The sequence below is a fragment of the Camelus bactrianus genome, chromosome 15, assembly GCF_048773025.1.
Source record: "Camelus bactrianus isolate YW-2024 breed Bactrian camel chromosome 15, ASM4877302v1, whole genome shotgun sequence".
Taxonomy (NCBI): domain Eukaryota; kingdom Metazoa; phylum Chordata; class Mammalia; order Artiodactyla; family Camelidae; genus Camelus; species Camelus bactrianus.
In genome coordinates, this window is record NC_133553.1 from 69536099 (window position 1) to 69662099 (window position 126001).

General features: G+C 38.1%; 1 pseudogene; it reads left to right on the forward strand.

The window, feature by feature from the left end:
• Positions 1-12988: 12988 nt before the first annotated feature.
• Positions 12989-87409, forward strand: LOC141573381 (centrosomal protein of 162 kDa-like; annotated as a pseudogene).
• The last annotated feature ends 38592 nt before the right edge of the window (positions 87410-126001 follow it).

Below are 126001 nucleotides of genomic sequence, written 5' to 3' on the forward strand. Positions count from 1 at the left end.
TTATGCTTTCTTGGGTCCCCATTCAAGAGAGCCTTTAATTCACTGTGTTTCATAATAAATCTTAGGAGAGCCAGTTATGACAATATATGCAATCATGTGCCCTACTTGAACAGTGCATGGCTTTCAGCTCTGCAGTATTGTGTATTCTCCATCCATTGACTTCAGGCAACAAACATGTAAAACAGTATGCTGATGGTATGTCCTCTGATTGATTTTTACCTATATTTAAGCTATTTTAAGCAGTTTTAGGTTGAAAATTGTTTCTTTTTGTTTGTGAGGATTATGAACAACTGAGGTACTTGGCTATTGTTACATGTGGCTCAGAGCTCAGGTTTTGTGTATGAATTATTTTGTAAGGGATTATGAGTTTGGCCAAGTTTGCATTTTTTTCTTTTGTGTTTGTTTTAAAATATGCACAGCATGTGGTTATCTGAAAAGTTGATAAAAGTACTCATGAATTTTCCCTTGTGAAAAATAATGCTTTGAATTTAAACTTTAACTTGGAGAGAAATTCCACATCTTGGAACATGGCAGAAAGAGAAATCAGTAACATGATTCCATGGAAATCAGCTGAGGAATACATTCCATTTGATGATGATTGCTACTAATTGGGAGGAATTGATTCTTGCTATTTGCAGCATCATAGTCACTGTACAGCAGGATGATACACTCCTGAGCTCCTAGTTCATGGGAAATACTGATATGAATCTTTGATCTATTTATAATAGCACTGGATATTTTTCTTATATCAACTCTGGCAAAGGTAGAAAAGGATAGGAATGAAATTGGTTTAGTGCATAGGTGCTTCAACTACCATTGTACTTTCATGGTTCAGGTTATAACACATGTCCCTAGAACAAATCCTATTTTTCACATAATGTAATAACAACACTGCTGTTACATAGTGGTTGGTACTATAAAATGTGCTGGGAGATGAATGCTGTTATTATGAAAATCCTATTAGCAAGTCTCTAAGTACTATACATGCAGGGCAGATTTATTAACATACACTCTGCAGTCACTTTCCTGAAAATAGTTTTATCAGTTATGAAATACTATGCAGTAATGCTGTTAATAAATGTATCTGAAAAAAATGTATCTAATTGCAGTATGTAAAAGTTAAAAACTGAATAGCTTGAAATGGCCTCTGTGAATGGTGAGATTATTTCAAGTAGATGCACTGAGCAATGGATACACTTTGTTACCCCTTTTTTCATACAGCCACATGCCAAGTAATAGATCATTAAAGTCAGTTAGGCTAATGAGAAAATGCTGGTTCTTTTACAAAAATTTGTCAGTAGGTGGCAGTGTGACGCTTTTATAAGGCATTTTTATTCCATATGGAACTAAAAACTGAGATCATTCACATTTGCTACCTGAATTATTGTAATTTTCCCCCAAAAGGGCTCTGAGAGCCATTTAAAACTGTTCTTTAAATAATTGATAGGTACAAATGAAAAGCCACGCTGAGAATTTCCGAAGTGATCAAAGTCGTTTTAATTTTCCATTGTTCATGGTTGAATAAAAATAATGTTACAAATGATACCATCAATAACCAGGGAATGCAGAGCCTCCATTTCAAAGTAAAGCACATTTAGCAAATCCATATTATGCCCTCACTTAGGCACCATCACCAGCTATGGCCCACTGGTGCACTATTTATTACAAGACTCTGAGGAATAATGTTACATTGAACATTTTAAATTTTTCCTACCTTTTTTCATCCTTTCAGCTCTCTTCTTATCCACATAAATCACCACTGTTATTCTGTTATTTCCAGTGATACTTTATATAAATACCCACATGCCTTTATATTACATATATACATATATAATAATATAATTTTAAATATACCTAAAATCAGACTGCTAGACAGTCTGCATATACATTAAGAGGCTATGGTTTCTGACTTCATTATAAATTATTTAAAAAAAAAACCCAAAAGAGTAGTATATTCTTGAGGGAAATTCTGAGAATTGAGTTATGGCTACTGTGGAATTCTAAGAAAAGGAAAAATGTTGAAATTCTTAGACAATTCTATCATAAGATACAGAGACAGTATTCAGCTCTACAAAATCATTTTAATCATATTGAGCCTTAAACTTTTGATTCCATTTTAGGGTATATAAGGGGTAAAGACAAAGATATATTATTAGGAGTGGGATTTTATGAATGTGCCATGCACCATAATAGGGAATCATTGGTCAGCTAAAAAGACAGTTACTTAAAAAAAAAAAGTTACTAGTCATGATCTAACCTGTGGGAAAGTCAATTAAATAGCTTGAGTTACCATTTTATCAATAATGTGAATGGAAATAAGTTGTCAATATCTAATATTTCTTCAGATCTGATTAGTGATGGAAAGTTTACCCTTTGATCCCACTTTGATCATCAAGACATACTAAAATGGAAAACATCCAATCCTGGGAATCCTATTACGTCCAGGATCTCTGAGACCTAATTGGTGTTGTTGATTGAAATAAATGCACAGCCTAAAAGTTGAGAGTTCTGTTTCATCTGGCAGAAGAACTCGAGCCAGGATGACAGCCCCTCAGATTGTTCTGAGGGGCTGCTCCGAAGAGGTAGGGTAGGAGCTAGGATATACAGGTGCTTTACAACAAAGGCCAGGTAGTGGGAATGATAAAAGATTGCTTATCTAAAGAAAGCCAGGCATCTCAATTTCAAGAATGGAGTGTTTTTCTATGTATGGGAGGAAGCAAACATTTGGGCTCATTGTATTCATTCCTCTGACAAGCCTCTAGCTATCTAGGGTGTTTTATTTTGTCCTTTCTTATTCTGAGTCCACTCAGAGGGCACCGTAGTGAGTGGCTGCAGAGGCTGGGCTGCAGGTCTGTCCTCAATGGGGGGTGGTGGCAGCTGCTGATGACCTGGTTTCAGCATTCTTTACTGATGTGGTTGCAGTATTTTCATTCACAGGAAGCTTGTAATTGTAGCAGTTTCTTATCTCCTTCAGATGTATGTAAATCCTTTTGAAGGTTAAATATGCCTTTTGTTGGCCTTTTGTTGGCCTTTTGTCAGCTTTATGCCCCAGGATAGTTTTTCTCAAGAACCTGCCAGCCATCTCCTGGAAATGCTAGCTAGCATCAAGGGAGATAGGACTCCTGATCTCTCAGTTTTTGTGGGAGAGTAGGAGCCTAATTTCCTGGTGGCCACCTTGCTCCGAGATGCAAAACTATCTCTTGTTGTAATAATGAAAAGTTTGTTATTCTTTTAGATAAAACTAATTAGCTAACACAGATGGTTAGTACAGTTACCAGGTAAAACTAGTATGAATAATGTGTGACAAATGGTGTTGCCAATTCCTCTGACTTGAAAACTAGTTATTGTTTAAATTTTTTTATATAATGGGTTGTATCTGCTTGGCTATATAGAACAGTGACATTTTATTTTTGCCTTTGCAATCTCTTAGCTGATTGCCTGAGATGCTCACTGCATTCTGGTGTAAAGCTTATTCAGTAATAGAAGGGTTTGCTTTCTCTATAAACTTTGTAGAGAGAATTTCTGGGTTGTGAGAAGATTTTGTCCCCATTATTTAACCTGAATTCAGATTTTATTTTCTTGCTTTGGATTTTCTTCCCATCAACTCAATTCAACTTTAACTGCTGCTCTGGACAAGAATCAAATTCATTTACTAATTACCAGTTCCTATTGATATAGTTGCAATTTAGCTTCATGACTTTTCATTATCCATTGAAGATAATTGTATACCTTATAAGCATGCCACTTGTTTCAGATAAAGCAATCAAGCAAGACATAAAGAGGAAAGCTGTCAGGGGAATTTTACTACTTTGTAAAGTAAGGAAGCAAATCCTTTAGATGAATTTCCATTTTTAAAAATTCATGAAGTAGTGTTTTAGGCAATAAAAATAGCTTTCTTTGGCAACATTTGTGGCTAAACCAGTGTTAAGAAGAATTGTAAAACTAATAAAATACTAGTCAGAATTCTATCATTCCATTTGTGAAAGAAATTATATTTATCATGAAAAAGGATTTATTCATATATCCTAATAAAATAGCATTTTCTTTTTACAGAAAAAATGAGAAGACAGAGACTTTTGACTTTCCTCTGGAAATAGTCACATTAAAATAATAATTCATGGTGTGTCGATATATTTTGAAGTATCTTTCCTTGAAATACCCTTGAAGTTGCTCTTTAATCAATAGTTTCATTAGACATTTCTCCATGTGCCATCATCACATACACGTGTGAGTGAGAAAACCTGTTCTGTGAAGTGATACTTTAATAATTATTTTTAAATTGTGTCTGTATAGAAAGTTATATAGTTTCAATTTTGCAAGATTTTCTTAAAGACCAATTAAAATACAAAATTAAATTTGCCTTCTATAAATGGCAATATTTCCACCTTTTAAAAACATGGATGATTTTTCTTACTATACCAAATGTACTTAGAATAACAGCCATAAAAAATCCATAGTGCTTTTCTAAGTTTTATTATTCTTGCTATGTTTTTGTTATACAATTGTATACAGAAACATAAATTAAAGCCCATTGACTCACCTTGAGTTCTTTAATAGTTTGGAAATCAATCTTAAAGCATAGATTTGATTTTTTAAGAAGAGGGGGGTTGAAAGAACAGCATATATAAATTGAGTTATTTTAATATCTGCACTTTAGGCTTTCTGAGCCTTCTAAATGATCAGGTACTGAAGGTTAGATCGGATGTCATTCAAAAGACAAGTTTCCTTGGGCTGGCAATAATATCAGAGACTGGCCTCAGACCTCAGAGCCATAAGTTATTATCAATCTGTCTTCAGAAGAGACGTCATTTTATAAAAAATCTCTAAGGTTAAAGGAAGACATTCAAGTTGCATTAAGTATCTTTTACCTCCCTTGTTTGAGAAGTATACAGCAAATTTTCTATTCTTATTTCTTCTGGAAAATTCCACTATGAAATGATTATGAAACTTACTACTTCTAGAAGATTGACACGTGAACACTGATTTGACTTATACCAAGTATACTTTTTCCATGCAATCAAAATTCATTTATGAAATTTGTGTTCTAAACATTGAACCAGGTGTTAAATTAAGTCTGTGTCAGGTTCTACTATTGAAAATAAGAACTTCTTCATTCATCAATATACTCTGATTATATACTCAGATTTTTGCTTTGATACCATGCTGAGTTATCAATTTAAAGGCTAACTGGAATCGTAGTCCTATAGAGTTGGAAGGATCCTAAGAAATTTAGCTGGTTTCTTCCTTCAGTTCTTCCTTCAGTCATAACTCCATTATCTCAGGTATATGAGAATAGTTCCAAGACTAATTTCAAGAATAACAATCCATCCTAGTGTGTAGCAACATTGAGCCTAAGGAAATTTTTCATATTGTTGAATTTGTTACACAAGAAACTGTTTTTCACTTATAATCTCTTACATGGAGTAGAATTTTTTGAAAGCTTTTTTGATATAGTCTGAGAGTTATTGGATTATAGCCCTCAACTTGGGACTTTCCTATTTGACTAAGCAAATTCTTTTATTTCGATGATTTTACTCATTGGAAGATAAATATGCTTAATTTATTTTTCAACACATATCTTAATTTTGAAATAATGTCTTGAATTCAAATCACCAGGTAGGTATATTACACTTCTAAGGAAGTCATATAATTTTTTTAAATTTACTTTTTTTTTTGACTTAAAGAGTTCTTTTCTAAACGGAATAAACTTAGTGCTTGTTAATGTTTGTCTCCATGTTTAATTTTTTTTTTAGTAAACTAAGTGTACTCTAGTGCTTAGATGTTTATCTTTAAATTCTGTAAATGTAGAGATTTTAGGGAGCAAAATATTTGTCACTTAGTAAAGGTTGGATCCACATATTTCACAACTAGTACTTTTAAATGCATAGTTGTTATGTAAGACCAGATATTTAATAATTATTCTTATTCTTAAGTGCTCAACTTTTCTGTAACATCTTCAACTAGATTTTATGTTCTGATCTTAGGGAGGCCAACTTGGTTTCACATGTCATCAACATGCTACGAATAGTGAAATAATTATTTACAGCTACCTGTTTTTCATACCATCCATAACAAAATAGAAAAGAAATTAGATAGATCAAACTAAAAAATTGTTAGTATTTTTATGTGCTGTGAACTCCATTGTGAGGATTACTTAGAGCCCATGGTGTTGGCTCCTGAGTTTGTTATAATACCCACAGTGCTCTGCTGGGAAGTCTTTAAGCAGTTTTTTTTAAAACTCTTTAATTTCTTTTCTATCTAAAATAACAACTAGAGATTAGTAGGAATCGCTAGATTCCTATTATGTCCAAAGCTTAGGAGTAATTAAACACAACTGTATCCTTTGCAAGGTTGAGTGGGAAAGGTCCACATGTACAGGAGTTTGTCTTGGAGAAACTAACTAATGCCCAGTGCACACAGGGAAGCTGCAGTGGCATGGTCGACAAGGAAGTGCTGGAAAGGAACATTTTAAGCAAGAGAGGAAAACATCATGGTTTTGGAAATTATTTACTGTTTTAAGTCTGAAATGGGCATTGATTTTTAAATATACGTATGAGTATAAATACTGTAACATTATTGATATTCATATCTGATTTATATTTGTATTTCACACCTAATATTTACACTATGATTTCATTATTACTGTTTAGATTTACATTATTCATTTTAAAGTTTATTGTACACAAATTGTTAGATTTTTTATGGCTTTCACTCTGCATTTGCTAATGCTTATTTCATATAGGCAAAGAGAAAACATTCTACCAACTATAACAACATGTCTCTGTAAAATTTGAAGAAAATTAGCTAAGAATTTGCCCAGAACTAATGTCATTAATGTTTAATTGACTGTGTCATGAATCTACACTACTCAGATCTACAACCTGTTACCTACAATGCTGCAATCCAGAAGTATGAAAACTAAGAATATTTTGGAACTAACTTTTAATAGACTATTTCCCAAATGGATATCACTATTTACAGTGTTTCTCTCTCTTCATACATTTCACTGCATAGGCATTAAGTTTTGATTACTGTGCAGAGTGCCAACCGCTCTGTGAGAATTACACAATACACAATATTTGCATCAAATTAACCTTACAAAACTTGATAAATTCTAAATTATGAATCACATCTAGCCCCAAGGGTTTTAGATGAATAACTGGAACTTGTGTTATTTAAACCAAGGTGAGACTTTAAATCCCTCTGTCTGAAGTAGCATATCTTAGTGTATTTGTTCATCATCAATTTGTTATTGAAGGTCATAGAGAAAAACAAAGTATTAAAGCTGGAAGGTAGTTAGAAGTTACTCATTTCAGTCATGAGCCCTTGTTTTTAGCAAAAGAAACTGCTGGCCAAGAAAGTAAATTATTTTGTTTAAAATCATGCAGCCAGTAAGTGAATGATAAAAGGACTGAATTCAACTCTTCATGCCATTACCACCTCTTGTAAACAACAAAAAATAAAAAAAAAAAACAAAAGGGAAAAAAAAGTAAAGGGGAAAAAGTTGCTATGGCAGCAGCAGAAGAAAAAATGTGATGAGATACTGCAATTCATTTGGGGAAATGGCTCTGGAACAACTGAATATCCATATGGAAAAATGGACTTTGACCTCTACCTCACATCATACCCAAAAATCAACTCAAGATGAATCATGGTCCTAAGTGAAAAAGTAAATCAACAAAGCCTTAAGAAGAAAACACAGGAGATTGTCTTTCTTATTTTTCTATAGACACAGACTTCTTAAGTAGCATAAAAAAAGTGCTAACCATATAAGGAAGACAAAGGATAACTTGGACTTAAAAAAAAAACACCAAGTTTCTTTTTTATAAAGTGACACAATAGAGGTAATTGTAAAATACAGAATAGAAAAAAGGCTACAAATGTTTGACAAATATATCAAGAATATATAAGGAACTACCAGAAATCAATAAGAAAGATAAATCATCATATTAAACACACACACACACATACACAGAATTCATTTCACAAGAAAGGGTAGCCAAAATAAACAAAAAAAGCAAATGAAAAAGGGCCTCAAAGTATTAATCATCAAGGTCATGCAAATTAAGCCACAATTAGATAGTACTACACTCACCCAAATTCTGGAAACTAAAAAGACAGATAATACCAAGTTTTGCCAAGCTGCTATCTCAAATTACATAATTGTTTTCACCCTGAACTCCACTGTAAAGCCCTCACCCCTACTGAACCAGTCTGGGATGGACAGTATGTGGGCTATGGTGATTCTTTCTAACAATCTATCTTGAGTCTTTGTTCTCTTTCCCCCAAACCCATACCCTAATTCTGAACTCATGGAAAAAGAAGTATGTTTCCCTGATATCAGAACAAAGTTGGTACATTCATTCAACCCCAGGCCTTCCCAGAGCAGGAAAAGCCTTACAGCCACATCATAGCACAGCTTAGTGGTTGCCATTATCACTTTGAAGATGGAGAGATCTGGATTCTAAGGCCAGTTCTGCATGTTTGACCTTGAAAAAGTTATTTACCCTCCTGCCATTTAGTTTCTTCTTTTATAGCTAATAAATAATACTTATTAAGCACTTACTGTGTGGCAGTCATTGTTTAGAGCATTCTAGAGATATTCATTCATTTAAGGCATAACTCAATGGAATAAAAAGGACATTATTTGTGTCCTCATTTTACAGATAAAAAAACAAAAGAAAAGGCAGCTTAAGTAACCTCCTAGATCACATACCTTGTAAGTGACTTAAAGCCTGTTTTGAAACCTGGTCTGGGTCCAGAGTCCACATTTTTCATGACCACTATGAAACACTGCTTTATGATAACTAGTATTGAGAATAATAATAGTGCTTACTCCTAGAATTATTTCAAAGATACATTCAGTTAACACATGTAAAGATCATAGAACTGCCTAGCCTATAGTAAATATTCAGTATAGATTAGTAGTCATTATTTAAAATACAAAAATAATAATGCTATCATTTTCTAATGAGGATTAAATAAAATGATACATATAAATAACTTAGAAATTTAAAATGCTCACTTTATTATTATTTTACTACCTATAAAGGGCAGAGTGTTCAAAAACAGTTTATAAGAGGGAATCTGTGTCACTTCCACTTCCTGGGCAATACGGGAGTCAGGCTCACTTCTCTTGCCTGCAGGGGTGGCAGTCAAAAGAAAACAATGGGGAGAATCCAAAATGAGCCCATTATGTGAATTCAGAGGGAATTAATCTTTCACTTGCACCTGAAGCGTCTACCCCACAGTACTGTGGCCACATAGTGCCCTTGATCCATATCATTATCATTATTCTTGGAGAGATGGGATGGTCAGGGCATTCAGTACCTGCTAGTGTTGAAGTGTATCACCAACTGGGAGAGAGAAATTATTTTTGTAGTTTTACATGCAGAAGACACTGTGGGAGAGCATCTGATGCTACTGTCAAATCCAGATATTCCAGCCTCAATTATGTCTTTTACTTACATTTCCAGTGTTAAAATGACTTTCTAGGCACAACATGGTACTTCTTCTGCTGGGGATCCACGTCAGCAAACCGGAACTTAGATAAGTTTATGTCTGTGCAAAATGTTCCTCATGATCAGAGTGAAAGGATTTCAATCGAAAATGGAACCAGAGGGTTTGACATGGAGAATCTCAGGCATGTGCCCTCAGAAAAATAGGCTTTAAGAATTGAGAGACTGATTTCACATAAATTCCTAATTTACAGAAGACTAAGAGTTATCTCCTGACCAATGAACATGTAACATGAATCCCTCCCCATCCTCAAGCCAAGGAACTTACAGCTTGGACTCTGGCTGGACCCTCCCTTGTTTGCACTCCTTGCCCACCCCAGATGACAAGTCAAATTTTGAGTCTTCGCACCCAAAACTGGGTTGACTATGTGGCCTCAGTCAATCAGATGTTTTATTTTTTCTCTTTCTTGTTCTTTATTCTATAAAAGTTTCTTGCCTTCTGCCCCATTCTGAAGTTCTCCAAAAGAAGATTCACTTCATGAAGTTTTATATAAAGTTTGTTTGTATCACTTATGTTGCTTTTTCATCCTTTTAAAACAGTTTTTAGTGACCAGGAGTGAGACCCAGAGCTGAATGCTAATGGCCGATGGGACCAGGGGTTGCACAGGCATGGCGCCTGCTGATCCCCTTGCGTTCACTGTTTCTCTCATTGTTACTAAGGAAGGGCCGGGGTAAGTCAGTCTTGGACTTTAGCTCTGTTCTCTAGCATGCTGCTCTTTGATCAAAACAAACTCCCCAGAAAGTTTCTGGAGCTCCAGAAGGATTCCAGGATAGTTATATTGGGAGTCTGCAGTGTGTAGCAGCCACCAAGGGACTCATGAAGCTTTGAGGTAAGTCCACAGCATAAACCACTGGTGGGCTTGGGGAAATAAATGAAGACAAGGAATTTGGTCAGTTTGGACTACTACAGTCAAAATCTAAGTAAGTACAAGTTATACTACTAAAAGCCATTAGGGTGTCCAACACTATAAAGAAATATTCTCATGAAAGGAATAATAGGTCTGTTGCTAGTGGGAATCATGAAAGCCAAAGATAAAAAAATTGATGGGCCTGGATCAAGCACTTAAAAGCTGTTAGAACACTCACCACCTGACTTTCAAACCCCGAACCTATAATAAATTGGTCACAGAATGAGTTAGATTGACACTGATCTCTCACCAACCTCAAGAGAATTCCCATGCAATGAGGTACACTATAAAACACCACAAAATCCCCAAACCAGTGGCACCTCCCTCTGAGGTAATAATTTGGCTCTAAGAGACCCAAGGCTTAGCTAAAGAAATGGGATCCTCAGCCTTCAAATCACTGAGGGTGTTACCCTCTGGCCCAGCTACTTATTTTATGCCTAAGAACTATGGGCCCGGAAGTTGTAGATATCTGCAGAAATGGCAAAATCTTTAATAAGACACCCAGAATTACAATGAACATCACGGATAATGTTCCAAGTAGGCAAGATGATTCACTTAAGAAGTGCACTTTACTGCAGGGGCTCCTAAATCAAATAAACAGAATAGGATAGCTATTTTAATTAGAATGCAGAAGCATCCAAAAGGCTTCAAAATTTAAAACAAACAAACAAACACACTTCACTGAATGATTCACTGCAAAAGGCTAATGAAAAATCAAAGACACAAGACTAAACCAGGACTATGAGGCTGATAATGACTTCCTTCTATCCTCCTTTACTTGAGTACTCAGTCTACTAATCCTTTATCTGAATTGCCTTTCTTCCCTGAAGAGACTACCAGACTGTAAACAAAAGTCGGCCAAGTTAGTGGCTTTACCCTTTCACCTCAAAGGAGGGTCCCCGTAGAGGCCCCTCCCAGGGCTGACAGGACCCTGAGGGATTCTTCAGTAACCTGCTATCCATTATTCCCTTAAACAGCCAAGGGAAACTAAAATTGAAATAAAAATTAATAGAAAACCTTGCCAAATTCTGGTATATACCAGGACTGTGCTCCATGCTCTGAACCCCTTTCTCCTGGGATCCTAAAGATGAGATCCTGGGATAACTGGCAAAAACGTGACATTTCTCACCAGAGTCAGTTCTCTCAGATCTCTGTGACTACCACACTGAGACCTGAAGAGGCATCGGTAACCAAGAATCATGCTAAGACCAATATTTGCTATCACATCTCTTGAATGGTCTGATCAAAAGAGGGCGCTATTGAAATAACTTTCTAGGTCCCAGAGAGAGCCACATCTGCCTCGAGTACCAAGTCAGAAAACTGAAACTTAGGTAGCTTTTGTGTTCCTCTAAATGTTTATTTTAACCAGAAGCACAGACTATCCTGTCTGCCGGTCCCCACAATCCAAGTCTCCTCTGGGTCTTCTCACCCTAAAAGTTGACTATGTAGCCTCAGCCCATCAGAAATTTTTATTTTCCTCTTCCTTGCTCTTTATTCTTTTTCCTATAAAAATTTCTTGTCTTCTGCCCATTTTGCTGTTCTCTGAAATAAGACAGTCCACTTCATGAAGTGTTAAATAAAATTTGTTTATATCATCAAATTGTCTTCTTTAATGATTTAAACAGCTGAATGAAGGAAAAAGAAATAAATTTAGTTTAATGTGAATCTACTGTATATTATAGATATTACCTAGAACATTTAAATGATTTCACCAAGTATTATCTTGTTAAATTTGAAAGAAATTCCAAGCCTGAATAGAATAAATAAAACTTTCTGTGAGGTCTAGAATCTGATAATGCCAATTGAAATAAATTAAGATGAGAGAGCAAGTCAAAAGTATCTGTGGGGAAAAGTATCTTTATTGGTAGATTCTTCAATTTATTTGGAATAGGGTCAGGCAAAATATTAACCTGTAATATGTGGGTTTTAATTTTGAGGTTTCAGATTCATTCAAAACCACAGGAATTTACAAGTAACAGAAGGAGAAAAATATGTAATTCTTTTGATGATTAAAAATTTATGAAACAGTCAAGAAAAATACATAATAGGTCTTCTAAATCAACTGAAGAAGTTTAATTCATTATACTTCCTCAGATATCGAGCAACTTGTTATAAATCTATATGAAATCAAAGAAAAATAATAATATATTACTTTATAATCTTAATCTCCTTCTCATATTCCCTTTTTTGGTTAATGTTGCCACATCTGTTTAGGGAACCAGACCAGAAATAAAGAAGCACTGCCATTTCCCAAATCATAAGTATCTTGTAAAATGCCTACTTTGAAATAGGTCCTCACTAAATTAAACTTGTTAAATGAATGAATTAAATAAGTAGAAGGCCATCTACATCTTCTATTGGAACTAGATAAAGACTAGAGAATTAGACGATCATTTTTTTCTAAATTGCCCTAAGAATTTGAGAATAATTGGGACCACAAGAAAATACTTTCTTCCTTGTCTGTGCTACATTTGAGCTCCCTTTTCCCGCTGAATTTGGCACCGCAAGCTGGGAGATGGGAGGGCGGCTTCCGAGGCGGGTAGGCGGCGGCGGCCTGAGCGCATGCGCGCGGACTCCCTCCCCCGCCATCCCGCCTGCGCAGGCGCACCGCCACAGCTTCTGGAAACTTTTCTCTCACCTGTCCAGCGAGGACTGCAGATGGAATTGAGGAGAACTCGCTCCAGACAGTGTGGAGGTCCAGAGCAGACAGGGACTTCTTCCCTTTTAAAAATGTCTCCTCAGAGTACTGTGATTTTAATATGACTTTAATGAAATGTCATGAAGGACTGGGGAAAAAAATGTACTTTATTTCCATGAAGAAACACCAGGCAGGAGGAGCGAGGAGGAGAAGGCGTCGACATTTCAAAGGAGCTGAAACTCAGACGGCCTGTGTGGGAGGATGCCCTGAGCCTGCGATGGTGAGAAAGTGCATTTCTGTTCTGGGTTCCTTTCTACTTTATACTAGAACTACCCTTAATAAATTATATACGTTTTCAGATAACTCTTTGGAAAGCAAAATCTTAAATCTTAACAAAGTTCATTCTGCTACAAACTCTTGTCTTTTGTTGTTAATTAGAAGGTACTTCTGACACATTTGATCCAAAGCTCTCATTAAATACCAGCAGGAAAAGCTTTAATGCCAATCATGCAGAAACTACATGGTTTTGACAAATTCTTTTTAATAATCTTGTAAACATATTAAAAGCACAGTTTCATGGCCAAGAAATGTAAATAAGATGAACCAATTTATACTTATATAAACACATGTCATAACAATTACATTAAAAATTAAACACCATTAAAATCATTTTTGTTAGTAATGTCCCTTGCACATTGAACTAAAAGAATTGTATGTATTTTTCTTTCTACCAAATGTTTATCGCTGTTCATAGATATAAAGTTGTAAATCCCTGTGATTTAAAACTCTTAATTAAACTTTAGGATATTTTCTTCTTTTAAAGTTTAATATAAGGTGATAAAAATGTACATATATACAAAGAAAAAGGTAACTAGCTGTAATATTGAAAATATAATGCATTTTATTGGCTCTTACCTAAAAAATATCATGGAATGAAATATTTATATTACAACAGCAACACTTTCCTCCATAATTTATTTCATCAGTTATATTTGTGGCTCAGTAATCCAATCTTGAGACATTTTTCTAATTTATATATGTAATTTAAGGAGTTTAAAATTTGCCTAGTGCCTATGTCAATACTTGTCACTTTATGAATTGTGAAGTGATATATTTACATGGAAAGAAAGATGATGAGTCATTATATTAAAGCCATAATTATAAACCATTAACTTAAAAGTAATAAATATAATTTATTCGTTTGAAAGACTTTAAGAATACCTAATGTATTTCAGATGGAAAGATTTTGTATAGATGGAACTCTTCTGTTCCCAGAGGTGCCTTCTATATGTGATGATTTTAAGTTTCTACTCTGTATAACACCATACTATCTTTTTAATAGCACAGCAGATGAAATCTATTATTTTTAATGATTTAGATTGGCTTAGTTTAGAAGCTATTCCTTACAATTCAGTTATATGCTTTGAGAATTTATTTTAACTCTTTGTTTTAGAGCCATATTAAAATGCAAGATTACTTCCCACCAGCAGTGGAGTAAATTTTTGGTAAATAGAGATCAGGACTCAATTCTGGTTCCTTTCCTAAGAAAGGCATTTGTTGGATTTTCATTTGAGATTTAGGATAATTTTAAGTAGAGAATAACATCAAATACTGACCTATGACATGGAACTATCCACATGAATGCCAACTTGTATATACAAACACTCCAAAACCTATATTCTGTTTCTAAGTAATTTGACTCACTGTATTCTAGCAGTATGGAAATGCCACACAATTTTCTAAGATGGGGGAGTAGTTTAGGTGCTGATAATGTTACTTTCTCAGAGTCATTACTTGATATGATCATGTATTTTCTATATCAAATGAATAAAAAAATATAAAATAAAAAATCAAGCTTAACCAAAAAAAGTATTACAGTATTTTTCACAGAAGTACAGGTAGCCATAGAGTGAACACTAGAATTCATGTTGCTATTTATTTTCTCAAAATAGTGGCCTCTGCAGTCAAACTCCTAATTCACTGGAGAAACAGAATTTTGGGCAGCTTAGTTTCCCCAGGATATCGCTCTTAGCTGCCATTTGGCCTCACTGTGTTCTACATGCTAGGAGGAAGGCTTTCATGACAATTGTCCCATTATCCTATATATTGGTTTCTTGATCACTTACAAAATCTGCACCAAAGACTGGTGAAAAATTGGTGGTGACAGCTTGTCAAGAGGTCTTGTGGATTGCTTTATTGAACACTATCATTCATCTTAACATTTGTAAGTCATGGGGATTGATTTTAAGGTATATGGCATTTAGCTTTATTTGGTTCATAGTATATAGCCCAAGAGAGAGTCCTTACTTGAAAACATGAATTTTTAATTTTAAAATGGATTGTGTAAGAAAGTGGAGATACAATTAAGCAAATCAGTAAATATTACTAAGGGGGAAAAAAGCAAACAAACACCACCACCAGGATGTCATACTCTGCAGTTCTGGATATGATCAAATGCTAAAGTTTTGTATCAGTCACAACCCCAGTAGGGAATAGATTGCATTGGCAAGTTGGGAATTTGAAGAGAGTTTAGTAAGAGTAATTACAAAGGGGTAGCAAGTTATAGCAAAATTTAAGGGGATGATGTAGTAATATGGGACACTGTTACTACTCAAACTGGAAAAGTAAGGAAAAAATGAAGTTACAGAAATGAGGAGAGAGAGCACCTTGACAAGCTCTGAGATCATCTTCAATTGAAGCACATAATTGTTTGGTGAAAGAGCTGTGGGGATGGGCTCCACAATTTCCTTCCTCCCTCTAAGCTTCTGCTGGCGTTCTTGGCTGGATCCAACTAGTAGCCAGACAACAAGGAAGTTTGTTAAGCAAGTAGGGTTTGGAAGGTTAGGAAAGCAGAGAGGCATGGGAAAACATTGAAGAAAGTCTATACACAGTAATTTTTGATGGACTTGTTAAAATTCTTTCTATATTTTTAAAGCAACTCTCATAGTCTCCAATGCAAATATAACGTGTCTTGATTTACAAGACAACTTAGAATATATTATTGCATTAATACCTTAAACTTCCTGTGGAATAGAAAGAAGGTAATACTGATCTCATATTACAAATGATTAAATGGACTAGCAAAAAACATATAGGTAGGAAGTGTTAGACTTGGATTAAAAGTGACTTTCTACTTTTAAGCCTAGTGTATTATTTTTATTAGGTTCCAATTATTCAAAGTATTTCAGAGTATTTATTTTCTTCCCATAAAACAGTAAATGATTTTTTTTGACAACCTTAAGCATCTGCCCTCAGTCAGTCAACTGAGTGGTTCATGAAGTCAAGTAACCATTTTGGTTAAACTATTTGAACATAATTGACTACTAATCAATTAAGCTTATGGCTTATAGACTCAGATTTAATAGTGTTAAACTAAAGACAAAAGCAGTCTGGAATCCAAAAGAATCTCCTTCATCTTCTTGTATAATTCTAGAGAATTTATTTCCGAACTATGGCCTAACTTAGTCATTATAGTTATGGTTACATTTTGAGGGAATTATTTAACTGTATATTTATTTATTTGTTCAGTTCTTCATAATACCTAAGGGGTCCATGTGAAGTAATGCAGAATCCTTTACTGGGCTGCATTAAAAGTTTGATGGCAGAGAGATGGTGTACCATTTTGGGCTGTCCTTGGTTAAGGCTACAATTTATAGTCATCATCACAAGTGTTCTGCAGTCCCACAGTGTAATGACTCAATGTGACCTGGTGGACAGATTCTTTGGTTACAAGTAAGAGCTGGATCCAGTCTGAACTTTGATACTGTCAAGTTGTGAGAGAGTGTTAGCTTCTCAATCTATATAGCACAATTTTTGAAAAATATAGACTGGAGTTTTGTGGTCTAAAGATCATTTTCCACCTCAACTGTTCTTTCATTTTAGAATTGTTTACTTAAGTACAAAATATTGAATTAGTGTAAACATGGCAATTGCTTCCTGTATGTTGTTTAAAAACAAGTAAAACAAACGTTAGTTCCAATCCCCGCAATGTGAATTTGGGTCCGATAGTAATTAGTTCCTTTGTTTTGTGTTAATTAAAATGTATACTTTCATTGGTAGTGGTAATATAAGGACTGCTAATCTGATTTCTTTTCATTTTTTTCACAAACTTTAACGTATTTCCTTGCAAGAGTAACTATACAGTGGCAAAGTAAAGGCCTAATATTTCAACTTGGGTATATGTGTGAGTAATTATATGCAACTTTTGATATATTTTGGTAATTTAGAATAAATATATTATATTAGATTTCAATTAATCAAAAAGCAAGTAATGTTGAAAGGTTATTTAAAGTACTAACTTATACTGTGTTAGCTTTAGAAAGGCATAGAAACAGCATTAATAATTTAAAAAGTATATTGCTTATGAAGCTAAGCACTTTTATTTTTTTTATTTTTATTTTTTAAGCACTTTTAAATTGAACTGGATTTCTGGTAGAGCGCCGACCAAGAAGTCATCCTCTTAACACTTCTTCTTAGTGTCTAATATGTCTTAATGTTAAAACATTTTCCAAAAATATTTACTGATTTTATTAATAGGTAAAATTTAGTTGCATGTAAATATCAGAAGTGTTTAATTTAGTTTGCAGGATTATTTGTAATTATTTCTAACTGGGTCACTCTTTAGAGAGTTATTATCCATGTAGTTATGATAGAGATTGGGAAGAATTTCAAATCAAAAAGGAAAGTGAATGGAGTTTTATTTTTCTTTTAGCCTGTAGAACATCCTCTCTGAAGAGAAATGGATCTGTCCTAGCTGTCTGTGCTCAGCATTTCTCATTTGGTTGGTTTTCTTTATGGAGAAATCTCATCCTAAATCTCAAATTATGATTTCAAAGCCATGTGTGAGAGACTCTTACCCCAGATATCCCAAATACATGACTTAAGACTTTGTCTCTTCTTCATCTCCCTTCAGCTGCTCTTTTCAGGATCCCTCAAGTATACGCTTTTTCAAGTGCATGCTTTCTTTCATGGTATGCCTTCTGCTCAGAGTATATGCCTCCTCTCTAGTCACATGTAAAACAACTTAATGTTACTTTCTTTTGAAAGTTTTCCTGCAATATCTTGACCCCAACTGTCCCTTCCATTTTCTAGCCTACCCTCCATCCCAGGAGATAACTATTAGATAATTGTTATCTTTGTGTTGGAGTCATCCTTAAACTTAAGCTCCATGAGGGTATGGATTTTGTTAAATTTGCCATCATTCAGAATAGTGCTTGATACTGATTGGATTTTTTTAAATGAGTAAGTGTTTGTCTCTTTTCCTTGAGGTTGTGCTCTGTTTTCTGTGGAGATATTTTCTTTTATATACTATAGGGTTTTTAGTCTTGGAGACTTTAGGCAAGTACTAGGTAGTTTAATTTTCTGAGCTTACCAGAAGTAAATTTTCCTGGGGGTGTTTAAGATTATGAAATATGTGAACTAGTTGTAAACCTGTATCATGCTCCTATTAAAAAAAGAGAGAGAAAAGAAAGAAAAAACCTCACAATTATTGTGAGTCCAGAAACACCACAAATTGCATTGCAGTTCTGAGGAGACAGTTGCCTTATTTCTAATTATCTTTTTGAAACTCACCAAAGTGAAAATGCATGCTTAATACACCCATATACTACTTTGAGTTTACAGATGACATACTTGCAACAGCATTTATTCTTTTTTCCTCATAGATTTCACACCCTTGCAAAAAATCTAGGGACAAGTGCTAAGTCATTTGATTCATTTAACTCTGAATTTTGCTTTAGGATTATAAATCAGACTCTTATTGTCACTTTAATGCAGAAAGAGTTCTTTTGTGTTCATAATATAGATCAAGATGTCATTTAAGTTGAATGTTGTCAAGGTAACTCCTTTTTAAACCATAAGAAGAGACTTGGCTGTAGCCCAAAACTAATGGGAGTCATATTTTATAATAGAAAGCAATATGTTAGTAAGAGACTTTGCTCCTCCTTGCAGTCTCCACAAGCACAAATTCTCATCAGTGTTCACAGCTAATGCATTTTTTGTCAAGTCATAAACTCTTTTAAAAAGCCTCTAAATATTTTGGAAGAAAAAAATTCTGATTTTCCAAGGAAGCAGCAAAAATAGAGATCTTAGCCTGGAGGAATAAGATATAAGATACCTGACTATCAAAGGAATCCCATTTTTAAAAGAGACCATCAGAGAGTAGAGTAGTGTGAATATAAAATTGAACAAACTTTCAAACTGAACATAAAGGGTGTCACGCTGCCAGTACTTTTCCTCTTCCTCACATTTTACAAGGGGATTCTTCAACTGATCAAATGGAAAAATATGACAAGTAATTTACATTGTTCACATCTACTGTTTAATGACTCTTGGGAGAAATGAGAGCTAATGTCACTTTTGTTTGCATGTACTGCAGACACTTCTCACACATTGCTTATAGCACTTGTAAGGATGCTTGTCTGTAACATAGAATAGATATTGATGTGAAACTGTAGCAAAAGTTTCAGGAAAGCTAGTTACTTAAACTTTCAACTTCTCTGACTGCCAATGTGAGAAAGCCTAAGATATAAATGTAAAATAAAGACCAGTGTGAGCAAATAAGTCAAATGGGGGGAAACATACTTTAAAAGTACTGATTATGTTAAGTCATCTTCCTAGGAACGTGTCAGTTTTATTTACTACATTTATAAATTTAATGAAAAGAAAAGGCTAATTCAACTTACAACTTTTACTTAAGGAAACTCACTTTGTTTTTCCATTTTTATATAGTATGTGAGATTTCCAAAGCTCTTATTTGCCTATGAACTTCCCAGGTTTTCAAAGAATTTCAGCATTTCAAGGACATTCATGTAGCTTTTTAATCTTTAGTTTTGGATTATGCAGTTCCATTATGTTCACATTGTTATTCCTGTCTTCATGTGTTCCTCCTTCATGGAGGTGTCATAGATGGAAGTGAATAGAATTCTTTGATGTCATTGTGGCTTTCTTCAAGAAGTATCATCAGTGGACTCATAGATGTGATCTTTTTCCTTTGCTCTTATGTGCTCTGGGAAATATGTTATGACACAGAAGTCTTTCTTTTTATTTTCTTCTTGATTTGTGTGATAGTAATGTTCTTTATTTACATGACTAAATTCCAAATGGCACTTAAGCTGCTTTAGACATTGTAATAAAATCTATCAATTACCTTGTCTCATTTTGTTCTTCACAAATTTGTTTTTAAGGTGATCAAAGTGTTTTTAATCTGTTCTCCAGGTGAAAATCCTGGGGTTCAGAAAATTTAAGTAAATGTTAAAATCAGGATGTTAATATAGGTCTTGTAACTAGTGGGCTTTTCTGCCACAGAAGATTAGCTCAAATTACTTTAAAGACATAGCCACCAACTTTTCTTAGGATTTTGAACTTAATAACTAAAGTATCTCTAAGTATTAATAAGAATAATAAGGATGAGTCCTCAGGAGAGAAAGTTAATTCCTACAAAAATGTGCACATATGCGTTGTTATTTTTTCTTGTTATAAGAGCCATTGTTCCCAATAAAACATTATGGTAGAAATGAAACTTTAACTTTTCAACTTACCTTTTCTTGAGCACAACTAGAGATTATATTGAAGAAAACACTGTTTTAGACAAAGAATCTTTTATTTGTAATCTGATAAGAGACACAGTTTCATTCACTGACAGTCTGTTACTGGGACACATACATCACTGTCCTAGTCCTAGGCTGTTAAAGTCAGTGTCTTACTTAGGTCATTTCTATTGGAGTTAGTTGCTTATATTACTTAGTAATTTAAGATTATTTAAATTTTATATTCTATAATTCTTTAAACTGTTTTAAATTGACCATTTCTCTTCTTGAAATCAGCACCTATTATTAAAAATTAGCTTTTTTTTTTTTTTTTTTAGAAAAGAAGGTTGCTCTTTTTGTTCCTGGGTATTTGATAATTTTGTGAATCACTCCATTTAGATCATTTAGTAAAGTGAAAGAATATCATTCATTTCAATTCTGTGTCTTGATTTAACCTGTCTTAACATGTATTTGTTGTCTTTTAATATCCTTTCTAATAATCTCATCCACTCCCAAGGATTTCTCTACCAGAAATAAGCTGAGAACTGTTGAATTTCCATCTCCAACCTAGAAACTGTCTGATCTGCAGATTACATAGCCAGTTCCCCACTAATCTCTCTACTTAGATGTCTGAAAGATGACTTAGGCTAAGAGACTCATGACCCTTCTCTAAACTCTCAAACTAGCCCCTCCTTCAGTTGTTTTCAATCTCATTCAGTGATAAAATGATATATCCAGTTTCTGAAGACAGTAATTTCAGAATCAGTCTTCACTCCTCTCTCTTTCTCACTCCTCCTTCAGCTCTATCACCAAGTATTATTGATCTATACCCTTCTTCAATCTGTCACTTTTTTACCATCACTGCTATTGCTGTAGGCCAGAGAACCACTGCCCTTTATTCCTGAGAATAGAGATAGAGCATTTTGGCCATCTTTCCTAATTCCTATTGCCATTTACAATAAGTTCCAAATTCTTAATACAGATAACAAGTATTGTTAAGGTATTGTCTCTGCCTACCTCTTGAATTTCATCTCTCATCCCCTTCTACTACATCTGTGAATGCTTCAGGTCATTGGGACATCAGTTTGTTCTACACATGTTTGCTTTTTTCACATCCAGGCATTACAACAGGAAATTGCTTCTTTCAGAAGCTCCTCTACTTCATGACTACATCTTCACATACATAAGTTTACATCACCCTTTATGTATTAACTAAGATATCACTTCCTTTGCTAATCTCCTCAGAGTTGATTAGGTGCCTTAGTAAGTAATCTCTCTGCATCTCCTTTTATGACACTCATCAAAATTGTAATTATATGTTTATTGCCTATCTTTCTTCTTAGAATTTAAATTTCATTAGGGCATAGACTATTTTATTTCCTCAGCTGAATTCCTTATATCTATCATAGGACACTGACTGACAAAGACTGAATGAAATGAGCATATGAGTATTGAGGAAATGTATATCATTTTGATTCTTGATTATTTGCCCACAGTGCTGTCCATTTCTGAAGCCATCATGCCTTCTACTTTGTGGGCAAATATATTTTTTACATATTTATATTCAAGTCCTAGTGCAATATAGAATCTAGCCAAGGCCAAAACTTTCCTTTACCTTGGGTCAATTAGGAGACTTCTTTTGATCCTGCCATTCAGTTAGTGATAAATTTGACTTTCAAGAATTGAGACTCTTCTAAAAAGCAAATTTTATTTCCTTGGTAGTAAGCTTAGATGTTAAAAATTATTTGCCAAGTATTATTAAAATTCATGAAATTAAATAGGACAGAAAATATATATCTAAAACCTAAAAATTTCAGAAATCAAATCACAAATTTTAAACCTCATATATTGAGGTCACATCTACATAGCCCACACTGATTCCACTTAGGGTTTTTAAATTTTTTAAAATAAATGACAGTAGATATATAAGTAAGAATTTTATATCCAGAGCAAGTCAGAAATTATTACATTTGAAAGGTTTAGTTGCATTCCTTGGAGATTTTCATCTTGTGTGAATTAAATAAAAAATGTACATTTTCATATTATGAAACTATGTTGTGTTATTTTCTGTGATTTTATCAAGTATACCCTGAATTCTAATCTTCAGTCTGTCATAAAGTTACATTTTAAAAATCTACTAATTATAAATCATCTTGAGGTCTTTAGTTGCCACATAATGTTCAGAAAGGAGAGTGCCATTGACCATTTCCTTTCAAAAATGAGTGTGACATTGCATCATAAACTGCAGAGCACATACAGTGAGCTGTAACTCACAACCACTCTGACTCTGACAAAGCTGGTGGCCCTGGGAGAGGGAAATTCTTCAACAAATTCATGTTTATACCATGCTAATTTAAAAGAGTAACAGTGACTAGGGAACCCTCAATTTCAAAATGCTAATGGATTTCCTTAGATGATGAATATTTCAAAATTATTAAATTTTTCAAAATAGCAATGGATCAATATGACAGAGCTTAATAACTTTCCCCAGTATCCATTCTCACACTATTCTCTTTCCACACTTGTTTTGTAGGGTCCATGGAAGTCCAGGTAGAGAGTACATTTCTCAGCTTTCTTGTCTGTTTCCACATGACTGAGTTCTCACTAATGCAAAATAAGCAGCAGTCATAAAGACATGTCTCATGCCAGTTTCTTAAGGCAACACTGCTTTCTCTCTGTTTCTTATCTTCTTTCTTGGGGTTGATAGAGTAAGTTAGCTTTAAACTTGTTAATGGGACAATAGGATGGCAAATTAAAAAGTCAGAAGAAACCTGGGTCCTTAGAACATCTAGGGAGAAGATGACCCACCTAAATTGGGACTGAAACATGCAGAGAAATACAATTTGAAGGGAAACCTATATTTTATATCTTTTTTATAATCATTTTTGATTTGGTAAATAATAAAATTAAAACATGTGCATATGCATACCTATGTATATATGCATATATATTTTTAAAATATGCTCACTCAGAGCTTAGATAATGGGTTTTATGTTAAATTAAGGGTAGAAGAAATTCTTGTATTTGTAAAAAAGTGATACAGTTAGGCAAGGGATTATCAAGGAAGGTAGACTTGATTCTTTTTCAAACTAATTAGTTTTTATTTATTTATTTTTTGAGTAAAGGTAGGTTTATTCAGAGAGATACATTGAAAGGTGAGAGAAAGGCCATGAGGTGTGGGGGTTGGGTGTTCAGATTAGAAGTAGGTACACACTCCATAGACAGAGTGTGGTCCATCTCCAAAGAGGGAGAGAGAGAGACCGCAGCCTATTTCCTTTTTTTACTGGAAAGTGCTCCAGTATAGACTTCTCTGTTGTAGGAAACATAAATAGATTAAAAATTACTAACTCTAAAAGTTTGTTGACTGTTTTTTTTCTTTTTGCGTAGTGTTATGTAGCCCTCAGATAGAAAAATGATGACTTTCTCTAAATGCCTAGGCTTGAAGTTATGGTTAATTACCTTTTAGATTCCAAACAATTTTATTTAAATGTATGAAGATGATATACATACCTAAGAATGGCTTAATAACATTAACTTGAATTTTAGCTCTAACTTTAGATCTCCAAATAAGCATAAATAAGAAATATTAACTGTTACAATGACTTGTTTAAGTTTCTTTCTCTTTATATTTTTGAAAAAATTTTTGTAGTTGGTGTATGTAAACTTTTGCATAGAACTAACATCAGTGACATTCATAGTAATAATTACTCAGTTAAACTGACTTTATCCCAAAATGTTATATAGCATGTTGGGCTTCCTCCCTTTTAATCCTGCTATTGATTATTTATATGTAACTGAAGAGTCTGTGGGTGAGCCACTCATTAGTCATTCCCAGAGCATCACAATGTCATATACAAAAATATATGTTACATTTAGAGTTTTGCTAACTCAGAAGTTTTCCTGAGATGCCTTATGTTTACAACTTTAAAAGGCAGAATTTAAATTCTGATTTTATAGAGGCCAGTATAAGCACAGTTATCTAAATTTGGCTTTCCAAGTAAGTATCATTTCCAGGAAGCCTGAATGCCCACAAGATAGTCTGATGACAACTTGATTGTGTTCAGACATTTCCCAAATTAGTTGCTGTGCTTGAAAACTTGGCCAAGTGAGATTGACACAAGCTTTTCAGGGAACAGTGAAAAAAAAAAACAGAAGGTAGATAAAATTTGGGCCTTCTAATCTTTGACAGGCTTGCTTTAGCTCTCTCTACATGATGTTCTTTGTCTTATATTCTCTCTGCCCTGAAATTGTGACACAAAGGTTATGAAAAGCATGTGAAAATAGCTAGTGACTTATTAATGTCTGCTGTGACTTGAGCTCACAGAAGAGCACAGGATGGCTCCAGTAATCACCTTTCTTTCTGTATGTTGGAGCCAATCTCTTGAGCTGTCCAGAAGTGTCATATTCCTTCAGTGAAATCAGATCAGTGCATTAATATGCTCCTTTACTTTGAAGCTCATTGTTACTTGTCAAAGTAATATTTTGCTTAAACCAACTTTCCCTGAATATAAGAATGCAGATTACTCAATTCTTGAAATTCTGTTGCAGACTCTTTTCCAACACCCAATTTACACATGCGTTGAAGTGATGGACACTTTTAACAAATAGAGTTTTCATTTATTTATATTCATCTGAATAGAATTGAAAAGACAATATTGAAACAGGTTTTTTTTTTAATGAAGTGGATCTAATAATTAACAGCCTCTTTACAATACTAAATTTTGAATCTTAAAAAAAAACCCTCTTTATATTCCATTTTAGGACATGATTGACTTTTTCTTCTACCCTTAGTTGCTTTTTTTTTTTTTAAGTAAGATTGTCACTTTTGTTCACTCATATTTGAGCACATACACAAAGACTGTCCTTTTAGAGCCATGGCTTATTTTGTTTTTCCTTCCTTCAGAAATTGAGAGCAAGGTATTGTCAATAACAATAGTAATACAAACTTTGACAACAAGTCTGTCATTTTTGCACACCATGATGGTATTGAATTTAGAACTTAACATTCCTAGAGCGAAACAATTCTTAGTTATCTTTGTAGGAAATAGAAGACAGCAAATAAAATGATATCTTTACCTTTATTTTTATGTTTTTGACTCTTCACTCTTCTTTCAAAACTATATCATCTGCCTAATAAAGGTATATATACATTTTGATTCTATTTATTCTGGGACAAAATTTTTGTTCAGTATTACTGTTTTTTAACATCTATATTACTATTAGGAATTTTGATTGTACTAATGTGAAATAGATTAAGAGAGCAAATCATTAATCCAAGTCTTATGTTTCACTCAAATTATAATGAAACAAACTGATAATGTCATGTTTCAATATATAGTTATTAATAAAAGTAATAATATTTAAATTTATTGTTTTACCATGCAGAAAGCATTATTCTAAGTACTTTTTATATACTATTTCTTTTTATCTTCACAACAAACTGTGACAGGGTTTTATTATTCCAATTTTGCAGACAAAGAAACTATTTCAGAGATATAATAATTTATATATATATGTATATATATACATATATATATATAAAATGTGTATATATATATAATATATAATAGAAGGTTAACATTCTAATATTACAGAACAACCCAGAATTTATAATCATGTTTATACCTAATTGGCACCCATGTGACTCTTAAGCATTTGAAGACTTTCACTCTCCCTTAAATACACGGTATCCTAAAAGTCTAATAACTAATTATTCCAAGCCAAGAAAATAGAATGGATAGACTTCCATGGTAAATATGCATTAACACTGACTTAATATCTCTGTAAAGTTTTATATTATGACTGAAAATAGCTGTCTTCTGAAGAAATGATATATCTTAAGCATATTAAGTTCACACAGCCAAAGATCTGTTGAGACACTGATGAGGGAATCAAATACTACATCACATATTTTGTATCCTTTAAGCCTCCTAATAATCACACATAGTAGGAGGACACATACACACACACACACTTTGTAAAATATAAGAAAACCAGGGTTCTCAGAGATCAGGTTGCTCAGTGCTAACACTTTAACACTTTGATGATGGAGAACCTCAGATTAGTGTCTTATCTACAAACTGAAATTTTAGCACATTATTTATTATGGTCCTTAATGGTAGTATTTAATTAAAACAGAATTACAGAAGAGTGATCAGCATTTAACTGTTCCTAAAATAATGCGTTTTGCTGTGAACATGAATTGAGTCCCTTTGTCCTTTGTATAAAAACTATTCCACAAAATGAATGTTCACCTTCCATTTGGCAATTTATTGTGGTTTATTTGCAGCACACCCACACATGGAAGATCATTCTCTCTTTTTATTTTCTTTAAATCACTGTCATATGCCAATGTTCTGTTGGCTAGCCACCAAAAAATATGTGTGATAAACAAAGAGAATTTCTTAGCGAAATTTCTGGAAACAGATCTGGATTGAGTGACCTTAAACAAGTCTCTGTTTATCTAATTAGAAAGCTGTGTGAAGATTAAATGAACATCACACACACACACTCAACCCTTTTCATGGAGCATAGTAAGTACTTGGTAAGTGTTAACTTTAGTGTTTTTATGTCAGATCTTACATAAAGACTAGATTATCTCTGTGGTTGCTTTCATAACTGAGACAAATTGTTATAATTTGTGCTATTTTGCTATTAACACAAACTATCTCTCAAGTGAAATATGAAACTGAAAATTCTCATTGGCAAATTAAATACATTAAAAAAGAGGATGTAAACATTAGGTAGTAAGATCAGATGTCAGAATGGCAGTTTTAGAGTTACTGTCCAAATTATTTCACATATCATTCATATTTCTCAGTAAGAAGTTAACTTTAAAATATATACAAGAAAGCACCCTTGCACTACTGATTTCTAAGTGTTTTGGCATCAAGACACTGCCTGCCTTAGTGGACCTGACCCTCAGTATATTTGTCAAAGCATTTGCTATGCAGTGACCATGCATCTATATCCTGAGTAGATGTAAGACTTCCATTGACTTGGAAATATCAAAAAATCTTATTATATTCTGGCACTTCTGTGATTTCTTAGAACTACTTCTTAGAAAACTTGTGCTAAAATTTTATAAGTTCTTATATGTTTGTATTGCTGTAGAGTGTACAAAAATGTTCACATGGATTACCCATGTAATCCTGCAGACAGCTAGAGTAAAATTTTATACTCTTTAAAAATTTGATGTAATGAACATTCATTAAGAGGCATGAAGTGATCCTTAGGTCTTGGTAATAAGTGTGAGAACAAAGCCTAATACTTTCTGGCTTTATTCTCTGTGCATCTTATCTATATCTTGATGCTTCCTAAAAAGACCTAGAATGTAAATGGGATGCCTAGAAGCCACTTAGAAGTTCAGAATGTTTTAAAGACAAAAACAGGGGCTTTGATTTATGAGTCAATTCTTTGCTGGTTCTTTATTGGAATTTTCAATGATCCCTGTTCTGTTGTCAGATGACATATACCAGGAGAACTCTCAGTTTGGTTAGCCGGATGGTGCAGCGAGGAGACAGAGGGAAGACCCAAGTAGATTAAGTGTGGAGCTAGAGGCAGGCATATGTTTAGAATGCAAAGCTTCTATTCTCCATCCATGTTTCTGATGCTGGTTTACTCTTTCCAAATGTTTTACTCAGTTGCCAAAAAGTCTGCATAGAAATAATATTCATTTGTGCTTGCAGCATTCATTAATTACCCTGCATTTTCTCTGAATATCAAATAAATGCTCAAGTGAGATGAGATATAAAAGCAGCAGGCAGTGCAATCTAATTACCCAAGGAATAATGCCGGTTCACAGAGTAGCAACTGAATGGCTGAACCACAATGCCTGGTGTACATGAATTACTAGTTGCTTATGATTTGGAGTTTGGTTTGGTCATCATCTTTATAGAACCTAATGAATTGCTTGAAACAACACTTGGCTTTTTAAAATTTTACATGTTTGTACTTTGAACATAAATCTCATCGATCTTACTCTGAATGTCTCCATTGTAACAATCCTTCCTTGACTTGTCCTGTGATCCCTTGTACATGACCTCATATTTAATCACTCACACATTCCTTCTTCTTCTATTTCCATATCCTGTTTCCTCCTCTCTATAATTCTAGCCAGCTTAACATTTATTCCTTAAGTGACAGTATGCCTCAACATATTTTGCATTGTTTACTGATTCATTTATCCAGCTGAGCTACAAGGTGTCAGTGAACTGACTGCCAGATGACACATGTAATGCTGGCAGGCAAGGCATGGGAAAAATCAAGGGAATGTGTGTGGGCATTCTAGGTTGTTCAGTTGAGGAGATCTGTGTTACTCAATCAGTACCCTTTGCTTTAAAATTGCTCCTGGATTTATACACAGTGACACTTTCCAGAGCCATATATTTCTATCTGTGGTTATAATTGCAATTTTGATTTTTTATTGGGATTATAAACCTATCTCAGCTGGGTTTTCTTGTGTGGCTTCATTCTTGATGGTTGAAATGAGATTCATTTAGTATTATAACTATATTGCAGCTTAAAAATTTTTTGCATTCTACCTTAGGGAAGGTGGCTTCATTTACATTTTTAAAATAAGGTATTAGAGGGTATTGATTATAAGTTGTCATGCATTGCAGCCTAATTTCATTTGATTCCATAGACTGCAAATCTCAGCCTTTCCTCAATAGGTAGTTTAAGTTAACTAAGAAGATAGCCTGTTACAACTACGGCCATTCAGCTTCATCTCTAACAAAACACTTCTTCACTCAGTAACTCTTTTCTGGGCCCCTTCTAAGTGCCAGACTCTCTGCAGGCTGCTGAGTGAGTGCAGGTGCTCTAGATGCCCTTGAGCCAGTGACAACTTGGTTTATGTTTCAGTAGCTCGATAGTCACTAGTGCCATTTTCCAAATAGCCCATTTCTTCTGGGAGTGTGTCAGAATTTCACCTCCTGTCTCTCTCATCCTTGTCTGGTGTGTGAAACCAGTTCAGCCCAATAGGTTGAAGTACAAGTGTCACCTCAGGTTGATTTTTTTGTTATGACACTAGGCAGTATCTCCTTCTGCCTGCTGCTGAAGCCAGCAATGCTCTTAAGTAGGTAGGGGCTGTTTCATCAGCCTGGTTCTTAGAGTGAGGACACTGAAAACACAGAGAAGAGCCCACAGTTTATAAATGATAGGAATTTGGTGTGAGAAGAGATGGCATTTTGTTTTTTAAGTTGCTGAGGTATGGAGGAATGCTGGTTACAGCTGTATAATCTTGGTTATCCTGATTGACATAGAAAGAACACTTTCAAATTGAATTGCAAACTTTATTTCAAAGGTTCCTCATGATGACTAGAAGACTTTCTCTTTCTCTCTCCCCCTGCTATATATGTGTGTGTGTGTAAATATATATATTATGTATATTAAATATAATATATATTATATGTCAATACAACATGTATAATCATTCTCTCTATCCTGTTTTGTATACATTATGCACTTATCTTTACCACTTAACACTGTTAATACATTTCAAGGTAACACATATTTAGTGAGACCATTGACTTAGGTAAGAATATTATCATTTGTTCCCAGTCCTCCAAAATTATAACCTTTTTTCAAATAATTCATAAAATAAACATTTATAAACAAACCAAATACCATTAATTTTCTTATTAATATATCACTCTCAAGGGAGAATAGATGAATCTTTGAAATACATCTAAAATATTGATACTGGTTCTTGAGTCCTACTCAAATTCTGAGTCACAACAGAGATGGACTGTGGTTTCTAGTTGTTTTGGAAGTTTTAAAGTTGGAGGCTTCTTTTCTTTTCCTTCTTGAGAAAACTGCTAGTAGCAAAAATGAATATGTGTTGGGGGAGGGTATAGCTCAAGTGGTAGAGTGCATGCCTGACATCCACAAGGTCCTGGGTTCAATCCCCAGTACCTCCTCCAAAGTAAACAAACAAACCTAATTACCTCCCCCCCACACAAAAAAAAAAGAAATAAAATAAAGAATATGTGTTTATCTTGGAACTATTGTGAAAAAAAGTTAATGCAAATACCATGAATGGAAAGCCATGTGCTCATGTCTGTCAGGCCCCTGCTGGGTATTATATATGCACTATTTCATTTAAGTCTCAAAATTATCCTGAAAATTGATACTATCCCTCCATTGTTTGACATCTCTCAGCTAATATATAGACCACAGCTCCATGCCATTTCTGACTACAAAAGCTAGCCTCTTTCCACTAAGTGGGCCCAAATAACAATGATTTGTTATCATAATAGCATATCTGTCATCTAACTACAGAGAACTGAGCTTGTCTTTGAATGCACATTTCCAAGTTTTTTTGATTTAAGAAAATTAGAAATTTACAAAAGTTTGCTGTCTTCATGATATATATATTTTATAATTAAATAAATATAAATAAAGTCACTGAGCTAATATCAGTAATAGTCTCCAGGAGGTAATTTTAAATCACTGAGCAGACAAGTGGTAATGTACGCCGTGCTCCGTCATCCCAGCTACACATGACTATATGCTACTCCTAAATTCCATAAATTCAAAAAGGAAACTCAAAGAGTCCATTTTTCACACAACACCCAGCCTTCCTTTGCATAAAAGCAAGAGGCTCTAGGGAACCTTATACATTAATACCCATATCAGTAAGGGGAATAAAACTGATTTGGCTAGAAGCATACAAAACTAGGGACATCTGAAAGATTTGTATTTCTGCCCTATTAACTGAAAAGCATCCAACTCATTTTCCTTCAAGCTGTGAATGAGAGTAACTGCAGTGGAGACTATTCCTGTAGCTGTCACCAAATAACTTGTCTCATGGTGTAACCAAGGGATGGGACAGGATGTCATACCTCAAAATGAAATTAAAATAAAGATAGGATAAAAATATAAACAAAAGGATGATTTTATCTACTAGAAAATTTGAAATAGTTGAGTTTTATCCCCAGGCAGCTTTTAAATCAACCTGGTGAATTCTGAATTATTAGTACCAGAAATAGTATTTGGCTTAAGTTTTCAATACCCTGACTTAATTCCTGCCAGATCTTTCTGTACTCATGCTGTAGAGTTGTGTATGCTGGAACAGTAAGTGACAAGTGAGTGGGGCCTCTCCCTCCCCATCACTTTTTCTGGCCTGAGTAGCATTGCCATTAACTACATGAAACAAGTTATAGTAGTGAAACAGAAAGTATCCACTCTTTTGTTCAACCTATTTTCTTAGTTTCTTTAAGGTTTCTCTTTTGTGGTAATAATATTTAAAAAAGGAGTCACATATAAATTTATTTAATTAATTAAGTCAGGAGGTTTTCCATCTTAATGAAACAAAGCTCCCATAAATGAGACAGTCTAGTCACTTTTCAATGTTTTTCTAATGTCACAAATTCCCCTGCACTGTAATGGAGTTTTACATCATTGACATGCTCATGAGATTTTTATAATGTAAATCCATAGACATGATGTTACAATGTCAAATGAAATAAGCTATCAAGTTTATGGAGATGTATATCAAAGATGCAAATATTTCTAACCTGTAGATGTTGCAATGTTAAGATGATGGCAAATAATACCAGGGGATTTCTGGGGATACTATTTTCTTGAGCAAAAACAGTGCAAAAAAGAATGTCAGTACAGTTCTGTTGAGACACTGATCTGATTATCTGATTATAGAGGCTATAAATAAAAGAAAGATTGCTAATGTTTGTGTTCATTCAAGTTATTTTTTCTGTATTTGGGGAATTGATATTTTAATATACCCCATTGCAAAGCACTTAAGAGCATCTTGTATCTTAAAAGGAAAATTTCTGGTCTCATAAGAGCCCAAACCGAGAGGAAGGCAGGTTGTCCTTATTTTAATATCAAGAAGGCTATATTCTTTTACTCTATGCACTTTTTCTGAGTCTGATTATTATCTATGAAAGCAATCATTAATGTTCTCTGCTTCCATGCTTAAATTTTGGGTGTGGTTCAACTTTGGCAAAAAATCTGAGTGTGACATGGTCAAATGTGTTCATAAAACTTCTGAAGTATGATTTTTAAAAATGATGCATGACCTTAATTGGATAAATGATGAAAGGGGGGGAAAGTGATTTAGTTAATTCTTTAATTTATTGCCTTGAATTTAAGTGTATTTAAGATAATGCTACAAGGAGAATAATTTGACCCTACTGGGTAAAAGCAGTTATTTTGGGTGCCATTCATTTAAGTTTCTGCACAAGGATACAGTCCAAAATAAAATATTGAATTTCATGATTTTGAATTATGTGAGCTATTCAATCTTTACTGCTGTAGCACCAGACATAAGGAGTAATTTCCAACAATGACATTAGTAGAGTGATAATGAAGTGGTTGAGAGATCCTGTTGTATAACACCACTTGAAGAAATAATCAAAATAATATCATAGCCCCTCAGGAGGAAGAGGGACTTATATACACAAACACATATACTCAAAGTACTTTCAAGCATGTTTTATCTTCTTTTATCATAATATTCTTGTGATAGAGATAAGATCAAATATTATTCTTTTTTTTTTTTACATGGGAAGAAATTGTCGTTCCTTCTGATAATGTATTTAAGTAGAATCACAAAAAATTTGTATACTTATATCTAAAATACCCCAGTTTTTACTTATTTCAAAGTAGTTTGTATATGCACCTAAAATGAGACTACTTTTCTTGAATATTCTACTTCTCTCTTTATATTACATTTCTCCACACACCAAATTGGGATTAAGTCTAGTTTTTAAATACCCCTATTTAGTTTTATTTAAAAATAAAATTCCACTTCTGGAGGACTGACACTACCAACATCATTACTTACTATAAAGCTACAGTAACCAAGACAGTGTGATATTGGCAAAAGAATAGACAAATAGATTGATGGACAGAATAGGGAACCCAGAGATAGGCCCATATAAATATAATCAATTGATCTTTGACAAAGGAGCAAAGGCAATGCCATAAAGCAAAGATAGTCTTTACAACAAATGGTACAGAAATGACTGGGCATTCACGTGCAAAAAATGAATACAGACACAGACCTTACACCTTTCACAAAAATTAACTCAGAATGAATCACAAACCTAAAAGCAAAATGCAGAACTATAAACTCATAGAAGATAACATAGGAGAAAACCTAGATGACTTTCTGTATGACAATGACATTTTAGATTCAACAGCAAAGGCACAATTCATAAAAAAAAGGATAATCTGGACTTCATTAAAATCAAAAACTTCTGCCATGTAAATTATAATATTAAGAGAATGAGAAGAAAAGCCACAGACTGAGAGAAAATATTCGCAAAAGACACATCTAATAAGGGACTGTTATCTCAAATACATAAAGAGCTCTTTAAACTCAACAGTAACAAACAACTTGATTAAAAACTGATCAAAGACCTTCATAGACACCTCATTAAAGATATTTGGACAACAAATAAGCACATGACAAAGTGTTCCACATCACATGTTCTCAGGGAAATGGAAATTAAAATAACAGTGAGATACCACTACACACCTATCAGAAGGACAAAAATCCAAAACACTGATGACACCAAACGCTGGCAAGGATGTGGAGCAATAAGAACTCTTCATTCATTGCTGGTGAGAGTTAAAAAATGGCATAACCACTTTGGAAGGCAGTTTGATAGTTTCATAGAAAACAAAACATACTCAAAATGTGATTGAGCAATTGCACTGTGTATTAGTGTTCTAAAGTGAAAAATAACCAATAGAAGATAGATATAGATACATAGACATATAAGAGGAAATTTATGATTGGAATTGGCTAAAATGTTTTGAAGGCAAAAAGATCCAAGAGTTACAGTCTACAAGCTGGAGAATCAGGAAAACTGGTGGTGTAATTCCTCCCAAGTCCAAAGGCCTGAGAACCAGAACTCTGATGACTGACGGCAAGAGATGGGTGTTTCAGCTCCAGCAGAGAGAATTTACCCTTTCTTCATCTTTTTGATCTGTTCAGCCCCTCAAGAGATTATATGATGTCTCCCACATTGGTGAAAGGGATCTTCTTTCCTTAGTCTACAGATTCAAATGCTAATCTCCTCCAGAGATACCCTTACAGACACATTCAGAAATAATGTTTTACTAGCTATCTGAACATCTTGTAACCCATTCAAGTTGATAGCTACAATTAATCATTATACACTCCTTGGTATTTACCCAAAAGTATTAAAAACTTTTGTCCACACAAAAACCTGTACATGGATGTTTATAGCTGTCTTATTCATAATTGCCAAAACTTGGAAGTAACCAAGCTGTCCTTCAGTTAGGTGAATGGATAAATTGTGGTACACCTAGACAATGGAATATTATTAAGTGTTAAGAAAAAAAGAGAGCTATCAAGCCACGAAAAGACATGGATGAAACTTAAATGTATATTACTGAGTGAAAGAAAACAATCTGAAAAGTTTATGTACTGTATGTTTGTAACTGTATGGCATTCTGAAACAGACAAAACTAAAGAGACAGTAAAAAGTTTAGTGGCTGCTAGGGCTTAGGGGAGAGTGAGAGTTCAATAGGTCGAGCACAGGATTTTTAAGGCAGTGAAACTATTCCATATGATTCTATAATGATGGACTCATGTCATTATACATTTGTCCAAGCCCATAGAATGTCCACTACCGAAGGCGAATGCCAATGTAAACTATGGACTTTGGATTATAATGATGTGTTAATATAAGTTCATCAACTGTAGTAACTGTACCACTTTGGTGGGGGCTGTTGATAATGGGAAAGGTTATGAATGATTGAATTAAAGGAGTGAATGGGAAATCTCTATACTTTCTGCTTAGTATTGCTCTGAACCTAAAACTGCTCTAAAAAATAAAGTCTGTTACTTAAAAATTTATATTTTTGGTAATTTGCCTGCTGTAAACTAGTACAGACTTGTTTTTATTCAGTATTTATGTTCTAGATAATTTTATTTCTTATAATAATGCTCTTTAAAAAGAAGTTATAAGTGCTGTTTTATAGGTATGAAATCTAAGACTTGGAGATGATGAGTAAATTCCCAAAATCAAATGGGCATAACTGAGAATATTCAAGGTATGAGTCTTGTGTGTGTTGGGCTCCAGAATCTGTGCCCTTCAAGAAGGCTCATTGCTTCATGCATTCATCCAGCGATCCATCCAGTAAACATTTTTAGTGAGGAAAATATTTACTCAACCTTCCATTATTAATTGTGTTTTGTTCAGGGTATGAACAAACAATTCCCGGAATTTCTGTCTTCTTTCTCTTGCTTGGCAAGCTGTGCCATATATTGTGGACTGGAATTAAGAATAAGAGAACTGATTATATCTTCTGTAGAATTTTTATATTAAGAGTAAATAATGTCATTTGCAGCAACATGGATGGACCTGGAGATCATCATTCTAAGTGAAGTAAGCCAGAAAGAGAAAGAAAAATACCATATGATACCACTTATATGTGGAATCTAAAAAAATGAAAAAACAAAAAACAAGAAAAATGAACTTACTTACAAAACAGAAACAGACTCACAGACATAGAAAACCAGTGTATGGTTACCATACCAAGGGGGTGGGAAGGGATAAATTAGGAACTTGAGATTTGCAGATACTAATTAATATATATAAAATAGATAAGCATGATTATATGGTATAGCACAGGGATCTATATTAATTATCTTGTAGTAACACACGGTAAAAAAAATATGAAAACAACTATATGTATTTTCATGTATGACTGAAGCATTGTGCTATACACTAGAAATTGACACAACATTGTAAATTGACTATACTTCCATAAAATATATATATATGAAAGTTAACCCATGTAAACCTACATAAATGCAGGTGGGTTGTTAGGCCTTGATACAGTATCATTTTTTTTGACACTGAGCTTATTTATTTTTATTTTTTAACATTTTTTATTGATTTATAATCATTTTACAATGTTGTGTCAAATTCCAGCATAGAGCACAATTTTTCAGTTATACATGAACATATATATATTCATTGTCACATTTTTTCTCTGTGAGCTACCATAAGATCTTGTATATATTTCCCTGTGCTATACAGTATAATCTTGTTTATTCTACAATTTTGAAATTCCAGTCTATCTCTTCCCACCCCCCCACCCCCTTGGCAACCACAAGTTTGTATTCTATGTCTGTGAGTCTATTTCTATTCTGCATTTATGTTTTGTTTGCTTGTTTGTTTGTTTTGTTTTAGATTCCACATAAGAGCGATCTCATATGGTATTTGTCCTTCTCTTTCTGGCTTACTTCACTTAGAATGACATTCTCCAGGAGCATCCACATTGCTGCAAATGGCATTATGTTGTCAGTTTTTATGGCTGAATAGTATTCCATTTTATGAATATACCACATCTTCTTTATCCAGTCATCTGTTAATGGACATTTAGGCTGTTTCCATGTCTTGGCTATTGTAAATAGTGCTGCTATGAACATTGGGGTGCAGATGTCATTTTGAAGTAGGGTTCCTTCTGGATATATGCCCAGGAGGGGAATTCCTGGGTCATATGGTAAGTCTATTTTAGTCTTTTGAGGAATCTCCATACTGTTTTCCACAGTGGCTGCACCAAACTGCATTCCCACCAGCAATGTAGGATGGTTCCCTTTTCTCCACAGCCTCTCCAGCATTTGTCATTTGTGGACTTTTGAATCATGTCCATTCTGACTGGTGTGAGGAGACACCTCATTGTAGTTTTGATTTGCAGTTCTCTGATAATTAGTGATATTGAGCATTCTTTCATGTGCCTTTTGATCATTTGTATGTCTTCCTTGGAGAATTGATTGTTTAGGTCTTCTGCCCATTTTTGGATTGGATTTTTTTTTTCTTTATTATTAAGTCGTATGAGCTGCTTATATATTCTGGAGATCAAGCCTTTGTTGGTTTCATTTGCAAAAATTTTCTCCCATTCCATAAGTTGTCTTTTTGTTTTACTTATGGTTTCCTTCACTGTGCAGAAGCTTGTAATTTTCATTAGGTCCCATTTGTTTATTCTTGCTTTTATTTCTATTGCTTGAGTAGACTGTTGTAGGAGAACATTTTTGAGATGTATGTCAGATAATGTTTTGCCTATATTTTCTTTTAGGAGGTTTATTGTATCTTGTCTTATGTTTAAGTCTTTGATCCATTTTGAGTTTATTTTTGTGTATGGTGTAAGGGAGGGTTCTAGCTTCATTGCTTTGCATGTTGCTGTCCAGTTTTCCCAACACCATTTTCCAAAGAGACTGTCTTTATTCCATTGTATATTCTTGACTCCTTTGTCAAAGATTAGTTGACCAAAAGTTTGTGGGTTCATTTCTGGGCTCTCTATTCTGTTCCATTGGTCTATATGTCTGTTTTTGTACCAATACCATGCTGTCTTGATGACTGTAACTCTATAGTATTGTCTGAAGTCTGGGAGAGTTATTCCTCCAGCCTCTTTCTTTTTCTTCAGTAATGCTCTGGCAATTCTAAGTCTTTGATGGTTCCATATAAATTTTATTATGATTTGTTCTAGTTCTGTGAAATATGTCCTGGGTAATTTGATAGGGATTGCATTAAATCTATAGATTGCCTTGGGCAGTGTGACCATTTTAACAGTATTGATTCTTCCAATCCAAGAGCATGGGATATCTTTCCATTTTTTAAAGTCTTATTTAATTTCCTTCATCAACGGTTTGTTGTTTTCTGTGTATAATTCTTTCACCTCCTTGGTTAGATTTTTTCCTAGGTATTTTGTTACTTTGGGTGCTACTTTAAAGGGGATTGTTTCTTTACTTTCTTTTCCTGTTGATTCATCATTAGTGTAAAGAAATGAAACTCAGGTTTGAATGTTAATCTTGTAACCTGCTACCTTGCTGAATTCTTTGATTAGTTCTAGTAGTTTCTGTAGTTGTTTTAGGGTTTTCTATATATAGTATCATATCATCTGCATATAGTGACACTTTTACGTCTTCTTTTCCAATTTGGATCCCTTTTATTTCTCTCTGTTGCCTGATTGCTGTGGCTAGGACTTCCAAGACTATGTTGAATAGGAGTGGTGATAGTGGGCATCCTTGTCTTGTCCCAGATTTTAGTGGGAAGCTTTTGAGTTTCTCACCATTGAGTACTATGCTGGCTGTAGGTTTGTCATATATAGCTTTTATTATGTTGATATATGTTCCCTCTATACCCAGTTTGGTGAGAATTTGTGTCATAAATGGGTGCTGAATTTTATCAAATGCTTTTTCTGCAAAAATTGAGATGATCATGTGGTTTTTGTCCTTTCTCTTGTTGATGTGATGTATTACATTGATTGATTTGCATATGTTGAACCATCCTTGTGTCCCTGGGATGAACCCCAATTGGTCATGATGTATAATCTTCTTTATGTGTTGTTGGATTCTATTTGCTAATATTTTGTTAAGGAATTTGGCATCTATGTTCATCAGTGATATTGGCCCACAATTCCCTTTTTTGGTAGTGTCTTTGCCTGGTTTTGGTGTCAGGGTGATGGTGGCTTCATAGAATGAGTTTGGAAGTATTCCCTTCTTTTCAATCTTCTGGAAGAGTTTGAGAAGGACTGGTATGAGTTCTTCTTTGTATGTTTGGTAGAATTCCCCAGTGAAGCTGTCTGGTCCTGGATTTTTATTAGTAGGGAGGTTTTTTATTGCTATTTCTATTTCATTTCTCTTAATCGGTTTGTTCAAGTGGTCAGTTTCTTCTTGATTCAGTCTTGGTGGACAGTATGTTTCCAGAAACTTGTCCATCTCCTCTAGGTTATCTAGTTTGATTCCATACAGTTTTTTCATAATATTCTCATATGATATTCTGTATTTCTATTTTATTTGTTGAAATTTCTCCATTTTCCTTTCTTATTTTGGTTTTTGTGCTCTCTCTTTTTTTTTCTTTGTGAGTTTGGCCAGAAGTTTGTTGATTTTATTTACTTTTTCAAAAACCAGCTTTTGGTTTGATTGATTTTTTTTCTGTGGTTTTTAAAATCTCTGTATTATTTATTTCCTCCCTGATCTTTATAATTTCCTTCCTTCTGCTGCCTTTTGGGTTTTTTTGTTCTTTTTCTAGTTCTTTCAGCTGGTGAGTTAGATTGTTTATTTGGGATTATTATTCTTTTTTGAGGAAGGCCTGTATCACTATAAACTTCCTTCTTAGCACTAACTTTGTTGTGTCCCATAAATTTCATGTGGTTATGCTTTCATTTTCATTTGTCTCAGGGTATTTTTTAATTTCAACTTTGATTTGTTCATTGACCCATTGTTTTTTTTAATAGCATATTGTTTAATCTCCATGCTTTCATTTTTTTCTCCTTTGTTTCTCTGTTGTTGATTTCTAATTTCATGGCATTGTAGTCAGTAAAGATGCTTGAGATAATTTCTATCTCAAAATTGTTGAGGTTGCAAAGGGTTCTTTTAAACTAAAGCAATCAGTCATTTAAAGAAAAAAGGTTGTTCATATACATAATTTTGCTTTGTATTAATCTACTTTATGTTCTCCATAAATCCAAGTTAATAGGAGTAGTACTCAAAGTAGATGATTTTAAAATTTATATAGAAATACTTTTATGGACATGATACATACTGCAACTGCTGCTGTTTTATGAGATGATGCTTTAGAGGATTTCATGAGAGCTTAGTAGGAACAAAAAGCAAATTAAATGTAGAGGGTATATAGGAATTCTATGTGCAAAGAATTGAGTGAAATTTTACAGTTATGTTTTGTTTATGTAAAGTCAAAACAAAACTAAAGGCTCTGCCTCATGATTCCATTAAAATTTTAGATTAGACGTTACCTTTTTGGAGCTTTACTCAGGATTTTAAATGTCAAAAACTGATGAAGTAACTATATATATATTTTATATTTGACAATACATTACTTGCTGATATTGATGGTGTTTCTAATAATTAATATTACTTTGTAGCTTCTGCAAAGTATTAGATCTGTCATATGTTTGAAATTATGTATTTTATATGACTCTCTTACTTTTTTCTTTTTGAGGAAAATCAGTAAGTATCTGATCACCCATTCATAACCCTAGTACTTATCTAATTATAATTTTTATAATAGTTGTTTTCAGGAAGTCCTACAAGTCAATCCTCCCTCATTGCTTTTGTTTCCTAGTGTCTAAACAGCCTCCTCCCTTTTCCTGAAAGCTTCCTGCTGTTGCTTCCAGACCTCTTACTAGGGTGGTCTTCAGAATCCCCTTCTCCAACTTGTCTGTTCCTTTTCCAAAGGAAATGCATTTTTTGTCAGCCTATTCTGGGAATGGGGCCCAGTGCAAAATCTAATATAGACCCCTTATTAGAAATTATTAATAATTTCACAAAGGTGGCAGTAGAAAATTAAGCCAAGTGTAGAGCCCTTCTAAGCATGGGAACCTGTGCACCACACATGTTATGGATTCATGAAACTGGCCTTAACCTTTTCCCTTGGTGATTATGCCCCAGAACTTTGCTTTTTTTTTGATGCATCCTTACGTTGACTGTATCTTTCTTTCCTGCACTCTGATTCCCTTTTTTTCTCCCTGTAGTTGTGTAGCCCCAGAGTCTTGAGCTGCAGAGAATTTTACATGCCCTCTTCTGTTTTCATAGAAAGAAGGCAAAAAAGAGCAAATATTTGGGAATTTTTTTTTGAAATAATTGTATCATCAAGAATTGCTCCAGATATTCTTGGTAATAAATCATATTTGAGAATTGAAGTTGTCTAAGAATTCTACTATGAAATATTGTATTTTGATTTAGTTTCCTTGGCTCAATATACGATTAATTACTAAAGTATATATCTGTTCAATGCTTGGATACATACATGTAAAAATTAATTCATTTGACAACAGTGTCTATGCATGTGATGGCAGCAGTCCCCGAGACAACTGTTTAAAAAACAGAGTGTTAAAATATTAGCCCTTGTTATCATCATTAAATGGGCAATACCCTCCCTTAGGCTTGGCACCATTTTAAGGATTAAAGAGTTCTTAGCTGACTCTCCTCTTTCTGATCTGTGCCCTCATATCCTCTGGGAACCATCTTTTTCCTTATCTACTTTCTATCCTGGTTTGCTTTACGTGTTTCAGAAGTAACATTAATCTGATAACCCATTAGATGGTCAGAAGGTACAAAATCATCTACTTTGTTTATCCCATTAGATAAACTAGAGGGGAAAATAGATGTGTGGGTCTCAGTATGCAAACTTATTTGTTCATAACAGGGTCATCATGCAATCTGACAGTATTTGAAGGAGGTTGCTAGTATCAGCCTCACAAAAGGCTGAGACAAAAGTGGGCAGAAGAAGGAATGTTTATAAGTTGATGTACGTTAGCTAAACATTCATGGAGCCTGTTTGCATGCAATTGCCTGATGCATTAGGAGCAAATCTTTAGGGAAATGTACTTAGTGACATAATCATAAACAAATCTCTATAGAATTATCAAGTGTGGTGAGTAGATACCTACACTGGTAGAATGACTGTTATTAGATTGGAGGGACCCTGAATTTGCTGCCTACTTCAAAATAGTTTGCAAATCTCTCTCAGTGGCCCAGTTCTGCAGTCCTTGATAGCAGGAATCTAACTCATAGAGTCAAGACTATGTTTTCACACTTAAAAATCTAACAAAATCTAGTGATTCAAACATGTTTTTGGACATTAAGAAATACTAAACAATAAATAACTACACACACTTGCAATTGTTTACATGTATATATACAAATACTCACATTTTTTTAACTCTCATATAGATAATTGAAAAATACGTGGATTCATAGCAGAATAATTCTTAAGAAATCATAGATTTTAGAATGTCTCTACCTTTAAATATGAGACATTTGTTTTGCCAAACTGATGTATATTTGACAAATATTTATTGATTGTTAGTCCTTGGAGATTCAGAGACAACTGTTACCCATGTACAGCCTGAAAAAGCACACAGGAAGCTGAGGTAGACAGAGAAGTCAGTCAGATCATAGCTTAAAATGATAAGTATAAATTAAGTACAAGTTTTTATGCAAGTGTGCTTTACTCTAAGAAGTAAAAAGAAGTTTTTGAACTTGGTGATGTGGAGTTGCATTCTGAAGAGTAAATGAATGGAAGGCTTTGTTGGAGTGTGGGGATGTAAGGTGAACAAGACATGGAAATATAAGAAAACCTGAACCTTAAAGATAAGAGGACATGGAACTCTTAAGACAGATCATATGTTAGGTCACAAAACAAGTCTCAGTAATTTTAAGAAGATTCAAATTATATCAGACATCTTTAGTGACTACAGTAGTATGAAACTAGAAATCAACTACAAGAAGAAGACAGAAAAACTCACAGATATGTGGAGATTATGCAACAAGCTACTAAGCAGCCAATGGATGAACAAAGAAATCAATAGAGAAATAAAAAAAAACCTTCAGAAAAGTGAAAATGGACATACAACATAACAAAATATATGAGATGCAGCAAAAGCAGTTCTAAGGGGAAAGCTAACAGTGATGGATGCATATATCAAAAAACAAGGAAAATCTCAAAGAAAGAATCTAACTTCACCCCTAAAGCCTGGGGGGGGGGAACAAAGCCCAAAGTTAGTAGAAAGAGGAAATTAAAAAGATCAGTGTGGAAATAAATAAAACAGAGACCAATAAGAAAATAGAAAAGACCGATGAAACTAAGAACTGGTCTTTGAAAAGATAAACAAGATTGGCAAATCTTTAGCTAGAATTGCTTCAAATTAGTAAATATCAGAATTGAAAGAGGAGAATTTACAAATGATATCAAAGAAATACAAAAGATTGTAAGATACTACTGTGAACAATTATACACCAATAAATTGGACAATCTTTGAGAAATAGATAAATTCTAGAAAACAGAATCTTTCAAAACTGAACCATGAAGATATAGGAACTTTGAGTAGACCAACTTACTAGTAAGTAGATTAAATTAGTCAGAAACTTCCTAACAATAAAAAAAATCTGGAACCAGACAGCTTTACTGGTAAATCCTGCAAAAGATTCAAGGATGATTTAGTGTTATCCTTCTCAAAATCTTCCAGAAAACTGAATAGAAAAGAATGCTTCCAAATTAATTTTAAAAGACCAGCATTTCCCTGATACCAAAATGAGACATTTACACCTCACACGAAACAATTATAGGCCCATATCTCTAATAAACATAAGTGCAGAAATCCTCAACAGAATATTAACAAGCCAAATTCAACAGTACATTAAATGGATCATACACCATGATCAAGTGGGATGTACTCAGGGACACAAGGATGGTTCAGCATTTGCAAATAATTCAGTGTGATACACCACATTAACAAGTGAAGGTTAAGGGGGTGGGAAGGGATAGACTGGGATTTCAAAATGTAGAATAGATAAACAAGATTACACTGTATAGCACAGGGAAATATATACAAGATCTTATGGTAGCTCACAAGGAAAAAATGTGACAAGGAATATATATATATATATATATATATATGTCCATGTATAACTGAAAAATTGTGCCCTACACTGGAATTTGACACAACATTGTAAAATGATTATAACTCAATAAAAATGTTAAAAATAAAACAAAACAAAACAAAACAAAATAACAAATGAAGGTTAAGTCATACTATCACCTGAATAGATGCAGAAAAAGCATTTGAGATAATTCAGCACCTATTCATGATTTTAAAAAGCTCTCAATAAAGTGGTTATAGACAGAACTTATATCAACATAATAAAAATCATATGTGACAAGCCCATAGCTAACATCATACTCAACAGTGGAAAGTTGAAAGCTTTCCCTCTAAGATCAGGAACAAGACAAGGATTCCTGCTCTTGCCACTGTTACTCAATGTAATATTGGAAATGCTGTCCAGAACAGCTAGGCAATAAAAAGAAAAGGCAGCCAATTTGGAAATGACAAAGTAAAACCATAACTATTTACAGACAGCATGATTTTATATATAGAAAACCCTAAAAACTTCACCACAAAAACTGTCAAAGCTAATAAATTCAGTAAAGTTGCAGAATACAAAATCAGTATACAACTATCTGTCGTGTTTTTATATAACAACAACAAACTATTGGAAAAAAGAATTAAGAAAACAACCCTATTCACAATTACATCAAAAAGAATAATACCTATGAATAAATTTAACCAAGGAGGTGAAGTCCTGTGCACTGAAAACTGTAAGATATTGGTTAAATAAATTGAAGATGGCACAAGTAAATGGAAAGATATTGTGCTCATGAATTGGAGTGATCAATATCGTTAAAAAGTCCATTTTACCCAAAGCAATCTACAGATTCAGTGTAATCCCTGTAAAAATTCCAATCTCATTTTTCACAGATAAGTCCTAAAATTTTTATGGAACCACTAAAGATCTGGAATAGTCAAAGCCATCTTGAGAAAAAAGAGCAAAGCTGGGGATATCACAGTCCCTGATTTCACACTATATTTCAAAGATGTCATAGTCTACACAGTATGGTAGTGGCATAAAAAGAGACACATAGATCAATGGAATAGAATAGAGAGAATAGAGAGCCCCAAAAGAAAGCCATATATATATGATTAATTAAAGGGTGCAAACAAGACAAGAATATACAATGGAAAAATGACAGTCTCTTCAATACATGGTTTTGGGAAAACTGGACAGCCACATGGAACAGAAAGAAATCAGACTTCTCTTTCACCATGAACAAAAATTTACTCAAAATAGATTAAATACTTGAATGTAAGACCAGAAACTATACAACTCCTAGAAGAAAACACAGTGGGTAAACTCATTGGCATTGGTTTTGGTGACTTACTTTTTGATTCTGATTCCAAAGGTAGGGCAACAGAGGCAGAAAAAAGCAATTGAGATCACATCAAATTAAAAAGCTTCTGCACAGCAAAGGAAGTCATCAACAAAATGAAAAGGCAATCTACTGAATGGGAGAAGATATTTGCATGTCATATAATTGATAAGAAGTTAATATCAAAAATATATAAAGAATGCATACAGCTTGATAACAAAAAGAACAAACAATCTAATTTAAAATTTGGCAGAGGATCTGAATAGACATTTTTCCAGAGAAGACAATACAGATGGTTAACAAGAACATGAAAAGATATTATCATTAATCATTAGGGAAATGCAAATCAAAACCACAATGAGATGTCATTTCACACCTGGCAGAATGGTTATTATCAAAAGGACAAGGAATAACAAGTGTTGGAGAAAACATGGAAAAAAAGGAAACATGTGCATTGTTGGTGGGAATGTAAATTGTTACAGTGACTGTGGAATGCAGTATGGAAATTCTTTAAAAAATTAAAAGTAGAACTACCAAATGATCCAGCAATTCCACTACTGGGCATTTATCTGAAAAATAGGAAAATGTTAACTCAGAAAAGTATATGTGCCCTTATGTTGACTGCAGCATTATTTACAGTAGCCAAGCTATATTTATCATGGGATACTACTAGGTCATAAAGAAGAATAAAACCTTGCCATTTGTGACAGCATGGATAGATCTTCAGGGCATTATGCCAAGTTAAATAATTCAGATAGAGAAAGACTTGATTTTACTTAAATGTGTAATCTATAAAACAAAACATGAACAAACAAAACCAAACTAACAGATACAGAGGCTAGATTGGTAGTTGCCAGAGGGCAAGGGTGTTGAGAGGCAGATGGATTTGGAGATGGGAGTTAAGAGTTACAAACTTCTAGTTACAAAATAAATAAGTCCTGGGAATGTAATATACAGCATGACCACTTATGTCGATAAAATTTTGTTGCATATTTAAAAGTTGCTAAGAGAGTAAACCTTGAAAGTTCTCATCACAGGAAAAATTTTGTAACTTTGTATGGTGACAGATGGTAACTAGACTTACTGTGATCATTTTGCAGTGTATATGACTATCAAATCATTTGGTTGTTCACCTGAAACTAATATGTTCTATGTCAGTTATATCTTACTAAAACAAAAGCAAAGCAAAAATATAAGAGAGCATACAAAAAGTTTTATATTCCTTCCATAAAGCAGCTGGGTAAGTGGAGAGGGCACTGGATTGCATCCTGGCTCTGTCCAGCCACTCTTGATGGTCTTTGCAAGTACTTAACTTTGGAGTTTCATTTCTTTGCCAATAAAATGTATGTAATAAAGCATTGTCTTCCAGGGATGTTGTGAAGATACACTTTGTAAATTGTACATAGGAGTAGGGTATAGTATTTAGTACTATAAATAAATAGTACAGTAAATAAATAGTACAGTAAATAGTATTTAAAGGGATTAAAGTAATCAACAATGACCTTAACCAGAGGTTCCCAGTCTTGGCTGGATATTTGAATAACTTAGGGAACTTCCAAAAAGGATTCTTAAGTGCTGATGTTTACATTTCACCCCCTAGAGATTCTGACTTAACTGGACATGGTATAGTCTGGATATGAAACTTAAAGGAGAATACTGGAAAATATGAGAAAAAATAAGAAACAGTAACAACAACAAAAAAAAGGAAACAGAAAAAGAGGAAATAAATGTAGAGTCTACCAATATGCTAAGGAATAGATTTCCTTCATTTTGTAGAACAGAAGGATTGCCACCACCGTTAGGTATGGTTGAGAAGCATTTCCAGGTCTCACCTGTTCCAGAGCAGCTGCCTTGTGAGGAGGGCTCACCAACAGAGGAGGAGCTTCTGCATTCTAGAAGTCTCTTCTGTGGAGTGCGTCAATCCTATGCTTCTTATTATGGTGGAATAGGTCATAAGTTTTATTCCTTGGAATAGAAGAAGCATGGAAGAGGTGGTGAGGAAATCTAAAATTGAGGATAAAAATTCTTAGAGCTCTTTAAAGTACTTCAGTTGATCCTATCTAATTAATATGCATCTAAAAAGAGACTGAGGCCCTGCTTTGAAGATGTGAAACACAGCAGAAGCTTTCCTGCCTAAGCCTGTAGCCATAGGTGTGATGACTAGCAATGATATTTTAACTATGTTAGACAAAAAAGAAATAGGCTGAATTATAACAGAAAGAATTGTAAATATATACTAAAGAAAGTGAGAGCTCAGTTTGAATCTTAAAACCATTTACTCCTTTTTTTTTTTTTTTTTTTTTTTAATAAGCCACAATATTCTACCCTGGTTACTGGAAAAGACTGCATGGCAGAATCGTATTCTCTAATATTGAACATCAAAGAAAAGCCAAAAGAAGTAAAATTATTTTTAATAAATTCAGATTCCTAAGACTAGAATTTACTTTTTATATGAAAAACAACTATGTTGATATTTTGATTATGTGAATAATATATATTACACTATTGTGATTGTTATCTGGGACTTCCAGATAAATGAATTATTTTACCCATGTATTGTTTTTCCCATGAAAATATTTTAGACTAATTGAAAAATAATTAACTACATTTATTTTTTTCCCCATGAAAATCTTTTGATATCACAGAAATATTTCCCCATGTAATGTATAATTGCTGAAATATTTCCCACTTAAAATCATTCTAGTTACTTTGTGCCATTCTTAGGATAGAAATACTTGAAATCTCATCATCAAAAGAGATTTCACTACAGATCTTTAATTCAGTGCATGCTAAGCAACACCTATAAAGAATTTTAGGAATAGAAATTAAGTAACAGACTACAATTAGAACAGATAAGAATAGTCACTGGTGAAATGAATCCATTTTTGCTCTTCACATCAAATTCACATACTTTTAGACTTGTCTGGGAGTGCTGTTTTCATTTTTGTATGCAGCGTTTATACAAGATCCCTTTACAGTCTGACATTTGCTTCAACCACTCAAATGAACTGTTTTTGTTGTTGTTAAACACACCAGCTATTTTCAAGTAAACAAATCCACTAATCACTTTTCAGTCCCCATCTTATTTCACTTCTATCAGCATTTGATACAGGTAGAAGTCCTTTTTTGGGACATTCTCTTTGTTGAGGTCCACCAGTCAACGACCACTTGTAGTTGACCAAATTGGACTTTTAGATACCTGGTGCAGGAGGGAGACTATATTCTGTAGGAAACTGTGAGGCATCTTAATTAGAGTTTGCCAAGAAGCTCTTGTTATAGGTTTTGGGCTTGTATTATGTGATTTGGAGGAAGGTTCAAGGAACAGAATCTGTTCTAGACTGAGTGCTTTGAGGAAGCAACTAGATTCTATAGCTGTGCATCTTACTTTATAGGTAGAAAGAACAGGATGAGACTAAAGCTATAATTGTGAAGGAGCAGCTGTTACTCTTATTAGTTGGGAGTTGGGAAGTTTGGTAATACTTGTAGTTTTCATAGTGTTCTTGTATTTGTCTGCAAAGAGTCCTCTTGTTTTCATTTCACGGCATCATGGTTACAGTGACCTCATCTCAAGCCAGTGAAGTTGTTCATGTTCAACTGGAAAACACCATGGCCTAGCTCTGTGCCAGGCCAGCTTCCATCTGATGGCTATCAGCATTGCCTTTTTCTTTCTCAATATCATGGTACCATATTCTCTTTGGTTTCTTTCTACTGCTTAACATGCTCCTTTTCAGTATTCCTCACACTATCTCCTATATAATTTTTAACTCTTAGAGTTTCCCAGGCCTTATATCTGAATCATCTTTTATATTATCCTACACTTCTTATGCAGTTTCATTTATTTTTATGATTTTAATTACTATCTGTTTTCTTCAGACTGGAACTATTCTCTGCCTAAAAGATGAGTTGGAAAACTATAGCCCATAGGTCAATACAACCCAAAGTCTGTTTTTGCCCAGATGTGAGGTGGTTTTTATATGTTTAAATGGTTAGAAAAAAATCTAAATGTGAATAATATTTCATGACATAAAATTATATAAAATTCAAGTTACAATATGTAAACAAAAAAGAAGCAAAGTGTTGCTCACCACCTAGTTATTCAAAGGTTAAGTCATCAGCCACTCCATTTGCCCACCCACAGTGCAACCTGAGAGGAATTCAGGATGAAAAACAGGGTGAGGCACCTGTGCTTTTGAATAAGCAGGTCCCTTAGATAGATGTATATTTCAGAAAGAATTTTAATTACCCCACATTCTTGCATCTTCTCATACATAGAAAAGTGCTAAAGTCATTAACCTGAGATATCTGTTCTTTGTGAATAGCAGTAATCTTTTACCAAGAATGTATGCTTGACTGTAAGTATTTCTCAGCCAAAAATCATATATAAATTGGCTTCTCTCCACCTCTTTAGAGCAGTTTCCTCAGAGCTACTAAGCAGCTGTTTCCTGAGCTATAGTCCTTACTTAATAAGATCCCTATATAAAACTTAAACTCATACCTCTCAGGTTGTACATTTTTCTTTAAGTCAACAAGTGTCCAAAGGTAAAATTTTATTGGAATTCAGGCATGTCCATTTGTTTAGGTATTTTCTATGGCTCCTTTTATTGCTACAAGAGCAGTGTTGAGCAGTTGCAATAGAGAGCCAGAATTATCTACTTGCTGTCCCTTTATAAAAAAAGATTGCCAACCCTTGCTCTAAAATCATGTATTAAACTAATCTGTGAGATTTTTCAATTGATTATTTTAGTCATCTTAAAATATTTAAAAGAGAAATTTTACTAATCTCCAATCCATACCAGTGCCTGTTCATCTTAATATTTGGGGTCACTGCCACACAGAAATTCAAATCAGAAACCACAAATCATCCTTAATTCTTATTTTTCCTCTACCCCATATTTTAGTCCTACTAGAAATCCATTGTTTTTGCTTCTGAACTATATCACAAATAGGTCAGTCAGTCTCCATCTTTTCTGTTTTCTGCCATCATTCTGCACCATACCATCCCCACCTTGCAGCTGGTCTACTCAAACAGCCTCATCACTGGTTTCCCACTCATGTGACTCTTAAGTCCCTATCCCATGATGTTTTCTATCATTACATCTGCTCATAGCAATTATGATAATTTTTATGTAAATATTTGGGTTTAAATTCTATATATTTACTTATTTATTGTCTATCCAAACACATAAGTGCTACTGAGGTGACTTCATAAGTTTTAGTTCAGTAGCAGATATAAACATTTTGAATAGCGACTGATGTGGAGTAGAAGGCCAGGAAGTATTTTTTTCACCAGTGACTGACCTACTTAAAGACCACAAAGATATAGGTACAGTTACCCCCTCACGTACACACATTTGCACACATTCCACTTCTAAGGGAAAAATATTTATATATTTTGCATGTACACATTTATCAGTTGAGTATGCATCACTTTACATTTGAACACATCTATGGGAGAGGAAGTTTGCTCTGGGAAGGATGAGTTGATGCTGATTTTATCTTGATTTTTAAGAATTACAACTTGGTCAGTTTCTGTTGTTGTTAGTGGTGATGATAGTGACCTTTTTGCTAGCAAACAAAACCAGCGATTTACTTACATCATTCTTGTGACTCAAAAGATATCTTAACTGAAATGGTTATTTACTTGATAATTTGTTGTCAAACAAACATATATTTCATTTTATACAGGAGAGAACTGTCCAGTTATTTTTATGTGGATTTTAAATAGGAATGTAGACTAACTGTATATAACCACTGTTTTTGAGTGTGTAGCAATTGGAAGAAACTGCTGAAAGCATGAGTTAGGGTTTAGGTGGAACCAACATGGTGAAACGGCCATAGGCTATGTCATGGAGCATCCATTTGAGAACAGTTTTGTAAAGTGATAGAGAAAGAGGCCAGACTGCAGGGCTTTACAGGTAAGTTACCTGATAAGAAAAAATATGGTGAATTAGCAGTAAAAGGGAGAACAAAAATGGGATGGTAGACAGATGTAGAATCAAATACAGCAGGAAAGGAGGGGGAAACACTCTCAGTGTTTGCAGGTAGAAGAAAAGAAATCTAGTTAAAGTGGAAAAAATTAAATTTGGCAGTGAGGAAAACATAAGAACCACACCACTCAAAAGCTTAAGTACCTTCCCACGTTTTGCATAATAATTTGGATTTCAAAAAATGTTTTTACACAATTTGTATCATATGACCCTTACAAAACTGGGTACATCTGAGTAAACTGAGACTGGTGGTTCTATTCCTATTTCACAGATTAGGAAAAAGAAGCTCAATTCCTGGGGTCATGCAGTGGGTAAGTAACATAAGGGAGAACAGAAGTGTCCTCATGCCTATGTTTTTATACTTTCCACTATACCATGTTGACAGTGTAGTGTTAATCTTTAAACAGAAGGAAATCAAAATCTGCTGTGAGGAAGAGAAGCATTTAAGGCATTGATCCAAAGAAGTGGTCTCTTTTCCCTCCCACCCACTTAAACTATTATCACACTTAAGTGAATTTCAGTAAGCCAGAAGTTTGGAAGGAGATGACTCATGAAGAAGTGTGGGTAGCATTAATTTATTTTTTAAATTAACTGATCATACACCATGTACAAGTGTCAGAGATACAGGTGAATAAAAATAGCCATAGTCCCAGCCTTGATAAAGCTCATTCTTTAGTGGAAAGGATCAGCTTTTAATCAAGTAAGGAAATTAAATATTTGAGTACAAACTTAAATATGAGGCTGCATCAGCAGTACTATGAAAGAATGTTACATGGGGCCTCATTGAGCCTACAAGGGGGGGAAGTGTTTGCTTTATGAGAGGATGACAGTTAATCTACTCTAAAGGAGGAATAGGAGTGAAAAATCTGAGAGGGAGTAGTACTGGAGCCTTTTAAGAAGACTCTTACATATGAAGAATTCAAAGGATCTGGTATGACCAGAAAACTTCTAGTTTACTAACATTTGTGTGCCCTGAATTATAATCTACATATAGAATTATTTCATTGTAAATAATTATGCAATGATATTGAGCCATATAATTCTGATCCAACAGTTTTCTCAAGTGATGGCTTAAAAACAGAGAACAGAAATGACTGCTATATAATATTAATTTCTGGTAGAATTTATTTATGTACATATATATAATAATAGACTATGTATAATGATATAATATATATAATAATATTCTTGCAAAGGTCTCAAATAGTGTTTTGCACATGATAAGCAGCCATGAAGTAATGATTAGCTACTTTTTCAACATACGTTTATTGAAAACCTAGTAAGTATAATATGAACAAACACATTCCTGGATGCTGTTGTCCTCTATTTGACCAAAGAATGGTCAGGGGATGTTTTAAAAGAATACTTCTTACCATGAAAAAGCCATTACCATATGTGTTTGATGTACTTATAATCTCTAGATTTATGCAGTCTTTTTTGTCTTAGCCTCAGGTAGAACAGGACAAATCCATTCTTGCAGTGCTGTAAGTGATGAAAATATTAAAATATTTTTTATCTGTGCTGTCCTCAATGGTGGTCATTATCTACATTTGGCTGCTGAGTACTTGGAATGTGGCTAGTGCAACCAAGACTTGAATATTTTAATTTATTTTAATTTAAAAGCTGCATGTGACTAGTAGCAACTGTATTGAAGTGACACTTCAGAGGGATTTAGGAAAAGACTTTGAGTTCCCATTTCAATACTTTTGATACATTTGACATGAACTTGATATTTCTTGTATCTGGTGGCCTGGATCTAATTGAAAGAGGTGTTTTGTTAGTATGAGGGAGAACTTACTTTAGTTTAAAAAATTTACGTGTGAACAGAAGCTCATTTTCCCAACTCACTTGGGGAGTAACTACTGAACTTGTTTACATCAAAAAAATCTGCAAAACCATGTAGATGAAATTGCACAGTAAGTGATTTTTTTTAATGACCTAAAAGAGTAAACAGTTTCGTTTATGCTTACTGTTTGAGTAACAGCCACTTACAAAAGATAGAAATCATAAAAATAAATGAAATAAATTTATTTTATAATAAACATTCAGAAAAATCTAGTGGTCATCTAAAGCAGATGGGAGCTTGTGGTTTGTGTAATCTGTGGTCAGCAAACTCACTTCTCTCCATCATATTCAATATTTACAGTCTCTAAGAGACATCCTTTCCATCTAAAATATTTATATTTAAATGTGAATGCATACAATTAATGTGTTCATTAAAAAGTTATTAAAAGAATATATAAAGTGGAAAGTATATTTCTCTTCCCTGTTTGAATGATAGCCATCTAGTACTGCTGCTTAGAGATTGTGTTTCTATCAATTTTCTTGTTTTGTAAAATTTCAGAGGTACTTAATTTACTCCTGCAACATGTTTACTAATATCTATTATATGCTAGGGATTGTTTTAAGTACTGCTTTACAAAAGTGGAAATAAAAAGCAATTAAAAATTTCTTTAAAAATTACATTCTAATGGAAGGAAATAGGCAATAAACAAAATAAATAATAAAAACATGTGATTTATTAAGTAGTGATAAATGCTATCAATTTTTAAAAAGATTTAAAAGAGGTGAAGGTGTTGAACAGGAAAGGGAGTAAGGATTGCCTCAGCTGGGGAAGGAGATTACATTTTAAATAAAATGAGCAGAGAAGGACCTTCAGAGCTTTATTTTCATCAAAGACATAAAGGAAATGAGGGATCGAGATATGTATAGGCAGAGAACTGTATGTGCAAAGATCTTAAGGTAGGAGCTTGTCCAGTACCTTCCAGAAAAGCATCCTTACAATCTGGCTGGAGCAAGGATCACAAGACAGAGCCTTTTTATGCCAAGTAATTAATACACCATCTAATGATAGTTATAGTATTCTATGTTGTATGTTGTTTTTCCATCAAATGTTTGCTGTCTTTAGGTTTTGAATAGGGCCTCCATGTCTCTGGTTCCTGTCATCTCTATTAACTACACATTAACTTCAGATGACATAATTACATATTAGGGTGTGATTATTTCTCTTATGGAATGTATTATATAATACTTACAAAAATAGCTAATCCAATTTCTGTTCCAGTGTTCTGTTCAAAGTCCAAGTTCAGTTTGTAATGTAAGATTCTGTCCTATATAAGACAGATTGTTTTGCACTCAATACAGTTTAATAAAAACTTACCAAATTTTAATTTACTTGATTATAATAACATTATTGCCATTATTTTTACAGAAAAATAAAAGACTTATGGAAGAGAACATTTCACTAATTTAGTTTATTAATGAGGACATCAAAGTCTAGTGTGAGGTAAAATGATTTGCCAAAGACACATAAATGAGGCTAGTTACAGCTAGCATTATTGTGTTTATAATATGTGTTAGCCATTGTGCTGAATACCGGCACTATGCAATTTTAATCTTCCCAACAATCTGAGAGGCAGTCATTATTACTGTTTTACTAGTGAGGAAACTGAGGGAAATAAGTTCTGTAAAGTAATGCAGCAGGTAAATGGTACAGCTGGGATCCTATCAAGGTCTTTATATCTCAGAAAGAACTCACACTGGTAACTGCTACACTACTGGAGTTACAGGGACAGGAATATCCCATTAAAAACACAAGAAGCAGAGAGGTTTCTGGGAAAGAGAGCAAGTTTTCACTGTGATCAGATGTTGGATTGAATTTTGCCTCCACATAGCTGAATATTTTGGGGTAAGCAGTGTAACTTTCAGTATGTTTCTAGGTGTGAATATTGAGGGACCAAATTACAGTCCCATATTTGCTTATCAGGACTTTGGCTTTATCCAGTATGGGTAAAAGTTAGAAGCCATCAAGCTTCCTAATTGAATTTGTGAGTACATTCTTATAGAGTAAATAAAAGAAGCTGTTCAGTTGAGATGAAAACCTTTATATGCCAAAAAAGAACATAGATTATTGTATTAAAAATAAGGCTCATAATTTAAAATGAAAGTTTGGTGCAATGCCAATAGAAAACCCAAAGTATCTGCTTATTTTAAGGTTAAAAGAGAATATTGAAATTAATAAAGTGTTCATTAATTTGTCCCATGTTATCTGCTTGCTTTTCACTTTTTTCCCACATATATTTGAAATTTTACTTATATTCAGTGAAGAAAGCCCATGTTATCAGCATGGATCATTATGTATCAACGTTGTAAATGGCATTTAAAAAGTAACTATTTTGTTTGCACATGCAGAGCTATAAACTGCCCAGTTAGGTTCATAATAGTCAGTCAGTATTTATACTGCAAGTAATTTGATCTTTTTTTCAAATTTAAAATAAATTTACTTTTATGGGTAAAATAGCTTTGAACAGGCTACTAATCTGAAGTTGTAACTGCTTTTATTGTGCTTACCAAGAAGCAAAGTTTCAGTTACCTTGATTGCTGTATTTTGCCAAACATCTTTTTTTAACCTATTCTTTTGTATATGAAAATGATATGATTTACCCACTATGAGTAGAAAAGCTTCAAGTCATTTTTACATTATTAGTAATGAATTTACAATAAGCATCCAACCTCACACACCGAGACTTCTGGACAACCAGCTGAGATTACAAAGTGTAAGCTGTGGCTAGGGATCAGAGATTACTCTGCATAAATTTAGTTTACCCTTATGGAGATTAAAAGCTCATTAATACTTCATTGTTTCCAACTGAGATAAAAGTTTGAAGCAATTAGTATTTGAAAAAATATTTTCTCCCATTAATTTATTTTTTTACTATGTAATCTGTGTTGCTTCCCTTTTAAGTATTGATAGAGTGTAGTTTAAAATAGAAATCTATGGACTATATCTTAGGTTTTGTTGTTGTTATTGTTTTGGATTAGTGTTCCCTAACAACTTTTATTCCCTAACAGTTTATACAGCAACTTAAACAACAGCAATGAAAAAGTAGCATCTAGATGTTCATTTCATCTGCTTTCCAAATGAAGTGACCAAACACTTCAAGAGGATCTAGATTTTTCCAGCAAGGAAGAAGTGAGAAAACATTTTTAATCATTAAGACAAGAGAGTTTTGCCACTTCTCGGTGATGCAGACATTGTGTACTAGCTGCTTTATCCTGAAGACAGTTTGTTACACAGATGTGTTAGAAAGAGGGCTCCTGGCAGTGTTCAACATGGCTAGTGAATAAGTAAGTGCAGTTTTTAGGTACTTCACCAATGTGTTGTGTTACTCTTACCAATTATTATATGCAAGTAAAATGTAAATCTGTGTGATTATACAGCTTCTTTTATATCCAAATATTGTTCATAAAGAAAATATTCATGAATGGAGAGATGGTAAATATTGGTGGAAAACAGCCAAAGGTTTTTTGTTTTGGTTTAAAACTCTGACATAATTTGAAATTATGGTATATTACTCAGTCTTTTCATAATAATAGCAAGTTGACAAATGATACTGTGAATAGACAATCTGTAATGCCAGAAACCAAATATTAGGGAGTCTTTTGTATAATGAGTTAGAATCATTCTTTCATTAATATCCCTCCTTGGTAGTACATCAGCTCTTTTGGCTCATTAATGCAATGTTGAGGATTTTCAAGTGATGGTGAAAAATGGAGTAAATAAAACTACAGTGGCCCTAAGACAGAATGTCTTTATAAGTGCTTTAGTAATACACTTCTAACACTAGTGAAAGTGATTAATTTGTAATTAAGGGTTTTAGAAATTAAAAATTTTCAACTATGTTTGATATTCCTTTTCTTTAATAGTAGAGAATTGTAAAACATGTCTTAAGAAAATAACATACAAACTTTTTTTCTCAGTGATTATTTTTTTCCAGCTTTACTGAGGTGCAATTGACAAATCAAATTGTATTATTTAAAGCATGGAACATGATGGTTTTATATACTTATTATGTATTGTGAAAGGAACCCATAGTTAATTAACAACACCACCACCTCACATTTTATCTTTTTTAAAAATGAGAACCTTTTAAGTTTTACTCTTCTAGCAAATTTCAGTTAAATAGTGTTGTCAGTTATAGTCCCCATGTTATACACTAGGTCCTCAGACTTTATATATATACAGACTTTATTTATCTTAAGTTGGAAGAACTTGAGACAATTAATTAAATTGGGGGCAAACTGGTGACAACATGAAGATGCTTTGCTACTTCCGAAAAGTTGCTAAGATCTAAACTAAGCTTATTTTCATTATATGAGGAAGCAACCTCAGAGACAACACACTACCTTCTGCCTTGCTCTAAGTTAACTACAGTTCATGTCTCTCTAAGACAACCCTTAAGTCCTTATTACTTCATCTCATTTTTGAGATATCCAGGGAGACATATAACCCCCAGCTCTTTCTATTATGACCCATGATTTCAATATATTAGTTTGGGAATCTCATTGATGTCAAGCGTATCCTAATTCTGGTCTAAAATAAAATTAAATTGTTTAGCAATTGGAAAAGCTATGATTTAGCCACAGCCCTGTGGCACAATTTAGAAGAAATTTCATAAGCTACAATTTATTGAAGCTAGACATTGACCTAAATGCCTTATAGGCACTGCATTATTTACTTCCTACAATAAGCTAATTTATCAGGTAAATAAATGCCATTATTTATCCTGTTTAGAGATGAGAAAATGGATATTTTGAAAGGTTAAGTTATTTGCCTGAAGTTAAACTAGTTATCAGCAGCATCAAGATTAAAATATTATAAACTCTGCCTTATTGTAACTACTAATATCTAATTTACTGTTTGGTTTTTTTACAAACTATATTGTCCAAAATGTAATCTACATATTTTTAATGGAGAGGCTTGACTGTAGACTTATTTTAACACTAGAGCATTAAGTCCCCAAAGTTTGAATATTTTAAAAGTATCTAGCATATGTATAGGGAACAGAAATTAACTGTGACCCACATAAACACATATAAAATAAAAGTTTAATCTGATTATTTGAAATAATTTTCTGCTTATTCTTTCTTTTGAATAAATTAGAATGTATACATAATATAGAGAAGAAAAAATACTTTAAAACTAGGAAATATTTTATTTTAATTTATCTGAAAGAGTTACATTTTACTTCTTCACAGCTTGTTGTCTACACTTGTCTTCAAATAAACAGAAACTTGAAGTAAAAAATTTCACTATATCTACACATAGTAAGTACATGATAAATACTAATTACTCAGTTGATTACATAGGATCAATTAGAGTAAACATTGTGTGCCAAGTGACTACCCAAGGAATTCTAGAAATCAGTTAACATTTTTATGTAGTGCACAACGCAAAGCTTTATTATGTGTTACTGTATCATTATACCTTGGGTTATTTATTGTGCTAATCACTAGGGTTGCAAAAAATAAAAATACACAAGAATCTCAAATATAGCAAGAGTTGCAACCAAGCAAGTCACCTCACAAAATTATGTACAAAATTCAGAGGGATGATCTTGAAGGTAGTGAAGGATATTAAAAACCTCATAGAAGAGATAATGCCAAACCAAATTCCTACTCACCCTGGACACCGCACTGGTTTTGAGGTTGAGTAGGAATTTGACCAGGCCATATACAATTGAAAGTTATGCGATGTGTGTGTGTGTATATGTATATGTGTGTGTGTGTGTATATAAAATGACTATGTGTATATGTAAAGTTATGTTGGGGGCTGGAACATTGTGGTAGGCAAAATAATGACCTCCCAAGATATCCAGATACTGGATCCTGGAACCTGTGAATGATACCTTATAGGGCAAACAGGACTCTGCAGATGAGATTAAATTAAAGATACTGAGATGGGAGGAATTACCCTAGAATACCCTCATGAGCCTACCTGTGATCACAAGTGTCCTGGTAAAAGGGAAGCAGAGGAAGATTTGACTACAAAAGGAGAAGAGGTGATGTGATGAGGAAAGCAGAAACTGGAAGATGTGTTTTGAAGGTGGAGAAAGAGCACAAGCCAAGAACACAGGCCATTGGAAGCTGAAAAAGGCAAGGTGATTGGATTTTCCTCTCAGCCTTCAAAAGGAAGCATCCTTGCTGATAATTTGATGTCAGCTCATGTATCTGATGATTTCAGACTTCAGACCTCCAGAACTGTAAGATAATGAATGCATGATTTATTAATACCAATAAGTTTGTGGTAGATTTTTTACAGTGGCAATAGGAAACTAATAAAAGCATGAGCTCTCACCCTGAAAAGCCTCAACTGAATCACAAACCTGACTCCAAAGAGCATGGAATTAGAAAGAGTTCCAGTTCCAGAATCCTAGGAAACAAACATTAAAAACTGCATAAAGAAGATCCAATGAGAGAGACTGAAAAAAAAAATCAAGGGAAAGAGCATAAAGAAATGATGATGTTGAACCCAAAGGAAGAATTCTGTAGAAATCTGCCCTCTCTTGCATACCAGCGAGAGAGACAGCAGAGATAGGTGATTGCAAAACAGTGCTGGCATTCTAAATGAGATTATAATTCATAAATCTGTATTTGTTTTTCTACCAATATTTGAGTTAATGGGATTAAAAAATCAAATGTAATGGGAATATGTACATCAAAAAGGGTATGAACTTGCAGGAATTTATAAAATGCTTCATATGCTTTCCCTTTTGTATTCTAAATTTTATTTTATTATGATGATACAATAGTAAGTGCATTTAAACCTGGCCCTCAATTATGAGGCTTAAAAATAACTCTACTAATTCTTTATGATTAAAAAAAATTCTCAACCATTTGGTTTTATAGTATTCATGCATATTCATGGGTCTTCTCACTGCCTCTTATAAATAAAATGCTATTATGGTTTCTGGTTAGAGGTTAGGAATTTTCATTCTTTGGAAAATGAAATTAAATGAGATGAAACACATTTATACACACTAGAAACAAGGATACCAGTTGATCTGTGAAATGTGAAGTTTCTGATGCAATCATGAAGAAAAGCATTTAGAAAGAAAAATGTTATCTACACTTGAGTGCCCTTTTAACTTGGTCATGTTGTCACTGTGGTTATTGTTCATGAGTAGCAAGGTTATTAATCTCCATTTGAATAAAAATAGGGAGCCAGACTTGTTTGTATGTAATCAGAAGGCATTCTAAAATTCATATTTTTCTACTTCATATTTCTTAGATAAGGAGATTCTTTGATCAAAAAGCTAAAAAAATGAGTTTTCTGTAAGTTTTATTCACATACAAAGTTTAATTTTAGTAGACACTGCTTTTGAACTAAATATAGCCTTTCTTACTAACCATAAATCACACCAAATTGAGGTGTTATAAAATATTAAATCAATTTTAATTAATTTCCTCTAAGGATGTAAAAATGAGATATTTCTTTTCACTTATTTATTTATTTATTTATTTATTTATTTATTTATTTATTTATTTATTTTGGTGCATAGTCAGTTTACAGTGTTGCATCAGCCTCTGGTGCACAGCATAATGCCTCAGTCATACATATACATACATGTATTCCCTTTCATATTCTTTTTCATTCTAGGTTACTACAAGATATTGAATATAGTTCCTTGTGTCCTTTTCCCATTTTTAACATATTTATTACAACAAACCTTATATTTTCATGTATAAAGGACTTAGATCTTGTTTCCAGTGTTGAATCATGGAATTCTAAAGAGCCAGACACTTCTCCACAGCATTTCCTCACCTCACCAATGACTTGGGCAGGAGAAGATCAGGGTTCAGTTCAGGATATGTGGTGATTCTCCTGGAGATTTCACTGTTTTTTCCATCAAGGCCCTCTTGATGCATAAGCACTGGTTATATGACTTCAGTAAGTGTCTCCTTTCATAAGCTATTTAAACATACTTTACTGAATTAGAGACTATTGATAGGTCCCAATGTAGTGGGTGGTGAATGAAGATCAGCTCTCTTTGGCTTTCAAGAAAGTTTTATAAAGATGTTTGATTTCCTTCTCTGACTTACTTTCTGGTTAGATGATACACTCTGAATGGTGATGATTCTGTCCCTGCCTATGATGGGGACAGTTGGCTGCTAGTGTGTTGTAATGGCTGCTGAAAGCTGGTGTTATAGATTCTCTTCAGATCCAGGAGTTGTCACTAACTATTCATGTAAATTTGGGAAAAAATTATATTTTGTGTACATCAGTTTTGTCATTTGTAAGTGGGCATGGTAGTACTTACACATGAGTAGTTTAGAGGTTTATGAAACTTAGTGAAAATAAAGTGCTTAGCACAGAATCTAAGTTAACAGCAGGCATTTAGTAAGTAATAGCTATACAAATTATTATATAATGATATGTGCATTATATGTTATATAAAATTATATATTAGTAGTGATTTATGGAAATGTAGGCCTGACAAGTTAATCATGGAGGAAGCCTCCTTTATTTCTCACTATATTTTTTAATCTTCTAAGCCCAACGCCTGGTGTATCTGAGGACAGAAACATAGTAAAGCCTATTATGATTGCATCAGTTGACTATTTTGATTCTACTTTCACAGCATATAATACAGTATTCTTATATCCCACCTTTTTAATGCAAATCTTGGGAATGATTTCAGCAGTTAAAAAAAAGAAAAAGAAAAAGAAAAGGCAGGACATGTGCTAACATCTTTAGGTTCTTGTATCATTGACTGAAGTCTACAGAAAATTGAGTACAGTCTTTGTGCCAGAAGAGGTTGCAGGCACTAATATCATGCTGAGTGTTTTGTGAATTAAGTCACCATCACTTGAAGTTAAAATCTTTTAATGTAATAGTACACACTGGCCTACCATCATTAACAGTTACTAATAAAATTTACAATCCACCCACATGAAAGAAGAAAATACTATTGAGAACTTACAATGAGCTATGCATTTTCATTTATAATATCTCAACTAACTTATTTATTAAAAACTGTAATGTGATATTTTATACATTAAATGAAGTAACAGAAAATCATAGAAGTTAATGAACTTTTCCAAAATTGGACACATAAAAAATAGTGTACCTGGAATTATTCCCAATATAATATTTCAAGTTTTAGGGATTAAATATTAACATAACCAAACAAATATGAATTTGTTATTTTTCATTTTACATTCATAAAATGCTTGTAGCCAATTCATGACTGTTAGAAAATAAAATCAAATAGTTGGATATTAGAGGTAGAAAATGTTTTCCAGGGAGAGAATATATCATATCTCTTTTCTTTTTCTTCTTTTTTGTAGCTTCTTTTAAGAGGAATTAGGAAAACAGGATTTTAAGATGTTTATCAGATTTCTAAATGATATCTTATGTCTCAAGAAATAAAGTCTTAGAAATTGTAGAATGTGTTAATAAATACAAATGCATCATAATCAGTAGTGTAAGAAAATCATGCTCCTGATGCTACATATTCTGAGGGTGTTTGAATGTTTCTTGGAATTATATAGTCTGTTTAGAGATTTATGTTATAAGACACAAATTTTTAGTTTCAGTTCTACTAACTCCAACTTGGTGACTTAGAAAATAGACATATACATAGATAGATAGCTAGACACACTAGCCTCCTCCTTGATTAGATAGATAGACACATAGACAGATAGACAGAGAGACACACTACCCTCCTCCATTAGATAGAGACATATATAGACAGTCACACCAGCCTCCTACTCCTCCTCTATTAGATAGATAAATAGATAGATACACAGAAAGACAGAGAAACACACTAGGCTCCTCCTCCTCCTCCATTAGATAGCTAGACAGACAGACTTACTTCCTCCTCTTTCTCTGTTAGACAGTTACAAAGACAGACAGACACAGACACACTGGCCTCCTCCTCCTCCTCAATTAAGTAGATAGATAGATAGGATAGATGGATGATAGATAGAGACAGACACACATACAAACAGACAGACACAAGAGCCTCCTCCTCCTCCTCAGATAGATAGAAAGACATCACACACACACTAGCCACCTCCTCCTCCTCAATTAGGTAAGTAGACAGACATACTAGCCTCTTCTTCCTGTATTAGATAGATATAAAACAGACAGACACACTAGCCTGTTCCTCCTCCTCAGTTAGGTAGATAGATAGTTAGACACACTAACCTCCTCCTCTATTAAGAGCTAAACTGATGCATAGATAGGCTGAAAGACAGATAGACACTAGCCTCCTCCTCCTCCATTAGATCGATAGACATACAGATAGACAGATAGATAGGCATTCAGACCGACACACACTAGCCTCCTCCTCCTCCATTAGACAGACATGCTAACCTCCTCCTCCTCCATTAGGTAGATAGACACACTAGCCTTCTGTTCCATTAGATAGACACATATATAGATAGATAGACACACTAGCCTCCTCCTCCTCCATTGCTGGGTCCTGTGGTAGTTCTATTTTTAGTTTTTTAAAGAACTTCCATACTGTTTTATAGTGGCTGTACCAGTTTCTATTCCCATCAACAATGTACTAGGGTTCCCTTTTCTCTGTATCCTTGCCAACATTTGTTATCTGTAGACATTTTGATGAAGGCCATTCTGACAGGTGTGATGTAGTATCTCATTGTGGTTTTGATTTGTATCTTTCTGATGATTAGCAAAGTTGAATGTTTTTTTAGGAGCCTGTTAAACATCTGTTTATCTTCTTTGGAAAAATATCTATTCAGATCTTCTGCCCATTTTTAATCAGTTCTTTTTATATTGATGGATAATACATTCTTATAAGTACCACAAAGCCCAATACACAGAAATTTGCCAGCTCTCCCAGAAGCTTTTCCATGTGCTCTGACTCAATCATAGCCCCTTCCCTTCCTTTAAGTAAGTCCTTTCCTCTAAGTTACTGTTACAGAAATCACTTCCTTTTGTTTATGATTCTCTTACCCAAGTATGTCTCCCTAGATAGTAGTGTTTAATCTCGACCATTTACAAGGAGAGTTGCTGTTCCTTGTAAGTCTGTTTTGGTCTACAGATTTATTTTTCATACCTTCCTTGAAATATACCTGTTTGACCTGTTTTTCATAGTCTGGATTTGACTGATTGCATACAGGTGGTACAGTTTAGCCTTTTTACTTCCTCAAACTGGCAACTGGATCCAGAGGCATGATTAGGCTTAATTTGATCCCCTGTCAGAGTGTGGTGTGTTATTTCATAAAGAGTCACCTAGTGTCTCGTCTCCTTTTTATGATGTTTGCAGCTATTGATATTTGATGCCTCCATTCATTAATTTATTGGAGGTTGAAAAGTGTTATTAGCCTTTGAGTTCTCTCTTTTCATTTACTAACAGAAGTAATTTTATGAAGAGATGCTTCCCCTTATTTGCTATTTGATTCCTTAGTGCTACAGTACAGTTCACTTAGGAAAATTGGTAATGGTGTATTATTCCAGCATTCACTAGTTTAGCTATTAGGGCCATATTTGAAAGCCAAAACCCTAAAAACTGTCAATGATAATTAAGCAGCTGTAATTTAAAATTTTTTTAATGGGAGAAATAAAAATTTGTCAAGCATATCAAGAGTACAGATTTTTCCAAATAACAACAGCAATTATTAAACTTGACTGTCTTATACAAAAGCCCTTCAGAGGTAGAGCTTGTAAATGCTATTCTTACCATTGGTATTTTTACACAGTAGAAACTATACAGCAGTAAGAATGCATAACAACAAGTTATGCATCTTAAATATATACAGTTTTCAATTGACTACTTACACATCAGTAAGGGGGGAATGTTCTTTTTTGTTAATTTTTTCAGGCCCTTTGCCTTTCCCATATAAATGTACTTTAGAACGGTATATAAGCATAGATATATGTTGAGGTAAGCCTACTCTTGTGCGTAAGAAGAAAATTATGCTTGTCTTAGATATATGGTTATGTGGTATTTATATGTAAATATTAATCTTTCTTTCATACAGATTACATATGATGTAAATATTTTATTAATATAACCATACAGACTTCTCTATATTCCTAATGTGTTTTCCTTCTGTGTTATTCCAGTAGTGCTGCTTGGCTCATTAGACTCTGTTACCGAGGGCAGCCTTGATGAGCAGGATAAAGCAACAGCTAAGCCAAAGGCCCTGCCAGGTGTGACTGATAATGAAATGACAGGGACGGGTGAAAGTGAGAAACTTGCTGTTCTCTAAGTATGTAAGAGTCTGTGAATAGTGGACTTCTTTTCTAGGGAAATACATATAATAAATAATAATATATATAATAACTATCAACAAAAAAACTTTATATTTCATATTTTCTCCCTCTTTCTGTGTAAATAATCTGAACTTGCTAATGGTGACACAATGCTAGCAGTCTCAGTGAAGTGTGTTTTTAAATAAATACTTTTTAAAAAATGAATGAATGCTGTTGGTACAAAGTATAGCACTGTAGATGAATATTAACTAATTTTCCGTGCCCCCAGAGTATTCAGTTAAATTTTCCATGTGTAGGAGAATTGAGACTTTGGTTTTGGGCTTTTCCATAGTTCTCTCTGTATAGGAAAAAGCTAACTAACTTACCCAAATTCTGAAATGTCTAGGACCATCCAGACTTCATGAATGGTTGTAAAGGTCTTTAAGAAAATGCCTTTTCAGACTTTTTTTTTTTTAAAGCAGTGGAACCCTTATCTCCAAATGGAATCTTAGATAGTACTCTCTTTACAGATAAAAATGATGTTTTATCAGTATAAATATAAATGTTTACATTTATGAAATTTACTTAAAAATTAGTGATAACAATTAAAACAGACCACTACTGTTAAAATTGGGAGTTATAGATATTTGTTATTTTCTTATATCATCAGACTTCCAATATGTTTATATATTTTGTTTTTGTTGTATAATACAAAAATATTCTTGGTTGATCCCTTAAATAGGTGCAAATGGGAACTTTTCAACTTTCTTTGCAAGTCCCAGTTGACTAGTTTGGTCAACTAAACCAACCCAGACTCTTGAAAAAAAGATCAATAAAAATGATAAATCACTAGCCAACTCTGAACATCTGCTTGCATTTTATTTTTATTTTATTATTTTTTTAATTCTTTAGTCAAACTATAATATGCTTGTAGAAGAATTCATGTATCATCATAGTGCAGATGATGAATTTCAAATACTGAACACAGCCATGTAACCAGCAACCAGATCATGAAAAACAAAACATGATCAAAAGCACAAAGTCCACACAGATCTCTTATTTCTAGTCACTGTCATTCCAAGAATCACCATCTAGTTTTATCCATTTCCATTTTAAAATGTAAATATAAAAGTTAATAAATTACAGCAGAAATTTTCCATCAAGACACATCAGTCACTTACTTGTTATCACCCAATTGAATATTCTGCCATGATGAAAATGTGTGCTGGGCAAGTGCTCCTCAGTCTCACCGCTGGTTAAGTACATGTCACATATGTTCTGTGATAGTCCGCTTACACTGTTCTCAGTGAGCAGATATGAGTTCTTGTAAAAGACAAATATAGAGCTACAGCTTTTCTAATCAGTGACCCATTATGGGAGATTCATGTATGCACAGGACGGCCAGAGGAACTTGATTCTGTGATGTGCATGAAAACAAAGCTGGAGACCAAGTTACCATGCTGGTGGTCTTCAAAATATTAGTTACATAAAAGGCACATCTGAGTGTGCAGATTACTTTCTATTACAGTTTTTATGTTTTAAAATGAAATTCCAATCAAATATCTGTGGACCCCATGATTTTCTCTGAAAACTATAATTTTGTTAAACCCAATATGAAAGCCACTGCTATAGATTATAAGAAAAACTCAGAAATAAAAATGCTATTACTGAATTTGTGAGTTCAAGATTTGCAGATACTAACTACAATGTATAAAATAGATAAACAACAAATTTCTACTGTATAGCACAGGGAACAATATTCAATATCTTGTAGTAGCCTATAATGAAAGAGGATATGAAAATGAATATATGTATGTATATGTATGACCGAAACATGCTGTAGACCAGAAATTGACACAGCATTGTAAAATGACAGTACTTCAATTTTTAAAAAAGTCAAAAAAAGTATTACTGAAAGAAAAAGTCCATTAAGATGATCTGGGCATCCATATAATGCTAATTTTTTAACCTTATTTCTTAAATGTTCTTGATCCTGAAATAATTTGATGAGTCACTTACTAGAAGAGTGTACAGTATGAGTTTATTGTCTTGTGGGCTTGGATTTGTATTCCCAGCCTTGCCAGTTAGCAGCTGGGTGACACTGGACAATTAATGCCTCTAAGCCTGTTTCCTCTTCTCTAAAATGAGACCATGGGATGATCAACTGCAATCAGTTATATTGCCTAGTATATTGCTGAGATTCAACAAGCAGTGCCAGCTGTGTGGTTCTCATTATGTGCATCAACCTCTATTAATAATACAGATTATGTCAAAGAACCTGAGGGCATGCATATAAATTCCTATTGGCTGTGACCTGTTAAATTTACCTAGTATTTCAAAAATACACTTGAAAAATCTTCAAATCAGTATATGAACTTAGTTTAAAAACTGAAAAGATCAGTGGGTTTTTTTTTTTTTAATGATTTGTCTTCTGGAATTAAGCAGGCCTGGTTTAGGTGATATGTTGTCAAAGATTATCTTTTTTATTAATATGACTCATGAAATTCCTTGTGCTTTATTGTCTTTAAAAAGTTGATGACTATAAAATGAGGGCCAGATCTAGCCTTTTGCTTGTTTTCATCTGTCTCATGGGCAGGTGCTGTTTTGTGCTGTGGCCATGTGACTGGCGCAGTCACTGGATGTGACAGTATTCTACACATTGGGACCCTTAACACTGCACAGTAGAATTTGACACTTCTCAACTTGTAAATGGGAAAAAAGTAGGAAGCTTTTGACCTGTAATAATACACAAAATAATGACACAGTATTTTCTCTTCCTAATGTAAAAGGCGAGAAGTCAGCCCTTTATATTTCTCTCTATAAAATACATGAATAGAGATAACATACATGACCCCGGGATTATTTTTAATATAGGTTAATGACTCAAATTAGGAGAAACATACCTTTCTCCTGCTCAGTTGTCTGAGCAGTCCCTGATGCCTCTCTGCCTTCCTTTTCTAATTTCTCACTTTTAGGTCATTTGCTTTTCTGCATGTTTGCTCTGCTGTTGCTTTATGCTAGAACCCCTTCTTTCTGACACCTCTCACCTGTTAAATTAGGTTGAGTGTTCAGTACTGCTGTGCTAGTTACCATTGGGATCATTTATTTTATCCATACTAAGCAATACTTACACACCCTGTTATTTCTATAGAGAAAAAACACATTGTGCCTTTTTCTTTTGTTCATAAAATCAGTTCTGTCCTTCAGTCAGGCTACTCTGAGTCTGATCAAGTATTTAGGGGGCAGGCAAGATCTTTTCCCTAGAGTCCTACTGAATATCCCTGCCACTTAATTAGTGATTCTGCTCTGATGATATACTCTACTTTTTTGTTTTTAATTTACTTAAGCAACTCTATTCATTTTTGGGCATGCTTCAAATAGCAGTGGTGACCTTGTTACTGAGTCCAAACTCATTCTGCTCACTGCAAAATAGGCCAGTATATCTGGAGACAAGGTGTTGGGGCAATGAAAAGTGATTTTATTCAGAAAGCCGGCAGACCAAGAGGGTGGCCAACTAATATCTTGGAGAACCATCCTTCTCCAGTCAGAATAGAGACTCCTTTTATACAACAACAATAACAGCAACAACAACAACAACAACAACAAACATCACAGGGGAGAGGTGTGGTTCATTGTTGCAAACTTCTTGCTGCAGGAATTCTTTGTTCTTGCAGCCATCCATGTGTGCCCTGTAAACCTTCAACAAAACAAAGGTTATTCTCTATTTTGCAACTTGCCATCTCTACATAAGTGCGGAAGTGCTAACATCCTTAAAGATCAGAGCCCCAAGAATAGGCTCTCCTGTAGATTTCAGTCTAAAGGCAACATTGTTTCACAAAAGGTGCAGAGCTGGCAAGACTAAGCCTAGAAAACAGGGCACAGTGGTTAAAACTAAAGGAACAGATCCAATATGGCATCAGATTTGTTCTCCTCTATTACCACCTGAAGCATTAGATAGAAAGATAGCCCATTGTAAGGCATTCTTACACAGTCACATGTAGGGCTTGGCTACATCTTAAGTTTAGAGTTGAAAATGGTCCCTCAGAATTTTATACTAAGCAACTCACAGATTATGTAGAGGAAGAAGAGGCTGTATATACTGTCTTATTTTTAGGCATTAATTACTTAGTCATGGATATCAGGAGAAAAGGAGACTGGTCTCCCTGCTTCTCTTCTTTTTTTCCACCCTTCTATGACACTTTTATTCTTTTTTCTAACTTTGAAAATTCCACTGTTCGTAATGAAAGTTGTCATTAGGTCCTTTGAATTCTTTTTTCCAGAGCTTGTTTCTCAGTGGGAAGGGGAGGAGATTAATAGGGATGGAAGAGTGAACAGTGACATCAGGTTTTCTCTTGTGGGTGACTGGGTGAGTAATCATGCCACGGCTAAAACATCAGATCCTGGGAGTAGAACTGGTTTTGTTGGGGAATATAATTAATTCATTTGAGGTTGTGTTAGATGTGATTTACTTATAGAATAGTCTGAATGTCTATTTGGAAATTTAATATTCAGAAAAGAATTAAGGACAAAAGACATAGATTTGTAAGTCAGAGGCATATGGGTAATAATTAAGTGAAAAGTCTTGATTAAATTTTCCAGCCCCCCTCCCTAAAAAGAGAGTTTTTAAAAAAGAGGGCTAAAGATGGAGTCCTGAGATGAACAATGTACCATAAAAGATGGAGAAGTATCCATCAGAATGGTGGGGAGAGGAAGGCGCTCTATGGAAGAAACAGTTCCCAGGGAGAGGGCCGTGTTAGATGTCTCAGAGGGTGAAGAAAATTAAAAAAGGTGAAGAAATCTAAAGGCTGGATTTGGCTACTAGGTAATTATTTTTTTGTTATAGCAGCTTTAACACAGGATATTGGAACATTTATTGGATGGCAAAGTTAGAGGATTGAATTTCAGTGGAAGAAACACAGACGATGAGATGCCTGGTGGCATTGGGAGGCAAAGAGAGAGAGGCAGAGGAGAGAGAGAATCCTTACAAAATTATGTCAGTCTGAGAAATTTAGGAGTAGTTTTATGCAGTGCAGAGGTTGGTTATGGGTGGTAGGAAAAGACAGTAACTAGTGGAGTGAGATTTTACAACGACCCCGTCAGGACGCATCTCTGCCTGCTGACAGGGGTTACTGAGCCCGCTGTGATTTCATGCTGGTGGGCTGTGCCACGTACTAGCAAGTTTATATTTCACCCTGTCTTTATCACATCATATTATTCCACAGCCTTGTTCACCATTTCCGGTAGATTAAGGGGTGACATTAGTGTTTTATATATTCATATATTTGTGTGGTCATGCTAGAGATTACATTTATTTCAACTGGTGTTTCTTACAGACAGAGCAGCAGTGACATTGAGGCTCTACACCAGACGTATTGTCATGTAGCCGTTTCTTGGGAAGATGCAGATGAACAAGGAACTGAGAGTGATGCAGGGGGAAATACTGAGAGCTCAGTGAAAGAGCATCCTCAAGAAGAGGAACGGTCCTCAAAAACATCTTTACCACGGAATGTGGTAAATTGTTCTTCCTTCGAGACTCTCTCTGAACAGTTTCCAGTGTGGTGTAATTTAAATTCTATTTACTGTAGTGATTGTTTCTCAATGTGAATTTATAGGGTTTGTTTAAATGGAATCTGGGAATTATCGGTTTAACTATAAAGTTAGAACTGAACATAGGGTAAAATTTCAGTTCCTCCTATAATGTGTCTTCCCAAATTAAGAAATCACTTAAGTATTTTCACATTATGCTTTTCCATGAACATATGCTAAAGTTATTTTTTAAATAGAGAACAGTATTTGGGATCAATTAAATACATATTTAGCATGTGTGTGTGTGTGTGTACTTGTACATACACCCATACTTGTATATTTGACATGTGTAGGGGGGAGGGAGAGAAAATATATAAATATGTAATTCAAATATAAATACCTAAGAAGATTTTCTTGTACAAGCAGGTTTACAGTGGGAAACTGGGTTTATTATATGTGCCATTTTATTAACTGTGTCAATCTGAGACAGTGTAATTTTGTTGGTAGTAGATGTTAAATTAAGCAATTTACATAACATTTTTGGTTGCTGTTTTAACTTTTCTCCCCTCTTAGATCTGCCCACGGTAGAGAAGCTGATGAAGCCTATCAGAATAGATTCCTTTCGGGTTGGTGGTTTTGATTTACAACCTGTCAGGTAAGAGCTTTTTGGAATGGATTGTGCAGGGTGTTTATTTCTTTATTGTTTTGTCACTGGAAACTTTTGGCGTCATTTGTTCTGTGTAGCCACCCCTAGTGAATGATTAATGGATAACTAGTATGAGTCTACCTGTGAGTCACTCCTCTCTTCCTAGTCTTTATCAACTAGTTTATCAAAATTCTTCTAGTGCTAAAATTTTTTTAAAAATAGATGCTACTAAAAATGTTTGTACAATTAGGTAGATAATCTTAAAACTTTTCACTGGAAAAATAAAATCTCATCAGCTTTAATAGCTCAGGGACAGTTGATTGAAATGGTAAAAGAGAACATGGATTTTATTCTGTATATGAGTCATCCATTTGCTTCTTTTTAAACCAGTTAGTTTTGCACTTAGTCACAGACCAGCCATCATCTCCTAGGGTGAGTTCTTTGGTCACAGGATTAACAGGCTTTGTGAAAATGTTCCAGCTCCAGTAGCTTTTAATGGAAGCTTGTTGGACCTTGCTGTCATTCACCAGCACAGGGTACCATGTCATAGTAACCTTGTCATAAGGCAAATGTCACATCCATTATCTCATGAGATCCACACAATAAGTAGGTCAGGCATCTTTATCCCCATCATTCAAGCTATGAGACTGAGGTGAACCAACTTAGTGGTAGGGCTCTCACAAGAACCAGATGATGACAGCTAACATTTTTACCCCTCGCTTACTGTGGGCTTGATACTGTGCTAGGTTCTTTACATATTAGATTTCACTTACTCTTACAGCAGCCCCATGAGGTATATATATTCCATTATCACTCCCATTTCATAGATGAGAAACCTAGGCTTAAAGAGGTTAAATAAATTGTTCAAGATCACATGGCCATAACCCAGCAATGCACTTGGATGGTCAGGTCTTTGATCTCTGTGAAATATTTCTGTGAAAAGCCTGTCATCCATTCTTGTATTATTTGTTCATTTGTGTTTTCAACAGACAAGTTTTTGAGCCCCTCCTTGAACCCCAGGCTCATCATGAAATCCACGTGCAGTGATTTCCTGGCCTTCATTGTATTGAGTGTGCTAGTTGAGAGAAAGTGATGTGCTGTAGCTTACCCTAAACCCTGTCTACTTACTGCTAAGTTTAGCGTTCTCCCTTGGTCTGCAGTGCTAGTTAGTGTTTTTACAGGGCTGATTGGGCTCCCTTATCACTGCTGTTTGGGGCTACACTTGGGTCACTGAAGGGACTTTTCTACACATCTTGTGTCTTGGTTGGCATAACTGACACAATTTTAATAATGTGAATTCTAAATAGAGATGTTTACATTTGTGTTTAGAAGCTGAAAACAAATATACTTACATTAAAGGCATAACAATAATTATAGGAATGTCAGTAGTAGAAAGTTGAATATACATATCCAAAACCTCTTTAATAAACCATAGGATAAGTAATCCTAGCTGCTGTAACAAATAATCCTTAAAATTCTAGCAGTTTGGCATCATCAATTACTTATGTCTTGCTCACATCACAATTCCAAGTGTCTCAGTGGAGTAGGGGGTGGGACTCTGCTCCACATAGTCATTTAGGGACCCAGGCGGCTTTCTGTCATCAACACATGGTTTTGAGGTCCTCCTGGCCTCATCAGTCAATAAGGAAAGGAAATAGATGGTTAGCATGCTTCCTTTTAACTGCCTAATCACAGGAGTGTTACCTCTCTTCAGCCCACATTGTGTTGGTAAGAACCAGCACATCCAACTAAACTAGGTCCAAGAGGGCTAGAAAGTGTGGTTTGCTCATATGGCCAGAAAGAAATGTAAATGCATTTGGTAGGCATCTAGCCAGTCTCCACCAGAAACTTCCCTTCTAACAGCCAAATATCCATTCCACTCTTCCTTGAACGAAGACCTACTCTGCCCCTCCCCAGAGCAAACAGCCCAGAGTCCCACTCAGAAACGTATCCATCTGAAAGGCCAGGATTTCCAGGAGAAGCACGGTTCTCTTTGTCAGGTTTCAGTATAGCTCCTCATTGTCTACTAATCAGTGAATTAAAAGACAAGTTTCATCCTTCCTTCCCCACCCCAATATGGTGATGAGACTAAGATTACTCCTAATCAGAAAGGAGAAGAGTGAGGAAGATACAGCAATCAGTAGTGCAGCTTTGAGATCCACTGAAAGGCCTTTGAAGACCCCCTACCTTCAAGTTGGGCATTTTCCTTAATTAGGCCATTATTCTGCTTTTAAGGAAGAACTACTTCATAAATATATTGTTCCATGTAATTCCTGGTTCCAGTGGTCTTGTGTTTCTTCACCACTGGCTTCAACTGAAGTGGGTAACGGGAGGAGGGGGCGCCCATCTTTGAGAATGCACTCTTTCTCCACCCGCTTTCTGCCTGCAGGTAGGTGGTTCTAAGGCTGCCAGACAAGTCTCTAGCTTTTTTTGTTTTTTTAAAGTAGAGTTGTGGTTTCTTTGTCATCTTTGTCATTACAGCTGCTTCAGAAAGTTTTTTAGGCTTCTGATCAATTTGGTTCCAGTCAGTCCCATGTGATAGCAATTACATTTAAAGAAAACTAGTTTTTTTTTTCTCAGTTTAATTGCAGCTGTCTGGTTATTATGAGGAGCAATAATCTTAAGTTTGAAGATGACACCTCTAATGTGATATTTGCCAAGGAACTGAGTCACTCTTCAACAAAGAATTCTCATGAAATCTTGCTTTTTCACAACGTTTTTCAGTGCTGAATCTTACTGTCCAGATGCAGAGAGTGAGCCTAAGAGGCCCTGAGTTTCTAGACTCTGTTCCCTTGGATTCCTTCTTTAAAGACGGGCCCATTCTGTCTTGAGCTCATATTTTTCCCATAGTATCTTGTCAGCAGTAGCCAGTAGTAGCTGGCATTTCAACACTTCCTGTCCTCTCCTACCGTTCTCAGACTCTGCTGAGGGCCCCAGGCTCAGGAGCCAGTGGTCAGCCTTATAAACTACTGTAGGTTACAACTTAGCAAATGTTTTGTCACTTTTCATAAAATATGAGTTTGCTCCCTTTCCAGCCTCTAGTATCAGTTTCCTTGTCACCCAGAACCAAACCACTAAGCCCATGACACATATTTTAGCTTCTGGTCACCGTTGCCTGACATTCTAAAGGCTGGAACTTGTGATGGTCCTGTGTAGACTGGAGGTGGAGTGGAGTGTGGTTCAGCTGGTGCACGGCACACACAGGGAGCAGTGTTAGTGAGCGGCTGGCTGGGTCCTGCTGCCACGAAGAAGAGCTCTTAGGTTTTCTGATGATTCCAGCTACTTCTTATAGTTATTTCTAGCAATTATTGAGAAGCCAATCTAACTCATATGAATTGGTAGCCTCTTAAACTTTTCTTTAATCTTATTTTATAAATTACAAAATTAAGTGAACAAACTGACCATGATTAAGGTAATTTGAAAATGACAATATCCATGTTTTTGGAGCTCCCATAATATGCTGATGTTCACCCATATTTATAACATCTCCTTAAAGGATATTTCTCATATTTTAAAAATGCAATGTTCTGAAATGTTACATTGCATTTAAGTGTTTTAAGCCACAGAAATGATTTCATTTTAAAATCCTAGTGATTTTAATATTTTCCTATACCATGATGAAATTCATGCATTTTAATATTTATATTCTATGCTTTATTGATGTAAATTATGGTTGCTTCTTTAGTTTCTACTGGAAAGGTATGAAATGTTTTTCCTGCCTCAAATGTATGTTGATGTTATAATATGGACAAAGGATATATTACAAAAGGGCCATTTAGAAATTCATTTTTTATTTTTCTTCAACAAAATCAATCTCAGTCTTGTTTAGTTTGGCTTTCCTATGAAGTAGTACTTTGAGTAAACCATGAAATCCCTTATACTGTATTAAAATTATTATCTGAAATTTAAAACAATTATGTGACACCATGTGACTATACTCTGTTAACCAGAATTGTAATATATTTAACATTAATGACCTAATTTGAGAGTTACAGGTATTAAATATATTTAATAGTATTATATGTTAATAATATAAATGTTTCCATGTATATCATGTGTATACATATATATTTATAAAATTAATATTTGAGGAGTCATATAGGGTTCATTCTCTGTGTCCTGTTTTGTTTTATAGCTACAAGAAACTGGCTAAGAATAAAGAAATTGAATTTGTTAACCCTTTACCCCTTAAGATGAATCCAAATCTTATGTCTCAAGAAAGAATATGTGAACCAGTTTCTGGACAAAAATGAGCATATAGTTTTACAAAAGTCAACAAATGAAGGTACAGAAAATAACTGTCCAAGAGTAACTACTGTGGAAGAACAGATAGATAAAATGTACCTCGATATTTTGAAGAAAACAGTATCTGTTGGTCCTTGATTATTACCCCAGGATGACAAAATACATAAGGTAAGTGTTTATAGCTTATATTGATTGGACATAGTGATCAATGAAATTACATAAATACTGCTGACATGTATGTACTTTGTGAGCCAGCGGGACTGATTACAGAGTAACCACCACATGGATCTTGGGTATCTGTGAGCAGTTATCTGTTACAACACCCTGTCATCCCCAGATTTTAAAATGTCACTGTAGCATTAGCTTTCTTTTAGAAGCCATTTTTTACATTTTAAATTTTTTAAACAAACATAGTCCAGAATTTGAGTAGCATAAGAAAATTAAGTTTATTCTGGTGCTTTTTACTCAATCTTATCAGTAGTCTGTGCTGTGCAAAAGGAGGTAAGTTGGCATTTCATATAAATGCTGTTAGCAACTGTTGAGAAACTTATACATCTTTGTTCCTTGTTTCTGTGTTCTTGATTTATTCTGTTTTATAGACTCATGACCACAGTATTCCATTTTTATTTTATGATTTTTATTTATATGTTTACCATAAACTAGCCATAAACTATCTCCAGTTCCTTGTGAAATAAGGCAGGGTACTAAGCAGTTTTTACCTTGAGAAATCTGGAGGAAAAAAGATAAGATTTTAAGTCATTTCAACTGTGTTCTTCTCCACTCTCCTCCATGTTCATTCTTGTAATTACATGTTTTCCTTTCTGGCAAGCCTGTTTTGTTTTATTATTTTGCTATTTTTGTTCCTGACTTTGAAGATGTGCTTCAGAATGCTAAAATCCTGATGAATTAGGCTTGGAGAACTTGAATGTCGTGGCTCAACTTCTACAAACTGTGTTCTTCAGTAAGCACTATGGTTTTGCAATCTGTTAAATCGTTTTTACAACTGTCACTGATGTTTGTTTAAGTACTGAAGAATTTGTACTTGTGCACAGACTTTTAGATCTCAGCTGAGTTCCGGAGAAGCAGGAGCTGGGACTGGTACACAGCTACCACACAGGAAGGCCAGAAGCACCCATCCTTTATTTAGAGAAAACCCCAAAGTGGATTATATGCATCAGTTAGGAGCTCAGGCTAAGGCAATCCCAGTTCACCATTCAAGACATTTTCTACTCTTGAAAACTTCAAAGGACATTATGAAAAGCAAAACCTTGAGATCCATCTCTGCCTCAAATCAAGCCAGGAAAAAAGGTAATTGTACACACTTTTCATAATAAAATTCAGTACATTTTCCTTATTCTCTACTTTCCCTGTTTTCTTCTCTCCTTTTAAGAACTTTCCTTATTTGCAGAAAAAAATTTTATCTTAAGGTGCTACATTCTGTCTCTTAAAGAGAGATTCAGTTCACTTCAGTTCAGGGGGTTTGTCATCATTAATTCTAGGTTTTCCTGAATGAGACCCAGAAAGTTTTGTAGGTGAATATAAGATAGGAGAGTCAAACCCTTCCTCAGCTGGTTGGCTTTGTAATATCCAAAATATTTGCCAGAAAAGAGCTATAAATGCAGAATGTAAAGGGCAATGTACAAATGAAGGTGGATACAGAGAGAAATATCTGGATATGAGTTTGTTCTAGTGTTGGAGGGTCTGGATGTTTTATTAATCACTTGTGTGTGTTTGTACATCCCAGTGCCTCTCTGAGTTATTTCCTGGTGGAGTCATCCATTTTGGCGGGAGGAAAGGAAGATAGAGTTGGCCTAAGTGAGAGAGCCCTTTGAACAAAGACTTGTAGGAGGAATTGGAATTGGCTGTGTGGGTGTGTGGGGGAAGCATATTCCAGAAAATGAAACAGTGTGAAAGTCCCGAAGGAGGAATGCCTGGCATTTTGGGGATCAGCATAGAAACCCACATGGCTGGGGCGGAGTGGGCAGAGAGGGGAAGGGGAGGTGAGATTGGGCATCACAGGGACAGGCACGGTCGGCTTTTCTAGGGCATGAAGCAGCCTTGGGTTTCACTCAGTGTGGAAAGGTGAGTGCCTGGGAAGTTGTGAGCATGGCAGTGACTTCACCTGATGCATCCTTTAGACAGATTCCTCGGGCTGATGCCATTGACTGAATGCATTCAAATATAGACCCACACCATAGGGGCACAGGAAGAAGCACAGAGACCTGTTAGAAGGGGATTTGAGGAATCCGGGCTGGAAGTGATGGGGCTCGATCCAGGGTGGTGGCAGTGGTGATAATGAGAAGCAGTTGGATGGTGATGTATTTAGGAGATAGAGCCGAAAGTCTAAAAGATTGGTCCGGGGTTGTGAGTGAGGTGTCATGGATGATGGCAGGGTTTTTGGCTTGAGCAGCTGGAAGAATGCAGTTCCCCTCAAGCTGGGATAGAGGGGGAGGCAGAGTGGGCTTGGGGGTGGAGAGAGGACCAGGAGTTGAGCTGCTGAGATGCTAATTTTGAGATGCCTGTTCTGTGTGCAATTGGAGATGGCAAGGAGGCAGTTAGATGGAGGAGTGTGAAGTTGAGAGGGAGGTGTGGACTGTTGGTATCAAGTGTTGTGAAAAATGAATATTTTTGAAGCCATGGGTTTTTTTTTTTAATTGAAGTATAATGAATTTACAATATTGTGTTAGTTTCAGGAGTACAGCAAAGTGAATCAGTTTTTTTGGCAGATTATATTCTGTTATGGGTTATTACAAGTCATTGAGTAGAGTTCCCTGTGCTGTACAGTAAATCCTTGTTGCTGAACTATTCTATGTACAGTAGTTTGTGTCTGTTAATCACATACCCTTGATTTCTCCTTTCCCCCACCTCCCCTTGTTAACCACCAGTTTCTTTTCTGTCTGTGAGTCTTTCTGTTTTCATATATGTTCATTTGTATTATTTTTTAAATTCCCCATGTAAAGTGATATATAGTTTTTGTCTTTCTCCATCTGACTTACTTCATTACACATAATATTCTCCTAGACTTGACAAAGATTATCAAGGGAGCATATCTGGAGAGAAAAGGCAAACCAAGGCCTGAGCCTGGGGCGTTCTGACCTAACGAGTTCAGGAGGGAGAGGGCTAACCTGCAAGGACAGAGCAAGGTTGAGGCAACCTGAGCATGTGCACTCCTGAAGCCACGTGGGGAGAGTATACAGAGAAGAGTTGATCTGCCGTGTCCGCTGCTGCTGAGAGAGAGAGAGAGAATGAGGACTGACAGCTGATCTTGGAGTTTAGCAGGAAGGAGGCCGTAGGCATTGGACAAGCAGTTTCCGTGGGCAGGTGGCTGTGAAAGGCAGACTGGGAACAGGAGAAGTGGAATTGGCTACTTCAAGGTATAGACCCCCCTGGAGAAAAGGGTGTAAAAGGTGGGGGGAGGGCAGTATCTGGCAGGAGGGTGGAGTCAGGGGAAGCCTTTTGTCTTGCCTTGTTTTGAATTTAATGAGAGAAATCATGATATGAATGAACAATAGAATGTTTGCTCTTTTTGGAAAGATGCAGTAGCTGGAAAGAAATGCGTGATGAGGGGAGTCGTAGAGCAGAGTCCTCGAGTGCAGGGGCTGTAATGGGGTCCAGGGCACAGTGGGAGGGTTGGCTTCAGGTGGGAATGTGGACAGTTCACCTGTGGAAAAGGAGAAAGGAGGAGGGGAGAGGTGGGTGTGGGTACTGGTAGGGGCAGAAGTGGTGAGAGATGGGGTGATTTCCTCCGGTTTCCTCCACTTCCTCTGAGAAGTAAAACGTGCTGTGATGAAGCGGCAGTGAGGATGGGGACAGGGTGCTGGAGGGGAGCAGTTGTGGGGGGGCTCTCCTGGAGGGCTGGGCTCCCAGCAGCAGGAAGTCTGCAACAGGTTGGTGACCGTGAATGTGAGCTGGGAGCAGGCAGGCAGGAGGGGTGTGTGTGTTTATCTATGAGTGTACAGCCACTTTCTCCCGCACGACTGCGGGTGTTGATAGTTGTGTAGTTGGATTTACCAAGAGAAGTGGTTTTTGCCCAATGAGTGCAGTGGACTGAAAGAGGAGCATGAAGGAACTGCCCATGTGTCTGGGATGTAAGCGGGGTCGTGAAGGAAGAAGAGACATCAGGGGTGTAGACAGTATGAGACACACAGGATCAACAGAGTGAGTCCCGGGGGCCCAAGCGCTGTGGGCATCCAGGTGCCAGAGGGCACGCCTGGTGGGGGTAGGACTGCCAGAGGGTAAATGCCTAAGACTGAGATTCGGGCGCAGTTGCATTACTGGTAACAGAAAAAGACCCAGAAAAACCACTGTGAGAGAGCAGCTGGGGCGGAGAGACGTGCACAAGGAGGGAGTTGAAGGGTCTCTGGTGTGCAGTTGGAAATTACTAAGAGTGAAACCAGACGTCAGGTCACAGTCGATGGAAACGAGGGGGGTGGCATAGAGGTTGATAGGTGAAGGCAACAATATTTTTATGAACATTTTCCCTGATTTCAAAATTTCATAGTGCCTGCTACTGCCAAAATAATAAAAACACATCACTAAAATCCATATTTATTTGAGTACAATGGCAAACTGTGATTTTCTGTTTTTGTACTGATCTATTTCTCATTAGAGTCTCTGTTAAGTAGGATTTTTTAAAAAAAAAAAATCTGTCTTTTTGTTGGAAAATTGCCCAGAGTGATTTTAGTTTTATTCCAAAGAACTGGAATTCCTTGGGGGTGGTTGTTACTTGTCACAGGTTGGGTGCCAGAGAAGCAGCCTCTGAGCCAAAAGTGCGTGTACAGAAAGTCTAGAGACTGTGCTTGGCATCAGCCCTGGTTCCCAGGGAGCAGCCCCTTGTGACTGGCGCTGATGCAGTTCGAAGTCTTCTCTTTCACGTAACCAGGAAGCCTGGGCCAGTTAATTCAGAGCCGGTGCACCTGTGCAAGGAACCAGACCCCCCCCTTCTTTCCTGCTGCAAAATCCCTAGTCTGTGACTTCAGTCTTCCTTGTCACAAGATGGCTGCACAACCTCCAGCCCTGTCAGGAGGAAGAAGGTGAAAGCTAAAAGGTATACAACCATTAACTCAGCAGCTTAATCAGAGAAGTAGTCGCTGTCCTGGAAGCCCGGTGTTGGAAATTTTTGCTTTCATCTTGCTGGTCAGAACTTTGATCCTGTGCCCCTGCCCCCCACCCCACCCCGGGTGCATGGAGTCCAGGGAGAGGGGTGTTTTTAACTGGCACATTGCTGCCCGGGGCAGAATTTTAGTGGGGAGGAAGAGGAGGTTGGCAGCTAGCAGTGTCTGCCATGTGGTGATTTTCCTTTTTATTCTAAATTAATTTTCTTTGACTGTCTACTCTTGTGTTTTTATTTTTAGATTAGTATGTTTGTTGTCACAAAAGGAATAGTTGCTCATTATTTAAATTCAAAAATACAGAAAAGTAAAAAGGAAGCAATAATTTAGTCAGAAACAGCTGGTGTCATAGTGGGTGAGCCTCATTCCATGCCTCTCGTGTGTTTGTCCTTCTGCAGATGGAAGGAAGCAGGGATGAAAGCTGGAAGGAAGGAGACAGGCAGGCACGTGGACAAATAAAAATGGATGAAGCATTTTATAGGAACAGATCACACTTTATCAGTTCTTTTCATTAAAACATTAGGTTTCATTTTACTTAAATCTGTAAGAAGAAAAAGAAACTTCATCCTGAGAAATGTTACATCCCAAAAGGTCCTTCAAGAACATAGATTATGAAAACCCCTGAAAGACTGCCAAAGCTGTATTGTTATTTTTAACTACTTTTTCCAATTTTATACACGATCAATTTTCCCTTCTATTAAATACGTAGTAAAACTCTTACATCCCCCACTCACATGACTCCTACCCATTTTTGTTTGGGTTTTTTTTTTAATAAGTATATTATTTATAACTTTATTTTATATACTATATATAATGTATGTGTCATATATCATTATATATATTTATGTATGATTATATTATTTACAATTAATATATTTATTATATTCTCTCCAGCGGCTGTAATTCCCTTAAGTGTTTGAAAGTGGATCTTGGTTCTGGTTATTACAGAGCCAGAACGCCTTTCACCAGTCCATTTGCCATTGCTCCTCCATTCTGGAATTATTTTGATTGCCCTATAATTTGACTGATTTTTTTTAATCCATTGTTTTTTTAAGAAGGGCTCAGAAGTCCCAAATTCTGCGGTGTTTTCATGTTTGAATTTCATATCTAAGCAACTTTCCTTTCCTGTATAAAAGGAAAAGATACTGTCCATGTACTATTACTGAAAAATAACAACTTAGAGAAATCAAAATAAAGAACTCAGGAAGGGAGAATTCTGGTGTGAAAGCACTGGCTGACCGCAGCTGGAGCAAGAACCACCTGCCACACTCCCGCCGCCCCGTGCCGGGGAGAATCACAGTGCTGGCGGTTCTGACCCCTTCACCGGCCATGTTACTGGTCCTCCAGTGACTTGGAGGGATTAATGGCCTGATTTTACATTGACTGAAACAGATCGTTTATGAATGCTTTAAAAGGTTTCTACAGAAAACCTTCTAAATCAAACTGCCTAATTAAATGTGATTACTGCTCTATAAGGAAAAAACCTGGAAAAGATTTGAAGGAAATCTTGGGGTGAGGTACTTTTGGGGACTTGTTTTTTCTTTTGACTTTTCTGTAGTTTCCAAATCTTTAAGAACCACTTATTTCACTTTTAATGAAAGAAGTAAACTTTGCATTTAAAAAGTTAACATCCTAAAGAAATTATATTAAAAATATAAAATTTTAATTCTTCACTTACCTCGAAGGCAGTCAGGGAAATGTTCACTGGGGGTCAGTTCAGGATCTGCAGGGTTTGAGTACGGGCCTCCAGATCTCTTCTAGGGAGTTCCCTGAAACTTTCTTTTTGTATTACTAACTGAATAATTATTGGCCTTAGAACCATTTCTGCTGTTTGGGGATTTACGAGGTACCTTAAAAGCCAAAAATTTGACCAAAATATACATGAATAACATTTTTTCTAATGTGATGAATGATATCACAGTATTAGAGCAGGATTATCATTTATTTCTTTAATCAAACTTAAACTTGTTGTTATAGTTTCCATGCAATTTATATTATTCCAGTGATACTATACCTTGATATAATTTATATAGAAAAATGTCCTTTAAAGCCCACTTAATCTGAACTAAAATTCTTCATAAAGTTATCAGCTGCTCTTTGATGCCTCTTTTAGATATTTTTAGTTATTTCTGTGAACATTTAAAAGAGCAATTTATTTAAAAATGGCAAAACCTGAAATTATCCTGATCCACATTCTCCTCACATTTATTTAGCTCCATGTGTCATTGGACATGAGCCTTGGGTCAGTTGGCCTCCGTGTCAAATGGAGTAGAAGCCGGTTCTGGGCAGGGGTCCCGCATGCAGGGTCCTGCGTGCAGGGGGACAGCTGTGTGAGGGCACTTGTTATGCACCTGCCTGCTGTGAGATCCTCACTTGTCTTAGTGCTCCTGTTGTATTAGTGATTCTTGTTACATAATTGCCGAATACACATTCAATGTAGTTTGTATTTGCGGTGCTTTTATCCATTGTTCATGACATTTAGGAATATCTGGAACAGGACTCACCAAGCCAGCAACTCCAGCCTTCAACGGGGAAAGCTGCGTGGCTCCCTGAGAAGTCTACAGACCCCTCAGAAACTGATGCCTGTGTTCAGTTTCTGAATGTAGGTGTTGAATTTCACAGTAATATTCATAATGGTTGTATGGTCTATAATTATATGTTAAAATTAAATTATAAATAATGAAATTTCTTCTGCACTGTGATACTGTACTCACTCACTCTTACTGAACATTTATTGATTTTCTTGTGTAGTAGAACATTGTTAACTGTGTCATTTTCATTTGTGTTTTTTTTCCCTAACCCACTGTATTCAAATCTAATATATAACTCTACATACCAAAGTAATGCTTTTCCTTAAAAGCATTCTTCAGGCTACGGTGGTGGGAACAAGGAAGCAAAACTGACTATGTTTGAAAGAGTTCAGGAAGCAGAGGGAAAATGCAGAGGGGCACAGGCCCTCTGGCAGCGGATTACAGTCACATTCTCAGAAAAAGAGCGAGAGCTTTGGAAGATAAGATGGAGGAACTACAGAGACAGCAGGAGGAGGAACTATTCCAACTGAGTCAAGACAACTATATTCTTCGAGCCAAGGTACTAGACACATTGGCCTACTTTTCCTTTTACTTATGGAAAAAGAACTAGTACTCCCTGCTAAATGCATTGTCACTCTCTGTCCCTGTGGCTCTTTGACTTGATGCGTTTGCTGCCAGTGACTTGGTTCACGAGAGTGCCTCCCATCAGAAAAGCCTAAATCAAACCCCTGGGGAAAAATCAGAATTTAAACTGGCTCATATTGATCCTTCTCCTGTTAGCAGTCCTTTTTGAAAATAAATCCCTTAGTTCACGGTGGTGACCTTCAAGGAAGACAGAGTTTCAGAAAGATTGCTGTAGAAGGGCTAAGTTCAGAGAATGACACTGTGTAGCATTTCTGAGTTAATTACATCATCAGAGCCATCAGCACAAAACATCCTGTAATGAATTAACTGTCGCTGGTGTTAAACTAATTCCAGTGTGGTTGTAAGACAGTTCTAGGTCTGTGCACCTTGTGTTTTCTTTTATTCTTCCTCACTTCATTATTTCCTTTCCCAAATAAAATAATTTCTGCATTTTCTTAGTGAAGTAGCATTGAAGAATCAAACAAGAAACAAAGGTGGTTGCCTTTTGAGGAAACATCAGCTCCTGCCACAGAGAAAAAATAAAATCAAAAAAAGAAATAGGAACAAGAGACACTTGTTCAGGGACATCAACAGGTAGGGTTCTTCAGCACATAATGAGTTTGTTATGAGATCCTTTGGTTTTGAAAATAAGGCATTTAAAAATATTTGTGTCCATTTATCAGGTAATGGGAATTCTGGCAGTATGAGGAAGTAATCATTTGGTCTGTACATTTGTCATGGGCAGAATTAAAGTGGTTAAGAGCATGGGTTCTGGATTCAGAGTCTGGTTTTAGGCTTGGCTTCACTACCTGCTGTGCAGCCTTAGGCAAGTCACATCCCCCCTCTGAGCCAGTTTTCCCATCTGTGAAATGGGAATGAGTCTGACAGTACCTGTCTCATAAGAGTGGTTGTGAAATTAAGATAAGAGAGCACCTCATCTCCCGGAGCCCTGCAGCAAAGGTGGGCTGATTCTGCCCCCAGCCTGCCTGCCAGGGTAGCCGCCCTTCCCTAGTCAGAGTTAAAATACTACGGATTAAGGGAGTTTTCACTGGTGTAGTGAGCCAGGAGCCCAGAGGTGCCCACGGCCCCGTAGGAAACCAGGCTTCTGAGAGTGCAGGGCCTACACCCTGGGTGTTCCTGAGGGACACGGGGACGTTGTCAAAGCTGCTGCTAAACCCGCTGGTCAGGGCTTGGATTGGCTGGCGGGGCCTTCCATGGGCTCGGAGAACAGAGGCCTGGCAGGCTTTCCTTGGCTACCAGTTTTCTCTTGCTTTACACTTAAAAGCCACTTGTGTGACATTAAAGCCACATTAGGAAATATATATATTTAAATCATAAAAAAGACAGTGCAGGCCAACCTGAGTGCCCTCCACACAGTAACCAGTTAATGCGTGTTGCCTATGACTAATGTCATAGGCATGTTTCCTTAGAAACTGTCCCATTTTTCTTTCATTTTTTGTAATGATTTTCAGTAGATAATATTGGCTAGTTTTGATATTATATTCAGAAATATGAATCAGACATTAATTTCCAATGCCCTGAGATTGAAAAAAATTTGACTTAAAATTGGGAGAAAATGTACGTGTCCTGTAGAAGTCAGACATTTTTTCTGTGTGATGCATCTTGGTGATGCTAACCTGACAGGCAGGCAGGACAGGTTTGGTGATCTCCAGCACGAGCTTCACCTTCATTTCCTCCCCACAACCCCACCCCCTTCTGTCTCATTACCTTTTTATCCTTTGACAATAGTAGCCTAAGCTTTGAGCCTGCCAATAAGAAGCAGTTTCACTCCAGGGACATCCAGAGAAAGTGCTACTGCATCAGAGATGACAGCATTTACTGCAAATGAGATAGTACTGATTTTGCAGGACGCACGGCCCTAGAGTTACTGAGAGCCATCCAGACCCTCTGCCTGCAGTTCTGAGCTCGCATGGAGCATGGCGCTTTGAGGAACAGACCCATGAGTATGCCAGCCACCCCTCACACACACACAGAACACAAAACTTGTGTATCAACATATGTACGTATTTTTCTGGGTTTCAAGAATTCTGCAGAATTAAGCAGACTATCTGCCAGGCATTAGGCCAGGTGTGGTGAGACAGTTCAGAGTTTCATTAGATTCACAAAGGTCCTTGGTTTTCATCAGACTCTTAATTTTAAAGAGGTTAATAAACCAGAGCATCTAAGCACAGATTGCCACTGATCTAACTGTCTGAGTCCCTCTTTAGCTCAAGCCAGGTGCTGAGCTGGGTCTAGGCTTTGCTTTGCCTCATCCTGATCTCCTGGAAACATCTAGTCTCTACCTCCTTGCTTGCAGAGAGTTCCAGAAACAAGCCTGTCTACCCACTGTGGCTCCATCCAGTTTCCTCACCACAGAAAGATGGGCTAAAAACAGAAAAAAAGAAGGTACAAATGTCACCAAGTCCAAACTCATTCTGCTCACTGCACAAAAGCCAGTAAGTTAGGAGACAGGGTCTTGGGGCAATGAACAGTTACTTTATTTAGAAAGCCGTTCAGAAAGCTGGCAGACCAAGAAGATGGCAGATTAAGGTCCTGGAGAACCATCTTCCCCAAGTCAGAATTCAGGCTCCTTTCCTACTTGCTTGATTGTTGCAAACTTCTTGACATAAGAGTTCTTTGTTCTTGGAATCCTGTGTTCTTGCAGCTGTCCACGTAGGTCAGATCATGGTGCCCCTGTAAACTTCCAACAAAAGAAATGTTATTTTGTATTCTGCAACTTGTTATCTTTATGTGAATGGAAATGTGTTAATGTCCTTAAAAGTCAGAGCCTTGGGAACAGGCTCTCCTCTATATTTCAGGCTATTGGCAACATTGTTCCACAAAAGGTGCAGAGATGGCAAGACTGAGCCTAGAAAACAGAGCACAGGGTTAAATTCAAAGGAACAGATCTAATATGGAGTCGGGTTCTGTTTTATCACACAAACAGCCCCCCTGGCCTTTCCATCCCTGATGTGCAAAATCAGGACGTGGTCTTTCCTGCAGTCACTCACCAGCTTACCCCTGTGAAACGCAGTACATTATACTGCCAGGCTCGCAGGCTTTGGGAAGTTCTGCAACTTTTTTGTTTACTAAGCATTTGGAGCATTTTGGAAACAGTTGTTTTCAGCTAGCAAATTGTCTTCTGAGAAAATTGAAAGTTTGAAAAATGTTTTAAAGCTTACTCAAAAACAAGAAATTTAAAGACTAAAAATATTTAAAGGATGTATCTTTCATGAGCACATATGCTAATGTTATATAGGTCCTGCTGACAACTACAATGTAACTTTCTATTTATAAAAAGGAAAATGAAAAATTGTATAATCAAGTGAAAGATCTCCATGAACAAGAAAAATGAGGAGTGAATGTTCAAGGAAAACCAGAGCTTATTCAGCAAATTAGCATCCTGAAAGTAAGTCCTTTTTAAATTCTTAAAATCAAATCGATTCTTTCTAAGCATTTTATTGTTATATTAACAATACATTTAGTTATACTTGGAAATTTTAAAAATTTTACATTGATTTTCAGTTTTGTAACTTTCGTGTTTTTAGTTTTCAGTGGATTTTCTTTTGGCATTAGACAACTAATACATACTTCAGTATTTTCAGCATATTCATATTTGAATTTGACATCAGCTTTAGGAAATTGAACAGCCCTCTTGATCCGTCATTAAGCCTGGGACCCTTATGTAATGCATCTCAGTAATGATGCTTTTAGTAATAATAGTAAAATAAATATACAGTATCATTTACTGTCTTAGGTCGGGTTCCGAACAAGTAGAGCCTGAGCTGGGGGTCCTTGTGGAGGTGACTTCCTGCAGGATAACTCTCAGGAGAAGGGGAGCGAGAGATGCAACATGGGGGTGGGCAGGGGGAGGGAGGTCAAGTGAGACCGTGGTCTCAGCCAGAGGCTGGCGTCATTCTTCCCTCACCAGGAAGCTCAGGAGAGCAGACTGCACCCCAGAGTTGGTCCCCAAATGAGGCAAGTGGGGGAAAGCCATTTGTGCCCCCCAGCCAGTCAGGCCCTGGCTGAAGTGTGCTCTAGGAAGTGGGTGGGTGTACCTCTAGGCCAGGGGTCAGGGGCTGCCATTTGGTGAGGATGTTTCTCCAGAGGAGGGGAGCCTCAGTGGTGAGAACCAGCACTCACTGTGGCGGGCTGGCAGAGCTCACACTGTAAGGGATTTTGGATGTTACTACACCCACCTTTAACATGTTAAGTGAAGGAGCTGAACCAACAGCCGTGGGCAAGCTAGGGTCCTGCCTTCTTTTAAGAAGTGACTAACCATTTCACCAAAACATGCAAATAGGACTGCTGTCAGAAGAAACTTCTTTGGCTGTGAATGTCATGTATGTTACACATATTCACATACTTCTTCCATTTTTCTGTAAGATAACCTAGGGCATTGAGGCAGGGCTGCTGTTAGCTCACACTGATCTTTCATGCAAAATAGAAAAAGACACACATTGTACAGACAAAGCTAGAAAGTACACAGGTTGGCAAGTGAGGGCACTTTTGAGTAAGTAGGGGGGAAAAAATCTCCTTTCCCTAGGCCAAGGCTAATCTGCCTAGTTCTGAAGCATGACGATTTACATCTGTTTCTTCCCAAATGCTTCAGTAAAGTATTTCAAAATTTCACATCTTATATTGCCTGTTTTTTAAAAGAGGAGATGTATTCCAGGGTCCAAAACTGGAGCTCTAAATAATTTTCACAATGAAATAAATGATTTCTTTAGTACATTGGGGTTAGATGATCATATATGGAGTCCTAACGTCCTTTTATAATGTCTCTGGAAAAACAGAAAAATTGATTCTAAGGTTCAGGTAGTGGACTGTATTTGGTTGGTTAGTTTCCATGTGTCTGACTGGCAATGTGTGCTTCTCAGAAGGGAGTCTAGAATGACATGACAGGGGGCACAGACCCCACAGGAAAATGCATCAAATTTTTGTGGGACATTGATTTGTTTTTTTCTCTGAGAATTGGCAGGAAGTATTTTTATATTCCTAATAAGCCAACACTCTGAGGGTTTGCTTTCTTTTAGATCCCACATCAGCGTTTCCCTTAGAGTGTACTCCTCACTTAGTGTTTTGCTCTTTAGAGAAAATAAACTTTTCATCTTCAGTGACACAGAGTTCTACTGTGAGTTAGCTTTGAAATTTTAAGAACTGAATATTTTATATTGAAAGGAGTAAGGACCAGAGTGGTGGAAGATCAGGTCAGAGAGGCGGCCAGAGGCCCCTGAGTGTGTATCACAGTAAAACCTTGAAGAACCTCAGTAACTCTCCTGAAATGACATCCACAGAAGGTCACACAGAAGATTCAACAATGAAATGATGAAGCCAAAACCCGTGATAATACAGGGCTTTATGGGTGGATTTATTTTCTTGGTAAGGCTGGGTTTTAAGGTAGTGTGAGACAAAATTTCTGACAATTTTTATTTTGAAACTGAATTGTATCAAGCGTCCTGCCATGAATCTGAGAATTCCTTCAGCAGTTCTGAGTTGAGCCCCATGTTCATTTACTGAGCATCTGCCCTCTGCTTAGTGCCGTCAGGTAACCAGGTGGTGACATCAGTCTCGGTCCCCACAGAGCTTGCAGCTTGTTAAAGAGAAAAGGCCTGCACACAGGTCAGGGTCATGGGAAACAAAGCACTGAGTGCTGTGCTGGAGGGACATGGAAGGTTCGTGGGGGGGGAGAGGTTATCAGGAAGAGCCGCACTTGAACTCAGCCTTGAAGGATAAGTGTGACTCTGTGAAGCAGAGGAATGAGGATATTGAGAGTTGTGTGGAATGTTGGGCCAAGCCTTTTTTTTTCCTGCATTTGTGACACAAAGGTGAGCAAAATCAAGTTTTGCTTTCAAGTAAATATATACAGTGTCAGGTGCTGATGAGTGTTTTGAGAAGAAAATAAAGCAGCACACCTGGGGGCCAGGTTGGGGGCTGCCATTTTAGAAAGAGGGATCAGGGAAGGCCTTCCTGGGGCCGCACCTGAGCAGAAGTCCTGAGCCAGTGCAGGAGTGAGACACCCGGCTCTGGGGGGCAGAGCTGCAGGCAGGGGAAGCAGTCAGTGCAACCACCATGGGGTAGGAGTGTGCTGAGCATGTTCCCAGCCAGCCAGGAGGTCTCTGCAGCCGGAGTGGAGCAGGAGGGGGAAGATTTGTGAGACATGCGTCAGAGGAGCAGGCAACACTGGGTTGTGCGACACTGAAGGTCATGGTAATAAGGACTTCAGATTTACCCTAACACAGGGGAGCCACCAGAGAGTTTCAGATGAAGGAGTGATATTAATGGACTCTTCAAAACAATTCACCCCTTCTTGTGTGGAGGGCCGACCGCAGGTGCCAGGAGTGGAAGAGGCCGGCTAGTTAGGGGGTCGTCGTCATCCGGGAGCAGTGAGAGCAGCGGTGGGGAGGGCCCTGCGGCTGTGCTGGGCACATGCTCAGAGCTGGCTCCGGCGGGCTCCGGGAAGCTCGTCATCATTTGGAGGGGGCGGGGTAAAATCAGAGCTGAAATTTAGGAAAGATGACCAGCAGCAGAATAGGATGAATTGGGTAAAAGAGAACCTATACCACAATCTGTCGTGATTAGGAATAAGTTACTTTTGTATTTCTAGGAATATCAAGAAAGAGAAAACAGGTTTATTGGAAGACCTCAAAAGACTGAAGCAAGCAAGCTCTTGAAGCAGACGGGAAAAACGAAGAAAGAGAGAGACCAAGCCAGAGAGCAGGTGCGCGCACCACAGTGAGCACTCCGAGCTGGGATGAGTACTTTATACTCGTAACTGTGCTGAACTTGAGTGTAAGTTATAGCAACTAATATAAGCAAAATGCTATTCCTAGAAGTATATTGTAATTTTAGGAACTTTTGAAAATTAGTTATTAAGAGGTATGTACATTTGATTGGTTTCAGCAGCAATAATTGCAAGAGTTGAAGAAACTCAAAAATTATTTTGAAGTCGTGGCATTGTGTGCGCAGCTGTTTGCAGTCCTCCCAGCTGGACCATGACCTTCCAGGGCCGGACACCCTTTTTATCCCTGGGCCTGACACATAGCTCTCAAGTGTTTGACAAGTGAACAGACAACACCGTGCTGTGTTTGTAGAAGACACGAGGGTGAATATGGCGTTCCCCACCGGGGAACAAAGGAGGAGTAAGGTAAGAATGCAGAAATGTTTAATATTTTAAAAAAAAATTAGAAATAAACAGGAGGTTCCTGGTAAGGGTTTCAGGGAGAAGAAGCATTTGAGCTGGGTCCTGGCAGGTGGAGGGCCTCAGGAGGCCGTGCAGCTGTGTCTCGTGGGCGTGTCACTGAGCGAACCTGTCCTGGGGCGCAGGCGGTCAGGGCACGGGGCTGGAAAGGTCGATCAGATGAGCCCTTATTGCCAAAGGAAGGCTCTTTTCTCTGTGATTTTATGATCTTCAGTGTAAGATATGTACAAATAAAGTCCACTAGCATGTTCGTAAGAAATGTACTTTCTTCTTCTGCAAAATACACTAATAATAATTGCTCCCATCATGTGTTTGTCGTGTTAAATAAAATCATACAAACTTTGAGAATTCAGACTGTGAACACAACCTTCTTTTACTAACAAACTATGCTGTGCAAAACCTAGCTACATCCATTGTTTGTTTGTTTGTTTGTTTTTGCCCCTTATTTTTTCATGATGCTTTCATTAAATAGGCATTGGTTTTCATGTGAAATCTTTTAATTTAGTTATTTCCATATTTTGAAAAATTACATTCAGGTTATTGAGTTACTTTACCTTATAGGTGAAAAATTATATGAAATAAAAATTTTGGAAGAAACACATAAGAAATGAGTGGCCTGCAGAAAAGATTACAGCAGTGTGCTGAAAACAAGGAGATTCTGGGTAATGACAGTTCAGCTTAAGAAAGCAACAGAATAAACAAAAGCTGACATCTGGGGTGATAGATGGTTCTAGAACATGCTCCTGTAGATGAACACTGTTCACCAAAATAGTCAGCTCGGAGACTTTTGTCACTGAACCACTGCTCTAAATGCTGTCAATTAAAACAGCTCATTTGGGTTTGGTTTGCTTTACTTTGGGTAGTCTGTTTTAGATTAGACTGAGAATACAGCCCACTGTCCATATCTAGGGGCCCCCTATTCAGCAGATTGAACGAACTGTGGATGGAAAATATTCAGAATAATGGAAAGTTTCAAAAAGCAAAACTTGAATTGGCCACAGGCTGGCAACTACTTACATAGTATTCACATTGCCTCAGATACTGTGAGTAATCTAGAGAGGATTTAAAGTACACGGGTAGGAGCACGAAAGATCCGTGCAAGTCCTCTGAAATTTTATACAAGAGGTGTCAGAATCCATGGATGTTGGTATTAGGGGGAAGTCCTGGAACCAGTGGCCAAAGGTTACCAAAGGATGACTGGAAGCCCAGGCTCCTGATCCCAGCCTGGCACATCCCCATGTGATCTGAACCCTGCCTATACCACAATGCCCTGGTCACTCTCCTCCAGCCCTGCCAGACTGCCCTCTTCTTCTGGAACAGACCAAGCTCACTGCACTTCATGTCTGACCTCTAGAAATACCCATTACAGTCTGAGCATGGCTCTGCTTCAGTAAGGTGGGCTGCATTGCCACTAGAGAAGACAGGATGGAGGTTCCTTAAAAAAATAAAAATGGACTTACCTTATTATCCAGCATTCCCACGCCTGGGGATACGTCAGGAGAAAACTCTAATTCAAAAAGTCACATGCACATCAATGCTCACAGCAGCCCTATTTATAAAAGCCAGGACGTGGAACCAACCCAAACGTCCATCGGCAGGTGACTGGATAAAGAAGTAGTGGTCTACTGATGCCACAGAATACTACTCAGCCATGAAAAATGTAAAAGAATGCCATTTGCAACAACATGGATGGACACAGAGATAACCGTTCTGAGTGAAGTAAGCCAGAAGAGAGAAAAATGCTGTATGATACCACTTCCATGCGGAATCTAAAAAAAAGACAGCAATGAACTTAACGACAAAAGAGGAACAGACCCACAGACATAGAGAAACAAGCTGATGATTACCAGGGAGGGAAGGGGGTGCGAAGGGGTAAATATGGGAATTGGAAAATTGCCCCTCTCGGGGAGTGATGGAAATGGTAGCTATCTTGATGGTGGTGATGGTTTTCTGGGTGTAGACGTCTATGAAAATTCATGAAATACTACACGTGAGCTGTGTCTAATTTATGGAACAGAAATCGTACCACAATAAAGGTGTTTTTAAAAAAAGAGATGGGCTGCATTGTGTCCTATGTTTCTGTGTCTTCAGGGAGTCTTCGAGAGGGCGGTGCTGGCCTTCCTGCCAACATGATGACATGAAGCCCGAATGATCCATCGATGGGAAGAAGATAAGAGCCGTGGTCACATCTGTACCCCAAGCTTACACATGGTGCACGGGTGACATTTATCGACAATCTGGCGAGGTTCCAGCCAGAGCTTGAGGCCGGGGCAGCAAACCAGGAGTGGCAATAAAGAGCATCGTGGCGCAGAGGCTGGACTGGGGGCCCGCAGGCTCCTCCCAGGAGGAGCCTCAGGGTTTGGGAGGTGGCTAACGTGCCTGATTCGTGTCACCAGCAAGTGATGCCACCTGTGGAAAATCAGCTGGACTGCTGAGCCGGGTCAGCCTTGGGTGACGCGGTAAAGGCTCCTACCAGAGGGGGCGCCAGACGGACAGTGAACCAAGCAACAGGCTGCTGAGTTTGGGGCCTGTGTTTATCGTGCTTTCCGTGTCTCTCTGCATTTCGTTGTCACCCAGAGGAATTGGGGCGGTGTTTCGAGGCTGATGGCCTCTCGGTTCCTCATCAGCCTGGCAAGTCCCCCAGCCCTGTCTGGCCAGACCTTGACAAGCGCCTTCCCTTGTTCTAACAAAAGCCTTCCCACCCTTGCCTGCGGTGAGCTTTTGTTTTCTTAATTGATGGGAATGAGGATAACTTACAGCCTCCTCAGGCCCTTCCTTAGGGCTTCTGCCTTTAGAACCCGGGAAGGGGGCCCTCCCCCAACCAGCTGCCCTGGGTCCTGCACTACAGAGGGTCCCTCTGGCCCTGACACTCCCTCTGGCCACGCCCTCCACGGGGTGGAGTCAGCAGGGCCAAGGGGACACGCCCATTGGCTCCACCCCGTGCTCTGGAAACCCAGGACCCAGAAGGCCCTGCCCCAGCAGCCCCTGACCCACTTGTAGTGTCTGCATTGGCTCTCCCCGAAGTTCAGCTTCCCAGGACTCATACAGAGGCCAATGGGCAGCTGTTGGCATGGAGGGTATGGACAGAACCCGGACGTGAGGTCTGAGTGTCCCCCTGTGCACATCCAAGGCCCCTTGGGGCATGGGATGGACCCATCATTGGGAAGAAAAGGGTCAGGCTAGTGGTCAGAGACTGGGAATCGGCTCTCCCCACAGTCACTTTCTGTGCGGGACTCCCCTGAGTCTGGGAATTCTAAAGTTAAGCCTGGCCTTCCCCCTTCTAATGAATGTGTCTTTGTAAAGGCAGGAGTTTAGAACCTACTGCACTTAAAATGTTGACATCTATAGGATGGGAACTCCCAGGTATGCTCTGGCCCTGGACTTCCAAAGGTCCAGAGCAGTTCTGTTGGCTCTGCTGAGACTGCAAGAGGCAAAGACCATCTCCAGAGAGGAGGGGCTCTTGCTTCAAGCTCCGAAGTCAGGAGCTTCTGAGCGGATGAAACAATGGACACTGAGACCCTCGATTGTAAGTTGGTTTAGAGTGATGCCAAAGGTGTGTGTGAGGTGTGTGTGCGTGCGGGCTCGCGTGCACCTGGGGACGTGTGTGGTAAGTGACAGTGACTTTGCGTGTGTGTGCGCGCCAGAGGACGTGTGTGGTTGTGTGTATGTTATGGGTGTGCGTGTGGCACATGACTCCGTGTGTGTGCGTGGGGATGTATGTGGAGCAGAGGCAGTGTGTCTGCACGTGTGTTTGTGTGTACTTGCATGCATTAGTTTTAAGAATAGCAGAAGCTGTCCTTTAGAAGTCTGAAGTCGTAAAAATTGTATGGTGTTCCTCACTGTATAATTCAAAATGAAAATAATCTTCAATCACCAGAAATGTAGTCCCCCCCACCCCAATTCTGATTTTCCCCCCATATTGATTACGTCTTCATTTGACTGATGAGGAAACTAGCTTAGAGATGTTAACTGACTCAGCCAAGGGCATGGAGCTCGCGAGCCCAGGGCCAGGACGCAGTCCAAGCGGCGCGGCTCCAGAGGCCTGGAGGCCTGCTCACGACCTCACGTGGCCTCTTGGCCGGGGGAACAGATTCTGATGGGCCGGGGCCAGCGTGCAGGCTGCCCAAGCCACGGACTCTGCAAGTCAGGTGGAGAGTACCACACAGCAGACGAGGGTAAAGGGCTGCTGAGAAATAAGATAGGTTCCTAGATCTTTGATGAGTAAGGAGGCTCACTGCTCAACCTCAATCCCTTTGCTGGTGGCTAACAGGGACCTAGGCCCACCAGAGCGCTCCTGGGAGCTGCCTGCCGAAACCTGCAACAGGACTGCTCAGGACTGGCTCTGCAGCAGGAGCAGAGGGAGGCAATGCTGCCACCTGGTGGACATCCTGGGTAGTGGCAGTAGGAGGCCTAGCAGCCTTGGTATGGAGGTGGCAGGACGAGGTCCTAGGGGATGATCGTTTCCACGTGTCTTAAAAATCATTGCTTCATATATTTTATCCATCTTGGAGTTTATTCTAGGATGGTAAATATGGTCTCCGTTACTCCTTCTTAGCTGAATTGATGAATTTTTTTTGAGGTTAATTTTCTCTTCAATGATTTGGAAGCTGTATTGCCTTTTAATGAAAATTCTCTCTACATTTTTATAAATTATCTCTAAATTCATAACTCTGTATGTAATTGGACCAGTATTGCTAGAACAGTCTCAAAAATGAAATCATCTATTAGAACTTGTTTCTCAATCATGATACATTTAGCATATTTTACCTCTCTGCTCTTCCCAATTGTGTGTGTGTGTGTGCGCGCGCGCTACACTTACTGCTTTTTAGACAGTTGCTTTAAGTCTGTTACATTCCCAATGAATATACAGGTATAAACATCTTGGATTTCTTTGCTCACTACCACTACTTAACCCCATGTCTTTCCCATTTTTGAGTTCTTTACTTCTTTCCCAATCAAATGGACACATGATTGGCTAATTTTTTTCGAGCGGTGGACTTGGAACCCTTCCCTGTCTATACGCAGCTTTATGTTCTTGCCATAACTCGGCTTCATTGAGAAGCATGTTTTTATCAATTCTCAGAAGGGCTTCCGCTTTGAACCACTAAACCATCACCGCACTCTTTCTCTCCATGCTTATTCCTGAAAAAGTGAGCTCTCTATTGGAGTAAAGATGCTTCCCGTCAGAGATGTGTGTCTCCCAGTCCCAAGGTCCAAAAGAAGAGAAAGGGAAAGATTCCTGGTTCCGATGGTCCCATTTTGTCAGCTGAGAGGTCTAGTTATCCGTGTGGCTGAGGTGGAATCTGCAATATCTTGCCTCAGAGTTCCCTTTTTCTGTCTTACTAGGGGAGCCGCATTAGCTGAGGTCAGGGTGCTCTGGCCCTTGTCAGGATCCCGGTGCTGAGGCAGCCCCTTCCCCCACCCCCACTCCTTGTTCTTTTGATTGTGCAAACTGGGTGCCAGCCGTGCGAACCCTGTACCTGGCAGCCAGTATTGCCCCCTACGCGACATGTCCCCAATTCCTTGGCGTCCCTCACTGCTAGCAGCTAGCTCAAGGAAGGGTGCGATCTGACTTCCACTGCTGTCCTTCCTCCTTCCTGTGCAGGCGGGCCCTCCTTTTGCGCTAGTCGGCCTGAAACCTTTCCTGCGCTGCGTCCGCTGAAGAAATGCCTCAGCGTTTCCAGCCGCTAGAGGGCGCTCTTCTCCTCTCTTTGGTCCCCTTCAGCGCTTACAGTTGAAATTTAGCAGGTGGGAAGGGCTTGGGGGTTCTCCGTATCTAGGGGCTCCCGATCCAGCAGATTCAACTGTGGGTTGAAAATATTCGGAAAAAAACAGAAAGTTTCATAAAACAACACTTGAATTTGCCATACACCGGCAACTACTTACATAGCATTCATGTTGTATTAGATATGGTGAGTAAGCTAGAGATTCTTTTAAGTACACAGGAGGACATAGCGAAAGAGAATGTGAGAATGAATGTACGTGTATATTCATGTATAACTGAAAAATTGTGCTCTACACTGGAATTTGATGCATGATTGTTAAATGTGTATAACTCAATAAAAAAAGTTTGTATATATGTATAAAAAAAGTACATTTGAGGGTTCACATAAGTTCCATGCAAGTCCTATGCCATTTTATAGAAAAGGCGTCAGCATCCATGGATGTTGTCATCTGGGTGGAGTCCTGGAACCAGTACCCCATGGTTACCAAGAAATGACTGGAAGTCCAGGCTCTATAACCAGCCTGGTATGTACCCACGTGGTCTGAATCTTGCCTGTACCTCAGTCTCCCAGTCACTCTCCTCCAGCCCTGCCAGACTGCCCTCTGATTCTTGAACAGGCCACACTCACTGCACTTCATGTCTGGCTCATAGAAATACCCATTACTTTCTGAGCATGGCTCTGCTTTAATAAAATGGGCTGCGTTTTCACTAGAGAAGACATTGTGGTGGTTCCTTTAAACCTGAAAATGGACTTAACACATGATCCAGCCTTCCCACTCCCAGGCATGTTTTAGGAGAAAACTCTAGTTGTAAAAGTCACATGCACCTCAATGCTCACAGCAGCACTATTTATAATAGCCAAGACATGGCAGCAACCCAAATGTCCATCAACAGGTTACTGGATAAAGAAATAGTAGTATATTTAGACAAAGGAATAGTACTCAGCCATTAAAAAGAACAAAATAATGCCATTTGCAGCAATATGGATGGACGTAGAGATAGTCATTCTAAGTGAAGTAAGCCAGAAAAAGAGAAAAATGCCATATGATATCACTTATATGTGGAATCTAATAAAAGACACAAATGAACTTAACTACAGAAGAGAAACAGACCCACAGAGATAGAGAAACAAACTTACGGTTACCCTGGAGAGAAGGGGATGGGAAGGTATAATGAAGGGAATTCGAAAACTGCCCCTCTTTGGGAGTGAAGGAAATGTTAGCTATCTTGATTGTGGTGATGGTTTTCTGGGCGTAGACATCTATCAAATTCATCAAATAGTACATGTGAAATATGTGTAATTTACTATACAGGAATCATACCACAATAAAGGTGCCTGTAAAAAAAAAACAGGAAAAGATTGGCGGCATTTTGTCCTACGTTTTTATGTGTCTTCAGTGAGTGGGTCTTCAAGTGTCTGGTCTGCCATATTTTCTGAACCAGAAGTGCCCTCCTTCCCTTTTCTTTGATAAACTGTCAGTTGGTGGCATTTATTCCCATGACTTCAACTTCTTTCTGTCCACTGATTGACTGTCAAATCTTTTCCAGCATGGACATCTCATTTCAGTCCCAGAAATATACTTATAATTGACAAGTAGACATTCTCACTTGATTAACCCATAAAAATCTCAAGCTCTGTATGTCTGAATTTACACTCGCTCAGAACTAGGTTTACTTCTTCAAACAATGTCATCACTATCCCATCTGTTTTCCGTGACATACATCTGGGGGTTTTCCTTTACTTTTCCACACCCTCACCCCCGTCAGTACTGCAATTCTTTTCCTTACTGTCCCCCAACTAAGTCCCCACCACTCGCTCCCCACTGCATTAATTCCCACCCCTTGCTAGTCTCCCCAATGCTGTTCTTTAGAGTGAACAATCCACTTTGCTCACTTTTAATGACTAATCTCTGTCACTCTCCTCCTTAAAATCCCAAAGAATTCCCCGCTGCGTATGTGAGGAAGTCCACGCTCCCCGATTTAACGTCACACCTTCTCATCGCCTAGTTGCTGCTTTTTTTTCCAGCCTCAGCTTCCGTTAGTTCCCCACAGCCTGTAGCCTCACTGACCTTCCTTCCCTAAATGCCAAGTGCTCTTAGACACGACCAGGCGTCTGCAAGAGACACGCAAGCTGCTGAGAATCCCGTCCCCACCACGCACTCTCCTGGTCTAGAGATTTGCTGGAATCCTTCAGATGTCAGTGCAGAAAGCATTTCCTCTCTGACACCTTCCCTACCTTCTAGAACCCTGCCCCAGGCAGTGCAAAAGCCTCTCTGAACATACAGTATACATGATGCCAAGTGACTCTTACCACACTGTTTTGAAAACCTATTTAAATTTGTCTCTTCCACGACACACTGTGATCTCCTTGAGGGATGGGGGGCTGTGTGGTGTTTGTCTAGACAGCTAATGTCTGGCACAGACCCCGGGCCATCGGAAACAGTCTGCTGACTCATCAAGAATTGTCGTCTTTGCAATGTAAGAAAGACTACATGATCTCTGATCTTACACCATCCGGCAAGGGTCAAAATAATTTCACATAGAACTACACAGGAAAAATATGTGTATTCTTTTCCTCTTTGTGAGCCCGAGATCATAGGCATCCTGGAACGGAGGTGTCACTCTAAGCTGTCTGTCCCCTAGGCTGTCACGTCCAGCTTCAACATATTTTTTAGAAGTTGTAGGGATAAGTGTACATCACCCCGTCTTACAGCAAACGGTGCTTCAGCCTGACCAAGTTTAATGTCCATATAAAAATCAGAAATCTTCCAAACTGAAGCCTGAAGAAACATTTCCCTTCTCTCCTTGCAGTCTGTCTGCCATCTGCATCCCACATCCCCACTGCTCACCTGCGTCAGACCACCTTCTATCTAGAAACATTTTAGGTGGGACACTTGGATGAGAACTAATTACAGCAGTCATGAAAATGGTCCCATGAACGTAGGCTCTGCACAACAAGAATGTTTTGACCGGAGGCCTCAGCCGTGGCCTTCAGGGTCTGTTCACATGTTCTGCCTGGCTTCCCTGCAGACATTCTGCAGAAAATCAAGCCGGCAGTTAAAGTCATAGAAGGCCCAAGAAATCCAGAAAAATAGAGTGAGATTCATCTCCTTGGGAATATTTTTGAAAACCATCCACTAATAGGAAGAAGAGGTTTAAGAGGATCATTTCAGAGCAGATGTTGTCCAACTGCAGGTGGGTCAGTTTTCTCATTGTTGCTCGCTAGTTGGCTTTCTGCTGCTTCTAACACACTTCTGTTTAGAGAAGTGGCCTGAGTCGGCCCTCAGAGCAGAAAGGTGAGCTGGGCCTGGCGACAGCCAAGCTCCTCTGCTGTGTAGTAAACCGCTGAGAAGGAAGGTATGGCCCAGGGCTTCCTCTGACTCTCTCCTTCAGTTATAAACTCTCTGAAGGGAAAATAAAGTAAAAAAATCTTAATTCAGTATGGTATTGGCAAAGTATAAAAATAATTGTCTTTGGAGGGGATGGTATAGTTCAAGGGGTAGAGTAGGTGCTGGGTTCAATTCGCAGTACTTCAATGTAAAAAAATAAGAAGAAAAATTCTTTTTTTAAAAAAGAAAAAGAACAAAGAAGAATAGAGATCTCAAACAACCCAACTTTAAAATGAAAAAAAAGCTTTTTAAAAATAGTAACCACTCAGTCTTTTGCTAGATTAGGAGTTTGGGGTTAACAGATACACACTACTATGTATAAAATAAACAACCAACTTCCAAGTCCTTAATAACCTAGTTCAACCTGAATCCTTTCTCTTTTTTCCCCTAAGCAACCCGTGGAAGCCTCTGAAATTCTCATCTTATAAAATAATTCATTTAAAGGTGGTTTGAAAGTTACTGCTTAAAACATTTATTTGTGGTTCCATGAATATAGGTCTAGTAAGAAATACAGACAATAAACCAGTAAGCAAATAAATATATGACGTACTGCCAGGTGCTAATAATTGCCACAATGAAACATAAACCATATTAGGAGAGAAAATGATTGAATAGGAAATATGTGCGTGCTATTTTAAATAATGTGGTCAGATAAGTCCTCTCTGAGGGTAAAATAATTTGAACAAAGTCCTGAATGAAGCAAAAGAATAAGCCACGTAGGTAACAGACAAGGAAAGCCTCCCAGGCCGGGAGAAGTGTAAGTACGAGACTTGGAGTTACAAACACAACTGTCCTGGTGGGGACCATCTGGGCGGTGAAGATGGGCTGGAGCAGAACGGTGAGAACTGAGGCTGCAGAGACGGGTGAGGGACCGGATCACACAGGGCCTTGGTAGGGACTTGATATTCTTCTGAATACAATGGAAAATCACGAGTGTATTTTGTACAGGGGAACAACTTGATCCGATTCATACTTTAATAAGACCGTTGTGGGTAACGTATGGGGAATAAACAATGGAAGCAGGGCAAGGTAAGCTGATGGGAAGCCAGTGGGAAGAGTGCTGCTGACCTGGAGAGAGACACCGAGGTTGGGCTGGGATGATGGCGGGAGACGGGCTGAAAGGGGGACACAACTTGACAATAACGGTCACAGGCCTTAGTGCTCGAGTTGGACACAGACACAGAGTGGTTCAGGGTGATGGGTATGTGATATTTGGGGCTGAGTCACAAGTTTTCTGCAGGGAACTGACAGGAGAATAAAGTGGGGACGCTGACGTCGGTAAGAAGGGTTGGTGGGCGTTGAATTCCCCCTAGAGCCGCGTCTCTGTTTCTCTGCAGATGAAGTCAGCAGATCAGGGATGGGTGTTCCTACTTCTGCAGAGAATTGCGTATCTTCCTCATTGACAAATTCGAGAGGCCGACCTGCCCATCCAATTGCAACATCTTGAATCTGCTTCTTTCTATCTAGGAGGAGATTTCCAACTAAGATGCCATTCAAAAATTCCCGTGTCCAGAGTTAGAGTAGTGTGCCTTTGGGATGATCTCAGAGATGCCTCCACCGAGGCTCGGTGTGCTCTCTCTCCCTCAGAGAACACAGGTACCCTTCAGCCTGATGGATCTTAGCAGAGAATGTTTCACAAATAGCCCCTCTCAGGCCGTGGGGCCAACCTCCCACTGGGCCAAGCTCTGAAAGCAAGCACGGGGTCCAGGCATAGGAGCTGGCCATGTGCGATCTTGGGGAGGGCTTTCTCCAGGGAGCCATCTGGAAGATTACATGAGGACAGTCTACAAAAGTTGGGAGGGTTGATGGTATATATGGATTTTAATTTTTGCTATGAATCTGATTCTGACCTTCCGTTTTGTTAAGGAAATCTTAGGCTAGGCATGATTCTCCTTTGCTTTCTTTCTATTTGATCATCTAAGAAGTTTAGATAGGGTATTTGTTTTAGGGTAAGAACCTTTAAAAAAAATCCTTGCAAATAGCATCTTACTGGGCATTTGGACAGGAAAACCAGTAAATTCTCCCAGCAGTATTGAACCCCCTTGTTCCTCCAGGGGGTCTCCAAAGGTATACATGTTCCAAATCTGACCCAAAACCAATGAGCCTTTTTTTTTTTAATCACTTCACCATGGACAAAAGATGTTACTAAAGAAGGTGAGAAAAGATCAAGTCCCCATCATCCAGAGTCCCTCCCAAAGGGCCCACAGAAGTAAAGAGGAGATGAAGGAGAGAAACTGTTTATACACACGCAGGAGCCAACCAGAAAAGTAACTACCATGTTAAATGGTGAAAGTTAAAGGCTTTTTTTTATCAACCTAACTTAATAGGGCAAAGGGGGAGGAGAGAACTGGCTTCCATGACAGGTTTTCTTCTACATCTATTGAATCTCAGGTATCTTCAGCTTAAAGTGATTTTCTATTAACCGCGGGTTCCATCTGACTTTCCATTCCTCGAACTTTGTTCTTCTTTTTCAAGATTCACTCATGTATTCTGAGCTTCTGGATTTTCCACGTGAATTTTAGATTGATTGTCAGTTCCTGCAAAACACCAACTGGGATTTGGGTAGGCATTCTTTGAATCCTTAGATCTATTCGTGGACTACTGTCATCTTAGTAGAATGAAGCCTTCTGCTCCATGAATATAGGATTATTCTCTGTGAATGTAGGTCTTAGTTTCTCTCAACAGAATCTCTCATCAATTGTAGTCTTCAGTGTCCAAGTCTGGGACTTCTTCCTCACCTCTACTGGATGCTGATTCAGAAGAGACACGACCTCCTGGTGAACCTCTGCTGCCACGGAGCTGACATGGAACTGCGTCCTGAGAAGACTTTAAATTCTTTTAAAAATAGGATTAATGTACTTTAATTACTCCATAGATGCGTAATGAATGGGTCACATTAACTTAGGATTTTAATCCTTTTAGAATTAGTAGAGCAATACAGACACATTACAAAAAATTGAAATATTACCTAAAAGAGAAGAGATTTGTAATTCCCACCCACAGAGGTGACTGTCATGAATGATTTGGTGCTTATGTCTCAGTCTCTGAGTCTCTCAGTATGTCTCTCTCCATCTCTGTCTCTCACACACTCACAATCAGATCAGTTTCCATCTATGCTGATTTCACACATATGTAGTCGTGCAAATGGGACCCTGCATGCAGACGGTGGGTCTGCATTCTTCCACCCTGAGGCCTCCCTTGACATTGGGTTGAGACCAGGCACCCACTTTTCCAACTGCACAGCATTCATTCATCTAAGTGAACCAGAACGAATGGGCCCCATCCCCTCTCCATTTACCTTAGTGTTGCTTTAATTCGAACTGTTTCATCCAGTGCTCTGATGAACACCCTTGAAAAGACATCTTTGAATAGGTGTGCAAGGACTTTAGTGGGATGAACTCTAAGGAACCTGGGGAAGGGATGCACCTGTGGCCCTTTGATGAGTGCTGCACCCTGTTCCCCCGGAGAGGAGTCTCCATCCACTCTTCCCTCCACGGTATCTACTGGAGCCTCTGCCTGCTCACATTGTCACCAGGGCTGGTTGTCACCTGACTAAAGACCTGCCAGTGTTATGGTGACAAGTGTTGTTTCAATAGTGTATCCATCCGCCTGTGTCCTCACCTGAGAGATCAAGCGTCTCTGACACACACTGGCCACCTGCACTGCCTCTCATTGAAACTTCCCATGTCTGTTCTCTTTCTGTTTAGAACACTGGGTTTCGAGAGGTTTTTGGGCTACAGGGATGTGAAAACTTTCTCCAACCTTGGGTTATGAGGAACACTTTTTCCAGGTTGTGATTTGTCTTTCCAGCTGTTTTTCTGGGCTTTTGCTTGTTTTTTGATTTGTTTGGTTTTGTTTTTGCCACAGGAAGAGCTAAGCATCTCCTTTCTGTCTTCTGGCTGTGGTGTCACAGGGGGAAGAGCAGTGTCTACCATGAGATTATGCACAGAGTTTCTAAAAGGGCTTCATTTTGTACATCACATCTTTAATCCCCCTGGATTTCCCTTTCAAATAATAAAAATGCTATTTCAAGTGAAAACAAACAAGCAAAAATTCACCAGCCGCAGCTTAAAACAAGTGGGGAAGCACAAAAAGCCACCTTTCATAAAGTTTCATTGACAGGGAACACCCAGGGGAGGTAAAGACACCCAGAGAGAAAGAGGACTTGGGGTTGTCAGGGGCTGGGGGAGGGAGAAAGGGGAGTGCGTGCTCTGGACCCAGGGTTTTACTTTGAGGAAAGAAATAGTGTGAAACTAGATGGTAGTGATGGTCGCACATCATGTGAATGCACCTAATGCTCCTGAATTGCACAACTTAAAAGGGGAAAAGGTCTTTATTTTATTACAAGAAATTTTAAAAAGAAAAAAATAAAATGTGAAACAAACAAAGGAAAGTAAAGAAAAACCAAACAAAAACATATCCAGCGGAAGGGACGTCAACTTTGGGAGGGGGAGGGGGAGGGGATGGATGGTGGGATTTTGGAGAACATTTTGGAGAAGAAGGTGTGGGTGGGTGCAGAGGGGTCTCTGCCCCAGGGGGTGGTGATGCTTGAACTGGTTCTCCATTGCCCAGAGGTCCAGCTGCAGATGCAGTTTCAGGAGGAGCTGCAGGAGCGGCATGAGGGAGCTCGGGGCCTCCTGCTGGATCCAGATCGTCCTTTTTTTGGTCTCGGACATCTTCCCCTGCCCCTGCCTGCTCTGTAACTGGTGGATGTGGAGAGAGTTTTAAGTCTTGTGGAAGAGTTCATGCCATGAGACAGGAAAAATTTACCTACCTGCCTCCTTTTCCATGTGCCTCTTCAAGGACAGAAAACTTCCCAGAGCTTTCCAGACAGCTCCCACCCAGAAAGTGCCCACAGGATGTGTTCTGTGACTGAATTCTTCCAGACAGGTGGTCTGAGGCCATTCTTTGTTCTGGTCCCAACTGTAGCCTCTGGGGACACCTCCCTATGTGGCCCAGCCCTCGCCCCTCCCTCACCTACACACAGGCAACAGCCCTGCCTTTCTGACCCTCGGGCTCTGCTTTGGGGGCTCCTGGTCCTCAACCTGACTTGCAGCCAGGTGGGCACGGTGCTCCAGGTCAGAGCCGGGTGTGCTGAGCTGCCCATTAGCCCCGGGCAGATCCCTGGGGAAAGCCCTGGGTGATGTCTGGGTCGGAGGCCTGCCCCACTGATTTCTGGGCCATGGAGGTGGGGACCCCTCCATATCCAGACCCACCTGGGGGCTGCGCTCGCCCTCAGAAGAGTGGCACAGCAGCTCTTCACTTGGGGAGGGGGCGTTGGTGTTCTTATTCATCAGCTCCTGTTCAATATATGGTGTCTGGCTCTGCAATGACAGTGACCAGCAGCTGACCCTGCCTGGAAGTCTCAGAGCCCTGCCTGGCCAGGAACACTCCTGCTTCTGTCCACTCGACCCTCTACTGCCAGATCAGACCGGGACCTTGTTCAGCTCAGAAACCCGGGAGTGAAAAGACATACCCAGAATGCATGGGCTCCACCTCGGGCAGCAGGACCCTTCCCCAGCTCTCCACATCCCAGCCAGCCAGCTTTGACCTGGGCTGTGGATGTGACCGGCCCCCCAGGCCTCTGACCAGCTCTTGCTTGAGGCAGAAACCCATCGCCAACGTGACTGCTCCACCTCCACCAGCCGGGACGGGGTCATGGGGCTACCTGGGTGGGATCTGAGTGGTGGCCCGGCCTGGGCGGGCCTGCCCTGGGCCTCCCTGTGTTACCTTTGGGTCTCTCTGGCCAAAAGTCCAGAGGCGCCTTGGGTGAGACCTGACCCAGTGTCGGCTCCATTGGTACAGCCCCTCGCTGTGGGCTTTCCGGGGGCTGCGGCCTCAGGATATTGGGATGCAGCAGAACATGCCTTTGTCTCCAACCAAGTGAGCTGAGTAGGGGCTTCTCTACAGAGTGGGGGCCTGGTGACCTCGGTTCCAAGTTGTTGTGCTCTATTGCCAGGGAAGTAAAATCACTTCCTGGGGTCCCCTTACCCAAGCCTCCTCCCTAAGCAAAGCTCCCCAAGGGACTTTCTGGGCTGCCAATGGCTCACTTCCCACCCCATGCCATGTCCTCACACAGCGACACCAACTGAGAATTCCCCCATAGCCCTGGGGAGGCCTGGATGCAGCCAAGGCTGCAGCTCTGAAGACACAGCTGGGTTCAGACATGGCTCCCCCCACTCAGCAGTGCTGTCACCCTGGACAAGCCACGTGCCTCTCAGGGTCTCCCCAATCCCCCATCGGCACAGTGGGGATCATTCTGGCCCCTCCTTCCTAGAGAAGCCATCCTGTCTCTAGACCTAGAAAAACCTACTGCCTCTGTCATCCCCGCGGGCTGGCATCACAGGGAGCTCGTGCACAGACTCAGCAAATGAAGGACCCCACAGAGGGCTGGCGGAGCGCAGAGCAAATGCCACACAGGCCGGGGTCTGCCCTGAGGTCTGGAGAAAGTCACTTTCCTTGCTGCTTGCTTCCCAGCTCCCAGTCGTGTGACTAAATTTAAATACAACACTGATATTGTCCGCTCTGGCATACAACCCCCTAGGTCATTCTGTCATGTTGACATACAGGCCCAGTGTCCCATCTCGGCCTCTGTGGTGGGCTGCCCCACAAAGACTTCATATTTTTTGCCTTCAGTTCCCACGCCCTTGTGTGATCCCCACACCCTCCCCTGGAGGGTGGATGGAGTTTGGGACCAGGTTCTGACATGTAGACTGACTTATGAAAATGTGCGTGAGTTCCACTCATTACCAGCTCCAGGGTTCCTTCTCTCTTTCTGTCTCTCAGTGCCTCTCTCTCTGTCTTGTCTCTCTGTTTCTCTGTCTCCCCCTGTTTCTCTGTGTTTCAGTCTGTCTGTCTCTTTTCCTGGATGTATGTGTGTACATATTTATGTGTCTATGTGTATTTATGTGTATATTTGTGTATTTATGTGTGTGTATTGTTAGGGCCCAGGGAAAGTCACTTCTGAAAATGCCTTGATGACATATTGATTATTTTGAATTCATTTTACTGAAGAAAAATCATCTTTGAAAGTTGTGCAAGAACTTTGGTGGGATCAGCCCTAAGGACCAGCACTGCTGGGGAAGGGATGCACCTGTGGCACTTTGATGTGTCCTGTACCCTGTTCTCCCAGAGAGGAGCGTCCATTTGCTCTTCCTTCCAGGCAACCTGCTGGGTCCTCTGCCTCCTCAAATTGTCACCAGAGCTGGTTGTCACCAGGCTAAAGGCCTGCCAGTCTGATGGTGGCCAATGCTGTCTCCACAGTGTGTCCATCTGTCTGTGTCCTCACCTGACACACACTGGCCATCTGCACTGCCTCTCATTGGAACTGACTGTGTGTTTTGTTTCTTTTCAGAACACTGGGTTTCAGGAGGTTTTTGGGCCACAGGGATGTGAAGCCTTTCTCTGACCTTGAGTCATGAGGAATGCTTTTTCCAGGTTGTGGTTTGTCTTTCCAGCTGTCTTTCTTGGCCTTTGTTTTCTGGTTTGGTTTGGACTTATTTTGCCACAGGAAGAGCTAAGCATCTCCCTTCTGGCTCTGGTTTCACACTTAGAACAGCAGTGCCTACCCCGAGATTATGCACAGAGTTACTAAAAGGGCTTCCTTTAATACGTCTCATCTTTAATCCACCTGGATTTTCTGCTAAAAATACAAAAATGCTAATTCACATAAAAACAAAAAAAAATTCACCCATCCCTGCTTAAGATATATGGGCATGCAAAAAAACAAAAACAAAAACAGAAAAGCCACCATTTATATGATTTCATTGATAGGGAACCTCCAGGATAGGTAAAGACACAGAAAGTGACAGGGGATTAGGGTTTGTCACAGGCTGGGGGAGGGAGGACGTGTGGTGTGCTTTGGATACAAGCTTTTACTTTGAGGAAGGCAATAGTCTGAAACCAGTGGTGTTGGTCTCACTGCATTGTGAATGCACCTAATGCACCTTAACTGCACAATTTAAAATGGGAAAAGGCTAAACTTTACTCATATACTTAAAATATAAAAATCGAATATACTGTATTAGAAAAGAACAAATCTGACTCCATATTAGATCTGTTCTTTGGCTGTAACCCCGTGCTCTCTTTTCTGGGCTTAGTCTTGCTAACTCTGCACCTTTTGTAAGACAATGTTGCCTTTACCTAAAATATATAGGAAAGCCTATTTTCAAGGCTCTGATTTTTAAGGATCTTAAAACTTTTGCACTGATATAAAGACAACAATTTGCAGAATAGAAAATAAATTTTGTTTTGTTAGAGGTTTTACAGAGGCACTATGACCTGATCCATATAGACAGCTGCAGACCAAGATAAAGGCAGACTAATGTCCTGGAGAACAATCTTCCCCAAGTGAGACTTCAGGCTCATTTTTTAATAAAAATGGCAAAAGCTATGGCTAGCTGTTTCAAACTTCTTGGTGTAGGATTATTTCGTTCTTGGAATCCTCTGCAGCTCCCACGTGGCATGGTGTCCCTATAAAACCTGGAACAGAGAGTTCTGCTTCAGGGAAACTGCGCTACTTACATATCTATGGGGAGGCAATCGCTCAAATTCGGTTTCCCAGCTCCTTTTTGCAAGGAAGGGCAGTTTGCGCTGAAAAACTGATTTGGAGCAAGTGCCTCCACAAAGACATATAAGTAGCGTGTTTTTGATAGGACAGAATATCTGGGTTTACAACAAGCTAGGTGAAGGACAGCTTCCAAACACATTCAACACTCAAAAGTGAGCATGGGAAAAGGTGTTCTTTCCTCCAGCATAAAAGGCAGAGGGACATATATAAACACTTATTCTGATTTCTCAGCAAGTTTCCTAAAGCCGGTTTCCAATTAAAAGCAGTTTGCAGTGGAAAATGGGTTTGGAGCGAGTGACAAACGATAGATATGTCAGAGGCGTAGATACCTTAGGTCAGAGACTCTGGATTCCCAACAAGCTAGGTGAACGACGGCTTCCACACACAGATCTCAGAAGTGAGCATGTGGAGAGGCATTCTTTCATCCAGCTTAAAACGCAAACTGACATGCAGAAACACTTACTCTGATTTCTCAGCATGCTTCCTAAAGCCAGTTTCAAAGTAAAAGCGGATTGCACTGAAAAATCGCGTTGGAGGGAGTGCCACCCATTAGAAATGTAAGCAGTGTTGTTCCCCTAGGCTAAAAGCACTGCGTTCCCAAACAAGGTAGGTGAAGGACGTCTCCAACACACATTCAGACCTCAAAAGGAGCATGTGGAGAGGCTTACTTTCATCCAGCAAAAAGGGCAGAGTGACATGCAGAAACACATTCTCAGATTTCTCAGCAAGTTTACTAACGCCGGTTTCAAAGTAAAATCAGTTTGCTGCGGAAAACCTCATTGGAGCAAATGCCTCCACTTAGATATGATAGTTGTGTAGTTCCCGAAGAGCAGAAACTCTGGGTTTCCAACAAATTAGGTGAAGGACGGCTACAACACACATTCAGCTGTCAGAAGTGAGAATGTGGAGAGGCGTTCTTTCATCCAGCACTGAAGGTTAAGTGACATACAGAAACACTTTCTCTGATTTCTCAGCATATTTCTCAAAGCCGGTTGCGAGTAAAAGCGATTTGCAGTGGAAAACCGAGTTGGTGCTAGTACGTCCCCATATATATGAAAGCAGCGTAGTTTCCCTAGTCCAGAAACTCTGGGTTCCCAACAACCTAGGTGAAGGACGGCTTCCACACACATACAGATCTGAAAACTGAGTATGTGGAGAGGCGAGCCTTCATCCCGCATAAAAGGTAGAGTGACATGTAGAAACACAGTCTCTGATTTCTCAGCATATTTCCTAATGCCGGTTTCAAAGTAAAAGCGGTTTGCTGTGGAAAACCGCGTTGGAGCGAGTGCCTCCGCTTAGATATGTAAGTAGCTCAGTTCCCCTATACCAGAAACTCTGGGTTTCCAACAAGTTATGTGAAAGATTGCTCCAAAACACATTTAGCTGTCAGAAGTGAGCATGTGGAGAGGCGTTCTTTCATCCAGCATTCAAGTTTAAGCAAAAACAGAAACACTTACACTAATTTCTCAGATTGTTTCTCAAAGCCAATTTCAAGTAAAAGCAGTTTCTAGTGGAAAACCGAGTTGGTGCCAGTACTTCCCAATATATGTTTATGTAGTGTAGTTTCCCACTGAAAAGAAACTGTGTTCCCAACAAGCTAGGTGATTGACGGCTTTCACACACACTTAACACTGAGAATTGAGCATGTGGAAAGATGTTCGTTTATCTAGCCTTAAGGGAATGGGTTGCAGTGGAAACACTTACACTGATTTCAAAGTATGTTCCTAGTGCGGGTTTGAAATTCATGAATTTTTCACTGTAAAAGCGAGTTGGAGATAGTACCTCCCCATATATATGTATGTAGTGTTATTGCCCACTAAAAAGGAAGTGTGTTCCCAACAAGGTAGGTGATTGAAGGCTGTCACACACACTTAACCCTCAGAATTGAGCACGTGGAGAGATATTCGTTCATCTAGCATAAAGAGAATATGTAGCACTAGAAAAACTTACTCTGGTTTCTCAGCATGATTCTCAAAGCCAGTTTCAAGTAAACGCGGTTTGCTGTGAAATACCAAATTCGTGCTAGTACGTCCCCATATATATGAAAGCAGCGTAGTTTACCTTGGACTGAAACTCGGGTTTCCAACAAGTTGTTGAAGGACGGCTTCCAAAATCATACATTTCTGTTAATTGAGCATGTGGAGAGGCGTTCCTTCATCCAGCATAAAAAGCAGAGGGACTTCTAGACACACATTCTCTGATTTCTCAGCGTGTTTCCTAACGCCGTTTTCAGTGTAAAAGCGGTTTGCTGTGGGAAACCGCGTTGGAGCGAGTGCCTCCCCTTAGATATGTAAGTAGAGTAGTTCCCCTATACCAGAAACACTGGGTTTCCACCAAGTTAGGTGAAGGACGTCTCCAACACAAACTCAGATATCAGAATTGAGCTTGTGGAGAGGCGTTGTTTCATCCAGCATTGAAGGTTAAGTGACATACAGAAACACTTACTCTGATTTCTCAGCATGATTCTCAATGCCGGTTTCAAGCAAAATGGGTTTGCAGTGAAAACCGAGTTGGTGCTAATACGTCCCCATATATATGAAAGCAGCATTGTTTCCCTAGACAAGAATGTCTGGGTTCCTTACAAGCTAGGTGAAGGACGGCTTCCACACCGATACAAATCTGAAAATAAACATGTGGAGAGGCGATCTTTCATCCAGCATAAAATGCAGAGTGACATGTAGAAACACAGTCTCTGATTTCTCAGCATGTTTACTAACGCCTGTTTCAAAGTAAAAGAGGTTTGCTGTGGAAAACTGCCTTGGAGAGATTGCCTTCTCCTAGATATATAAGTAGCGTTTGAAGTTCATGCAGTTTTCACTGTAAAACCGAGTAGAAGCTGGTACCACCCCATATATATGAGTGTAATGTAGTTTCCCACTCGAAAGAAACTACGTGTTCCTAACAAGCTAGGTGATTGACGGCTTTCACACACATTTATCTCTCAGAATTGAGCATTTGGAGACTTTCATTTATCTAGCATAATGGGAATGGGTTGCAGTAGAAACAATTACTCTCATTTCACAGTACGTTCCTAGTGCCGGTTTTATAGTCATGCATTTTTCACTGTAAAATCTAGTTGGAGCTAGTTCCTCCCCATATATATGTATGTACTGTAGTTTACCACTGAAAAGAAACTGTGTGTTCCCAACAAGCTAGGTGATTGAGGGCTTTCACACATAATTAAATCTCAGAATTGAGCATGTGGAGAGACGTTCGTTCACCTAGCATAAAGGGAATGGGTTGCAGCAGAAACATTTACTCTGGTTTCTCAGCATGTATCTCAAAGCCGGTTTCAAGTAAAAGCGTGTTGCTGTGAAATACCGAGTTGGAGCTAGTATGTCCCCATATATATGAAAGCAGCGTAGATTAAATTGGACTGAAACTCTGAGTTTCCAACAAGTTGTTGAAGGACGGCTTCCACACTCATACAGTTCTGTTAATTGAGCATGTGTAGATCCGTTCCTTCATACAGCATAAAACGTAGAGGGACTTCCAGACACATATTCTCTGATTTCTCAGCATGTTTCCTATCTCCATTTTCAATGTAAAAGCAGTTTGCTGTGGAAAACCGCGTTGGAGCGAGTGCCTCACCTTAGATATGTAAGTAGAGTAGTTCCCCTATACCAGAAATTCTGGGTTTCAAAGAAGTTAGGTCAAGGACGTCTCAAACACAAATTCAGATGTCAGAAGTGAGCTTGTGGAGAGGAGTTCCTTCATCCAGCATTGAAGGTTAAGTTATATACAGAAACACTATTCAGAATTCTCAGCATGTTTCTCAAAGCCGGTTTCAAGTAAAAGCGGTTTGCAGTGAAAAAGAGTTAATGCTAGTACGTCCGCATATATATGAAAACAGCGTAGTTTACCTTGGACTGAAACTCTGGGATTCCAACAAGCTAGTTAAAGGAGGCTTCCACACTCATACAGTTCTGAAAATTGAGCATATGGAGAGGCATTCCTTCATCCAGCGTAAAAGGCAGAGGGACTTCTGGACACACATTCCCTGTTTTCTCAGCATGTTTCCTGACCCCGGTCTCAATGTAAAAGCGGTTTGCTGTGGAAAACCACGTTGGAGCGAGTGCCTCCCCTTAGATATGTAAGTAGAGTAGTTCCCCTATACCAGAAACCCTGGGTTTCCACCAAGTTAGGTGAAGGACGTCTCCAACACAAATTCAGATATCAGAATTGAGCTTGTGGAGAGGCGTTGTTTCATCCAGCATTGAAGGTTAAGTGACATACAGAAACACTTACTCTGATTTCTCAGCATATTTCTCAAAGCCAGTATCAAGTAAAAGCGGTTTCCAGTGATAAACCGAGTACGTGCTAGTACATCCCCATATATATGAAATCAGAGTAGTTTACCTTGTACTGAAACTCTGGGTTTCCAAAAAGTTATGTGAAGGACGGCTTCCATACTCAGACATTTCTGAAAATGGAGCATGTGGAAACGCTTTCCTTCATCCAGCATAAAACTCAGAGGGACATCTAGACACACATTCTCTGAATTCTCAGCCTGTTTCTTAATGCCGTTTTCAATGTAAAAGCGGTATGCTGTGGAAAACTGCGTTGGAGAGAGTGCCTCCCTTCAGATATGTAAGTAGTGTAGTTCCCCTATACCAGAAAATCTGAGTTTCCAACAAGTTAGGGGAAGGACTGCTACAACACAAATTCAGATGTAAGAAGAGAGCTTGTGGAGATGCGTCCTTTCATCCTGCATTGAAGGTTAGGTGACCTACAGAAACACTTACTCTGATTTCTCAGTATGTCCCTCTAACCCGGTTTCAAGTAAAAGCGGTTTGCAGTGAAAAACCGTGTTCGTTCTAGTACGTCCCCATATATATGAAAGCAGCGTAGTTTACCTTGGACTGAAACTCTCGGTTTCCAACAAGCTAGTTAAATGAGGCTTCCACACTCATACAGTTCTCAAAATTGAGCATGTGGAGAGGCATTCCTTCATGCAGCATAAAAGGCAGAGGGACTTATAGACACACATTCTCTGATTTCTCAGCATGTTTCCTAATATCGGTTTCAATGTAAAAGCGATTTGCTTTGAACAAGATTACACTGTATAGCCCAGGGAAATATACATAAAATGTTATGATAGCTCACAGAGAAAAAACATGTGACAATGAGTGTGTATATGTCCATGAATGACTGAAAAATTGTGCTGAACACTGGAATTTGACACAACATTGTAAAGTGATTAGAAATCAATAAAAAATGATAAAAATGTCTGTTTAATTATGAAGCAAAAAAAAAAAAAAAGCGGTTTGCTTTGGAAAACCGCGTTGGAGGGAGTGCCTCCCCTTACATATGTAAGTAGTGTAGTTCCCCTATACCAGAAAATCTGAGTTTCCAACAAGTTAGGGGAAGGACGGCTCCCACACTCATATAGTTCTCAAGTTAAGCATGTGGAGAGGCGTTCCTTCATGTAGCATAAAATGCAGAGGGACTTCTAGACACTCATTTTCTGATTTCTCAGCATGTTTCCATATGCCGTTTCAATGTAAAAGGGGTTTGCAGTGGAAAACCGTGTTGGAGCGAGTGCCTCCCCTTAGATATGTAAGTAGCGTACTTCCCCTATACCACAAACTCTGGGTTTCCAACAAGTTTGTTGAAGGACGTCTCCAACACAAATTCAGATGTCAGAATTGAGCTTGTGGAGAGGCGTTCTTTCATCCAGCATTGAAGGTTAAGTGATATACTGAAACACTTACTCTGAATTCTCGGCATGTTTTCAAGGCCGGTTTTAAGGAAAAGCTGTAAGCACTGAAAAACCTAGTTCATGCTAGTACGTCCCCATATATATGAAATCATCGTAGTATACCTTGGACTGAAAATCTTGGTTTCCAACAAGCTTGGTGAAGGACGGCTTCCACACTCATACACTACTGAAAATTGAGCATGTGGAGAGGCGTTCTTTCATGCAGCATGAAAGCCAGAAGTACTTATAGACACACATTTTCTGATTTCTCAGCATGCTTCCTAACCCCGGTTTCAATGTAAAAGCGATTTGCTTTGGAAAAGCGTGTTGGAGAGAGAGCCTCCCCTTAGGTATATAATTAGAGTAGTTTCCCTATACCAGAAACTGGGTTTCCAACCAATTATGTGAAGGACGGCTCCAACAGAAATTCAGATGTCAGAAAAGAGCTTGTGGAGGGGCGTTCTTTCATCCAACATTGAAAGTTAAGTGACATAGAGAAACACTTACTCTGATTTCTCAGCATGTTTCTCAAAGCCGGTTTCAAGTAAAAGCGTTTTGCAGTGATAAACCGAGTTCATGCTAGTATGTCCCGATATATATGAAAACAGTGTAGTTTATTTGGGACTGAGTCTCTGGGTTTCTAACAAGCTAGGTGAAGGATGGCTTCCACGCTCATAAAATTCTGAAAATTTAGCATGTGGAGAGGCGTTCCTTCATGTAGCATAAAAGGCATAGGGACTTCTAGACACACATTCTCTGATTTCTCAGCGTGTTTCCTAACGCCGTTTTCAGTGTAAAAGCGGTTTGCTGTGGGAAACCGCGTTGGAGCGAGTGCCTCCCCTTAGATATGTAAGTATCATAGTTCCCCTAGACCCGAAACTCTGAGTTTCCATCAAATTAAGTGAAGGACGTCTCCAACACATATTCAGATATTAGAAGTGAGCTTGTGGAGACGCGTTCTTTCATCCACCATTGAAGTTTAATTGACATATAGAAACATTTACTCTGATCTCTCAGCATGTTTCTCAAAACTCGTTTAAATTAAATGCATTTTGGGGTTGAAAACCGTGCTGGTGCTTGTGCGACCCCATATATATCAAAGCAGCATAGCTTCCCTAGACCTGAAACTCTAGTTTCCCATCAAGCTAGTTGAAGATAGGCTTCCACACTCATACAGATCTGATATTGAGCATGTGGAGTGGTGTTCTGTAATCCATCGTATAAGGCAGAGTGACTTGTAGAAACACTTAGTCTGATTACGCAGCATGATTCTTAATGCCGGTTTCAAGTAAAAGTGGTTTGCAATGGAAAAGCACCCTGGAGCTTGTGTCTCTGCTTAGATATGTAAATAGCGTAATTCCCCGAGGCCAGAAAGTCTGGGTTCCCAAAAACCTTGGTGACGATTGCTTCCCCACACATCCGTTCCCAAAATGGAACATGTAGAGAAGCGTTCCTTTATCTAACCTAATCAGGAAGGCTACACCGAAGCACTTACCATGGTTTCTCAGCATGTTTCCTACAGTAGGTTTAAAGCTAAAAGCATTTTTCGCCCCAAAACCTAGTTAGAGCTTGTTCTTGCTGTTCTATATATCAGTCATGCAGTGCCACTAACACCAAAATTCTTTGTTTCCAACAGGGTTGGTGAAGGATGGCTTCCACACACCTTCGGTTTTCTCTCCTCCTTAATCTTCTGCTAAGGGAACCATGCAGATTGTGTATTCTGGAAGCCAAGGAATTTTTTTTTCATTTAGGATCAGCCTCGGAGAAAACTGAGGCCTGCTCCTGCTTCTTTTCCCTGCTAGATTTCCTCTTGGTGCATTTCCAGATCCTCACGAGTGAGTTCCTTTAACCAAGTAATTATTTCCAAGAAAATGAGCAGGTTTCCATAGGGCCATTACTTCTTTATATTTTTGCTTTTGAATACCTCTCTTCCGTCTCTTTATCTCCAGGTGTCTTATTTCTATGTCCTTTGGTTGGTTCTGAAGGTTAATCAGCATTAGTGTAGAAATTGCTTGATATTACTGATCAATTATCTTTACATGGATATTTGAATTATCATTGGATTTTAGGGAAGATAGTTTCTTTAAAAAAATTTTGGTAAGTATCTTCTGGAGGATTCTGATTCTGTTGGCCTAGAATTATAATGCTTAATTTATGAATAAGTGATACTTTCATAGAGCTCAAAATTCCAAAAGTTTGAGTGCCACCATTGTCCCTAAGCATTTCAAACTTTTCCTTGGGGGCACTCAGAACTGAGTGTGTGTGTGTGTGTGTGTGTGTGTGTACTTCTGGAGTTAGTTTAGCCTGAAATGAGCAAAGGCAAGTACCCCCCATTTTACACAAATAACAGACGACTTTCACAATTTTATACCTTTTAAAAATATATGAACTGTAATGTTGTAGAATTTTACAAGTGGTGGTGACCTTCAGGGCTGTGAGCAACGGAGGCAGAACAGTTGGAGGGACAGCAGGTGCTCGTGCTCAGTGGCTGAAGTCACACAACACCCATGGCCACCTCTGGTTACTCTTATAGGGTTGGTGCTTTCTGCAGGCTTTCTCGGCTGTGCCCCCCCTCCCGACCAAATATATATATTAGGAAAAGTGGTGAGCCTCAGTATGAGAAATAATAAAGAATTAGTAGGGGAAATTGAGTTTATTGTTTTTAAAAAGAAAAAATTAGCATCCAGGTAGTTTAATTTCAGCTGCTAATATACTGATGTGATGAAATTGACAAGGATGCGTAAACACCTGCAAGATCATGGGGCAGGACCGGAGACTCTGAAGCAGCAATCACCACACACAAACTTCACTGCTGTCCTTGACAGCCTTATAGAATTACTTGATTAACAAAAAGCCATAGATGTTAAATATCATCATTTTGAGAAAGCAGTTCTTTTGAAATCTTATATACTAATGTAACTGAATTGGATAAAGAAATGCTAAATGTGTAATAAAGTATCCAAAGAGGTAATGATTACTGAAAACACCACAAATTGAAGAGGACCACAGGATAATGTGCATATATATTTTAATGATCTGGAAGAATCAGCTCAGCAGTGTATTCAAGACATCTAGAGATGATGTCAAATGGGGGCGTCTTGGATAGCTTTTTATGAATGTTAAAGTGAAGTCAAGGTCAAGCACACTAGTTTAGTTTAAAAGCAAAAGGTGAAACAGACTTCTTTTCAAAAAGCTATTGTGTCTGGGGAGAAATAATCGAATCCATGGGTCAAGGGAAGAAAAAAAAACTAGTGACCACGTGACTGTTTCAGGGGCTGGTAGTAAATTGACAGTTGACAATTGTGTAAATTACATATGATCTTGATGTCCAACTGACCCAAAGATTTTTAGTCCATGTGCCAAAAATATATCAAGGAATAAATAGTGATCTATGTTTTGTCAGCTCTGTTATCTCTCCTTCAAGCCTGCATTGTGATTGGGAAACTAAGAACTTCTACTGCAGGGAGGGGGATTTTCAAAAAAGGAGAGTCCCCCAACCGAGAAAATAAAGAAAAAGTAGACGTAAACTGTAGAGACACAGGGAGATCTGTTGAGCCAGATGACACTTGCTTTACTGTCAACTAGTAGGAGGTGCAGCTTTTTGATGACTTGGGTACCACTTTGCTGCCTTTCTCAAGGTATTGCCCACGGCTCTTGAGAAGCGATGAAGTGGGGCCACGGAATTAGCCTCCGATTGCCCTTTGCCATGGATGTTGTCTCTATTCTCCACTTTTAAGCTTTAGCTTAGACAAGTTGCAGTGTCTTGCCAAGTGAGCTACAGACAGTAAGTGCGTCTTGAAGCACACGGCTCTTTCCTCCTCACTGCAGCAGAGAACCTCTGCATTGGAGCATCCTGAGGTGTCATCGGTGGTCATTTTTCATGTTAGGAATCAGTAAGGATGCTATGTCCACATGGATGAGGAGGGTAAGATTTCAGTCTCTAAAGTGGCAATGATGGGTTGACCTTTTCACTTAAAGAGTCTCACATCAACAAATGCATGTCTGTTCTTGACCAAGAAGAAACAAGTGTTTGAAAAAGAATAGCTTGAAAAGTCAGTGGGGGGTGTCAGGCATCTTCTTCATGTCTTCAAGTTCGGGTATCAAACATGGGTTTCCTATCCTGAGTGATACTGACAATTTGTCATGCTCTGTGCCTCATGTATACCGAAGGCTTTCCTAAATAAAATATCTAGAAATGGTATCATTCTTGATATCTGTTAAACAGGTGGAGATGAAGGAATTAAAATTAGTCGCTAATGTGCATTGATTTTTTTAAAGACATCAATTTTATAGAAACTTTTGAAGAATTAAAGTGACAGAAAATTGCAAAGAACCTTCTCCTTCTGGTAGAAAAGGGTTCTGTTTTCCTTTTCTGATGAATGTAACATAGAATCAGTACTAATATTGTTTGTATTGTACTTTGTGTTTACAGAGTGATTCACAGATATTCTCCTATTTCATCTGTGTCATGAACTCTGGAAGATAAGATTTCCTAGTTATGCTTTTTAATGTCTATTTCTTAACTCTGTGTAAAAGCAGATTGATTGAGCTCCATTTCCTCAGTTTAGAAGGCTGGACTGATTAATTGTGTCAGAACACTCCAGGAGGCAGAGGAAAGGAAGAGACAGGGGTTCTACTTGATGGAAGCTGCTCCTGAAATGATTTGACCAGCAGTCTTATCCATTTTTCCCAAGGCTGGAAACAAAACACAACCCAAGATAAGGAAAACAGGGAGCCCATGTGACTCCAGCCTTGGCACGTAGAGTCATGGCTGTCCTCCTGTGCCTTGGAGAGGAGGATGCTTTGGGTCTCTGTTCTACAAACTCTGTTTTGCTTTTTCTCCACAGTGTCTTGTTCTACTGGCATATGCTGAAACTTGACTTACATTTCATAGCATTAAAACAAAAATCAATATCTCTTTATCATTTATTAACTATTTGGTAAATAGTTTTTGGTGAAAGTTTAACTTTATTATTAGGACTTACCATGGCAATGTACAATACCTAGTTCAACAGATAACAGCAGTGGCTTAATCATGCTCAAATTGTATTTCCTTCTTACATAAAGAAGTCAAGCAATCGGTAGCCCAGGGCTGGTTTGCATGATGGCCCCAAGGTCAGAGAGCCAGATGCCTGTTATCTTCAGCCCATCAACCTGATGGCCCAAAGTGGCTGCCTGAGGGTCAACCATCAGTTCCACATTCCAGGCAGCAGAGAGGAGGGAAGAAAGGTGCTTCAGTTCCCTTTTGGGATGGTTCTGTGAAGTCCCAGATAGCTTTCCTGCTTTTATCTTGCTTTAGACAGAGGACTGAGAGACAGCTTGCTATGAGGTAAGCTCAGCTCAGGACCAGCCTTCTCCCTCGAGGGGAGAGGAAAGTGGGGGCGGGGAAGCACCGCTCATCCTGCACATGGTGTAAGACACCACGATGAGCCGCCGGGGGCCTCTGCAGTCCGTCCATTGCTTCGGGCTGAACTGAGCGGTTGGTAACGGTTGAGATTTTCACGTAGAGGTGAGTGTATGCTGGAACAATTGCTCTGTTCACTTAAACTAGTGGCTACCAGAGCACGTTGGAGAACACATTTGTCCTCCCCTTCTAGCCAGTGACCCTCCCTCCAGGTTTCTGTCCTGCTGTTCATTTCCACGTTATTTTCCAAGACTTCTGTAAGAAATGTAAGCAGCCTGATGCTCAAATGCTTTTCTGTGTGATTCCCCCCTTGTTCTTTGAAAGAACTACAAATTGCCTAGATAACAGTGGACGAAACGCCAACCCCCCATTTCTTTAAAGGTCTGAGATTTGGTGTTTGGAAATAGAAGAAATTTGCAGAAACACCCTTAAGAAACTTATTATTTCTTTCAAATGTGATTTGGAACAGCAAAGGACAATCTATTTTATAGCACAACTTTTAAGACAACTGAATTGGCAGTAAGTTCACATAATGAAACTTCCAACAAGCCTTTATATTTCTCCTGGAAATTCCTTGGTTCTTGGTGTAAATTTGTAATAATTAATATCAGCTTTCTATTCTTTCTCTTCCTGTAGTTGTAGAGTTAAAATGAGATTGTACGAGTGACTCTCAGGCAGAATGCTTGGCAAAGTGCTAGTTGCTCTTGCTGCTTTATAATGTCCTCTTAGGTAATTCCGTTGTCCATTGGCTTGCGACTACCTCCTCATTTGATGTTAAGAAAAATAGCATGCCTTAAGAATTTTAAAAATAATGAATGAAGATTTACTGATTAATGCTTGGTGTGTTTTTATAGGTCATTTATTTAAAAAAAATTAGGAGTTCTCTAAATAGAATTTATTCAGTGTGCCTAGAATATGATCCAGTTAAAAATGATTTTCCTTTAAATTCTTTACAGAAATTTTCTGTGATATTTTTATTGAATAGTAGTTGAAGTTTTCTGAGGAGGGGTTACATTTCTAAAAGTTTATTCTAGTAACATTTGATACATTAAATAAATGATTCATATCCCTGGACAGCATAAAGCCCTGGCTGTTTTGTTTTATTTTTTTTAATATATATAACTTTGGGAGTAATTTGTATGACATTTTATTGGGTAGAAGTATTTCCCATTTCCATTTTACAGGCAGAGAAGATGAGTCATACGATACTCATTATACAAGAGCAGCAGATGCTGATTAATTTGGGAAGAGGAGGAAAAGGGTGTGGAGAAAAAATACTTGATTCTCAAACTGGACACATTCTGTGGTGCTGTGCAGCTGAAACGATTTTGATTTTGCTTTTGGGTTGTCCTAGGTTTCGGCCCATGTGACTGGAAAGGTCTCTCCGGCAAAGATGCTAATTTAAGAAGGTTGTCATTGTAAATGCTCTCAAGAGGATTAAACAAATTCCACAGCAAATAAATGAACATGTTTGGAAGGTTTTCCACCCTCATGTAACTTCCAGAAAACAGACATGATTCACTTGCTAAAGCAAACACACAGGTATATTAATGAGCCTGGCTCACATGACTGGACAGCACGGAGGGAGCCTCATCTATTGGCATGGGTTCCGCTGCAGGAACCGAGCCTGAAATTTTAATTAGAATTTATTTCCAGCGAGTGCTGCTTCCGCGTTTTTCTCCCCAATGTAAGGAAGCGCCCTCCTTGCCTGGCCATCAGTCTGCAGAGCCCCGCGGCTCACACACTCCCCTGCTCATCAGGAGGCTGATGGAGCCAGTTTGCTTAGAAACACTTAGCTACACGCGCAGCGGGGATCATCAGTGTCTTCTGTGTGTTCACCTCCACGTGCAGGGGAGAAAATCGAGTTTTGCTGGCGACAAACGCTAATTGACCACCAGCTGTTTCAGAGGGACTGTGATGTTGAAAACTGGAGTCCCTTTCATTTTTATATGTTGGATGCTGACAAATTGCACGGTGACACCCCCACTGTAAGTACACCCACCAGGGAGGGGGTCGGAATTTGGATCTGCACGTATTCAGATCCTGGCACTGGTCAGCTTACAGTGTTCTCGCTGGGTTTGGGAGAATTTCTCTAGCGATTTCTTTGGTTTCCAATAAATTTGCACAGCCGTCTCCTTCAGTCGAGTTCTGATGAGTTCAGTTGGGAGGGGCATGTGAAATTGGGGCGGGCAGACAGGTGCAATGAAGACTAGACACCATCTGGTTACCTCTCATTTTTTATGGACCAAAAAATGCTTGTCTTGTTTTCTTTTATCCTCCATCCACCCCTTCAGTTCAGGGAGTCATCTTCAAGAATTTCTTCCTAAAATGTAAAGTAATAATGAAGGCAGTGTGTTTCTGTGGTTGATTTCATTTGACTTGGGTTCATTTTTCAAGATTTTCTGGTGAGGTTCTTATGAGCTCTTAAAAGCTGGAAGAGCAGCACAACCAAGGAGAGAAAGTCAGAGAAAAGAGTCAGCGTCGCCTGTGAGGTCTGGGGGACGAGGGCAGGAGGTGGGGCAGAGGCAGCACCGTGGCCTCCCCTGCAGCCCTGAGGGCAACGTGCGCATGTAAAGCCAGCGTCTCTTGTCACCATGTGTCCAGAACTCCCACTAAAGGAATGCGAGGAGATTTAGGGAGGCCTTACCTTTTACCCTCTTGTCAAACATCTTTAATGCTGACTGTATTTATTCAAGATGACACAGAGATCACCTGCAGAGCGTGAGGAAGCGGTGCTTGCTTCCTGTCTTGCCCGCCCCAGACTCACTCATCAGACACCTGATTCTTGCAGGCACTGCAGTGCCCGTGGGGGGAGCTCTGCTCCTGGGGGTCTCTGCTCCTGTGGGGGGAGCTCTGCTCCTCGGGGAGCTGGGCACGGGAGTGCGCACATTGGAGCCGGTCGCACCATCGCTGATCCCACTACAAATGGTGAGATGAGCCCTTTGTGTAAATAGTAGAGGTTGGATCCAGTGTCTTCCTGTGTCTACGGAGTTCTCCAGTAAAGCCAACTTGGAGGAAAGAAAGGAAATGCCTGTTCCATGACTGTGTCCTAAGAATTTAAAGCTCACAGCAGAGCACACGTGAGATCTCATTCAGTAAATATTCTGGGGTCTTGACTCTGACTTGTCATGAATTTGGCATTCTCATAATGTTATTTCTCTTAAAATATGTCTAAGCAATCATTTTTGTGTGATGGTTGTGTGTGCGTAAGTGTCCTGAAGAAAATGTTGTGGATGGAATTGTGGGTATCAGTGGTACCAGAAGGGCTGGTGGCCCTGGGTGCTGCCCGAGCTCACACCATTTGTCACCAGCAGTCTTTCAGATTGCATCTTATTCCAGAGCTCACTGGGGCTCACATCTCTCACTACGTGTTTTTAGAGAATATATGTTCAGAGGGGAGGGGATGGGGTGCCTCCAAGTCTGGGTTCTGGGGTTCCCTGTCTAAAGGTGGCACTGGCACAAATCCTTTATTCATGGAGTAATGAAGCCCCCCAGTCTCATTGCTAATTGGGCCTCCCTGTCCTTCTTCATGTTAGGAGCCGGAGGGCTTGGGTTAGGCCCCCAAACCTGTTTTTTGGTGAGATTTCAGCCCTATCACACCACCTGGGTTGTTCCGTTTCAGTCACATGACTTTGATTTTTGCAGGTAGGTGTGACTCCTGGATAGTGCCTGGGGCTTCCAGGTTTCCCCTACAGTAGGGAGAATGAAAAAAATTCACTCCGTAAGGTGTGTTTGGGGGCCTCGAGGACAAGTAGGGACCCACAGACAGATGTCTGGATGGGTGGCGATCAGGCCCGAGTCTTGGAAGGACAGAGATTCCATTACTGTTTTAACAGTGAACTTGATGGAGGAATTCGGGAAGGTCTGATGCAACTGAGATTAAAATTATTATATGGTTTTTATTATTAGCAGTAGTGGTTTTTAACCCTTAGACCCAGTCCCCCCTGTTTATAATAAATATTTTGTAACCTTTCTTTTCTGGTGCCCGGAAGTGAACGTCGTAGAAAATGTAACCTAACTATAAATATGATAAACAAATAGACAGGTAGATGGAAAGATGTGGTGCCTAAATTCTTATATTATGGTTTATTTTATATTCTATGCTAATTAGTGACCTCTCAGGACAAAAGGCACATACAAAGGGAGTCACTTCTAATAAACTATTTTTCCAAGCCTTACCTAACTGGGAAACAAGTGGCTTCAGAATGTTAGAGCACCTCCCATGTCCCCGGGGAAATCTCCTTGTCAGAGTTACACTTGCTGATGGTGTCCTGTGCCAAGTGCAAGCAAATGCGGTTCGGAAGCTGCCCGGAGGCTGACTCCGGGGATTCCTTCTCCATCGCAGCTGTGAGGGAGCCTTGTCTTTCCTGACCACAACCACAGAGGCGATTTTAAATCTCTGAAAACGGCCATACCAGTGTATATCACAACCCCCACAAGATATGTTGAATAAAGTAGAAAACTTTAAGTGTCTCCTTTAGGATAGAAGTAGGATATAAAAGAAATCATGAATTAAAAAATTCTAGTGCCTGAATAAGTGCTACATTACACTGGCTGCATTATTAGTTTAGAAAACTTCATTACCGCTTTACATACCACATCTTGTAGTTTGATTTTATTAATCTTTTTTTCTCTAAAGAAAAAACAATCATTTGATGAGTTCTTGTGTCAGAAGTGACGAGCAGACAGCAAGTGTAAAACCGAGAATCGTGGTGCTGGTTAGTCTAAGACCATCTCCGTCACTGCGCAGATCATCTTTACTCATTTTACTGCACTTTTTGGAATCACCTTCTCACTTGGAAAAAACCCTGTGTCAGTTGGATTTGTTAGTAAAACAATTCTTTTTCTTACCTTGCGCATCAGTGATGTTTTCAAGATGATAAAAAAAAAAATTGGCCCATGGCATTTAAACAGTTACGTGTTCTCGTAATTCATGGCTCACGGTCTCGTATTTGTCACAATTGGAGAACTGTTTACTTTGTGCAAATTCTTATTGCTTTGGTGACTCAGGGACACGTGTCCTTACTGGATGGAGTATGATAGTAGTTGTTTGCATTCTCTCCCTAAATCTGGATTCCTGTGTTATGTTTCCTGTTAACTTAAAAAATAGGAATTTTGTTATTTACCTAAATAGCTAACCTCGCACCAGTGATGCATATCAAATTGGTCCAAATATGAATTCCAATATTAAATGAGACAGTAACTTCACAACCCACTGTTCCAAAAATTTGGATTGATGGTTCAATTATACCAGGGACATTAACTGTTTTAATTGAATCAATCATTGCTTTCTTCAATAAAATTTTCCATTCCATCTGCTCTTTTGGTTTATTGTTCTTCAGTGTTTCATTTGCTTTCTTTCCCAAAAATATATGATTTTGGCTTTTGTCATTGAAAATCCTTGCTGGTTTTGCTACCTCATGCTGGAGAGGAAGGCTTGTGACTGTTTTATAGTCACTGATTTCATGGTTGTATGAGTGCTTAATGCCACCTTGCAGGGGTGTGGAGACCTAATGAAGTGTGTACATAAAAGGCTTATTCTACACTGAGTGCAGGGTTAGTGTTCGCAGCCCATGTCATCAGTATCATAATTAATCCATTACAATCATCCTCTATTAATCAGTGTTATCCTTCTAACGTCTCCAGGAGAGGAAATGTAGTATTCTGAATGCAAATATTTGCCAAACTTTTAGTCAATTCAACACCTTTAAAGCTTTGCTGTAATAGGACTGTGTGCCTTCTACCCCTACTTCTGCTTCTCCTGACCCAGGACGCGGTCTCCACGGCTGATGATCCACGAGACAATGGATTCTTGATCCCATGGCTCTGTGTGTTCTGGGACATCTGGGGACTTTAGCACTGTTTTAGGGGCTTTGGGTCCCACTTCTTCATAGCATTGCTGAGATGAGATCTGTGCGTTCACACTCATTCTTGAGCATATGGTGCATTTCTTTCTAGAACCAACACACGCCACCGTGGCAGCACTGCTTTGACCACGTGCTTGGACAGC